The sequence below is a fragment of the Phyllobates terribilis genome, unplaced genomic scaffold (assembly GCF_046119375.1).
Source record: "Phyllobates terribilis strain yellow unplaced genomic scaffold, ASM4611937v1 Scaffold_1__5_contigs__length_1240528914, whole genome shotgun sequence".
Lineage (NCBI taxonomy): Eukaryota > Metazoa > Chordata > Amphibia > Anura > Dendrobatidae > Phyllobates > Phyllobates terribilis.
In genome coordinates, this window is record NW_027362761.1 from 816,053,107 (window position 1) to 816,197,285 (window position 144,179).

Genomic DNA, 144,179 nt, shown 5'->3' on the forward strand with positions numbered 1-144,179 from the left:
GATAGTGGTAAAATTTCTTCGATATCACTTGCGTTTATTTGTGAAAAAATCGGAAATTTGGCGAAAATTTAGCAATTTTCAAACTTTGAATTTTCATGCCCTTAAATCAGAGAGATATGTTACACAAAATAGTTAATAAATAATATTTCCCACATGTTTACTTTACATCAGCACAATTTTGGAACCAAATATTTTTTTGTTAGGGAGCTATAAGGGTTAAAAGTTGACCAGTGACTTCTCATTTTTCCAACAAAATTTACAAAAACATTTTTTTAGGGACCACATCACATTTGAAGTCACTTTGAGGAGCCTTTATGACAGAAAATACCCAAAAGTGATACGATTCTAAAAACTGCACCCCTCAAGGTGCTCAAAACCACATTCAAGAACTTTATTAACCCTTCAGGTGCTTCACAGGAATTTTTGGAATGTGGAAGAAAAAAATTAACATTTAACTTTTTTCACAAAAATGTTACTTTAGACCCAATTTTTTTTATTTTCACAGGGGTAACAGGAAAAAATGGACCCCAAAATTTGTTGTGCAATTTCTCTTGAGCGCGCTGATACCCCATATGTGAGGGAAAACCACTGTTTGGGCGCACGGCAGGGTTCGGAAGGGAAGGAGCGCCATTAGACTTTTTGAATGTAAAATTTGTTTGAATAATTAGCAGACGCCATGTTGCATTTGGGGAGCCCCTGATGTGCCTAAACAGTGGAAACCCCCCACAAGTGACACCATTTTGGAAAGTAGACCCCTTAGGGAACTTATCTAGATGTGTGGTGAGCACCTTGAACCCCAAGGTGCTTCACAGAAGTTTATAAAATTGAGCTGTAAAAATAAAATTTTCACATTTTTCCCACAAAAACGTTTTTCATCCCTTAACTTTGCATTATCATAAGGGTAATAGGATAAATTGCACCATGAAATTTGTTGTGCAATTTCTCCTGAGTACGCCGATACCCCATATGTGGGGGAAAACCACTGCTTTGGTGTACGGCAGGGTTCGGAAGAGAAAGGAGCGCTATGTTGGCTGGGATAGGTTGCAGACACCATGTCACATTTGGAGAGTCGCTGACATGCCGAAGCAGCAGAAACCCCCACAAGTGACCCCATTTTGTAAACTACACCTCTCAAGGAATTCATCTAGGGAAGTAGTGAGTATTTTTAAATTTATACCATTGGGCAGTGAAAAAAGCATAATTATATTTCTCCTTCCCCCATGACGGCACCACGGAGAGAGGGGATCCGCCCTTCAAGGACAGGAAACCTACAGATAAAAGGGCGGTGCCTCTCTCCCGCATCAGTTGGTTTCCTGTCCTTGATGGGATCCTACAGTCCGGCATACCTGCGGGGTGCCAGAAGACAGAAGTGTACGTCGTGGGATGCCAGGCCCGGCCAGTCCGATCCAGGCAGCGGGAGTCCCCTGCCTCGGCTGGTGCGGTGTCCTGAGGCACCACCGCTAAGGTCAGTGGGCCTTTAGGGTGTGCGAAGGGAGGTCCAGAGAGGAGTGGATCATGACCTCACTTTAGAGCTATGAACTCTCCTGATGGCCGGTTCTCTGGAAGAGGCTGCCGTGGAACTGCGCCCCTGTCTGGGGTCGGCTGATCCAGCTCTGCACGTCAGTGAGAGAGCAGCTGTGGACCTGCACCCCTGTCTGAGGTCGGCAGCTCCAGTTCCGTGCATCAATGGAGAAGCTGCTGTGGTAACTGTGCCCCTGTCTGGGATCAGCATCTCCAGCTCTGCACGTCAGTGAGAGCAGCTGTGGACCTGCGCCCCTGTCTGGGGTCGGCAGCTCCAGCTCCGTGCATCAGTGGAGAAGCTTCTGTGGAACTGCTCCGTCTGGGATCAGCAGCTCCAGCTCTGCACATCAATGGGAGCACCTGTTGAGCTGCGCCCTTGCCCGGGGGTAGCAGCTCCAGCTTTGATCGGCGCATTATTAAAGGCGCCCCTGCCTGGGACCACCCCAGTATTACTCAGGCATGGACGGAGCGTGAGGAACAGGCCTGTGACTCGTTCCAGCCTCCGATTCCGTACAGCTGGTGGTGAGTGGTCTTCGTGAATGTTTACCTTGTTATGGGGCCCTTTCCTTGTTATGGTACTAGGAAAGGCTGAAGGATGTTAGCGCAAAACGCAAAAGTGGATGCGCTCTGTAAGAACCCATCTGGGCTAAGGGCATCGTGCTTTAAAAAGTTGCTGGACCTTAGACCTCTAGGCTAAAGTTAGCCACATATCGGGGCCGCACAGAGCCTCATGATTAGCCTTCAGAATTTACCACAAAAATGAGCCTCAATCTGCTCAGTAAATGTTAAACTAACGCTGAGGTTTTTACTGTTGTCCTCCAGTCTGTTTACTACATCCATAGGACGGCACATGGTGTTAATACAGCACATGGTCCGTGAATGTCTGTGTCCAACTGCATCTCATCAGTTGGCTCCTTCGGGTGGGGCTAGTCTGACAATTGAGATTTACCACACAAAGGAAAGGTTTATGCTTCATTCACAGGGATTGCTCTTTTAAATAAAAATCTGAGCAGTGCCTTATAAAGCCTCTTTGCGCTTCACAAAGAGCACATCATAGCACTTTATATTACATCATAGTGCCTCACAGATGCCAAATCTTAATGCCTCATAGATGGCGCGTCATAGCATAGCTCGTCATAGCGTGGTGCCTCATGGCACATCATAGCGTGGTTATGGCATAGCGTGGTGCCTCCTGGCACATCATAGCGTGGTGCCTCCTGGCACATCATAGCGCGGTGCCTCCTGATAGCGCGGTGCCTCAGGGCACATCATAGCGCGGTGCCTCTTGGCACAGCGCTTCATGTCACCTAATAGTGCCTCGTGGCACATGGCATAATGCCTCATAGCACATCACAGTGCCTCACGACACATTATAGTGGCTCTAGGCACATTATAGTGCCTCATAGCGCTTCACAATGCCTCATGGCACGTTGTAGTGTCTCAAAGCACATTGTAGTGCCGTATAGCGTCTTATAGTGCCTCATAGCACTTCATAGCGCCTTATGGCTCTTCATAGCATAACATACCATAGTGACTCATAGCATATCATAGTGCCTTATGATGTATTCATAGTGCCGTATAGCGCCTGTTAGTACCTCATAGCACTTCACAGTGCCTTTTAGTACCTAATGGGACCTCATAGTGTCTCTCAGTGCTTCAGGGTGCCCCTGTGCCTTGTAGTGCTTTTATAGGGTGTCTGTGCCTCATGGTCCCTCTTCGTAAGGGTACTGGTTCCACAACTAAGTTTGTCTGACAAAACCAGGTTCAGCGACTGTAAACTGTGCATGGCAAGCTTACCAAATTCAGGGGGGAAAATATCATAGCCTCTATTTTGAGACTGAGGGTAGCAGTATTCCTGGCTGGTGCTCAGCTGGCTCGGTGAAATGCCGATTGGAGGCGGGTAACAATAAATAATATAAACCTTGTACGTTTTCACCCTTAAAGGTGGGAGGCATCATGTAGTGCTCATACAGCCATTGGGGTTTGGTCCAATTGAGCGCAGTTTTCTTGCTTTTTACATGTTGCACAGAAGTCGTAAACATTAATATTTATGGTCTTGTCCAAGTACTGACTAAATAGGACAGACCCTGACTACTCATATACAGCTCAGCTAACCCAGCTTGATCAAACAAAACAATATTTATCCAAGGTAACCACTAATACTGGTGGAGCCTGGCCTGTGTCTCTGATTAGCTCCAAGACACATACCATCTGCCCTCCTCTCCAGCAGTCTGACTAAGGTGAATGCCTAGCCTGCTCTAGTGCTTAGCTCCAGGGGCCCTAATCAAGACTTGTGAAGCTATTATTTAACCTAGTCCTACCTGGGTTTGCTACAACCCGAAGGGGCTGCTGAGATTCCTGAGAGTCAGATCATTGGAAATGGACTCTAGAAGAATGCTAGTAAATCTGCAGTTCCAGATTGGAATATAGTAGTATAGGCGTTTAAGGAGGTATACAATCAGGTTCCAATTCACATGAAACATCAAATTCCTGAGAATAGTTCTTGGCATAAAATGAGGGTTTAAGGCTTTCAGTTTGTGTCCTTCCATTCAGATGTTAATGAGCCTTAAGGCTTTATGGAGGATTATAGTAGTTAAAACAACTCTCATATCAAAGGAAGAGGCATTGACAATAGTTATCTCAACTATTTCAGGATTATCTGCAGACCATGGAGTGCTGCAAAACTCACTGGGCAGTGAGTAATAGCCGTAGTCTCCCAAGGTAGGATAAGGAGTCCTGCTATATGTCAAAATTAAAAGCAGTCTGGCCACAACTCTGAACAAGGCAATATTGCTGTTAATAAGTAGTCTCCTACATTCCAGTAGTAGCATGGTCACGGGTACACACCCATGGGCTGCCTCTAAAGACCCGGTTCCTCTAACCTGAAGAAGCTTTAGGCAGTATATAAGAAAGCTCCATTCATCTATACATGGTCTCCATGTAAAGGTTTTGTCATACAATAGAGTAGCTTTATCTTACATAAACCATTATGGAGGAACTCTGCCAAGATCCCTAATGACACTTATGTCTAATCAGTTCAGATGGCGAAGTCTCACCTTTTATCTTTAACAGCACCTCATATAAAGAGGAAGAGAATTGCAAGTGGACCTTTTTAGCCATGGACTACTGGAACAGTATCCAACCTTCATTGAATAAGCAAGGAATGTGAAAGTGAGTTTGGATCTAGGCCCATTTTCAGTCCAAAGATGGCACCCTGGAATGTGAATCCAGTGCTTACGGCTGTAACATGCCTTTGCTTGAACCCATGGATTCAGGGTCTTCACAATAAAGACTATTATCCCGGTGGCCCTGACTTCAGCATGGTAAGTTTATGACATCCAAGCTTTTTCGGTTAATCCTTTGTCTATACAGATCCTAGAAGATGGGTCGGTTCCGGAGCTACTTTATCTTCTGAAGATAGCTTCCAATTTCCATAGAAGTCAGGAAATGGTGCACCCTACTTTCTGTGCTAATCCGGGGAATCCATGGCAGAACAATAAGAAGCCTCCTGGGCGGAGTAGGCCAGTGCTACGATAGAGCAGATATGTAGAGCGGAAACCTGGTCTTCCCCCTCTACCTTCTTTAATCACTACCGGCTAGACTTAACCTCTTTTTCGGACCTTACTTTCTGGAGAAGGATTCTGGAAGCTGTGGTCCCCCCCTAATGAGTCACTTCTCTGTAATTCTCTCCGTGGTGCCGTCATGGGGGAAGGAGAAAGACGAGTTACTTACCGGTAACGGGATTTCTCAGAGCCCATGACGGCACCCGTACATTCCCTCCCTTCACGTGTGGGTGCGCACACTCGTTAGTTAATTATTGTAGCCACGTGGTGTGTCTGACGAGGTCTTAAATTGTAAAAATTTTTGTTACTAACCTGGTGGTCCTCTCATGCTCTGTAAACAACTGATGCGGGAGAGAGGCACCGCCCTTTTATCTGTAGGTTTCCTGTCCTTGAAGGGCGGATCCCCTCTCTCCGTGGTGCAGTCATGGGCTCTGAGAAATCCTGTTACCGGTAAGTAACTCGTCTTTTTACCACAAAAAAAATGTTTTACCCTCAGATTTTACATTTTCACACAGGGCAATGGGTAAAAATGGTGCCGAAATGTGTCACACAATTTCTTCTAAACGTGGCAATACCCCATATGTGGCTGTATCGTACCGCTCAGCCATACGGCGAGATCTGGGGGGGACGGAGCGCTATTTGACAACTGGAGAACAAATTATTGTAGAATAGGCATCTGGATTTGGGAGCACAACATTTTCTGAATTTCTTTTGGGGGGCAAGGGCCATTTCGCTTTTCCAGAGCCTTTCTGCTACCAGTAACTTGGAAGTCCCTTATATTTTTAACAGATGACGGACCTGAGTGGGGACTAGCTTTTTTTGAGGACTGAGTTGAAGCTTTTATTGGGAACATTTTGCGTAACATTTATCCGGCGCTCTAGGCTGAGCACTTACATCGGGGTTTCCATCTAAATTTCCAAGTGATGTAATTCAGATGAAACCCCTGCGGGATCCATTCACTGTAATGAGGCAGCAGAGTTACTCTGGACTCCGTCTGGCCTCTGTTTAGCGGTGTCCTTTTTTTCAGAAGTGCACAAAACTGTGGCCAACCGCACTTTTATGCACTCCTAAAACCAATGACACTGTGGGATCACAGGCCAGACGGCATCCACAGTGGCCTATATCTGCCTCATTACAGGGAATCTTCCGTCATGGGTTCCGTCTGAATCACGTATTTCAGAGATTTACACGGAAACTCTGGTGTAAGTGCTCAGTGCAGAGCGCAGGATAAATGTGAGCAGAGCCTTACTGCGATCTTTGGGAGACATAATAAACAAATCAGTAGCGGGTGAAGAATTGGTTTTATTTATTTTTTACGCCGTTCCTCGTGTGATATAACTGATTAGATTACTTTATTCTTCGGGTCGGTGCGATTACAGAGATACCAGATTTATATCGGGTTTTTATGATTGACAGCTGTCACACACTAAGACGCTTTTTTTTGCAAAATCTAGTTTTTGCATCGCCATATTTTGAGAGCTATAATTTTTCCATATTTCGGCCGACAGAGTCATGTGATGGCTTGTTTTTTGCGGGACGAGTTGACCTTTTTATTGGTACCATTTTTGGGTACGTGACATTTTTTGATCGCTTTGTATTCCGTTTTTTGGGAGGTAAAATTAACAAAAACCAACAATTCAGGAATTGTTTTTTGAGGGTTTTTTTTTGCGTGTGGTAAAAGTGATCAGGCAGCGTTATTCTTCGGGTCAGTACGTTTACAGCGATACTACACTTACTGTATATTTTTTTTATGTTTTGGCGCTTTTACACAATAAAACAATTTTATAGAAAAAATATTTTTTTTGCATTGCTTTATTCTGAGCGCTATAACTTTTTTATTTTTCGGCTGATCGAGCTGTATGGCGGCTTTTTTTTTTGCGGAACAAGATGACGTTTTCAGCAGTACCATTTTTATTTCCATTTTGCTTTTTGATCGCATTTTTTTCCACTTTTTGTTTGGCGATTATGATGAAAAGCATATTCTTTTGCTCAGTTTTTTATTTATTTTTATTACGGTGTGCACAGAAGGAGTTAATTAGTGTGACAGTTTTATAGATAGGGTGGTTTCAGATTCGGCGATACCAAATATGTGTACTTTTTTTGGTTTTGCATAAATATACGGATTTATTGGTTTAATATTTTATTTATTTTTATTTATTTTGTGATTTTTTTAAGTTTAAAAACATTTTTTTTTACATTTTTACTTAGTCCCTGTATGGGACATTAATTTTTATTTTTCTGATCACTGATCTCATGTAATGTAATAGACATGTATTACATTACATGAGATCTTTGCTGACTGTTTCACAGTCAGTGTGTCCTGCCAGGACACCATATATGGTAGATCTGGAGGCTGTCATGTGACCTCCAGCTGCCATAGCAACACCAGGTCCTGGAAGGTATCAGGGGTCGTCGGAGAGGTAAGACGACCCCCTCTCCTCTGTCTATCTTCTATAGGCCGCGATCACTATAGATCGCGGCATATAGAACATAGCAAAGGGCTAACATCATTGGGCCCTGATCCAATCAGGTCCCGATGATGTCCCCTGTCAGAGCTAACGCTCAGCACCGGAATTGCAGTGCTTGCAGGACCCTGGGGGTCCTGAGCACTGCGGGACCACCCACCATTTTTAAACGTCGGCGCTGCACAGAGCCCAGGCAGCGCCGACGTTTATGTACAGTGGGCGGTCGGGAACCGGTTAAGTGCCCATATTTCTCATGGAGAAAAGAATCTGTCACCCTACTATTTCCTATGAGAACATTGTGGCACAGTCTTTATTAGGCGGGTGGATTCATATCCTTATGTATGTGTTCTATACAGTGCCTTGTGAAAGTATTTGGCCCCCTTGAACTTTTCTACCTTTTGCCACATTTGTGGCTTCAAACATAAAGATATAAAATTCTAATTTTTTGGGGAAGAATCAACAACAAGTGGGACACAATCATGAACTGGAATGAAATTTATTGGATATTTTAATTTTTTTAAAAAAATTAAAAACTGAAAAGTGGGGCGTGCAATATTATTCGGCCCCTTTACTTTCAGTGCAGAAAACTCACTCCAGAAGTTCAGTGAGGATCTCTGAATGATCCGATGTTGTCCTAAATGACTGGTAATGATACATAGAATCCATCTGTGTGTAATCAAGTCTCCGTATAAATGCACCTGCTCTGTGACAGTCTCAGGGTTCTGTTTCAAGTGCAGAGAGCATCATGAAGACCAAGGAACACACCAGGCAGGTCCGAGATACTGTTGTGGCGAAGTGTAAAGCCGGATTTGGATATAAAAAGATTTCCCAAGTTTTAAACCTCTCAAGGAGCACTGTGCAAGCGATTATATTGAAATGGAAGGAGTATCAGACCACTGCAAATCTACCAAGACCCGGCCGTCCCTCTAAACTTTCATCTCGAACAAGGATAAGACTGATCAGAGATGCAGCCAAAAGGCCCATGATCACTCTGGATGAACTGCAGAGATCTACAGCTGAGGTTGGAGAGTCTGTCCATAGGACAACAATCAGTCGTACACTGCACAAATCTGGCCTTTATGGAACAGTGGCAAGAAGAAAGCCATTTCACAAAGATATACATAAAAAGTCTTGTTTGAAGTTTGCCAAAAGCCACCTGGGAGACACACCAAACATGTGGAATAAGGTGCTCTGGTCAGATGAAACCAAAATCAAACTTTTTGGCCACAATGCAAAACGATATGTTTGGCGTAAAAGCAATACAGCTCCTCACCCTCGAAACACCACCCCCACTGTCAAACATGGTGGTGGCAGCATCATGGTTTGGGCCTGCTTTTCTTCAGCAGGGACAGGGAAGATGGTTAAAATTGATGGGAAGATGGACGAAGCCAAATACAGGACCATTCTGGAAGAAAACCTGTTGGAGTCTGCAAAAGACCTGAGACTGGGACGGAGATTTATCTTCCAACAAGACAATGATCCCAAACATAAAGCAAAATCTACAATGGAATGGTTCAAAAATAAACTTATCCAGGTGTTACAATGGCCAAGTCAAAGTCCAGACCTGAATCCAATCGAGAATCTGTGGAAAGAGCTGAAAATTGCTGTTCACAAACGCCCTCCATCCAACCTCAATGAGCTCGAGCTGTTTTGCAAGGAAGAATGGGCAAGAACTTCAGCCTCTCGATGTGCAAAACTGATAGAGACATACCCCAAGAGACTTGCAGCGGTAATCGCAGCAAAAGGTGGCGCTATGAAGTATTAACTCAAGGGGGCCGAATAATATTGCACGCCCCACTTTTCAGTTTTTAATTTATTAAAGTTTAAAATATCCAATAAATTTCGTTCCACTTCACGATTGTGTCCCACTTGTTGTTAATTCTTCCCCCAAAAATTAGAATTTTATATCTTTGTTTGAAGCCAGAAATGTGAAAAAAGGTAGAAAAGTTCAAGGGGGCCAAATACTTTCACAAGGCACTGTATATGGATTTGCAACCTGTATTTTGCTAAAACAAGAACATATTCTAGTATTTTTTTCCCCTAGTAAATTTTGTAAACATTGAACTGTTTTGCAGATGGAAACTATATAGAAAGAACACAGAACCCAACTTGTAGTTGAGCAAAAATGTATTGACTTTTGGATTTTTCACGCCAAAATGGGCAGAGCTGGGGCGTAATACCATAGCTTGTCAAATTCATGGCGAGTTGTAGTGTACCTTACACCAGAGATCTTAGTCCAGTCACTGACTGGAATAACATTAATAGTGATGCACATGCCATTTGTCAGACACTCCTGATTCATTAAGGTGTGAAGCATTTCTTTTTCCAATACCAGCTGTTTATGCAGAACACTTCTCTCTGAGGCTGTATTCATATTGCGTTGGGGCTTCATGTAACTAACTATCGGGGCTTCCGTCTTAGGGCTCATTCAGACATCCGTGCCAATTGGTCCGAACACAGACTGCTAATACACTGACTGACCGTGGCTTTCCCAAGTGTGACCGCTTCATATATTTCTATGAAGCTATCATTCTGGAGTTGGGAGACCCCCTGCCAGTCCGTGCATTGTGGTCCTATATCGGGCTGAAATCCCCGGACGTCTGCATGAACCCTTAAGTCATGTAAAATGGGATTCAGGTGAAACCCCGGACCTGACTATTTGCTTTAATGAGACATGCAGTCACTGTGCTCTGTACGGCCTCCGTTTCAGTAGTGTCCATATTTTGAGGTGGTCACAAAAGTAAGGTCAACCGTACCTGCCTCAAAAAGCCTGTGGTGGTCAACTGTGCCAGTCCCAAAAAGATAGACTCTGCCGAAAGGCAGACAGAGCACAAAATGACTGTCTGCCTCTTTAAAGTGAAGGGCCCCTTGGAGGTTCTACCCGAATTCTGTTCTTCAGAGCTTTAGACAGAAGCCCAAACTGAACCACTGACATGTGGCCAAAATGCAGTATCAACAACGACTTACATAGTTGAAGAAGATGCTTGGCAATCTGCATAATGATTGCCAGTCTTTCCTTCTCGGCCTGCAAAGACCTCTTGCTGAAAAGGAACCTGTCAGCACATTTTTTACATATGCAAATACTGATACAGCTATATAGGCACTTGCTCTCAATAACAATTATACTTTTTTTTTTTTTTAGAAATCTGATGTGTGCCAATCTGCTTTGCATATGGCATTTACACACAATTTTCATGAGTGACATATTAAATCTCTTCAAATAGGTATAATTTTTGTACAGCCATACCACTGCTTTCACTTGTAAAAGTGACCGGTTACTTTTAAGAACCGTACTGATGCTGCTGTGATCACTGCTCTTCAGCAACTTCGCTCTTCATACACAAAGCTTGTAATTATTTGTTTGGGTAAAAAAAAACCTTCAATTATTTTCTGTTTTTGTTGTGATACCATTTTCTTGACGATTTTAGTAAACCGGAAACATATGGTTGTCAGATTTAAGGGCGAATATTGTGTTTTGACATTGTTTAATCAATATATGTTAGTTTTCAACATTTGCTGGGCCAAATGTTTTGCATATTTTGTCATGGGTAGTCGAATTTTGCCTAAAATATATACTTTTTGTTGTGTGTTTTTAGGTGAAAACATGACTAAGCCAAATTTATCACCAGATGTCAGGAAGCTTATTATTCTGAGGATGAAGTCAGGAAAAGCCAAAAATAGGTAGCTATGGAATTCAACTGTTCTCAGAGTCAAGCGTCACGTATATTAACCCCTTAAGGACCCTGGGATTTACCGTTTTTGCGCTTTCGTTTTTTGCTCCCCTTGTTCCCAGAGCCATAACGTTTTATTTTTTTGGGCAATATGGCCATGTGAGGGCTCATTTTTTTACAGGACGAGTTGTACTTTTGAACGACATCACTGGTTTTACCATATCATGTATGGGAAAAAAAAATTCCAAGGGCAGTGAAATTACAAAAAAAGTGCAATACCACAGATGTTTTTATTTTTATTTTTTTTTTACCACGTTCACTGAATGCTAAAACTGACCTGCCATTCTTATTCTCCAGGTCATTACGAGTTCGTAGATACCAAACATGTATAGCTTTAAAAAAAAAAAAAAAAAAGCTCCATTTTTTGGGGATCTGGGGCTGGGTGAGAGCTTATTTTTTGCGCGCCGAGCTGAAGTTTTTATTGATACCATTTTGGGGTAGGTCCGATGTTTTGATCGCCCGTTATTGCATTTTATTGCAATGTTGCGGCTACCAAAAAACGTAATTCTGGCGTTTAGAATTTTTTTTCTCGTTTATACCGTTTACGGATGTGATTCTTTTTTTATATTGATAGATCGGGCGATTCTGAACGCGGCGAATATGTGTATGTGGGTTTTTTTTATTTTATTTTGAAAGGGGGGCGATTTAAACTTTTATATTTTTTATTATTTTTAAAAACTTTTTTTTTTTTTTTTACACTTTTTGCTTGCTTTTATAGTCTCTCCATAGGAGACTAGAAAAAGCAATTACCTGATCACCTCTGCTACATAGAGGTGATGAACAGATCACCTCTATGTAGCAGAAATGCTCCTGTGCTATCAGCGCCGACCACTAGGTGGCGCTCGTAGCAATCCTTTCATGACAACCACTGGGGTCTGCTGCAGACCCTGGGTTGTCATGCCCACGCATCGGTCACCCGCGATCCCGTGACGGGGTCACCGATGGGCGGGGATAAGTGATGCGCTTCTGGCACGGCGATGTTAAATGCCGCTATCAGAGATTGACAGCGGCATTTAACATGTTAACAGCCGGGGGTGGATCACGATTCCACCCGTGGCTGTTGCGGGCACATGTCAGCTTTAAGAATCAGCTGACGTGCCCGGTTCAGTGTGGGCTCAGCGCCGGAGCCCGCTCTGAACAGGGGGTGACAGCCTGGTGCGTAAAGGGGTTAAAGAAAGAAGAAGGTGGTTATGGACCAGCTGACAAGCCTAGAAGTGGACGACCAAGGAAAACTTACTCCAGTGCTGATCACATTAAGAAAAAGTCAGTATCTGATGTCCATAAAAGTTTTGTACAGATTTTGCACGAAATGAACAAAGAATATGGGGTCAAAGTGAGTCGCCAACCTGTGGTGTGACGGCTAACAGCAGTAGAGTTGAATGCACGAGTTCCAGTCAAGAAACCTTTCATCTCTGTAAAGAACCGGAAGGTCCGACTTGAGTTTGCCAAAGAACACAGCCAATGGAATGAGACAGATTGGTCTAAGGTGTTGTGGTCGGATGAATCCAAGTTCAATCTGTTTGGTAGTGATGGCAAGCATTGTCATGGTTTGGGGCTGCTTTTCAGCATCTGCCATTGGCCCTCTGAATTGAATTTCTGGAAATATGAACGCTACCATGTAAAATGATATACTGGATAATGTAATGCCGCCACATGGTAAAACCAAAGTAGGCAGGGGATGCAAATTCCAGCAAGACCATGATCCTAAGCACACATCCAATTTAGTCAAAAATTGCTACACCATAATCTGTACCGGTATTTGCCTTCAGATGCGAAGAGATTCCAACAAATGAATTTATTAAAATTTGTACTTTATTAGTTTAATTCATAAAAACATAGAAGAAATAGTTAATAAAAACAGACAGGACAAAAAACAACCTCCTAAAAAGGGAAGGTAACACAGTGCAAAATATACTTAGCTACATACAAATAGTCAGAAGATCCACACACCCTCAGAAGAAGTGATGATGCGAAACGGCGCCCGTTAATAAATTCATTTGTTGGAATCTCTTCGTATCTGAAGGCAAATATCGGTACAGCTTATGGTGTAGTATGTTCATTGAAGTGTCTAACACTATATTTTCCTTCTGGACATATGGGATTAATCAAAAATTGTTTAGCAAAGAAAAATGTTCACCTGTTGCAATGGCCAAGCCAATCACCTGATTTAACCACCACGGAGCACCTTTGGGATGAGTTAGGGTGACAAGTTGGGTCCCGTACCTATAGCAATAAAGATTAATATTTTGCAGATTTGCAAATGGAATGGAGCAAGATCCCTCAAGATGTCATGAATACCCTGTCGGTGTGGTGCAGTAATTAAAGCAAGAGCTTGTACTACAAAATATTAAGTTATGGCATTTTAAACAATGAATTACTCTCTATGTTGTGATCAATAAATAGTATATGCAAAACTTTTGGCAGTCAGTTTTCTTTAATTAAATGACCATACCTATATTCAAAAGCATTTGTTAAAACGAAGGTCCTGCATGATGACAACTTCATGCACTTTCAATTCATCACCAGGGAAATGGCATCACAACAACCAGACAGAAGTAATCACACTTTAAAAAAAAAAAAAATGCTAAACTTTTGGTCCCCACTGTACATACAAACATCCCAGACACACACAAAAAAAACCACATACTCACCCCTCTCCCCAGCGCTCTGCCTCTGCTCCTGTCTTCAGTGCACGGACTCTCCACAGTGCACAGCTATCGTAATGAAATTACGTCATCGATTCATCCCTAGGATGCAGATAGTAGTGAATGCGGCAGATGCGGATGGACGGCAGGCGATCCATCCGTTGCACTAGGTTTAGGAGATCACCCCAAAAATGGTGAAAAAGACTGTTAGAAAACAGCCAGCGCTGCAGCACAGTATGTGAGCACAGACTAATGTACTAACTACTGTAAAATGAGACTGCATCCAGATCACAGGAAAAACGCCAGTTGTAAACATGGTGTGCAGGGTCATGCCTATAATGGAAGAGGGCATCTCACAAAATGTATGCACTTTACCTGCACTCCCATAGTATCTAGACTTGTTTTTTTTATTTAAAAGGGGCTGTCCTGAATCAATAGGAAGCTGCGTGTCTTGTTGCTGAGACTTCGTATGTGTGATGAAACAAACTGAATCTCTGGTCAAATAGCAAAAGGATGGTATAAAAATGAGACACCTGGACGTGGTAATACCTAGTTCTCATTTATTCATACAGTTCTAGAAGAAATAACAAAGGAACAGAAAAATGAAAAGTAGTTAAAAAAAAAAAAGATGCTCCAGAATTATTATCTCATGGGATATTAAAGTATGTAATAAAATAGAGGTTCCCTTTAAGAGTATATTTCCTTGATGCATATATGTAGCAGATGTACTTGAGTTCTAACATTTACACTTATTATTCTGTAAAAAATGAAAGACTATTATACATCAATCTGTATGTCTTCTATAATGTTCCATCCAGTCTAGATGAAGTTAGAATAGAATGCACAGCAAACAATGCAAACCAGAGGGTATAGCCTGGGGAAAGCAGAACGTGCCCTTATTCTGTCGCTAGAAGACCGGGGGTCTAGTCTTTTTCAAACCCTTTGTTGTTCTCTAAGGCCAGAAGAAGCTTTCTGCGCAGGACATCATTGGTTGAGTATTCTGGGAGAAGGAGTAGTCGGGAGCAGGTATTTGCCTCTGGAAGATAACTTTCATTTGGGACCCCAAACGAGGAGACCTTCATACAAATATTCTGTACCAGAAGTGCTGGGATTTTGTCATTTCCTGTTATGAAATCTAAAACACAAACAGATACATTATTTTGAGGTTTTACCACTGACTTTGTATTATGAAGGCTTCAGTCCAGGAAGACTGCCTTTTCTGACAGCTCGGGTTGCAAAAGCAGCATATACTTGTAATAAATAACGTAAACCACTAGGTGGCAGTACAAAGAAAAAGTGCTGTATGCCGGCTATGTACAGATATGTATGGCTAGATTGTCTTACATATGGTAAGGTTGGCCACATGAGACATTTGTTATACACATTTCTGCCACCATCCCATTTATCAGAATGGAGAAGGGACAACTCCTCTTGGAACTGTTTTCTGTTGCAGTAATTCCTGCAACAAATCTGCAGAGTGTGAATATACCTGAAGTGAAATGAAATCAATTTGCACATACCATTCAATAGAAGTGATGTACTTACAGAGAAACGCTTTCTTCTTTTCCAGTGGTAATTGATGGAAAACCTTCCAGAACCTAATAATAGTCGGGTGTTTGGCAGAATACTTGCCCATGTAAACCGTAGTCTGCGGAGGGGAAGTTTAAACGTTTTTTTATATAGATATGCATGTTGTTGATCTTAACTTGCAGATTTACCATAATCTCAGCTATCAACGCAGATAATTATACAGTATAGTAACTTGTTAAAGACATTGCAGTTCATCTGTCAAAAGAGAATAGACCTCCAGTTATCAGTATTAAAGGGGTTGTTCTGGAGTTATATATAGAGGACCTATCCCAGGGGATAGATCATTAATATCAGATTGGTGGGGTGTGGCCCCCCAAATCAACCATCCTGCGATGACTGCATATACACAGTGTACAAAACCGAAACACCACAGCTCTGTACATTATGCAGTGGCCGTGCTTGGATATTGTAACTCGGTTCCCATTTACATCAATTGGAGCTGAGCTACAGTTACTGAGAATGGCTGCTACAGTGTACAGAGCTGTGGCGTTATGGTTTTGTACACCGTGCACATCCAGTTACCATTAGATCAGCAGCTGAATTGTGGGTGTCACTAGCTTTAAAGTGTTGAGGTCCTTGGTTCAAATCCCACAAAGGACAACATCTGCAAGGAGCTTGTATGTTCTCCCCGTGTTTGTGTGGGTTTCTTCTGGGTTTTCCAGTTCCCCCCCACACACTCCATAGACATACTGATAGGGAATCTAGATTGTGAGCCCCAATGGGGACAGCAATGATAATGTCTGTAAAGTGCTACGGAATATGATGGAGCTGTATAACCAAGTCAAATAAATATATATTGAGGACCTTTCCTAAAGACAACCCCTTAAACACTTTTCATGTTTGGTTTCATTCATGCTCACTGGTGTACTTTGGCTCTGTTCAGAGCTGTAATTTTATAGACACCTATGTGGCCTTTATGTTACCTCAGTATACAAAACCGAGAATAAAAACAATGAGTAGATACCCTGCAATAAGAAAATATCTAGTAGTAGTTCATATAAAAAAACATTTAATCAAAAAAGCATAAAAGCCATCCCACCGTGACAAGGTGTACCAAATTAGGATGGTCCCTAACTGTAATGATTCACCTCGCTATGTGCCAGCAGGCCTCAAGATAGACGGGAGCAGAGCAGGTCCTGGATCTGACTTGTGTTTTACACCTGTGGGGCGCTACATACACAAGGTGCACAGCCCAGAATGCTGTACCTCTAATTTCATATAAAGGGATAGTGACGTTTTATCAATGGGCACATGAAGGTGTCATGGTCTATCAAATGTTCTAATATGATGTAATATGGAGTGCAATTAGCTCTATTGTGGGTAATGGCAGAATGAGCCAGTTAGAGGCTTTCCAGATTAGATAAACATACTGTTTTTTACTAGAAAACAGTGGCACAGCTGTCCACAGGTTGTGTCTGGTACTATAGCTAAGACCCAAAGGGCCCAATTCGTCAAACCTTGCATGAAAGTTTTGAAAAGTTGCAACATATAGGCACAATTTGGAGTTGCTCCTAAACTTTTGCAACTTTTAGCGTCTGCACTCCAGCTTCTCCCAGCTCTGCCAAAACAGGCATCAGACACTCCAGATTCATGAATTAGAGTGCACACTTCTTGAATCAGTAGTGTCTATTTTCAGAACACCCCCTCATCAAAACGCTAGTGAACAATCCCAGTCTTGATGAATCGGGCCCAAAGGGTTTTTGGGGTTCAGCAACAATTTCTGCAGTCACTCTTATGTGACAGGAGACCGCCGAATAATGACAGAGCGCAATGTGCACATTGTCACGATTATCCTGAGCTCCATCGCGAGGTGGTCATGTGACCACAACTACGCATAATTGTGGTAATTTGCACAATTTCAGTCAAATACCCAATAGATTCTCGTCCACTTCTCTCTATAGCTGCAAATCGCATACTTGCAGTTTCGTGGCCACACATTTGCACTGGAGATTAAGGGGAATTGTGACAAATGTGCACATCGCACAGTCTGCAGTCACATAGAGCGACACAGAAATTACTGCTGAACCTGGAAAACCCTTTAACCAAACGAAGACTCAACCCGTGGATTGAAAGAAAGGAGCCATGTTTTTTTAATTCTGTCCAACCATTTGTTTTGCTGTTGCTCTCTGCCTCTTTCCTCTGCACAGTCCTGCTCTGTACACTTAAAGCGCTGCCGGCTGTAACATACACAATTTACCGCCATTTACCTGTTCAAATGCAGTCCAATTATAGATGTCGTGACCAGCGACAAGATCCATCAGCTCTTTTGGCTGAAAAAATAAGAAAATATCTTTGTCGCAGACTTTGAAGAGCCCTTTCTTGAATTCTTCGTATGTCTCTGCCACTGACGTATTGAGAATGTACTCCACACATTTATTGACATAGTTCTGCCTATAAGATATAGAATACCATATAATGAATGCCTTCCTTTATTAGTTGCTATAACAAATGCAGCATTTTTCTTACAACATGCAGGTCTGACAGCAATAACAGTTTTGACCAGGCTATCCAAGTAATGAGTTGCTTCTTTTTCCAATCATCAATGGAGTTTTTTTCTATTGTAGCATTTTCCTATTTGGGGGAAAATGACAAAAAAAATGGTTCTTTGTTTTTTAGATTTTTTTTAAGTTTCAACTATACAAAGTTGTACTAAAATAAAGTTGAATGTCACTCCTAAAAAATTCTTAAGACTCACTGTGACACTCTACGTACCATGAGGATCAGGGTTTTTATGAATGAACAATATTGGATAATGATTGCGTACTGTGGATAATATGATTGTATAATGATTTTAAGACGCACAGTTGTTACATTATATTGAGTGTGTGCTTTTTTAATTCCATAGTCTTTCTCTATGTCTCGTGACTGCTGTCCTGGTCTTTGTCAATACGGCCACAGCAGCAATATCACTATGACATCACACAACTGCTGAAGACAATCACTGGGCTTGAAGAGGTCAATGGGCAGCATGGTGGCTCAGTGGTTAGCACTGTAGCTTTGCAGTGCTGTGTTCCTGGGTTCAAATCCCACCAAGGACAACATCTGCAAGGAGTTTGTATGTTCTCCCCGTGTTTGTGTGGGTGTTCTCCAGTTTCCTCCCACACTCCAAAGACATACTGATAGGGAATCTAGATTGTGAACCCCAATGGGGACAGCGATGATAGTGTATGTAAAGCGCTGTGGAATTAATGGCTCTATATAAGTGAGTAAAATAAATAAATGACACTAGAACACTAAACCCAGTGATTGGCTGTAGAGGTCCCGTGACATCACTGCCAGAGCCATTTTGTTAGGCTCACCTGGTGAGGTGGGCACACAGACCAGGGACTTTGGTGTAGCAGGGAGAAATGTATGGGTTTGAGCAAGGACTTGGCACACTGGAGACCAAAGGAGGACAGGTACAGAGAGGACGTAGGCAAGGCCAAAGCAACAATCAAGGAAGACAGAGGAACCACAGGCATAGTGCAGGAATGAGTGCGTCGTATGAACGAAGCCAACAACAGTATAATAGCTAACTGTAACCAAGGGATAAATCCAGGGGGTGGGTAGCAGAGGGTTGACCAGTAGGCAAAGGGTATGCAGAGTTGCAAAGGTATAGCCAAGTGAATGCACAATAGGAGTTGATGGTGAAGTACCCCATATATATTGAACACAAAATTCTTAATCCTAAAATACAGGTGTGTCTTAGGCAGGTGATGTCATGGAGCCATGCCGGTCAGCTTGCAATCCCCAATGTGTAGCGCAACAGAGGGCAGTAGACCCAGGGGAGGGAAGTAGTGACCGGGATAACCAGGACAGGTGCATAACACATATCAACAAAGACTGGGGACATAGTGAAGAGCTGGCACTAGTGAGGTATGGGTAAGTCCAGCTTAGTCTGTTATTTTGAAATAAAGAAAGCCTATGGAATTAAAAATGGAAGACAGACAACCCCTTTAATTGGTAATTTGGAGTATTTCCTAGTGAAAGTGATATCTTAGGTACAATAATGTTGGTTTTCTACTTGAATAGTGAAAGAGTTGTTGATAGCACAGAGAAGCGTTCTTTACACCATGGGGTAATTGGTTAGAACTGGCGACTGGCAGCATTTTGCGCTCTTTGGTAGAACACCGCAATCGTTTATTGTATTTGGATGATTAAAGAGATTTGATCATTTCTTTATACTTCTTGTCTGTGGACAGGCTTTCCATTACTTCTTGTATCACGGTATACGTTATTATTTGCTTTTAAACATTATGTCCCCACTTAAGTTTCTAAGAGACCTTTGTAGGGAATTTTATCTTTCATTTATTTACATTTTTTACATAGCAATTCAGCACTAGTGGGAAATTCTGACTTTAAACCAACAATACAGAGCTGATCTAGATCTGCTAAGACTTAGTAGGTTTAACCCCTACCAGACACTTGGTCATCTATCATGTGTTCACCAGAACTGATACAAGTAGCATTCGCCCATAGTGTTTTGTGTGCACAATATTCCTTGATGCGCATAGTGAACAATCTGGAAGGCAGAGGCGGTAACAGTATGTGCACATGGTGTCTTTTAGATGCCAGCATTCCCGCATCGTTATTGCTATAGGAAGAAGCTTCAAGAAAAAAACTGGCTGTGTTTTTCCAAAGGAATTTTCTTTAGCGTCCTTCTTCTAGTTGTTATTTCCACTGGAAGTCTGTTCTAAATACTGCTAATCAGTATGATTATGTACCGCACTGATCATATACTTATAGGGGTATTCCCATCTCCAAGATCCTATCCCAATATGTAGCAGGTGTAATACTAATAATATTAGCAAGGACCTCCAATTAGAAATGTAATCTAGCTCTTTTGAGTCACTATGTCGCTTACCCCATGTGCAGAGCATTGCAGTAGCTTAGGTGTCTATGGTTACGACCACTAACAACTAACTAAATAACTGTCACCATATGAGTGGTCGTAACCATAGATACCTAAGCTACTGCAATGCACTGTACATGAGGTAAGCGACGTAGCGAATTAGAAAAACTATACTAAATTTCTAATTCGAGGTATTTGCTAATATTATTATCATACCTGCTACATATTGGGATAAGATCTTGGAGATGGGAATACCCCTTTAAGTGAAAAGGATGACAATTTCATTTGTATGGTTGTTCTAAACTGGGCATGTTGGATTTTAGCATGTCTGATCCGTGGGAAATCAGCCTCACTCCTCACTGAAGTATATAAGCACATTCGGCCAAGCTTATGATGGAGTAAGGAGAAACAGTTATCTCAAAGTGTATATGGCAGACTTTAGGCAGCCAGCTATTATATGTCTATGGCTAAATGTATTATTCCTCAGTGGGATGACTGACAGGAAGTCCAGATGTCTGCCCCTTGAGATTACTAATATGATTCACATACATGTACTGTAGAGACCTTAGGCTCAGTGGTAGAGTTGAGCAAAATGATTTGCGTTGCTCTGGTCAAGGCCTTAGCCTGCATAACTTACGGCAGATGGTGGTCGTGTTATTCAGCCATCATCTGCCTCTAACTGTTGTAAGTGTAACCTAACTCCGCCTGCTGTTAACCTCTTAAATCATGCCATCAATCTCTCATAATGGCACTTACAATGCATGGCACAGGGACGTGCCATTCCATGCGCCCATTGGCACCTCCCTGAGATATGATCGTGGGATGCCAAAGGATTTCCATGAGAGCTGAGGGACTGCTGAAGACCCCAGTGCCAGCCATTGTAATGTTCCAGTGAATCTCAGCCAGTGGTTGGGGTGGTTGGGCTACATAGAAAACCATGATTTTTACTATATACTGCAATTCCGCTGTATTGCAGTATATAGCATAGGTGATCAGATGATCACAGGTTCAGGTTCCCTAAGGGGGATAAAAAAAATGTTTCTAAAAAAAAAAAAAAAAAATGGACTCAACACTCTTTTCTCCCATTAAAAATAAAGATATTAAAAATATAAAAAATAAACATATTTAGTATCATCTGTATGTAAAAGTCAGACAGTCAACATATTAAATTAATCCGATCAGGTAAATACTGTAACAATCAAAACGGTATAATTGCAATTTTTCAGTCATTGCAACTTTTGATGCAATAATAAGTGATCAAAATAGTATCAATAAAATTGTCAGCTGGGCAAGCAAAAAAAAAAACAAGCCATCAAACACCTTAATTGAACGAAAACTGAAAACGTTTCGGATCTTGGAAAATGCAAGCAATTTGTTCGTTCGTTTTTTTTTAACGACTTTTTGAATTTTTTTTTTCACCGTTTAAATAAAAATAAATCTGCACATTTGTTAGAATTATATGGCCCAATCAGTCTTACCAAACGTTGAACGCCATAAAAACAAAATGCCAAAAAACAATTGTGGACCTACGTTATTTTTTATTTTATTTTATTTTTTTTAACTTCACAACACCTGGAATTTTTTCCCATTTTCCAGTATGTCGCACGGTAAAATGGATGGTGTCATTCAAAAGTACAACTTGTCCCGCAAAAAACAAACCTTCATATCCTCAACTGATTGTCGACAGATAAAAATTGATGGCTCTTGGTGGAAAGCAATGAAAAAAACAAAAGAGAAAAAAAAATCAAAATTTCCTGTCCCTTGAAGGGTTAATAACCACAGAATCCAGCAAAAGCCCTGTTATGAGCATTAGGTGCTATTTCAGAAGGTCAGGGTCACTTTATACATACTTGTTTAAATGGGTCACACGCTCTGCTGCTCCATTGGGGACCAGCTCTACGGTTTGGTTTTCCCAGGATAGCTGCAAGAATCAGTAAGACATATTAATATCTTATATAGAACTCAAGAAAGGAACACGTTTATTTGACCTGTTGTGATTGTCTGTGTTCTATATTCAGTCTAGAACGTTATTGTCAAACAGGAATCCCCAGAGCTAGTATGAATGAATCCATTCATATAATTATGGCTGTGATGTAATGGAAAAGCAAGGTACTATAACCGACTCGACTGGGTCATAAGGTATTGTGCCCAGGCATCTGTTCAAGTGTATAAAAATCTATCTAAATATACATTTATTTTACTTGCTTATATAGCGCCATTAATTCCACAGCGTTTTACAGACATTATAAGCACTGGCCCCATTGGGGCTCACAATCTAAAAAGGAGAGAGAGAGATTTTTAACAGCTTTGCACCACCTTTTTTAAAAAAAGTTTCAAATTGTGCTAACACTTGTGATTTTTCTTGCTTCTTGACACTTATGAAAACAGAAGAGTGGTGAAAATTATAACACAAATCCATCATTACTCATAGCATGCCGATTTCAATCTACCCCCCCATTTCTAATGCACAGACTTGAAGCTGAGTTACGTTCCCATTACCTAAATTACCTGAATATGGTGGAATTCATTTACATTGGCACAAACGATAGCTCATATCAAGCACTGTGTATGTAGAGCAAATACTAGTAACCTCAACCTTGCCCTACAAAAAGGCATGAAAAACCTGTTTGCAACAGAATGAGTGTTATACAGCAGTCACAGTATCGACCATGGCATCTAAGATGCCCTGAAAGCCAATGAGCACCCTAATATAGCATAATGTAGTCCCCAAGGTCTGCCATGTTAATGCTCCTATTAAGCCCTCCCAGACTATACTACAGAAGTATTGCAGCGTGTTACCCTAGTGATCAAGCAAGTGCAGATTTAAGTCATATAATCGTTTAAAAAATAGTTATTATTTCTCGTGGCTGCTTTCTGAAAGGGAGAAAGCAGCCACTCGAAAACACGCGTCAGGGGCTGCAAAGGGAGGGCTGTTGGCGGTCCAGGCAAACTATGGGTAAGCACCTGTGATATGTACTGTGCACTTTATATTTACCAATGTATCTGATTAGGGTTTTTGGGGGTCCTCTCTTGGTGGGATGTCCTTGCTAATGATTTATTTCATACCTTAACCTTGATGCTCCCTTTCTATTTGAGTGTTGTATCCATATTCCTCCTATGACGATGCCTCTCCTTAAACATCATCCATGTCTCCTCCTTCACTTTGTGTGTTCTATAGTGTTATATGTATGTTTTTATGGTATATCTGATCAATAAAATTATTATTATTTTTTAACCCTTGGTGGTTTATGGCTACTTCATTTCGCCCTGCAGTTTTTCAGTAAGTTTAGGAGTACTCCACCCCCCTACCTCTCTGGTTTGATATAGAGGGGAAACACTATACACAGTTTTTGTGACATGTTCTCAACCTGGTTACATGTGTTGTGCTTAATAAATTTTGTTTCTGTGTATAGCTGATTTGAGTGTAGGCAGAGAATAGCATAGCTGTGTTGGAAACTGGCTGCTTGGTGAGATGAGCTCTCCTCTGGACAGCTTATTGTGTTGTAAGCTAGCTGCTCTCTGAAGTGAGCTTTCACCTACACAGCTGATTTGAATGCAGGTACAATACATTTGAGTTGTGTTAGAAGCTGGAAGATCTCTGAGGTGAACTCTCCTTTACATAGATAATTGAATTCAAGCACAGCGTAGTTTAGCTGTGTTAGAATCTGGCTGCTCCCAGAGTTGAGCTTTCATCTACACACCTGATTTGAGTGGAGGCAAGGCATAGTTGAGCTGTGTTGGAAGCTGGCAGCTCTCTAAGCTAAGCTCTCCTCTGTACAGCTGATTCCAGGACAGACATTACAGTTGAGCTATGACTGCACCCAAGGTAAACTTTCCTTTGCATAGCTGATTTGATTCATATAGCCTTCATGGAAGAGTCATCAGAAGGAAACCTCTCTTGCGTCCTCACCATAAAATTCTGTATCAGTAGTATGCAAAAGAACATCTAAACAAGCCTGATGCATTTTAGAAACAAGTCCTCTGGACCGATAAGATTAAAATAGAACTCTTTGGCCACAATGATCAAAGGTATGTGTGGAGAAAAAAGGGCACAGAATTTAAGGAAAAGAACATCTGTCCAACCATTAAGCATGGGGGTGGATCAATCATTCTTTGGGGTTGTGTTGTAGTCAATGGCACGGGGAACATTTCATAGGTAGAGGGAAGAATGGATTCAATGACATTTCAACAAATTCTTGATGCAAACATAACACCATTTGTAAAAAAGCTGAAGTTGAAAAGAGGATGGCTTCTACAAATGGTTAATGAACCTAAACATGCAGAAGAGGGGGAGGCATTATAATGAAGATAAGGAGGTGGGGATTTCTTCAAGGCACCATATGCCCCAGAGCCTGGAAAAAATCATTAGCATAATGAAATAAAATACGATTTCACAACAAGACCATTAATATGAGGCATACAGATAGGACTAGTTTAAAATTTCTATTACCTATATGCCCATTTTAATAGGCTATATACATCCCAGGGGATGACAGATTCCCTTTAAGCATGGAGGTGGATCAATAATGCTTTGGGTTGTTTGCAGCCAATGGCACGGGGAACATTTCACGAGTAGAAGGAAAAATGGATTCAATGAAATTTCAATAAATTCTTGATGCAAACATAACACCATGTGTAAAAAAGCTGAAGTTGAAAAGTAGATGGCTACTACAAATGGATAATAATCCTACAAATATGTCAAAATCCACAATACTATACCTCAAAAGGTGCAAGCTGAAAGTTTTACAATGGCCCTCACAGACCCCTGATCTGAACATCATTGAAAATCTGTGGCTAGACCTCGAAATAGCTGTGCATGCAAGATGATCCAGGAATATCACAGAACTGAAAGAATTTTCAAAGTAAGAATGGATGAAAATCCCTAAAACAAGAATTGAAAGACTCTTGGATGTCTACAGAAAGCATTTACAAGTTGCAATACTTGCAAAAGGTGATGTTACTAGGTACTAGCCATGCAGGGTGCTTAAACTTTTGCATCGGCCCATTTTCCTTTTTTGTAATTTTTAAAATGTTATAGATGAAAATATATTTTTATAGCTTAAAATACAAAGTAAATTTGTCATTTTTAACTTTAGACCTTTTAGAGATCATTTCATCTTCAACTTGCTTAACTGTTCACAGTAACAGTAATTTTGACCAGGGGTGCCCAGACTTTTACATGCCACTGTAATTATAATATTGGGAATAACCCTTTAATCACTAGCCCATAGCTCACAATTACACAACTAAACTATGGAATGACATAAGGGGTTTCTCATGTGAGCAGAAAAATTCTCACGTATCCTGTGTAGGCAGATTCAGTCTTATGACCTGGGTAATTAGTTCAATCAGATCAGTCACCCACTTTATCCCCAGTTCTAATGATGATAGTGTTACCCATAGCCGATGATAATAAATGTATTTCAGTAGAACTGCAGAGTATGCAGTATGCACCTTGAAGCTGCGTGGCCACTATGTGTTTTTCAAGCTTTTTTGCCGCAGAATTTCCGCAGCGAAAACGCTTAAAAAACGCTTGGTAATTCGTGCCCCATGGTCCCCAATGATAATCCGCATGTGCTGTGCACATGCTGCGGAAATTTCTGCTGTGGATTATCATTGCGGAAAAATACGCAGCATGTCCATTAATTTTGCGGACACGCAGCGTAATTGCCGCCATTGACTTGCATTGAATCGCTTAATATCCGCATCACTACATGTGCACATGCGGATATTAAGCGATTCAATGTGCGGATGGTACCCAGGTCTGGAGAAGAGGAGACTCTCTTGCAGACCCAGGTACCATAGTACCTGTAAAAAAAAAAAAGAATTTAAAATAAAAAAATATACATTATTCTCACTTTCCGATGTTCCCCGGTCTCCTCTATGGTGCGTCCTGGCTCCCCGGCAGCTCGCGATGATCTAAAAGGACCTGCCATGACGTCATTTAGTCATGTGACAGGTGACTGTCAGACTACTAAATGACGTCATGAAAGGTCCTTTCACGCCACTGCGAGCCGTACTAGAGACCGGACGCAGCAGAGAAAAGACCGGGGGCCATTGGAAGGTAAGTATAATTTTTTTTTTTTAACCATTTTTATTCTTTTTTTCAACTATACCTTGGTCACACTATATAAATCTATGCTGGTTGCATGGATTTATATAGTGTGACCAAGTTGTCAAGCACTTTCCAAGTGATGTTAAAATCGCTTGAAAAAGCGCTTGATAACCCGCATGCGGAAATGCATGTGAAGAACGCTTCACAAACGCTTCTACCTGGCAGGAAAAACACATGTACAATCCGCATGTACAATCCGCATGTGTTTTTCCTGCCAGGGAGATGCGGAAAAAATCTGCAGCATTTCTGCATTGTGGACACGTAGCCTTAATAAACTTCAGACCAGGTAAGACCTTGTTAAATGAAAATGACACCTCATTAGGAACTGAAATACTACGACAATTCCTTATTGTATAATAATATTATACTTACAGTAAAGTACAATTCGAGGTTCTCCACATCTTTTTCAGTATCTAGTAGTATCTGCATACTCCTACAAAACAGTTATAGTTATCAGATTGGTTAGGTAAGCAACATGTGTAAATATTTTTAGTGGGTCTGTTCTGGGGTCTGATGTTCATATATGGGTCTGGTCTGAGGTCTAATATTAATATAGGGGTTCTACATATATGTAGCTCTTTCATATAAGCCACAACACTTGAAGCTGTACTCCCATGTCAAACACTTAAGGCATTTCCCAGGATGGGCCATAAATACATAGGAAATATGGATTCCACCAATGAAATCTGCATTCATCTCAAGAACAGGACCCTGAAGTGTACTGTTGACAGTGGAGAAGTGCTTGGAATTCTTACTTATTTGTATAGAAATTCTGATTTCTTCTGTGGAGTGGATATTGCAAGTTTTTGTATATTGTAGTGTTTCACTCTCTCTGATAAGCGTTAGGCATTAGGTAGCGTTCACACAGGCAATGCAGTTTTGGTCCAAACACGTGCAGTTTTTATTGCTTTCCAAAGCACCAGAAAACAAGCTCATAAACATAAATTCCTAGCCTTGTCCAGGTGCTAACTAAACAGAATAGACCCTGGCTTCTCATAGATGGCTGAGCTAGCCCCAGCTCGGTCAAACAAAACAGCTATTGACCATAGCGACCACTGATACTCGCAGTTCTCTGCACATGGGATGTGCAGATTCTTCTCAGAGAGGGATTCTGGCCTGTCTCTCTCTTCAGTTCCAAGACACATCCAGTTTGGTCAGCTGCGCTGAGCTGACTGACTCAGATGAACACCTAGCCTGTTTATATGCAGGGCCAACTAGGTGATCTAATCAGAAACTGTGGAGCTAGGATTTAACCCTAGCCTACCTGGCATTGCTACAATATGTTTAAAGGGAAACTGTCATCAGATTTTCCCTATGTAAACACGGGCCAACATGTTGCCATTCCTTGTTTTCACTTCTAATAAATCCTAATTAACCTTGAGACTGCCTCTACACAGTTCATATATGAAAGCTCCATGGCAAACAACACATAACACGCATTGCAGGGATTTTTCTATGCGTTTTATGGGCATGTGGCTTTAACAGGTGAAGCACATTGAAATTACTGAATGTTATTTACAAGTAGAATTTTCATTGCAATCCATGGCAGTTTTTTGTTAAAAGCGCAAGTGTTTTTTTTGCCATGAAATTCTCTGCCATGTGCTACAAACTAAGCCTAGGATCACACCTTTGTGTTTTCTCTCATTGGAGAGAATCAGGCTGATTATGCTAATCATACTCTGATCAGAGCTTGATCACAGCATAATCCAATTTTCTTGGATGAGGAGTAGATGAAGAAAAAATGTCTCCGTCTTATCCATTCTGTCCGTGAAAATCAGACGGCACTCAGATGTCATCCAAGTGCAGTCCGATATTTTCCACGGACTCATTGGCTGAGTGCAATCTGAATATTAGATACAAATCGGGCATGCTGCAATTTTTTTCCTTGAGCAGACTCTGTCCAAAGAAAAAAAATCGGACATGCGTGGCCCCATAGATCAACATTGGTTCAAGTGCAATCCGATGTTTTGTTGGATCGCACTCGGACCGAAAATACAGTGGTCTGCACAAGCCCTAAATGTAATCAATATTTAGCAGGCAGCTGCACACTAGTAATGAGTACCATATTTTTCGGACTATAAGACGCATTGGACCATAAGACGCACACAGGTTTTAGAGAAGGAAAATAGATAAAAATATTGAAGCAAAAAATGTCGTCATGATGCACTGTTATAGGGGTAATGTCCCCCAATTCTGAACTAATATCCCCCATCCTGATATACGTGGCCCCCATGACCATCCTGGTATACATGGTCCACCATCCCCATCCTGGTATACATGGGGCCAATCCCTTCCTGGTATACATTGTCCCCCATCCTCTCCATCCTGGCATACATGCCCCTATCCCCATCCTGGTATACAGTGGGGGAAATAAGTATTTGATCCCTTGCTGTTTTTGTAAGTTTTCCCACTGACAAAGACATGAACAGTCTATAATTTTAATGGTAGGTTAATTTTAACATTGAGAGATAGAATATCCCAAAAAAAAAATCAAGAAAATCACATTGTATAAATTAGATAATTTTTTTTGCATTTTGCAGTGAGAAATAAGTATTTGATCCCTCTGGCAAACACTTAATACTTGGTGGCAAAACCCTTGTTGGCAAGTACAGCAGTCAGACGTTTTTTGTAGTTGATGATGAGGTTTGTGCACATGTCAGGAGGAATTTTGGTCCACTCCTCTTTGCAGATTATCTCTAAATCATTAAGATTTTGAGGCTGTTGCTTGGCAACTCGGAGCTTCAACTCCCTCCATAAGTTTTCTATGGGATTAAGGTCTGGAGACTGGCTAGGCCACTCCATGACCTTAATGTGCTTCTTTTTGAGCCACTCCTTTGTTGCCTTGTCTGTATGTTTTGGGGCATTGTCTTGCTGGAAGACCCAACCACGACCCATTTTTAATGTCCTGGTGGAGGGAAGGAGGTTGTCACTCAGGATTTTACGGTACACGGCTCCATCCATTCTCCAATTGATGTGGTGAAGTAGTCCTGTGCCCTTAGCAGAGAAACACCCCCAAACATAATGTTTCCACCTCCATGCTTGACAGTGGGGACAGTGTTCTTTGTGTCATAGGCAGCATTTCACTTCCTCCAAACACGGCAAGTTGAGTTAATGCCAAAGAGCTCAATTTTTGTCTCATCTGACCACAGCACCTTCTCCCAATAACTCACAGAATCATCCAAGTGTTCATTAGCAAACTTCAGACGGGCCTGCACATGTGCCTTCTTGAGCAGGGGGACCTTGCAGGATTTTAAACCTTTAAGGTGTAATGTGTTACCAATGGTTTTCTTGGTGATTGTGGTCCCAGCTGCCTTGAGATTATTAACAAATTCCCCCCGTGTAGTTTTAATCTGATCTCTCACCTTCCTCATGATCAAGGATACACCAGGAGGTGAGATTTTGATTGACAGTCATTTTGTATTTCTTCCATTTTCTTACTATTGCACCAACAGTTGTCTCCTTCACACCCAGCGTCTTACGTATGGTTTTGTAGCCCATTCCATCTTTGTGCAGGTCTACGATCTTGTCCCTGACATCCTTAGAAAGCTCTTTGGTTTTGCCCATGTTGTAGAGGTTAGAGTCTGACTGATTAATTGAGTCTGTGGACAGGAGTCTTTTATACAGGTGACTGTCTGTATAAAAGACTCCTGTGGAGTCTTTAATGTAGGTAACGAGTTGATTAGGAGCGTCTAACTGGTCTGTAGGAGCCAGAACTCATAATGGTTTGTAGGGGATCAAATACTTATTTCTCACTTCAAAATGTAAATAAATGTATCTAATTTATACAAGTGATTTTCTTGATTTTTTTATTTGATATTCTATCTCTCACTGTCAAAATTAACCTACCCTTAAAATTGTAGATTGTTCATGTCTTTGTCAGTGGGCAAACTTACAAAAACAGCAAGGGATCAAATACTTATTTCCCCCACTGTACATGGCCCTCCATACTGTTATATATGCCCCCCATCCTGGTATACATGGCCCTTCATTCTGTTATACATGGCCTCCCATCCTAGTATACATGGCACTCCCCCACCAACATCCTGATATATATGGCACTTCCCCCCCCCCCATCACCATCCTGGTATTCATGGCACCCTCTATCACCATCCTGGTATTCATGGCATCCCTCCCCCATCACCATTCTGGTATTCATGGCATCCCCCCATCACCATCCTGGTATTCATGGCACCCCCCATCCCCATCCAGATATTCATGGCATCCCCCCATCCCCATCCTGGCATTCATGGCACCCCCCCCCCATCACCATCCTGATATTCATGTCACCCCCCCCCCATCCATCCTGGTATTCATGGCACCCCCCCCATCACCATCCTGGTATTCATGGCACCCCCCCCCATCACCATCCTGATATTCATGTCACCCCCCCCCCATCCATCCTGGTATTCATGGCACCCCCCCCATCACCATCCTGGTATTCATGGCCCCCTCACGCAGCACACATAAAAATAATAAAGAATTCTACTCACCTTCCTTCTGCTCCAACGCTGCATCCTGTTTTGATGCCAGAAGCTGACATCAGGGTGTGAGCGACGCATGACATCACAGACATGCGCCCTCACACGCTCAGGTCAGCTGCCGGAAGATTCACTCCTCCCCACACCCGGTACTATGGGCATAGGGAGGAGTGAATATTTATGCTCTTTAATAGCCAGCACACTGTTAGACGCAGCCGCGGTTCCTGCAGCTGCTCAGCTATCGTGTGCCTGCTACTAAAGAGCATAGATATTCACTGCTCCCCACAACCATGGGAGTGGAGAACAGTGAATATTCATGCTCTTTAGTAGCAGGCACACTAAATCGCCGAAAAGCTGCAAGAGTCGCGGCTGCAGCTAATAGTGTGCCCCCTATTAAAGAGCATGAATATTCACTGCTCCCCACACCCATAGTCCCTCCCACCACTGGCTTCAGTGTATAGAGGTGGGAGGGACCATGGGCTTGGGGAGGAGTGAATATTCATTTTCTTTAGCAGCGGGCACAGTGTGAGCTGCAGCAGGCGGCACCTGCCTCTGTGACCCGCTACCAACCCCCCCCCCCCCACACACACACACACACACACACAAACGCACCACCATCCACAGAAGCAAACCATACACAACTGTATGTCTGGACTATAAGACGCAACCCCCCCACTTTCCTCCAAAATTTTGGAGTAAAAAAGTGAGTCTTATAGTCCGAAAAATATGGTACTAGGGTGACATACATTTTATACTGTATATAAGTCCTCCAATAAAAGCATACATTGTGTTAAGCAATAGGAAGTTAGCCGTGACTTACTTTCCCATGGTAGGCTGGAGCTCTTTTAGGTCCTCTAGGGTAACTTTTTTACCCAGAAGTTTCTTAAACAAAGCGAGTGGGAATGGTAGATAAATAGTAAACTCGTTGAAAATTGCCAATCCACATAGTATACCATAGTGATAATACATTTTTTTGTCCACTAATGGCTGCAATAAAAAATATATAATTTAATACAAATATGACTTTTGAAAAGGGAATTATCCACTATCACTCTATTAGACAGTGGCAATATTTCCTATGTGCTTCCAAAAAATATTGACAATTTAGAGATTTTAAAAGGATTGAGCTGCAATACCTGACACAGCCCATAGACAACTGTGGCACTGTTACGGACAAAATTATTTAAAAAAGTTTGATAAGTATTCATGCAAAAACAAAAAATTGCTATTACAGACTGAAAAGTACTTACATGATTGGGAAACCACATTGGTAATAGTGGATCAGAACAAGTGAATAGCCCGCAGTCAGGTTGTACCATTTTCTCAGCAACTAAAAGGAAGAATTCGGTCATTGCTGCTCGGTTATCAGTTGCCTCACCATTAAATTCCACCTTAAAGGAAAAGGTATTGAGATGTAATAACTTTCATTTAATTTCCCCAAGAAACTTTGTTTTTTTTGGACTCTGATATTCCTGTCCAAAATGTAACATTGGCACATGCCCATATGGGAAGGGAGGCACTCTTTAAGATATGGATTACAAGCTGGATGCAAAAAAATCAACTCATTACCTTTAAAGATATGTACTAGTTTATAGTGTACACTGTACTGATTTTACCAGTAATTCTTTTTGTAGGTCACAGTCTTCCACAATGCTCAACTTCTTCAGTGCATCTTCCAGGAGATGTTGACGTCTGAGTTTGAAGTGTAAGAAAGGTATTCTGGGGATGTCACTGCTGCCCTGTATTCTATTCATCATGAGCTCTTGACCGGCTTGTACCTTTGTTTCCTAGGATTAAATATATGGTCAATTGAAAGGAATAAAATTGATCATCCGATTTCAATAGCACTTGTCAAGGGATGGGATATATTAGTTTCCAAGTGATCAGTTAAATCTTGAAGTTGATCTGTTGAATCGAAGCATCTTCACAATAGCAGGTGTTGTGGAATGTCCCTGTTATGCAGTGGCTAATCCATATCAAAAGTTATCTAAAAAAAGGACAACCGGTGAGCCAGTGAGAGGGTGATGGGCGCCCAAGGCTTAATGATGCATACAAAGCATGACCCAAAGAGAAGGAACCTCACGTTAGACTTTTTTTTTGCAATTATAGGTATTTATTTTATTTGGCTTCAGGGGAAACAGTAGCATCTTTTCGGACACACCTCAATCATTGGCATCAACATGTAACAACACAAGCTTCCACATAGTCCAAAGAAGGAATTGTAGGTTTACAACTTTTCTGCTACAGCTACTGTTATTCATCTCAAACCCAATGACTTATTACTTGACTATAACTGAAAAACAAGTCTGAAGTGTAAGAAGTATGGTGGCTCAGTGGTTAGCACTGCAGTCTTGCAGCACTGGGGTCTAGGTTTCAAATCCCACCAAGGACAAGGATCTTGGTGTTCCACATAGATTTATTTATGAAACTACATTAACTTTCATGGGATATCAGATGGCAAGTGTGAAGTATAAACCCCCTTGTGGGCTGTTCTTTATAGAAGTATAGTAAAGGCCCATAGATTTGTTGGTTGTTATATTTGGGATCCTTATCACACATACAGCCGTGTGCATAAGCCCTGTGTAACGGTGTTCATACACATGAGAAAGCTTTCCCCCATACACATGTAATCAATTGCAGTTTTTAGAGTCAATGCCTGGAGCAAATCCAAAAAGAAGAAGAACTAATACTTCTGCTGTCCTGTGTTTGCATCAAAAACCTTGTGTCATTCCAGCGTTTTTCAATTTTAAAAGGGGAACTTACTTCTTTCTTCAGTAAAGCATCCACAAGCAAATACTGAACCTTTGTGTCAAATGTAAGAATGAATGGATAACGACAATATATTGCAAGTGATGCAATAATTTCATTCTCCTGTGAAAACAATGTAGAGAGAATGAGCTTTAGAGAACAAAAGATTACTGATACATCAACAATTTAGATTCTGATTTCTGTCTACAAGTTGACTTTTAGTTGCGGATTCTGTTTTTAAAGGGGTTATCCGAGATAACGGTTATTTTTCATAAGGAGCTAAGAACTAACCAGCTAAGGCGGTGACTTTCCTTTCTACCTCAAATAAACAGAGCAGCTCTTTTTCTTCCAGCACTAGAAGAGAGTCAGGGTATGTGTGGATGTGTAGGCTTGAGAGGTTTCTGCGGGGTTGGGGGAGAAGGGAAGTTGAGGTTTTCTAATTGCTGGACTTGGGTGCCAAGATCTAATGTATGTCCGTCTTTATGGATGGGTGTGAAGAACCGCTGTGTGTGAGACCAAAGGAAGTGAGGGACTCATATAATCGGAATGTACAGTGAGGCTTGTGTGAACATATGTTGCCATTTAGTGACCAAAGACAAAAGAGATGGGAATGAACGAAACAATGTAGGAACCACAGCAAGGGGATTGATTACCCAGGGGAAAGAGAGAGGCCTGATGCACAGGGACAAGTGATCTGCTGTGACACAGCAAGAAAATATAAAAACTCCTGAGGCCAAGACAGAGTGTGAGTTGTCGTCCAGACTTGTATCAAGTCGCATGCGCAGTGTCATCTGAACTGGTTTAAAGCCACATTCTAGAAGATTGTGACTATGACTAGAGAGACTGATAACTATCTTCAGTAGTGGACATGTATAGGGGTGACTATCGCTCAGGGGAGCAGCAGGGCAGGAGGCCCAATTAATGGGACAGAACTTCTCTCACGAGAGCAAAAGGCCTAAATAAAGTAACAGACTTCAATCAACTGAGCTGAAGGCCAGGAGGCCTAGTTAAAGAAACGACTTTGGTCGGAAGAGATGGAGGCCGGGAGGCCTAGATAATGGTGCAGAACTTTCCGATTGTGTGAGCAGCAAGCATAAACACCTAATTAACAGTACGGAAGGTACTTGAGCTGCGCTCTAGGAATCAAGGTAGCCAGAACAGGTGGTTGGTGCAGGGAGCTGCCAGTGGTCTACAGTGCAAGACTTGTGGCCTAGCGGCGGTGTAGAGCTAACTCCTGTTATGGCCTGTCACGGTAACTGCCATAGAGAGTCAGAGGGGCAGAGTAAGGGGCCTTATCCAAATGGCACTGACTTTGACAGATGACGGATAAGTGTATCCTTCCTAAATATCGTCTTGGTGTTGTAGCTCCATGGCCTGTACCCTTGCATGGTGTCCCCTTCCCCCTAAATGCAGGGATGCCGGCTTACTCACTGCCCTGGACGTTGGCGTGGTCCCCGGCGTTCTCCAGGCCTCCTGCTTCCTCTGTGTGAGTCGCACTATGCTTCTGCGGTGTGCCTAGTGCACACATGCACACTCACCCCTGCTCTTAAAGGGGCAGCACGTGCACATGGTAAATGCCGCCAGCTGGGAGGTATTTAGTTAATGTATTCACCTGCAATGTGTCTCCCAGACAATAGCTGGAAGGCATCTTGTATAAAAGCAACTCCTATAGTTACTGTTAGGTGGTTTGGCCGTCCGTACAGTCTGAACCTGTCCTAGTGGCCATCCTGTCTGCACAGTCTGAACCTGTTCCATTGCCGGGTTTATTATTTTATAGGGCAGTGGCTAGGGCTTTAGGAATAGAGTTAGGGACAGATCAGCACTGAACAAATTCTAGTACTACTGTGTAGCAATTTATTGTCTGTGTCTTGTGAATTGCCATTCCTCGATATTGCATTTTGACTACTTGAATTGTAAATAGTTAATAAATAATAACTTTAGTCTGCATTTTCTGTGCCACTGCATTCTCGCACCTGTTTACAAAGCGAGTGACAAAAGTTTGGAGTTAGCTGAGTGGTTGTCAATTGAGATGTTGAAATCACCCATGATGACAATGTGAATGTCAGCAGAGATAAAGTGTAGAAGCCAGGTGTTGGAGTGGTTGATAAAGGCTGTGGCAGGGCAAGGGGGTCAGTATACCAATGACCAATTGGAGGTTGGATTGAGTGTAGATACGGACAGAGTGCACTTCAAAAAAGGGGAGGATAGAGATGAGATTGGATTGAAATGCTTATAATTTGTCACAGTGGTAACTTTCACATGTTCTCAGCGCATTGCTACTCACTGCGTTCGCCTCTCTACCCCTCCCCGTTTCAGGCCGCCTCGCTGATTTACCTCATGCTGCTCTCCCAGCCCTGCTGCATCTTCCAGCTGTCTCTATCTGGTTATAGGTAGACAAGGCCAGATTCTGCAGGAATTTAACCTTGCTGTGTCCTGCAAGGTTTATACTCCCTAGCCTATCCCATGCCAAGAGGGGATATATTAGGCACCTCCTTCCCCTATTCCATGCCTAAACTTAGGTTCCTATCTGTCTCAGTTTAAGTGCTATTTTGTCTCACCACTCCTGTTACTGACCTGGCTCGTTTACCCGTTTTGTCTGACCTCTCCTTTCCTGACCCCGGCTTTGTATTGTGAACCCGTGCTGCCTGCCCAGACCTCGGACTGTCTGACTACGCTTCTGTCTTCGCCCTCCTGTGCTCTACATTCCTACTTTGACCAGTGGGTCGGCTGCTGCAGGTCCCAAGACTGACAGGGGATGGCATCTGGTGACTGCCTGCAGCCAAGCCACCAGATGCTCTAGTGAAAACCAGGTTATCACTTAGTCACGCCCCTCCAGAATGAGTCCTGCCCAGCCCGCAGTCCTCCCCCACCGTCGTCACATAATTGTACTTCAGTAACCATATAAACATTTGACTAAAATATATAAAAACACTGAAGCAGCAACGTTTGTGAAAACCAAAATTTGCATCAGTCTCAAAACTTTTGGTCAAAACTGTATATAAAAGATAACATGTCTAAAAGGTAATAGTTGTGTGGTATTCACAGAAGCAGCTTTGTACACATATTCTGGCCTCTGATGGGCACTGTGGGCAGTAAATCCTGAAGTCTTATCTCACGCCATATTTGGCAAAAATCCTGCACTTTTTCTGGGAATTATCACTTTCTGTAGGAGGAAGGATTTCAGGAAAGTGTCTACCACAGAATCTGCTGACAGAATCTGATGCCAAGAAGACCTTTGCTTTCCAGCTCTCTTATCAATGACGAAGACATTGTACAATGCAAATTATTATTTGTACAGGGACACTTTTATACCAGTGCTTGGACTTTCAGAAGTCTAAATGTGGTCTGAGCAACTGGTCATTAAAATCAACTGCCCCCTAAATTTGTTGTAATCTACAGGGTGGGCCATTTATATGGATACACCTAAATTAAATGGGAATGGTTGGTGATATCAACTTCCTGTTTGTGGCACATTAGTATGCTGCACATCTCGTAACTTCACAGCATAGACAATTGCCTTCAGATGACCCCAAAGATAAAAGTCTAAGGGGGTCAGATCGGGAGACCTTGGTGGCCATTCAACTGGCCCACGATGACCAATCCACTTTCCAGGAAACTGTTCATGTAGGAATGCTCGGACCTGACACCCATAATGTGGTGGTGCACCATCTTGTTGGAAAACTCAGGGAATGTGCCATCTTCAGTGCATAAAGAGGGCAACACATCATCATGTAGCAATTTCAGATATCCAGTGGCATTGAGGTTTCCATTGATGAAGAATGGCCCCACTATGTTTGTACCCCATATACCACACCATACCATCAAGATACAAGATGTGCAGCATCTGAAACAACAGATACTGGAAGCCTGTGCTAGCATTTCTTCTGCGGTGTTGCTATCAGTGTGTCACGAGTGGGAGAAGAGGGTTGCATTGACAATCCAACATAATGGGCAGCACTTTGAACACATTTTATAAGTAGTCATAAACTTGTAAAAAACTCATGAAAGAATAAAGTTACGTTAAAACCAAGCACATCATTGTTTTTCTTATGAAAATCTCAATAAGTGTGATGTGTCACATGACCCTCTTCCCATTGAAAAAAATTAAGTTGGATCCAAAATGGTCGACTTCAAAATGGCTGCCATGGTCCCCACCCATCTGGAAAAGTTTTTCCCCTCCCATATACTAATGTGCCACAAACAGGAAGTTGATATCACCAGCCGTTCCCATTTAATTTAGGTGTATCCATATAAATGGCTGTAGAATCTGCTGAGTTTTGGGGTGCCAGATAATATTAATTAACAAGATCTACTGGATCTTTAAAAGGGGATTTATTACAAATAGGATATTTACAATAACATACATAAGGGAAACCTAACTAAAGGACAAGGGAACAATGTAAGGGAAAGGGTAAAAGGAGAGGATGGTAGAAGATGGGAAGAGGGAAGAAGCAGAAGAAGAATAATAAGAAGAATACTAATGCCTAACTAGTTTGATGTGCTACCTTTATATCAGTTACACAGTCAGACATGGCCCACACATTGCCCATCCCTGTAACACCTCCAAATAATGGTACCATCCAATCAGGTCACAGTCTTTGAAGTTCTCCAGAAACATGCACATGGCTGCTGATGCAGACACTCTTCTGAAGGTAGCGCTCTTAGGTTTAGAATGGGTAAGAGTATCAGAGGTCATACATAATTGCAGTGGTCTTCATCTTCCTGCTGATGGCGTCTGATATATAGCCAAAAGGTCTTTGTATCAAGTGGCCCGAGGACAGGTTCAACTGGATTTTGCTTGGAGATAAGAGGTCAACTTGAAGAACAATGGTTTGTAATCCAAACACCACAGGGGTTATGTACCTTTGAAGAGGCCAGACAAGATGTCCATCTCCCATGTAGGTGCTCTCTTTACTCTATCACTAGAACAAAAGGCACCACACCACAGGACACACAATGTCCTCCTGCCTCACAGGTTTTATGACTCCACAGCACATGGTCAATCTCTTTGATGTCGTCCTTTGATGAACTTTAGTGCTATACAGGGTTTGTGGATCAAATTGTGAGTTCAGTCATTCATATTACACGTACGATAGATATTGTCCATGTTGGGTTCCAACAATGGCCCACCCTGTACTATGCTGTCTGTTTTTTCTGCATGGACATTTCTTTGGCTTACAATCACTAGTACTAGTACTGTTCTATCAGTGTAGATGGTGCTGAGCAGGAACACATTCCTCATGAATCAGTATTTCATGGCAAGCAGTTCTGAACTGCAGAGATCTGAGGTTTCTCCCTTTTTTTAGTTATTTGTTGACAATAGACAATAGACTCTGGGAAGCCCTTCTGATTGGATCTAATTATTCCACATTAAACTGTGCTTCCTCATAAAGATGCCTGAGAAGTGGGACACTTGTGAAGTAATTGTTCTTGTACAAATAGTAGCCCTAATGTAAAAGTGGGTTAATTCAATATTAATCTTTCCATTAATGCCCATGTAGGTTGGGCAACCAGAAGGTACCAGTTGACTGTCTTTTCCCACATATATTCTGAAGATTTAGAATATATAGATATATCTAGTGCCACTCTCACATTCAGCAAATGTCTTTTGAAGTGAGTAATCAAAGACCTCAGAAAAGTGTAGAAATGTCATTAATGTTTCAAACCATGACTGAGCCAAAATATGAGGCATGTGGTTAATGGGATTGGTGAACCATTAAGACCTCAGTATAGGTTTTTAGCAATTCCCATGTTGAACGTCAGGGCTAGCAACTGTTTGACCTTAGGCATAGTGGTGGGCTTCCACAATCAGGTCTTGGGATAGGAGGAGAAATGATTATTTGACAGAAAACACTGGGCATACAGATTAGTTTGCAGTACTTTTTCTCTAGAAGGTGCTCTGATATAGCTGGAAAACATCACAGTATAGGGAAGGGGAATTTTCTGTAGACAAAATTGTAACAATTTTTGACGTGAATGAAAGAATTGTGGGTGTATAAGTGTCAGATCGTAACCACACTATATAGATAATTTCAGATGGGGCGTTTTGCATTTCCTATCTCCGCAACCTTCCACTAGGTCTTACAGTTGGCATTATTGTTTCAGTACCACTGATGCTAGTATCCTGCTATTCTGCTTGCCTGGTTCCTGTTATACCGGTGCACTGCCGAATGCTGCCGATAGATTTCTGAAACCTTCTCTGTATTTTATTGGCATTTTTACTGGGGTGAAATCATTTGAAATACTGTCTGAGCTAGTGGTTAAGGTATCACTACTTTCAGCAAGCTCATATCGGGAGTCTCAATTTTCAAAACTGCTCTCCTTATTGGAGGAACACAGCGTAGTATTTGCCTCCTCAGCACTGTACATTTTGTGACCAATGTTTTCTGACACAGAGTAACTGACAATCAAAAATAACATCCTGTTACTGTTCTTAATTGTTACTGTTCTTAATCTATAGTCATGACCGAAAATTTTGGTACCGTTGAAATTGTTCCAGAAAATGAAGTAATTCTCCCAGAAAATTATTGCAATTATAAATGTTTTGTTATACACATGTTTATTTCCTTTGTGTGTATTGGAACAACACAAAAATAACTAAGAAAAAAAGGCAAATTGGACATCATTTCACACAAAACCCCCAAAAATGGGCCAGACAAAATTGTTATGGGAGTAGTGCAGAAGGGGAAACACTACAATAATATTCTAAAACATCATTTCAAAGTACGAAGCAGACTGCCAGGATATTTAAAGTTTATAGTCAGTCCTTAACTGGTTAAAACAACTTGCGTTCCACAATAGGGCTAATACTGCTGCGGAACCACAGGCACATTTATGCCATAAATCGAATGTCAGCTCCTTATTTCTGTTGTGGTTTCTTGGAAAAATATGTGTCAGATTTGCCTATGAAATTTTCTGAACGTAAAATCATTTACTCACAGCTTCCTTTTGAGAAATCCGCCAGTTTTTAAGGTCAGCAGGGATGATGATTACATTGGAGACTTCAGGCACGCAGAAGAAGTTGATTGGTACTTTATAACCAGCTTTCATGTTTGCCTGCATCACAGATATGTATAGAAATGTTGGTTATAAATTCTCCGCTTTATAGGAATCAGGTTTAAACATTAAATCTTACTCTGCATCTTTAGCCAGAGTTTCTTTTTTCAGTAATCAGGCAGTGTCATTGTTTTTTCTCTAAATGCTGGAGAATTGATTCTTTTTTGCTGCTAGAAGCAGTTTGGCAAAGGGAAATAAATGATGTGGCAAGGACATATGTATTAAGGAGGTTCCCCCTCGTTCTAAGCTTCAAACATGAAAGAAGGCTAAAAATTACTGATAAGTGTTAAATAGCAGCCACATAACAATATATAATGATACCTTTTGATAGCAATTGTTGCTCAAAATCGTAACTTGGGCTACTCGACTCTACATTATTGTGCACCAAATATGAGCCTAGACTTCATTAAAGGTCAGCACATTACATGCTGCCATAGTCAGAACAAGGGAGAAAGCATGCAAAACTCACGTACTGTCATATGTGAGCCAAGCTAACACTAATAAAGGCGATATGCCACGGGTCAAGAAATGCTTTACGCAGGGTGTCCTTGAGTGAAAAAAACTGACAGCACATGGACGACAAACAATGATGTGTGAATAAAGCATTACAAGTATAAACTCATCATAGTTAATACCAATTGTCAACTTGTATTGAAACCATCAAGCTCATTGTCTCATGTAGGACTGTTTAACCATCTAGCTCGTTGCCTCTCGGTATGGAAAGTTATGAACTGACCCACACTTTCCCGCCATACCTGAACTGGATCCTATTCTCTTTAAAGGGTCATGTCATCCTTCATCTCTTGCATAAAGTGGTTTGCTTCATATTCAACAACAACCAGCATCAATGCTTTACTTTGTGTCTATGTAAGGTATTTTTTTCAGAAGTTAAATAAGTGGGAGAGGTTCTAGTAAATGAGAATGGTCCATACCTGTGTAAGCGGCTACCATCACACGTACAAAGGAAAAAAAAATACTATATTTCTGACAGATCAGTGTTTCTATTTTCCAGGAACATAATTATCTGCTATTCTGAAGCAGAATATATCACACACAGGATAGCATTTACTTAACGGAGTTGTCCGGTCTTTCGATAAAAGTCTGCAGTCACACTATGTGACTGCCGACTTCTCAATCCTTACAGCGCACATACAACGCACGCTGTCATGATTCTCCGGTGTTGAGGGCGAGAGCGGACGGTCATGTGATTTGCATACTTCCGGCTACATTCTGACTAGATGTGCTCAGCTTTGCTTAATTCAGTTGTATTCAGCGAGGCTGAGCACGTCATGACAGCACCTGCCCGCATGTATGCAAATTGTATACTTGTGGTAATGTGACCGCTTGCCCTCACTGGCAACAATGGAGAATCCTAACAGCTTGCGGTGCGCGCTGTAAGGACTCAGACGTCTCCAATCAGAGAGTGACTTCAGACGTTCAACAGAGGACCAGGCAACTCCTTTAAAATCGGCTTTCGTACACAGGTCTTAATCAAAAAAGCCCAAGGAATTAATAAGCAGCAAATTTAACAAGAGGTATAAAACCCCCGCAATGCCCCCAACGTATGGCTTGGCACAAAAATATGCAACTTTTTAGAGTCATAATTGTGGTGCAGGGCCCTTCATAAATGTCGACTTGTCTTAAAAATACGACTATACAGGCAAAACTCACACTCACCTTATACAGCTTCTTTAGCACTTCTAGTAGATTCTTAGTAGAACCCTTCTGAATGAACACAGATAATACCAAGGCAATCTTAAACATTTGGATTTGCTTCATCAGTGAATGTTCAAGCAAAGATGACCATAATGCCTCTGAAAAATGACAACAGAGCATTCACTGCTTTGGAAATAGAATATTTTTCATTACTGGTGTCAATATAAAAGTACACTTAAAGAAAACTATATACACAACAATATACTACCTACAGTATACAAGACTGCCATTAAATTTTTGTGGGGCAGATTTATAGAAAAAAAGTCTAAAAAAGGAAAAAAAACAGGTATTTGATGCCCAAAGCAACCAATCACAATACAGCTTTCATGTTCCAATAGCAGAATTTGAAATAACAGCTGCACTGTGATTGGCTGCTATGAGCAACAAAGACAATTTTTCTTTTAGGCAGTTTCATCTCCTTCAGAGACTTTACAGAAGTTGAATGAATTGGTTGGGCATCAAATGATTCTGTCTCTTTGGCATCTGTCGACATTTTATAACTTCAGCGAGCGGATCTTTAACAAATTACAACTTTGCAATAAAAGCCAAAAGATGTGTTTAGGAGTGAAATAGGCATATTGTTAAGCCAAGGGCTCGTGCATCTTTACTGTGTGGATTGGTGGGGATCTCAGCATCCAAAATACAAACCTTCTGACATGACTCATTGTTCTTGTAAACACATGAACCAAGCAAAAAGGATGAACAAAAAAGGATAAAAATACAATAAGACAGAATTCACTGTCCCGCACAGCTCAATCCTACTCCTACGTGTACGAATTTAGAGGGAATCTGTCACCAGGTTTTTGTTGCTCCATCTGAGAGCAGCATGGTATAGAGACAGAGACCCTGATTCCAGCGATGTATCACTTACTTTGCTGCTTGCTGGTTTTTTTTAATTATTGTTTTATCAGCTGGAGTTTATCACTAGAGGACTAGTAAACCTGCTGTCAGGTAGTCCTTCATATTCATGAGCTCTGTATAGCCCCCATACCCACCACTAATTGACATTTTTGCTGCCTATGCACAGTGTACACAGCTGACAATCAGTGATGTTGGCGTGAATTATACAGCGCTCAGTATTAAAAGTACTGGTAGATCTGCAGCAGATAAAACAGGTTTTAATCAAAACTGCAGCTAACAGCCCAGTAAGTGACACATCATTGGAATCAAGATCTCTGCCCCTACCTACATCACACTCATCTCAGATGGCGTAGCAAAAGCCTGGTGACATATTCTCTTTAATTGCAGTTATCACCCCAAATATAACTTCGCCCAGTGTCTGTCCCTTTCTAGGCATTTGATGACCTCCTCATACTCCTATTCAGGCCTTGTTCCTCTCTGACAAAATAGAGCTATTTATTCATTCACATTTATCCTCTCCTATTGCTTCTATGTTGCAGGATTGTGTGGACTGGGTTCTATTCTGATGTACAGTAATGGTGTCAATAAGTAATATATAACATTTTTGCTTAACAATGAATCATAGTGCAATTGTTGTTAAAAAAATCTAAAATTCATTAATTATTTAATGGGTTTCTAAGGTGAATAGGATGGTACTGCAGTACCAGGCACAGTTCCACACATAGGTTAGTCATTGCCCTGTGTAAGCAATGATGGGTGAGGTCCGCAGTGCCGATGTTTGGTAGGTAGGACCGCCACCAAACACCGATGGCCCTCGAAGCTCAGAAAACCTTATTGAATTACTGTTGTTGCAGAATAGAAAACGTCTAAGGTAAAGTATCTGTGGTTTTTCTGCTCTATACCCTCGAAGATTCATCTTTCATTGGTCCCATGTATGTACTGTAAAATAAAAGGCACAATAACTTTGTAGTGGGTCTTGATTAATAATGTCCAACTGTTTTGAGGCTATTGGTTCAATGAATATCCATGTGTCTCCATAGTAATGGACTATAAACAAACCCTGTAGTCTGATCCTGTGGTCACACTCTCCTCCATCTGCCCCGGCTCCTTGTTAACAAACAGTTAGTAAGTTGGTAAGATGTAGGAGACAGATGGAAAAGACGATGACCACAGGATCGGGCTACAGAGTTTATGAAGAATCATAGATCTTCATAGAAGATGTGGATGCAAAATGGATGAAAAATGTTAATCATCTCTATTTGTCTAATGTTCCATTTCAGATGTACTTAAGCAAAAAGAAAAATAATTGATCGCAAAGGTTGACATTGCCTTTAAAGTGGTTGTCACAAGATTCATGTTACCCAAACCACGGGCAATATGAATCAGAGCCTGGCTACACGATTGCAGCCAGGTATATTTTTCTCTGAAGCGTCTCAATGTTTCAGAGAAAATATAGTTTGAAGTTATTTTCCCAGCTAAAAACACACACAATAGAGACCTGTAAGTGAACTACAGAGGTGTGGGGAAAGGCGGGCCATGGGCGGCGTTGGATTAGTCTTCTTTCTCCATACAGTCCTTGGCGGGCTCTTCAAACTACATTTTCTCTGGGAATCGCGCAGCCAGGGTCTGATTCATGCTGCCCATCCCTTTAACTGGACACAAAAGCTAGCAACCTCGACATAGAATAACAAACTGCCACTGGTCGGCCACTGAATGCTCCAGCAATATCACCTGATTGGGTGGAAACAAAATGAATGGATAACAATGCAAAACATGGATGAGTCTCTCAAAGAAGGAACAACACTCTCTTATATTGAGAAGTCCAAAGAGGAGATTCCACATCTATGATATTTTGTCCAAAGAGGAGATTCCACATCTATGATATTTTGTCCAAAGAGGAGATTCCACATCTATGATATTTTGTCCAAAGAGGAGATTCCACATCTATGATATTTTGTCCAAAGAGGAGATTCCACATCTATGATATTTTTAAGCCCCAATTGTGAGCTATCATCAAAAAAACTCAGGAATGCAACATACAATTATAATACTAACATATCCTGAAAAGTGTTTTCACATGTAAAATGAAAGAACATACCCAACATTTTTAAAGCATTTGAGCTGAGATTGTTGATGGCCTGTGCAAAAGGATCTGCTAATGGCAAGCATATGTCACGATCATGCATTATAGGGCATGCTGGGATTAAAAGAAAGATGGACAGAGCCTCAAAAAGATTTGGAAGACTCTCAGTTGCTGGAATCAGTTCATGTCCCAAACTTGAGCATATCTACGAGGAAGCAAGAAAAACATGTTATAGAAGTGGACCTTATAGAATTTGTGCTACACTAAGACTCTTATCTGGACGAGTATAAGGCTGTGATTTCAAAAGTCCACAGATTTCCAGAATGAAAATTTTTCAATAAATTCTAAAAACACTTTTTCTCAACATTAACCTTTTCCTGACATTTGATGTACATGTAAATTACACAACAGGTGCATGGAACTGGCTCAGGAGCTGAGCCTGTTTCATAAAGGGCTGTGTTATAACAGGCATTTACCCCAATACAGTAGTGTTCAAAATAATAGCAATGTGTTCAAAAACACGAGTTAAGCACAAAATATTTATATGAATTTTTATTTCCATGCATTGGGCACATTGCACATTGTTAATATACTTGTGCAATGTTAACTATATAATTGTTAACTACTTTACATAAAATAACAAAAAATGAACATTGGGCTGTTCTAAAAAAATAGCACTGTCTGCATTGGTCTTTACACACTCACAATATGTACTTTTTTTGAGGATTTAGCATTCCCGTGAATCACTAACCTAATATTTAGTTGTATACCCAAAGTTTTTTTTAGAACTGCTTCATATCTATGTTGCATAGAGTCAACCAACTTCTGGCACCTGGCAACTGTTATTCAAGCCCAGGATGCTTTGACTACATCCCAGAATTTTTTGGCAATTGTTGGATTTGCCTCAGAAACGGCATTTTTGATGTCACCCCACAAGTGTTCTATCGGATTAAGGTCCGGGGATTGGGCTGCCCACTTCAATAACCTCAATTTTGTTGGACTGGAACCAAGATTTTGCTTCTTTACTGGTGTGTTTAGGGTCGTTGTCTTGCTGAAACACCCATTTCATGGGCATACCCTCTTCAGCGTAAGGCAACATGACCTCTTCAAGTATTTTAATATATGCAAACTGGTCCATGATCCCTGGTATGCGGTAAATAGGTGCGGCACCATAGTAAAACAAACATGCCCATATCATGATGCTTGTACCACCATGCTTCACTGTCTTCAGAGTGTACTGTGGCTTGAATTCAGAGCTCGGGGGTCATCTGACAAACAAAATGTTTCTCCATTTCTCTTTAGGCCAGTTGATGTGTTCTTTGTTTAATTGTATCCGCTTCAGTACATGTGTTTTTTTTAACAGTAGGACTTTGCGGGGACTTCTTGCTAAGAAATTAGCTTCACACAGGCGTCTTCTGTCACAGTATTCACAGGTAACTTGAGACTGTCTTTGATCAACCTGGAGCTGATCATTGGCTGAGCCTTTGCCATTCTGGCTATTCTTTGATCCATTTGAATGGTAGTCTTCCGCTTTCTTCCACGTCTCTCTGGTTTTGCTTTCTATTTTAAAGCATTGGAGATCATTTTAGCTAAACAGTCTATCATTGTATCACTTTTTAATCAAAGTATGCTGTTCTTCTGAACGATTAACAAATAAAGTAGCACTCTGCAACGCTAAGTATGTAAATATGAAGTATGAAATATGAATAGCATTACTGCTGTAGAAAATAGAAATAAATGAGAAATCACACCTATTTCTTGTATTGGAAGTGCCGTCATTTTCTTTGTTACTAGATTTAAGCTTTGACTGAGCACTCCGCATCTATGCCGCAGGTGGTTTTAATTGCAGTAGGATCTTACTTTCGCACACATAAGCAGATGGATGTCCCTTAGAGAGGTATTCACATTGGTAGGGTCCTGACATTGAGAAACGCCTTACCGCGGGTGCCAGGTTCACATGAATTGGCCAATTTATGCGCTAAGATGTCTCATTTATTTCTATTTTCTACAGCAGTAATGCTATTCATATTTCATACTTCATATTTACATACTTAGCGTTGCAGAGTGCTACTTTATTTGTTAGTTGTATATGGAGGTAGCTTCTCCTAGTAAGCACCTGTTCACACCTATTTCTTGTATTGGAAGTGCCGTCAGTTTTTTCCGATTCTTCTGAACAATGTCTTGAACGACCCATATTTCTCAGGCTTTCAAGGAGAAATGCATGTACAACATGTGCTGGCTTCACCCTTAAATAAGAGCCACCTGATTCACACCTGTTTCTTCACAGAATGATTGACCTCACTAATTTAACTCCACACTGCTATTATTTTGAAAACACCCCTTTCAATTAATTATTCAAATACACAGACTCAAAAACATGCAGATCATGAATGCTGAATCTGTTAGTTTTCTTACAATCTACTGCACTAACTGGTAAATTGTTTGACATGTGGTAATATAATTTACACCAAAAACAGTGATTAATCTGGATTAGTCATATTGGACTGCTATTATTTTGAACACTACTATATATGGATTATCTTCTCTGGTTAAGTACTTGGATGCCACTGTAAATCTTTGTTGTTCTAACTGGTGTGGGCGTCCATTCAGATGCCCTTGCATCGAGGGGGGGTTGTGATGGGGGCCTACTGAAAGCCTTCCATCGCCACCATCATATTGCTCCTATGAAGCCTAGATATATCTGCTCCTGTAAAAGTCCAATCTATGAAAATCTAAAATTATTTAACAGAACACTAAAACAAAACCAGAAAAACAATGATTTTTTTTTTCAATCATTTCACCCCACATGGAATGTTTTCCAGTTTCTCAGTATACTAAGTGGTAAAGTAAATGGTGTCCTTCAAAACTACAACTCGTCCAGGAAAATCAAGCTATGTTGACGGAAAAAAGCTGCGACTCTTGGAAGAACGGGAGAAAAAACAAATAACACACAAACTAAAAAAAGTCCCATTTTTGAATTTCTTAATAACATCTGAACTATACTGTAAAAAAGGAATAACCAGTTGTACTGTAGATTATCAATGAAGTGACCACGTCAGAGGGGGTTTTAGCTCATCTCAATGAAAAATATATCAACTACAGAAAATCACTTACAATGTCAGAAATCCATTTGTTTTGGCACAGTATTGTGAACATTTTATCTGCAGCAATAACATCCACTATTGGAGGAGATGTTTCAGATGAAGAATCTCTATAAGACAGAAAACATGAGATATAAATAGATATGTCTGCAATTGTATATGTATGTTAATGTCAAGCCTTTTATATTCTAAAATCTGCTAGATGCAAGGAAGCTGATCTGAACCCCACCAAAATGCTCAAAAACATTAGGGTGTGTGAAGTTCACCACAACTCTACTGGGAGAACTTCTCAAAGCATTTCTTTGCAGGCAAATTATGAAACTTTTGGTCGACCAGGTTTACTCATAAGCACATGCGCTTATAGGCCTTAACTAACAATAGGACTCTCATAGATTATTTTATGTACAGGGTGATTAACTCGCTACTTTACTCGGAAAATTTGATATAACTTCTAAAAGAGATGGCCGACCGTACTGAAAGTTGGACTGTACCTACTTTGGTTCATGAGAAGTGAGAGTGCAATGAACCTCAGCGACAGAAACGAGAAACACACTTGCGTCGAGTGGTCTTGCTGACTTGTCGCCCCGCAGGTCGTCTCCACTACAAGGTAGACTTGCTGCACGCCTTTCTGCACGTCGGTAGTTTATGTGTGGTGCTTGCATTTCACTCCTGCCAAATTCCTTCTTCGTTTATTAACTATGGATACTGTAGATACAGTTTGTAGGAGTGTTTTCATTGTGAAAATTTGTTGGAAAACAGACTCCTAAGTGAGTTTCTAAAGAGGTTTGGAGATTGAAATTCGCCGTCCAACCCATGTATTGAAGACTTCTTTAATGAAAGAATAACCTCCAAGAGACTTTGGTCACTAAGATCGTCTGATTTAACACCGCCTGATTTTTTCCTTTGTGGCCATTTGAAAGGTCAGGTGTACTGTAACAAGCCACGAACATTACAGACACTCCGAGAGAACATACAGCAAGATATTCAGGCTATAACCCCAGACTTCCTGAGGAATACATTCAACAATCTGGGGCGGGTGCAGGCATGCTTGGATGCAAACTGTGGACATTTTGAACATCAGCTTTAAAACATCAGTTTCTCATGAACCAAGGTATGTAATACAGTGGTTTAGTTTGTAGTCTGTAACAATAGAAACACATAGGTCGGTATTAGAGCTGTAAAGGTAAAAGTAACATTTTAATGAAGATGTTATAGCAGAAGATGGAGTCCCTCAAGTTTAAAGGCCCCATCTATGCTATATAAGTCTCACAGTTATTTTAGGTCAAAACAACAGCAAGCTGAAATGTTCCTTCTTGTATCAATAGCGTGTCCTTGCTAAAAAGATAACATGTACTCCCTGGCCAGATATTTCATCTTGTAGCAATAATGTGTTCTTGCAAGAAGATAAAATGGCCTTGCTAACCAGATAAGTCTAATTAAATATTTTAAAGCATACAGAAACTAGCTTTTTTCGCTTGTTCAGCTAAACTGTATAATCGAACCATATATGGCAAATCCGTTTCCTGCCTTCAGGGTGTATATTAGCCCTGTGTTTTGTAATAAAGGTTAGAGTATGTTTAGATACAAACATCCTGTCCTGTGTCTTCTTCTCTCCGATATCGTAATCCAAAGGATAGAAGACCAAGAATGCAGTGACGACAGCTGGCGCCTCGAACAGGGACCTTGAGTTAATCTACCCAGGGGTGCTCGACCGGTCCGAGACGTGGGACGAGTGAAGCTCTCTGTTGGTGATATATACAGCGCTGAGGTAAGAATAACTGTTATATTCTACCTAATTATATCACTGCATAGAAGAGACTCCCTCACCCCCGAGCGGTCGGCTCCCCAGGTAATTCACAGATTGTTGTCTGGCTCAGGTCCCTTTGAACCAGTAGAATCCCCTCAGATCAGTCCTGCCTTCTATCCTTTGGAGAATTTAAGAATGAAAGTATGGATCCGATGATTGTGTTGTGGATGTGTCCCGGGATTGATGTTTTTGGTCTGTTTTTCTGACTGGCGTATAAATCCTAGAGAGGCTAGTAGTGGAATGATTCAGAAACCTTTGTGGCCCATTGTCTAAGTGACCATTGTCTAAGTGACTGAGGAGTCTCTTCTAGGTGAGGAGAACCGAAAAAAATGGGGAACCAAAATGCCAAGGAAGGCATTATAGCCAAAGACTTAGTAGTACGCAGAGAAGGGAAACAGGCACTGATTGGAATTGACAAAATATTGTGTAAAGCGGGAATGAATGAGAATGGAGAGATGAATGGAGAGAAATGGAAATCCTTCTTTAACTCCTATCATGGATGGCTGAAAGATAAGGGTCTGTTAGGGACAGTAGATGTATGGATGAATGCATGCGCTTATTTTGAAGGAAAGATTGAAAAATTAGGAGACGGACGTTACAGACTGACAAAAACCGGAATGACAGATTTTCCTCCCCGTCCGCTCCCGACGTCACCCCCACCCCAGTATCAGAATTCCCAGGAACCTAAATGTTGGGTTTGCCCCAGATGTGGACAGCAGAACCCCTTGACAGTAGACATCTGTGTGGCATGTGGAGGACCAAGACCCCACCCAGCTAGACAATTCCCAATGAGGACGGTAGTTGTGCCAGGAGCACCGGGAGCAGCAGCAGCAGCAGGGGGGGATGCAGTGGTTCCAGGTCAGGAAGCTCGTACAATGTTAATGTATAAACCATGGAGTCCTTCAGAGCAGTTGGCACTGATCTCCCAGCTGCCAGACACATCCCAGTCCCCTATGGGTTTCGCTAGAATGATCACCACCATACAGGATACGTACCATGCCACTAGAATAGATCTGCAGGGGGTAATTAAGGGAAAATTGGCAGTTGAAGCCCGCTATGATAGGTTGATAGATGAGACAAAAAAAACAGTATGCCGATAGGACCGAACCCGTAGATGCAGAATCTAATGATGCAGCAGCTGGAGTCCTATTCGCAGCAGCGTTGGTAAAAGCATGTCAAGACAGGCAAGCAGAAAAGCAAGTTACATTAGAAGATAGAGTGCAAGGGAAGGAGGAAGATCCTAAGGATTATTTCTATGCACTAAAGAAAACCTGGTCAGAAATGGGGTTCAACCCCGGGAATAAGACTAGTGAGAGGGTATTAGCAAGTGCTTTCATGAATGGACTAAAGAAAGAGATTGCAGAGAAGGTAAAAGCAAGTAGACCGGACTGGAGATCAGTGAAGGCAGAAGATTTAGCTAGAATAGCTCAGGGGGCACAACATGACATAGCGCAGGCAAAAAGAGCTGCCAGAATACATATAGTAGAGACGACCCCCAGAGGCAGAGGACGGACTGAAGGAGGAGGACAGAAACTGTGTTACGGATGTAAAAAGCCAGGACATTTTAGAAAGGACTGTAGGACCAACCCGTATCCAAATGCTCAGAGTACGGGACCTCCAGCCGACCAAACAACGCCCCAATAGGATGAGGGTAGCTTGCACATGAACCCCCTCATCTCCTTACCCCCAACTCCCAGTTGTATAGTGCAGGTGAACCTACCAGGGGGACATGAAATCGATTTCCAAGTAGATACGGGGGCCGACAATTCAGTAATTACGCAAGGTGATTGGCCATACACTGACACTGATTTTTCACATCATGTCATTGCCACCCCCTTCAATTCAATTCCCCATCTGTCCTGCTCCCTGTCACTAAGAGAATTCCCCCTGCAAATTCAAGGAGCTACGGTACATAGCCAGCTCATGGTATCGCCCCGAGGCCAATGTAATCTTTTGGGAAATGATGTGTTGTCCCAATTACAAGCACATATAGAGTATCATCCCGATGGCACTGTGACCATGACCCCAGGTTTAAAACCAAGTACCCTTTGCAAAATTATGTCACTAGATATTGCCAGCATAGAAGAGACAAATGAGTTTCCCCTGATATTAGAGTAGGCTGTGCCACATGATTTTTGGGCCTCAGACAAAACAGATGTTGGTAGGTTAAGAGTTCAACCAGTAATGGTAAAATTAAAACCAGGAGCAATCTTGCCTCAACAGAGGCAGTATCCCCTTAGCTCGGCTCAGGAGAATGCCATAGCCCAGCAAGTCCAAAAATTACTACAGAGAGGAGTCCTAGTCAAAACCCAGTCCCCTTGCAACACTCCCCTGTTCCCAGTAAAGAAAAAGAGCGTGCCAGGACAACCAGCCGCATATAGAATGGTCCATGACCTCCGGTTGGTTAACAAAGCCACAGAACTTCTAACACCAGTTGTGCCCAACCCGCATACTCTTCTGTCACAGATACCTTCTAACTCTCTTTGTTTTTTCAGTGGTCGATTTGGCAAATGCATTTTTCAGTGTACCATTACATCCTGACTGCCAGTACTTGTTTGCTTTCACATTCCAGGCTATTCAATATACATGGACAGTGTTGCAACAGGGTGCCCAGAATTCACCCACAATGTACACTGCAAGTCTGCAGGAAATACTGGAGGGATGGTCTGAACCACATATCGTTGTTTTGCAATATGTCGATGACCTGCTCATTTGTGCCCCCTCCAGGAAACAATGTCATAGTGCAACTATATCGCTTATGTTGTTTCTCTATCGCGCTGGCTGCAAGGAAACCAAAGGTAAGCTTCAGTTTTGTAAATCTTCAGTCACCTTTTTGGGACATTGCATTACACCAGGAGCTCGTCATTTAACAAATGCACGCAAACAAGCAGTACAGGCATTCACCGTCCCCATTAATGTTGCAGCCCTCAGAACTTTTCTTGGACTTGTTTCCTATTGCAGACAGTGGATTCATGCTGTCTCTGTTTTAATGCAGCCCCTCTATGACTGTCTTACTCCAACACCTTTTGTACTAACATCAGAGGCAATAGACTGTTTTTATTCTCTCAAAAACCGTATTTTGGCTGCTCCAGCTTTGGGTACCCCTAATTATGAGCTCCCATTTACTCTGTACCTTCATGAACAAGCCGGACATGCAGCAGGAGTTTTAACTCAAACACACGGTGATAATCAGAGACCTGTTGCCTACTTTAGTGGCAGATTGGATGCGGTAGCCAGAGGTGCACAATCCTGTGTACGTGCTCTGCATGCTGTTGGACTATTACTCCATAAATCCGCAGACATTGTTCTAGATCATCCGCTCACCGTGCTAACACCTCATGATGTCTACACTATATTGAACCAAGTGCAACCCGCTCACCTCTCAGCAGCACGTCATCTTAGGTTACAATGTGCACTGTTAATGCCTCCCAATGTTTCTTTACAGAGGTGTACTACCCTGAATCCAGCAACTTTGTTACCTCTCTCGGATCTGAAGGAGGGGTCAGGTACTGTGCTTTATAAGGAAGATCCAAGAGAGGAAGTTCCTCATGACTGTGTACAAATGATGGCACAAGAAACGGCAGGTTTACCTACTGTATTTGAACATGAATTACAAAATGCAGATTTTGAATTTTTTGTAGATGGATCCCGTCATCAGGACGATTCAGGTACCTTCCATACTGGATATGCAGTTGTGTCCCTCAATGCAGTAATCAAGGCAGAACCAATGCTCCCACACCAATCGGCTCAAGAAGCTGAACTTAGGGCCCTAACCGAGGCCTGTAAACTAGCGGAAGGTAGTATTGTTAACATTTACACAGATTCTAGGTACGCATTCGGTATATCGCATGATTTTGGTCCAATATGGAAGTCAAGAGGTTTCCTGACGGCAGCAGGACACCCCATTAAGAATGCTGATGCGGTCCAGCAGTTAATTGATGCGCTACAACTACCCAAACAAGTAGCTGTCATAAAGGTAAGAGCACATACCAGACGCACCGACCAGGTAAGCAGAGGAAACGCGATGGCAGATGCAGCGGCAAAAACAGCAGCCTGTAAGCCGCAACAAGGGTCAACAGTACGTCAGTTAAGTGCCCCTAAAAACCCCTTTGTGTCGGAGGACATCTTACCCCAAATGCAGGCTCAGGCTCAAAAGGAGGAGGTTGATAAGTGGTTAAAGGAAGGTGCATGCCTAAATGAAGCAAATGGGGTATGGGGGAAAGGGACACGATGATGCCTTCCAAGGGCACTGTACCCAGCAGCTGCCCAGATACTACATGGGCCGACACACCAATCTAAAACAGGTGTGATGAGTGTGATGCAGAAATATTGGGTGGCACCAGGATTCTCCACCTGTATTGAAAACCTGGTACAAGGGTGCATGATATGTGCTACACATAATCAGGGTAGAGTAGTTAAAACACCACCCAAACACACCCCCCGGCCCCTCTATCCATTCCAGAGACTGCAAATTGATTATATTCAGCTGCCAAAGTCAGGATCATGGGAATATGTGTTGGTCTGTATTGATTTGTTCTCAGGATGGCCAGAGGCTTTCCCGATTGCCAAAGCCACGGCTGCGGCAACCGCAAAGAAACTGCTTGCGGAGGTTGTCTGCAGGTATGGGGTACCAGAGGTAATTGAGAGTGACAGAGGTACACACTTCACAGGTGAAATAATGAATGAAGTCATGTCAGCTCTAGGAATTCAACAAGCATTCCACACCCCATATCACCCACAAAGTAGTGGTAAAGTGGAAAGACTGAATGGGACATTGAAATTAAAAATTCAGAAAGCCATGGCTGAGACAGGAAAACCATGGCCGGACTGTTTACCGCTTGCTCTGTTTTCAGTAAGATACACGCCTAATAAAAAGACTGGACTCTCTCCATATGAGATATTGTTTGGCAACGTACCCAGCCTAGGGTGTTTCTATCCGCAAGCATTAGAAATGAACAACCATGTGCTAAGTTCCTACGTGAGGGCTTTACACAAAAAGATTAAGCAAGTACATGATAATGTCTTCAGTTCTCTTCCAGATCCAGATCAAGACTCTAGCAGCCATACGCTGCAACCTGGAGACTGGGTGGTTATAAAAAGACACGTGAGGAAAAGCCTAGATCCACGGTTTGACGGACCCTTTCAAGTTCTGCTGACCACAAGTACAGCCGTTAAGCTAGAGGGAAAAGAGACCTGGATCCATGCATCCCATTGCAAAAAGATACTAGGAGAACCAGCGGACAAAGAATGATGACATTGTTTATACTTACCTGCATCCTTACAACCACAGGTGCATGGACTAGGTTAGGCACCATGGATGGAGACGACAATAGATTCATTAGACACCATCTTGCTCTAATCGATGGACTAAAGGAGCAAAACCAGACCATTGCTAATTGTTGGATATGTACACATGCCCCTGTGACGTCCACTAGCATACCCTTTCTCGCTGTTCCAGTCTCATGGGAAGAGATAAACTTTTTGGTGAACTGTTCAGATACTTTGGCCAATAATTCCACACAGAGATTTTCCCTTCTAAATCTCGCAAATTGGTTTAAAGGTATCGGTGGATGGTTGGCTGGTATAGTGCAAGCTATTTTACAGGTTTTGCTAATGTGTCTTGCGGTTTATTTGGTTTTTAAGCTTTTTCTAATGTGTATTCAGCGTTGTACTAAAAGAAAACATAGAGATTCGTATTGATAAATGAAGGAACAAAAGGATGGACTGTTATAGCAGAAGATGGAGTCCCTCAAGTTTAAAGGTCCCATCTATGCTATATAAGTCTCACAGTTATTTTAGGTCAAAACAACAGCAAGCTGAAATGTTCCTTCTTGTATCAATAGCGTGTCCTTGCTAAAAAGATAACATGTACTCCCTGGCCAGATATTTCATCTTGTAGCAATAATGTGTTCTTGCAAGAAGATAAAATGGCCTTGCTAACCAGATAAGTCTAATTAAATATTTTAAAGCATACAGAAACTAGCTTTTTTTGCTTGTTCAGCTAAACTGTATAATCGAACCATATATGGCAAATCCGTTTCCTGCCTTCAGGGTGTATATTAGCCCTGTGTTTTGTAATAAAGGTTAGAGTATGTTTAGACACAAACATCCTGTCCTGTGTCTTCTTCTCTCCGATATCGTAATCCAAAGGATAGAAGACCAAGAATGCAGTGACGACAAAGAATACTTGTAAATTGGATTGCATTGGAACAGTATTTCCAAAATCAGTGGACTCCTTCATATTATTCTAAAATTATATTAGCACAGTACTTGGGTTATCATTTTCTCATATACAAATCATATAAAAAAATTCTTTCAACTACTGTAAAACTGTAATTTTCTAATGTAACAAAAAATAACAGCAAGAAATACAGTTTTTTCCATACCGCTTCTTGCAAAAACTTGCAGTCAGGCAAGCAGGGGATGAAAAAATTTTGTTAATTTCCCTGAAAAAGAAAAAAAAAAGGTTATCTAAGCATGTGATTTGCTTTTAAGTACTTGTCAAATGTATTGTAAACTGTAGGACATTCGGTATCACATGGGCAGACATTCCATTGGTGAACCTGTGCAGCCGCACAGAGGACAAAGAGATAAAGTTGCCCACTACCAACTCCAAAGCAGCAAACCGCTTCTGTCACAGACACATAAAAGGGCCAATGTACTGTTTTTTGCTCTGGCGTCCTCTTCAGTCTGTGTCTACCCCTGGGGTATGATCTCAGATTTATACAAAGTGCAGTTCTGACTATGTCTGTTCACTAATTAAGTTTATTAATGGGGTTGTCTTGTCCAAATCGATAAGTCTGCAGTCACTCTGTGTGACTGCAAGACTCATGAATTCCCCCAGCGCAGACAATGTGCACTGCGGAGATTCGCCGCTTTCAAATCCAGGACCAGAGGATATGTATGTGTTATACATGCTCCCAACCAGTGGGAGCGGCCTTGATTCCATACACTTGTATGGAGCGAGGCAACGCCCTCTAGTCGGGCACACCTAGTGGCCTGCCGTGTCACTCAATACAAGTGTATGGAGCAAGGCCACGCCCTCCAGTCGGCCCCACCCAGTGGCCTGCCGTGTGTTACTCAATACAAGTGTATGGAGCAAGGCTGCGCCCACTGGTCGGGAGTATGTATAACTCATAAATATCCTCCGGTCCCGCGTCTGAAACCGGCGAATCCCTGCAGCGCACAGTGCATACGCTGGGGGGATTCATAAGTCTGCACTTACTCAGAGTGACTACAGACTTATAGGTGTGGACCGGACAACCCCTTTAACAAAAGTTCCAAACTTCCTGCTGTTTGTAATAAACCAATGAAACAAGAACATTTTACAATAACTTAACACAAATAATATAACAAGTGGTTTCTCCAAATCTAACTACTGCAGCCTCAGAATTATTCAACCTCTCTATGAAAAGTAGTAGTCTGTAGAGCACCCTTTGATTGCTATGACCTGCTTAAAACTTTTTGCATAACCAGACACCAGCTTCTGGCACCATTCCTGAGGAATCTTGGCCCATTCTTCATAAGCAGTGGCCTCCAGTTTACTAATAATCTTTGGTTTCCATGCTGCCACCCTCTTCTACAAATCAGGTCAAAGATTTTTTTATGAAGTTCAAGGCAAGAGACTGACGGCCACTCCAAAATCTTCCAGGACTTCTCCTAAGGCCACGGCCTCACTATCAGTATTCGGTCAGTATTTTTTCTCAGGAGTGGGAGCTAAAACCAGGTGAGGAACAATCAGAGAAAAGGTATAATAGAAACAAGACACCAATTCTGCATTTAACACCCACTCCTGAGAAAAAATACTGACCAAATACTGATAGTGGAGCCGTGGCCTAATAATAGGTATAAAGGGTGCAGTAGAACCAGATCTATAGTGCCTAAACAGGCATAAAAGGTCGCTGTACCTTAGGCTATGTGCCCACGATGCAGAAATGCTCCGGATTTTTCCTGAGCGTTTCTGCATCTCCCTGGCAGAAAAAAACGCATGCGGATTATACATGCGGATTGTACATGCGTTTTTTCCTGCCAGGAACAAGTGTAAGTGAAGCATTTTTCACATGCATTTCCGCATGTGGGTTGTCAAGCGCTTTCCAAGCGATTTTAGCATCACTTGGAAAGTGCTTGACAACTTGGTCACACTAGTTATACTTATTATACTTACCTTCTGATGGCCCCCGTGTCTCACAGTGGTCTAAAAGGACCTGCCATGACGTCATTTAGTCATGTGACGGGTCACGCGACCGCCGACGTCAGTGGTCGCGTGACCCGTCACATGACTAAATTAAGTCATGGCAGGTCCTTTGAGACCATTGCGAGCTGCCGGGAAGCCAGGACGGATTGGATAAGGACACTGGGGGCCATCAGAACGTGAGTATAATGTATATTTTTTATTTTATTCTTTTTTTTTTTTTTCTTTACCATTTCTATGGTACCTGGGTCCGGAGGAGAGTCTCCTCTTCTTCAAACCCGGGTATCATCCGCACACTGAACCACATGATATCCGCATGTGCACATGTAGTGATGCAGATATTATGCGATTCAATGCAAGTCAATGGCGGCGAAAACTCAGCGATTCCGCAAAATAATTGGTAGTGCTGCGTTTTTTTCCGCAATGATAATCCGCAGCGGAAATTTCCGCAGCATGTGCACAGCACATGCGGATCATCATTGGGGAACATTGCAGACCTTCTAACAAGCGCTTTTTAAGCGTTTCTGCAGCGGAATTGCCGCTGTGGAAACGCTTAAAAAACGCATAGTGGGCACACAGCCTAATAGAGGAAAACAACTGTAATTTATATAAAATGGGTGTTTCTGTTACTGATGAGAACATTTAGGTCACACCTCTGCTGTTAATACACCATTTTATCAATGCGTGAGTATACTATTAAAGGCTTTGCCTCTGTGTAACTTTTCTGTGGTTTCACAAATCATGCATGAAACCCAAAAGTAATGGACCGTATGTAGTTGACTGCTGCATCTTACTCTAAAAATAAATTATACTTTATGTTTTCCTTGTTACATGAAACAATGGCCCATATAATAAAACTATTCATTAAAAACCTTTTTGCATCCTGCCGCTTTGGATTTCCAGATTTTGTATCTATCCAGTTCTTTATCACAGTCCCATCTAGTCGGCAAATCTTTTGTAAGTTATCAGCTATCAGAGTAATAGTATGAGTCTACAAGACAAAACAGAAGCATTTTGTTAATAACTGTACATAAATGAATAATGCAAAAGGAAGCAATATTATTCTTCTTGGAGAAAGAAGGCCTAAATCAAGTCCTGAGAATAAGGCTGCATTCACACATCCATGTGAGTGTCAGGCTACGTTCCCACGTTCAGTTTTTGCTGATTTTTTGTCGCTGCAGAATTTCTGCACCATTTCTGCACCTGTTATTTAAACTAGGATACTTGTGGGCTTTTATTGCGTTTTTGTGTGCGTTTTTTTATCATGTATTTTTATTGCGTTTTTGACTCATATTTTTAATAAAGCTGCTTTGTTTTCGATACTTCCTGTGTTTGGCTTTGACAAAACTTTATTAAAATAATGTAAGACAGTGAAAATTCAGGGTCAAAAACACATCAAAGCTCATTATGAGAACGTACCCTTACAATCCAACTGATTTTTTTTCTCAGGTTTCATCCGAGTTGCTTCCATTTGTTACTGTTCTGTATTTTTTCACTGAAGACGTGTGCTTGCTTCCAAGCCAATAAAAAGACCCCTGGAAGGTCACGTGTTTTTATTCAGAATTATCAATGAGCATCAGATTTATGAGACATTGATGCAAAACAGAAGACAAAAGCCTCCCGATTTGTATCTGTGTCTCACGGATCCCCATAGACTTTAATAGGCAATTATTTTTCGCAAAATCGGATCAGAATAGGGCATGTTCTGAGTCGCACTGATCTCACTTTCAGGGTCACAGGAGAGTAGATTCTCATATGCGAGAGATTATGTTAATGCCACTCAGATCAAACTCTGATCAGAGTGTCAGCTTAGTGTCATCCAATGCTCTCATCCTAGTAAACTGTCAGGAAAAGATAGAGAACAAAATTTCTCCATCTTCTTCATTGTCTGAGTCAGCGGAATATCATCCTAGTGCAGTCTGATGATTTTCACGCACCCATTCCATAGTGGAATGGGTGCAGGTCATCCTAATAGCGGAGCAACTCACAGCATACTAAAATACGAATCCGTATGCTAAAAAAAAGCTGATCGGCACTATCCCATAGAATAACATCGGTCCGAATTCTATCCAATAAAACATTACATAGCACTCGTCCGACGTATGAGCTTGTGTGAGTGAGCCCTCAGATCCATAATTTTAATGGATGTTGGATGTCTGAATATATCCATTCTACTCTGAGAGAGTGCTGTCTGATAAAAAAAATCAGACCACACTCAAGACATGTCACATAGATGTGTTAATGCAGCATTAGTCACAAATACAGTCATCGCAATCTGCATTTTTACTTTGTTGATAAACTATCAACAAAGTTCCTTGAACTGTTCCTGCTGCATGCAGATTTTGCTACAGCTTGTCCTGGATGTCACCATCTAATCTTACAACTCTATACATCTAATGCATGGATCAAAAAGTTATTACCCCTTTAGAAAAGAATTGTTATCCTGTTCTGCAAACCACAAGTCCACAGCATCCATTACCATTACCATCCCATCATACAATTTGTCGTAAATTTTCATCCCTTTAATGATCTTTTGAGTTTTGGCAAGAGATAATAATGAGATGGGGCCAAATTATGAGAATATGGCAGATTATCCTGCAAAAACAAGATGCCTTTGGAAAGTTTTTGCTGAAGTTCCAGTCTTCACCTGACGCGGTAAACTTTTCTTAATCACAATTTCAAAATGACAAAACCTGTTCTGCTAAATCTAGCAAGTGCACTTGGCAAAGGTAATACTTGTTTCCATATCAAAGGGATATCTTTTTGTCTGGTAGATACAGTGGGTACGGGAAGTATTCAGACCCCTTTACATTTTTCACTCTGTTTCATTGCAGCCATTTGGTAAATTCTAAAAAGTTCATTTTTTTCTCATTAATATACACTCTGTACCCCATCTTGACTGAACAAAAACAATTTAGAAATTTTTGAAAATGTATTAAAAAAGAAAAACTGAAATATCACGTGATCATAAGTATTCAGACCCTTTGCTCAGTATTGAGTAGAAGCACCCTTTTGAGCTAGTATAGCCATGAGTCTTTTTGGGAATGATGCAACAAGTTTTTCACACCTGGATTTGGGGATCCTCTGCCATTGTTCCTTGCAGATCCTCTCCAGTTTCGTCAGGTTGGATGGTGAACGTTGGTGGACAGCCAGTTTCAGGTCTCTCCAGAGATGCTCAATTGGGTTTAGGTCAGGGCTCTGGCTAGGCTAGTCAAGAATGGTCACAGAGTTGTTCTGAAGCCACTCCTTTGTTATTTTAGCTGTGTGCTTCGGGTCATTGTCTTGTTGGAAGGTGAACCTTCGGCCAAGTCTGAGGTCCAGAGCCCTCTGTAAGAGGTTTTCATCCAGGATATCTCTATACTTGGCTGCATTCATGTTTCCTTCAATTGCAACCAGTCGTCCTGTCCCTGCAGCTGAAAAACACCCCCATAGAATGATGCTGCCACTACCATGTTTCACTGTTGGGATTGTAATGGGCAGGTGATGAGCAGTGCTTGGTTTTCTGAACACATACCACTTAGAATTATCACCAAAAATTTCTATCTTCGTCTCATCAGACCAGAGAATCTTATTTCTCATAGTCTGGGAGTCCTTCATGTGTTTTTGAGCAAACTATGCAAGCTTTCATATGTGTTGCACTGAGGAGAGGCTTCCGTCGGACCACTCTGCCATAAAGGCCAGACTGGAGGAGGGCTGCAGTGACAGTTGACTTTGTGGAACTTTCTCCCATCTCCCTACTGCATCTCTGGAGCTCAGCCACAGTGATCTTGGGGTTCTTCTTTACCTCTCTCACCAAGGCTCTTCTCCCACGATTGCTCAGTTTGGCTGGAAGGCCAGGTCTAGGAAGACTTCTGGTGGTCCCAAACGTCTTCCATATAAGGATTATGGAGGCCACTGTGCTCTTAGGAACCTTGAGTACTGCAGAAATCTTTTGTAACCTTGGCCAGATCTGTGCCTTGCCACAATTCTGTCTCTGAGCTCCTTGGGAAGTTCCTTTGAGCTCAAGATTCTCATTTAGGCTGACATGCACTGTGAGCTGTGAGGTGTTATACAGACAAGAGTGTGAGACTTTCCAAATCAAGTCCTATCAGTTTAATTAAACACAGCTGGACTCAAATGGAGGAGTAGAACCATCTCAAGGAGGATCACAAGGAAATGGACAGCATGTGACTTAAATATGAGTGTCTGAGCAAAGGGTCTGAATACTTATGATCATGTGATATTTCAGTTTTTCTTTTTTAATAAATTTGCAAAAATTTCTACATTTCTGTTTTGTTTTTTTTCAGTCAAAGAGTGAAAAATTTAAAGGAGTCTGAATACTTTCCGTACCCACTGTATGTTCAAGGCGAACTATTTATATTTATCATTACCTCTCATATTTCTGCAAGAGAACAAGCATGTGCTTGGGGCACACCTCTATGAAAGACAGCCGGCGGCTGCAGTGAGGAATAAAGTTCAATTTCTCCCGTTTGCCGGACTTTCAGTAATTTGGCTGACAATCTTTCTAATGCTATTAACTTGTAGACTGACCCTAGATCTGCAAGTTAATAGTGTTATCTGACATGGCAGGTTCACTTTAAAAAAAGACACGACACTTGACGAAACTAGGGCAAAATGCGCATTGGGGTGCCAGGGTCATATAGAAACTCTCTCTTCTCCTCATCACAAGATGTAAGTGCTTTTTTAGTGTAACTTATATATCTCATTTGGGATTGTTCACAAGGACATATAATAATAGGCACTGGGAAGCATACCATATAACTTACAAACATTAACGCCTTCATGACGTAGATATACGCCGCATGCCGTGTCTCCCCCTTTGATGCGGGCTCCAGCGCTGAGCCCGAGTCTTTGCCAGCACATGACAGCTGATCTGATTAGCTGACATGTGCCCCTAACAGCCGCGGGTGGAATCGCGATCCACCCGCAGCTGTTAACATGTTAAATGCCGCTGTCAATCTCGGATCAATCTTGTGATCTGCATAAAATCGCGGAAACATGTTCGATACTGATCCGAGTGTCAGATCAACATTGGTAATGTAAGTCTATGGGTCTGTGAAAAAACTGGACCATCGGAAATCAAAGTGCTGTTCTTTATGCAAGGACTGCTAGATTGGAAAAGATAGAGAAAATTCTACTTTTTGGTTTCTCAACCGATAAAAACTGATGAAACTCGGAACAAACTGTGATAGTAAAAACTGACACACTGACCACACTCTGATGAAACTCTGATAAAAAAAAGTCGGCTGAAACTCTAACCGGATATCTTGTATGAGAAAATCACTAACGTCTCAATGATCCCTTACTCTTCGCAGCTTCAAAAATATTTTCCCCGCAGAAAACACACACATATGTGTACAAGCCGTACTACTGGATTATGCCGTGTTTATTAGTTGAAGTCTAGGGTGAATGGATCATGTACGTAAGTGTTTTTGGTGTGATACCCATACAATTTCTGTCACTACCAAGAGCAATTAAAAGGAAAGTGTGTTGGAAGTATGAGTTTCATCTTGTAAGATGGTGACATTCTGTAGCTATTATGTATTGGGGATATACAGCTCTAGCAAAAATTAAGAGACCACTCCACAGTTTTCTAAAAATCACCATCTCTACATGTGTGACAGCCATTCCATTCCAGTGTCAGTTGAATTCCAACCAAAGTCCACCTCATTCTACTTAATTTGCTTCTGATTAGCTGATCACCTGAACCAAATCTTATGTAACGAGGGAAAGTATAAAAACCACTGCTGTGGTCTTCACAATCCTCTTGCAATAGGACAAGCTGGATGGCAAAACAAGTGCTAGGAATAGCTCAAAAGTAATTTGAATGAAAAAAATAACTTAACCATGCCAAAGAAAAAGAAAAGTCTTGAGTGTGGAAAAGAAGGGCTCAATTCTGGCTTTACTAGCAGAGGGATACAGTGAGCGTCATATTGCCTCCATCCTTAAAATTTCGGAGACGGCAGTCCATTACAACAAGGTCAAGCCGCAGACATTGGGGACAACAAAGCTACAGACCGGCAGAGGGCGAAAGCGACTCTCCACTGACCGGGATGACCAACATCTTATTTGAATGTCACTTAGCAACTGCAGAATGACATCAAGTGACCTACAAAAGAAATGGCAAATGGCAGCTGGGGTGAAATGCACGGCAAGAACAGTTCGTAACAGGCTCCCAGAGGCAGGCCTCAAGTCATGTAAAGCTAGAAAAAAGCCTTTCATCAATGAGAAGCAAAGGAAAGCCAAGCTGAAGTTTGCCAAAGGCCATAAGGATTGGACCATAGAGGACTGGAGTAAGGTAATCTTCTCTGATGAGTCTAATTTTCAGCTTTGCCCAACACCTGGTCATCTAATGGTTAGACGGAGACCTGGAGAGGCATATAAGCCACAGTGTCTTGCACCCATTGTAAAATTTGGTGAAGGATCGGTAATGATCTGAGGATGCTACAGCAAGGCTGGAATTGGGCAGGTTAATCTTTGCGAAGGACGTATGAATCAAGCCGCATATAAGGTTATCCTTGAAAAAGACGGATTTTGGTAAGACCTTACCTGTAAAATCCTTTTCAGCGAAGGAAGGAAGGGAGACACAGATCCATTACTAGTGGGTAGGCGGAGCCCCACAGGATAGTTCACCTCAGATTTATAAAAAGTGACGACCGGCCCCTCCAGCTTAGGCTCCTCCTATTCCCATGTTCCTCAGTCCGTACACAAGCTAAGGAAGAGCAGACAACACCAGCGGAACAACACAACCCCTTCTGAGAAATCAGAAATGCGAGAGAACAGGTTATGCATATAACAGAAAGAACACACAGTCCCAGGCACTACTCACTGGACCTGACAACTGCGATGAGCTGGCAATGCTGGAACAGAGCCCTAGCGCGCCGACCCCAGTCCCGATGACCGCCATCAGAGAGGAGTCGCGCCGCATCTGGAAAACAATAATACACTTCCCTGGGAGGGTGCCGTGTCTCCCTTCCTTCGCTGAAAAGGATTTTACAGGTAAGGTCTTACCAAAATCCGTCTTTCAGCAGCAGAAGGGAAGGAAGGGAGACACAGATCCATTACTAGCGGGACGTCCCAAAGCAGTCCAGAACTCAAGGGTGGGAAACAGTGGCAGAATCGCCAACACCCCAACAACTTAGGCAAGCGCGCAACAAGCGCCAAAACTAGATAAAGATATAACCTAAACCACCGCCGCCTGCAGGACCCTGCGTCCCAAGGCCGCATCGGCGGAAGCACTCACGTTCACTTTATAAAATTTAGTAAAAGTGTGGACGGAACGCCATGTAGCTGCCCGGCAGAGCTGCGCTGCCGAGGCCCCCTGACGAACAGCCCACGACGAACCAACCGCTCTCGTGGAATGAGCTCAAACCTTAACCGGACAAAGCTCGCCCTTGAGGTACGCCTCCAGGATAGCCGAACGTATCCACCGAGCTATAGTGTCCTTGGAAGCCAGCTGACCACGCCGACGACCAGCAGGAATCACAAAAAGAGAGTCCGACTTCCGAAACCCTTGCGTGATGGTAAGATAGAACTTCAAAGCCCGCACCAAATCCAACGAGTGCAAGGCCCGTTCCTTTGGATTCCTTGGTTTCGGACAGAGAGAGGGCAACACGATGTCCTGATTGACGTGGAAACGCGACACCACTTTGGGCAGAAAATCGCAACGGGTACGAAGCACCACGCGATCAGAGTGGAACTCCAGAAAAGGGGGCGAGCAAGACAGTGCCGCCAACTCAGAAACCCTTCTCAAAGAGGTGACCGCCACCAGGAAGGCCACCTTCCAAGAAAGCAATTAAAGCGCAGCTGAATCCATAGGCTCAAACGGCCCGTGCTGAAGAGCCTCCAAGACTAGATTGAGCCGCCAAGGAGCCACAAACGCCCTCCGGTGCGGGAACTGACGTGCAATCCAGCGAAAAAACGAAAGCACATCCCTGCGCGAGACAATAGCTTTCCGAAAAAGCACGGATAGTGCAGATACCTGACCCCGCAAGGTACCAACCGCCAGACCCTTGGCCAAACCACATTGCAGAAAAGCCAAGAAGTTGGGAATGGAAAAAACCCTCGGGTTCCTTGACGATCCAGAACACCATGAATAGAAGGCCGAGGTAGTATCCAGCACTGCGTCCCTGCCATATCGGGCCGCCTCTTCCAAGAGCTGGAAGAGCCTTTCCACTTCAGACAGCGGAGTTCCATCTTGCCATGCCGTCCGCAGCTGATCCTACCACCGCAGCGAAGCCTCACCAGCCCACATGGCCCCCAAGGCCGCTCGGAATCCGTGACCCGCGGCCTCGTAGATGGACTTTGCCGCTAACTCCGTCCTTCTGTCCAGCGGGTCCTGAAGACTCGCCTTCCCTTTAACAGGAAGCAAAGAGGATTTGCTCAGCTGAGACAATGGCACATCCACTTCAGGAGAGGGGACCCAATTAGTGATCGTTTCCGTGGAACAGGGATACAGGGCATCAAAAAACCGCAACCCTTGGAAACATTTATCCGGACACAGGCGTTCTTTCTCCACCGCCTTGTTAAGTTCGTCGTGCATCGGCAGCGTCGAGCGAGCCCGACGCGACTCCTGATACAGCCGGGCCGATTTGCCAGGGCGCCCCGTCACCTCTTCAGACAGTTGGAACGCTTCCCGCATAGCTTCAACAAAAGCGTCCACGCGGCCTGAAAGCGAAGCAGAGCGACCCCGCCGATTCTCTTCATCAGAATCGGAGATCTCACCAGAAGAGTCTGTCGGCGATTCTGAAGCCTCCGACGCACTGCGTGGAGGAGACAGCGCCGCCACAGGCTTGTGACGCTTCTTGCTTCTAGACGTCGGTTGGGACTTAGCAGAGACCCAATGACCCAGGAGGTCAGACAGACTGTCAATGGAGCGAGTGAGCGCCTCCACCTTAACATCACTGAGACCCCCAACTAGCGTCGAACCTGATGCCATTGAAGACCCCGGCGTATCAGATATGCGTGACCGATCCTGAGGCGGACCGGGAGAGAGGTCTGCGCCCCCTGGTCCCTCATCCGACATGCCCCCACACAGTTGCGAGCGTCGCGGATAAGGCGGTAATAACCTTACAATGGGTACAGTGACCAAGGATGTGTGAATTCCACTACCACAGCCTGTTCTTGCACAAAAAATCACCCGGCACTGAAGGGTTAAAGCTCCTCCTTAGAAGGAGAAAAGCTACCCCAGCGGCCTGCAGAGCAAAAGTTAACCTGACACACTAGAGAGAAGCACCCTCTGATCCCAGAAAGGTGCACCTCCAGAGAGGGTTAACAGCCTGATGGCCAGACCCCGTTCAGAAGGGGTTAATGCTACTGATCCGCACTACCCTTTTTGTGAGGTGTGCGTCAGAGCCATCTCAGCAGGGAAGTAGCAGCGCTGTATACAGCACACCCTGTCAGCCTAGGACATAAGGAAAGTGCTCTGCGCTGTAATACCCAAGAAGGAACTTTCTGCCTAAAAGGCAGGAGAGACTCACCAGCTGGCGTAGAGACTGCTCTTCTCGGTGTGTTGAGAGCGGGGAGCAGGGAGTAGGAGACGCTGCACGAGGATGGACGCTGGCCGGAAGAAGAAGGGGCTGGGACATCTCCAGCGCGCGCTTTCCAGGCACTTCCTGTCACGAGCTAAGAAGACCGACAGCAGAGAGACGCTAAGCCACGCCCCCCGCCGAGCTACGAACGGAGCGCATGAATCCTCCGTCCCTGCTCCCCTGCCAGCCGAGGATCAAACGCTGCATGCAAAGGAGAAATCCCTGCAAGCCAGAAAAAAACAGCAGTCACCACACAACACATATACAGTGACAGCGGCTGCCGCAGCAGCCGCTGAAAGCACTCAGTAAGAGCACTTACCCAGCTGAGCGCCACAGGGATCCCAAGGGATGTGTGGCGGCGTGGCCCTTGCTCCCTCCCCACGGCGGAGCGCACAGGGACCCCACAAGAGCGGTGTGCGTCTCCGCCAGGGAGCGCCCTGTATCCCCCGGGGCCAGCAGGGTTCTGCGGGGACCTCCTTAGGGGGTACGCAGATCTGCCAGGGGAGGGTCAGGGGTCCCAGCAGCGCTGAGACCTCTAGACCACGGGGGGTCCAGGTCTCCGGAATAAAAATAAGAAAACCTTCTGAGGAGCTGCGAAAGCAGCGACTATCCTCTGCGACCTCAAATTTCAGACTGAGGAACATGGGAGTAGGAGGAGCCTAAGCTGGAGGGGCCGGTCGTCACTTTTTCTAATCTGAGGTGAATTATCCTGTGGGGCTCCGCCTACCCACTAGTAATGGATCTGTGTCTCCCTTCCTTCCCTTCTGCTGCTGAAACATTAGCTTCCTTCTGCTCAGGCAATGTTCCCAAACTCTGAGGACTGTTTTTCCAGCAGGACAATGCCCCATGCCACACAGCTAGGTCAATCAATGTGTGGATGAAGGAGCACCACATCAAGACCCTGTCATGGCCAGCCCAATCTCCAGACCTGAACCCCATGGAAAACCTCTGGAATGTAATCAAGAGGAAGATGGATAGTCACAAGCCATCAAACAAAGAAGAACTGCTTACATTTTTGTGCCAGGAGTGGCATAAGGTCACCCAAAAGCAGTGTGAAAGACTGGTGGAAAGCAGCCAAGACGCATGAAAGCTGTTATTAAAAATCATGGTTATTCCGCCAAATATTGATTTCTGAACTGAGTTAAAAAATGAGTATTGTTGTTTCTAAATGAATAAGAACTTGTTTTCTTTGCATTATTTGAGGTCTGAAATTTTGACGATTTCTCATTTGCTGCAAATAAATACAAAATTTTTAGCTTTGAATTTCGGAGACATGTTGTTAGTAGTTTATAGAATAAAACAACAATGTACATTTTACTCAAAAATATACCTATAAAGAGAAAAATCAGAGAAACTGAAAATTTTTCAGTGGTCTCTTAATTTTAGCCAGAGCTGTATAGAACAGAAACATGTTTGCCATAGTACTTTGTTAGGATAAGAGGAATGTGAAGCGAGTTGTTTTGTTTGCTTGTTTTTTTAAATGTTGTGAATAATTAGACAGGGGAGAAGTATGTTAGGAAAAATATCGTTGCTCAGAAACAAAGACTTTTTGTAGAACAGGAGCGCCAATTTTAACTTTTGTTCTACAGTAGCAATCCAATCCAGATGAATACATGGTATAGGATGTACATTGTCAAACAAAGTCTACTGAATTCTCAAGAACGATGGTGAAAGCCACAAATTGTTGATCAGTGGTCTGAAAAATCAGTCAGTCCAAGGGCTCATTCATACGTCTGATTTTCTTGCACGAGTGCTGTCCGTGGTTTTCACGGAAAACACTCATAACTATGATAGTCTGTGGGGCTGTGCACATGTATGATTTTTTCCTCGGACTAAGTGATACGCGGAAAATATCAGAGATATGTCTGATTTTGATCTGAGGGTTGGATCAAAATAGGCAATACAAGTCAATGATTACATTTAAAAAAACGGACGACACTCGAAAGACATCCGAGTGCAGTCTGATTTTCAAAAACTTTCAGAATAGAGAAGATGGAGAAACTTTAAAAAAAATAAATAAATAAATTTCCAGGTAAGCAAAAAAGGAATGACACTTGAACCACTCTCTGGTCAGAGTATGATCAAAGTCTGATCAAAATAATCGGTCCATTTTTCTCATACGCTGAAAAATCGGAAGTGTGAATGAGACCTAAATGGGATTTTACTCAGGTGTAGTGTGACATGCAGAAGTAGCACTGTTGCTTCGAAAGCATCAAGCAACTGTTACAAATAACACAAGCACAGGAGACAGGAAGTATTGTGCTTCAGAAGCATCCAGCAACTAGAGGGGTGAACACAGTCACAGGAGACAGGAAATGTTTTAGCAGAGCCCCAGGGGGTTTGTGGGGAACTTGTTATTGTAGTCTGGCTGAAGCCAAAGAGAAAGGTGGTGGTGTGTTATCTGGATCTGACAGAAGGCAACTGAACAGGATTCAGATCAGGAGAGAAACTAAACACAGGTCAAATAAACTCTGTGAACTAACAGTGCAGAGTATTATCAGGCAGGAAGATAAGGACTGGAAGGAATTGTGTCACAGGGATCATCTCCCTTATCAAACCCTCCTCCCCTCCATCTCCATGCAGGATAAAGAATGCTGTGTACTATTGTGTCCTTGTGAAGGAAAAGCCTATGGTTGTGTATGCATAGAAGTGTGCTGCTAAGAGATCTAATCTATGCTGAATTATGCTACTGAAGAGACTGTAATACTGTGCCTTGTGAAGAAACTTCTGTATTGTTACTGGAGCCGGTTGCTCAAGAAACTCACACTGTACTGTAATGAAGATTGTTGCTATAATATCCCTGAATTGCACTGACCTTGCTTCAGATTAAATTCCACTGTTAAACTGTTGAAAAAGACTTTTGTCAGATGTGTCTGGTCAGCAATTGAATCTATCGTGTGCCTGAGAGAAGCTGCAGCCTATGGTCTCCCTGAGTAACAGTTCCCCCAGGATTCAAGAGAATTCATGAAACCCATCTCGCCCTATCTGAACCTAGCGGCGTGCGTGTAACAGTATAATGTTTAATGACTTATCAAAAAAGTCTCATACTCTTATCATGCTAAATGAAGTCAAACCTGCGGTTGAAGAGTGGAGGTTACAAAGCTGACATTGTGTCCAGCGAAGATCTGCTTTAAATGAATGTCCTTGAGATCTGGAAACAGAGAACATTAGAAAACCTTCATGAAAATACCTTAATGCATTCATTGAAAATTGTACAACTAGATCTAGCATGTGTTACTTTATCTATTAATAACTTCACAACATTTTTACATATCCAATTAATTCTGAACAAAAAACACTGTACCTTTTGAACTGAACAGATTGCTAATGTCAAATGTCAGTGACTCTTCGGACGGAAGATTATCAGGTTTCATTTGCAGCCCAGGACCAAATGATACAATTTGATGAGACGAGAAAACATATAGATGTGTGTGATAGCTAGAAACACAAAAAAAATACTATTGAATAGGATTGTCTATAGAAAAACTTCACTTATGCCTGCTTCACATATATATATCTTTGAGACTGTCGAGTTCAAGTCAGGAGACCTACTGCTCTTCTGTAAATTGAGGTCCATGATCGGATATGTGACGCCAGCCTAACGCTGTATATTTGATGTTCAATTTGTATTAAATCCACCTTAATACTATAATACGAAACAAAACCCCATTCACATGCAGCAGAAAAATGCAGCTCTGCTGAGAACATGCTGTGGATCCACTGTTTGTTGTAGGTTTTTTTCCAGATTTGTCTTACCTTCCACAGGCGATCTGTGAAACCTGACCTTCATATTCTTCAATCTTCTGAGGCACAGAAGTGCAAGTAACAGAACTGTTCCCTAGCTGTCCATGTGAGCCTTCTCCAAAAGTGTACACCGTGCCTGCCTGATACAAATATAAGGTCAGCAAATTAAATTTGGAATATGTTAGTATTGCTTTTGCTAGAATCTGCAGTAGTTAGAAATTAATAACAAATATAACATTGACGAGAGAATCATTTGTATTGTAAAAAAAAAAAAAAAAACCCTACCACTTTAAATTAAAGAGATTTCTTATTGGACATCGGCTGTCTTAAAAGAAAACCTCTTTTTTCACATTTGTTAGACAATATGAATAGGGCTGTCAGAAACAGAAGAATTTTTACCACCCTAATTAAAGACTGTGGAGAATAACAACTTATCCTTCTCCTCAGCTGAAAACAAAGACTGAGCACCCCTCAACAATGATGGAAGTCTCAGAGTATGGACCCCCATCCTTCATTGAAAATGAGAACTTCTTTGTGGCATTTTGATCACATAAATAATAGAAAATCTCTAGCCTATATTTATTAATGTGTTTAGTCCAGTTTTTCGCAATAAATTTGACTGTTTAAAGGGAATCTGTCATTAGGATCAAACCACCTAAGTCGTCTATATGGGCTTGTAGGTCATAGAACGCTGAATAAAATGATACCTTGATATCTGTGATTCGAAGTTTTATTCTAGAGAAGTCCACATTTTTCTTATATGTAAATCAGCTATTAAAATCTATGGGCCGGACATAGATCTCTGTGAGAATCTGTCTACAGAGCTTATTTGAAATGAAAGGGGGCATTACCATTGTGAGACAAGTAATGACTGACAGTCTGCTCTACTGAGCTACAAGTCCCACACTGGTAGCTCCCCCTTTCATTTAAAATAAGCTCTAGAGGCAGATTCCTAGGAAGATCAGTGTCTGGCTCATAGATTTTAACTGCTCGTTTACATATTTAGTAAAATGTGGATTTCTCTGGAATAAAACATCAGATCGCAGATATCAAGGTATCATTTTATTCAGCTTCTTATGACCTGCACGTCCATATAGGAGGGTTGATACTGCCGACAGATGCTCTTTGAACTTGCATTAAAATGATCTCCAAATTTATACAAAAATGTTCTGACTTTTTAATTGTCAAAATTTAATACTAATTAGGAAAGCGGGCATGGTCTGACAGGAGATGTAGTTCAGGTTGTAATTATTACTTGGCGTAAGAAGAAGTAGCATGAATTTATGATGATATTCTACATCTGCTCTCAACAGCCATAGAATGATTTTAATCAGATATTTTATGTGAGGTATAAAAAACAAAAGTATTATAGGTAGTGGACCTAGGGAGCACAGAGACCACTTCATTCAGAAAGTTTACAAATGAACACTTGAAAGATGTTACAAGACATCTGTACATGGGGATGGGCTCATGTATCATTAAGATAAGCTAAAGCCATAAAACTGAGGTTTTTATTACAGATGGAGGGCAATGGAGGGGCAGACATTAGGGATCTAGAGTCAGTCTGATAAGGGTGTAACCATGTAGTGGCTCATAAATCTGGGGGTTAAATTGAGCCCATTTGTCATTGACTTGACATTTGTTATCAGTTAAGAGTACCTGGATTTGTCTAAGGGTATGTGCACACGATGCAGAAATGAAGCAGAAAATTTCTGCATCATTTCTGCATCTCCCTGGCAGAAAAACCGCATGCAGATTGTGCATGCGTTTTTCCTGCGGAATACATGCGGATTCACATGCGTTTCCACATTAGTTTCCGCATGTGGATTGACAAGCGCTTTCCAGGCGATTTTAGCATCACCTGGAAAGTGCTTGACCACTAGGTCACACTATATAAATCCATGCAAACGGCATGGATTTATATAGTGTGACCCGAGAGAGTGGTAAAAATAAAAAATAAATGTATACTTTACCCTCCGATGGCCCGCGCTGTCCTGCTCACTCCGTTCTCCCTTGCCGGCAACATTGAATTGAAAGACCTGCCGACGTCAGCGTCACATGACTCTGACGTCAGCGCAGGTCCTTCAACTCACTGCAAAGTGCCGGGAAGCAAGCAGGAGCGGTGCGCGGGCCGACAGAAGGTAAGTATACATTTATTTTTTATTTTATTATTTTTTTACAGATTTTTTAATGGTACCTGGGTGTGGATGAGACTCTCCTCTCCTCCACACCCGGGTACCATCCGCACATTAGAATGCGTGGATTACGCATCTACATATACAGTGATGCGTAATCCATGCGGTCTAATGCAAGTCAATGGCGGCGAAAACGCCGCGTTTCTGCAAAATTAATGGACATGCTGCGGATTTTTGAGCGCAGCATAAACGCTGCGGAAAAATCCGCAGCATGGGCACAGCACATGCGGATTATCATTGGGGACCATTGCTGCCCTTCTACCATGCGTTTTTAATGCGTTTTTAATGCGTTTCCGCAGCTGCAAAAACGCTGCGGAAACGCATTAAAAACGCATCGTGTGCACACAGCCTGTCATTCTTAAAATTAATTTAATGTATTAAGACTTTTAAACCTGTCAAACTGTCTCCTGGTCCAGAATATTATTTTGCCTTGTGTGTTACCAGACTCCATTTTACTGTATGTCTGTGTTACAGGAAAAAAAATCTATCTTTGTACCGTATGTGCCGATAGATGGCAAAATATTCCAAACCAATAATTCTCATTAGTTGATACCATTTAATGACTAACTAAGATTATAACAAATAAGCAATCTTTGTGGAGACTACTCAGGTCCCTTCATTACGCATAGTATAACATAAATTCTGAAAAGTTATATGTTTATGCACAAGAGGACATAGGAGAAGTGCAATAAAGTGCAATAAATAAGACAAGTGACACCAAGCAGAACTATCAGTATGGGAAGAGGAGATACAGTTGTGGCAGTAAATATTGGTACAGTTTATATATAAGGAAAGCTTTATTGTCCCCTGATTGACACCAAGGTCTGAGGAGCACATTTCATAATTTATATAGAAAGATACAAATCCATGCGACACATTCATTCCTGCTCTGAGCATGTCAAATGATGTGATTAGTTTGTACTCCCAGACTTTTCTGTCTCTCTGGCATTTAAAGTTACCTTTCAATACTTATATTTTCATGTTCGGGATGCTGTGATCAGGGCTACAAAAAATGTTTGGCTGCACATAGATTTTTCCTTTTTTCTAGTATTGTGTGGTGATGAGAATTCATCCTTATTCTAAGCTCTTCTCAGACATTTGGAACATATAATTACCGAATTTGTACCATATTTGGACCATAAGACGCACTCCCCCTCCCCCCCAAATTTGGGAGGAAAATGGGGGGTGCGTCTTATGGTCCGAACCAAGGTTACTGGGGAGTTGCGTTGGTGATGGAGCGGCATCGCAGAAAGCACGGTCCCTCCCTCAAGAACCCGGCGGCGGCAGAATCGGTGAGATGCTGCGGGCTGGTGTCAGCGGTCAATCGGAGCAGAGTGCACTGCTTTTCCGGCGGCCGCAGCCATCTTCCTGAAGCCATGATCTGCAGGCCCATGGCTTCAGGAAGATGGCTGCCAAGATCCCAGTCTGTGCATGTTTGTATTGTATGGTCCAGGCATCAATATAATAAATAGGTTCATTCAAATTACTCTGCATGAACCGGTCATCAATCAGCATCATGAACATGAAAATATTAGTATTGAAAGATGACTTCACATCCCAGAGAGACATAAGAGTCTGAGAGTACAAACTTATGACAACCTGTGACACACTCAGCGCAGGATTAATTTAAGTAATGTGCTGCACAGACCTAGTGGGAGCCTCAGAATCTTGGACCAGACCTAAATCAGTGGATAATAAAATTTTAACACTCCTTATCAATGAACTGCACCAATATTTACTGCCACAACTATTTCTCCCCTTCCCATATATATCATTTAGGAGCATTGAGCAGAAGTGTATGCAGCACCTCAGCCTTATCAAGCTGTCTGAGCATTACACGGAGCCAGGATCATTCAAGTGACCAATGGATTTCAAAAACATTGTCACTGACGTCACCTGGCTGAAGCGATCAAAGACAGAGGACATTTCTTCAAACCGTGATTCGGTGTCTCAGCCAGTATACTGCACCGATGACTCGGGGTAACGGTTTTCTAGTTTTAGAGTTTTTACTTGATAATTATAGCAAAACCACTTCACACCTACACACATAGTTTAGCTAAAAACATTATTGCAGTTATTATGTAATTGCTTTCAAGACTCTGGGATTAGCTTAATAGGAAATTTTCTTATGTTATGTTCCATTTAAGTTAGGTGGCTGTTTGTATGAGAAGAAAGGTAAATTCTAGAACATTTCTTTACTTGGTTTTCTCAAAGACAATAAATGGAGCAGAGTTACACAACCTCAATGGAGCAAAGGTGTGTTTACTCCATGGAGAACTCTCAGCAGTCGGACCTCTAGCAATCGGTAAGTTATACCCTGTCCTATCGATAAGGGATAATTTTCAATCTTGAGAAAAATGTATTAATATAGAAAGGTTTATTTTAGGAATGACAGAGAGAGAAAAATAACTTGTCATTGGCACAAATCTTCCTCGGTCTGGGGCTACATGCATGATCTCGCCTCGTGGGATAAGGATGATTCTGAGAAAGGTCAGGAATCAACCCAGAACTACATGGGAGGATATGGTCAATGATGTGAAGAGAGCTGGGAACACAGTCTCAAACATCACCGTTAGGAACACACTACGCTGTCATGGATTAAAATCCTGCAGGGCACGCAAGGGTCCCCTGCTCACGCCAGCACATGTCCAGGCCCGTTTGAAGTTCACCAATGACCATCTGGACCATGGGAGAAGGTGATGTAGTCAGATGAGACCAAAATAGAACTTTTTAGTATCAACTCGACTCACCGTGTTTCGAAGAAGGATGAGTACAACCCCAAGAACACCGTTCCAACCGTGAAGCATGGTGGGGGGAAACATCATACTTTGAGGGTGATTTTCTGGAAAGGGGACAGGACAACTGCACCGTATTGAAGGGAGGATGGATGGGGTATCGCGAGATTTTGGCCAACAGCCTCCTTCCCTCAGTAAGAGCATTAAAGATGGGTGGTGGCTGTCATAAGGTGGTGGTTCCAGCATAACAATAACCCAAAACACACAGCTAGGGCAACTAAGGAGTGGCTCTGTAAGGAGCATTTCAGGATCCTGGAATGGCCTAGCCAGTCTCCAGACATGACCCCAATAGAAAATCTTTGAAGGGAGCTGAAACTCAATGTTGCCCAGAAACAGCCCCGAAACCTGAAAGATCTGGAGATCTGTATGGAGGAGGGGGCCAAAATCCCTGCTGCAATGTGTGCAAACTTGGTCAAGAACTACAGGAAACGTGTGACCTCTGTAATTGCAAACAAAGGTTGCGGTTCTGTTTTTCTAATGTACCAAATACTTATTTCATGCAATAACATGCAAATTAATTATATAAAAATCATACAATGTGATTTTTTGTTCTTTATTTTTAGATTCTGTCTCTCAAAGTTGAAGACTTGCAAAATTGGCAGTGTATCAAATACTTATTTTCCCCACTGTATATTACTACTGGATAATTCAGTGTTCTAGGAATATGGAAGCCCTCAATATTTTTAGTATATCAGGTATTACAGTAACTATTCTCATATTGGGTACAGCGAGTATAAAATGTCGTAATTACCTTGCTTAATACAGCCGTGTGTTCATCTCCACAACTGATATAGATAACACCTTTATCTCTCAAAGAACTTACTGCATATGGTTTAAACACACCAGCTAATAAAAACAAAAGGAAAAAGAAAGGTAACTCTTCAACTAAGTATTCATAGAGATGCGTAATATGACCATCAGCACAATTCACCTTTTAAAGTATTGCTCTGAAGTCCTATTTGTCCTGCATTATTCTTTCCCCATCCGAACACAATTCCTAACATCGACAGAGCAAAACTCTGAGAACCTCCTGCAGAGACTTGAACCAGTGGAACTCCCTTCACAGACTTCACAAGTTGAGGGCTTGCTTGGTAAGGCACCTGTTTGCCTAGCCCCAGTTGACCAACATCATTCTTTCCCCAAGAAAAAACATTACTATCTGAAAAATAATGGCAAGAATACCATTAAGAATATAATTTTTTACACCTAAATGAAATCCAACATTAAATAAGTAAGCATCAATGATGAGATCCTTACAGATTCTATGGGATAGGGCACAGGAGTAGTACTGATGACAAGGTTGGAGACATCTCACTATGCTTTGGCTGAAGAAGAATCACAGTGGATCACGCTGGAAGTAGAAAACTCCCAACGTGATCCATCACAAGATAGGGGTCCACTTTGATGTTTCGATGTGGAGGCTCTTTCTTCTCAAAATTTGTTCGTGTCTCAAATCTCCAGGTAAGAATTGTAGTGACTGAGTGTAGTGATTATTGCATCATAAGAAGGATCAGCCTGGAAAACCTCTGTATTAAATGGGCCCTAGGAACCTATAGAATCCTTACTGGAATCTAAAGTGTGTTCATAAGTTATATATTCTAAAGAAAGGACCTAATTAATACTATTATTTGGTAAGCCTACAGTGATATAAGCTTGGTGATTATTTACCTTCTGAAAGGGCAACTGTATGGAAGTGTCCACAAGATATCTGTATTATTCTTATGTCGGACAATCCGGTTATCTTCCTATGGTATGAAAAAAGGGCAATCATTAGTGAAACATTTTTTTTTTATATTATATTATCTGTTTCATGACAGTCATTCCCAACTTCATACCCTAACACTATTAGAGAGATACAGACTCTAATGGGTTACAATACAGCAAAGTATGGCAAGAGATCTTAAAACACGTATGTTATAATTTTTAGTAGAACAGGGTCTTTTGGGGACTTTAGAGAGCATCACTGGAAAGAACATATTCTCTGAACACCCCAACATAGTATAAGCACTGTACCATGTTAGTCTTTGCTTTCTCTCTGACACCTATACTGTACCTAGGAATAGGAGATTGCTGAGGAAGTTGTCCCGATCCAAGTTGTCCTTCTGATCCTTGACCCCAGGTGAATATGTTGCCTTCATTACAAATTGCCACAGAATGGTTAAACCCACAGCTCACATCCAAAATTGTCTGGGCTTCCAGGGAATAGATTTGCTCTGTAATGAATAATGACATAAACCACTATAAAAAGGAAAAATCATCCGAAAAGGATATATTGTTTAAATCAAGTTTTTATATTAAATAAAAAATATTAAGGTGAAGGTGCCAACAATTTTGTCTCCATTTTGTTTGTTTTTTTGTGAAATGATGTCCAATTTGCCTTTTTAATTCCAGTTTTTTGTGTTTTGTTCCAATGCACACAAATGAAATAAACGCGTTTTACATAATATGTGTAATGTGTAATTTTCTGGGAGAAATACTTCATTTTCTAGAACAATTTCAAGGGTGCCAACACTTTCGAACCAATTTTGGTTTCCCACCAATCATGACTAAATTAGCCAGAAGGGGAAGCACTTGGCTCCCATTGAAACTCTGGTTCTTTGTAAATAATAATCACCAACAAAGGAAAAGTAATTATTATGAATTAGAAATTGGACTGCATCCAAAATATATTGTTGGAATTCCCATTTAAAATCGCTGTATTTCTTCAAATGAATGAAGTCCAATGCATAAACAGCCACTCCGTGAGGCATAAATGTGTATAATGAAACGTCTGAAACCACCCCTGAGAAATCAGGTTGCCATATCATGTCCTTCATAATATTTCATACATCAGTGGTGTCTTTCAAATAATCAGGGGCTCTCGAGACAAGAGGCTGGAGGAGCCAGTCCATCTACTCCCTCAGAGAACATGGTCCAGAAACAATAGGGCACATGGGGCGTGGAAAGCGTTTTTTTATGCATTTTTGGCAGTGCGTAAAGTATTGATGTTATAGAATTAGTAAGTTTTAAATGTTCTTATTCCTTTTTTTGCTGAAACACACAATAGTGTTTAGTGATACACATACAAACTAAATAAAAACATACTGGTTGTTGTAGATGAACTTATTAATGTTGCATAAATAGCACAGTCAGGAGATAAAGTACCGTGCTTCAGCAACAGCTGATATTCAAGATCCTAAGGATATAATGCTACAACATCAATATTCAAAAAAACCCTTATGATGAAGATTTACCTACAGATTTTTGTTTTCCTTTTTCCATTTTGTGATTATTAAAAAATAAATAGTCGTTTTATTACTCCCATTTATTAATGCATACAACAAATCTGATTCTGATCAGATCAGTAAAAAGTAGAGGTTTAAATGCTCCTGTTTATCCTGTATATGTATATATTATGGCACTATGTGACGGAGGGGTATGGTCGAGAAAAAAGTAATAGTGTGGCATGATGTATAGGTTTTACTGTTTGTTTATGTAAAGCATTATGACTAAGGGTGCAGAGACACCTGAAACGCGTAGATGATGTCTCTAGCATGAAGATTTTATCCTTAATCCTCTGTACTATATTCACCTGAATTAAGAAACACTGTTTGCCTGTGAGCTGGATCCCTCCTTCATTCATCAGATGCATATCAAATATTTGCGGTCACGTGCCAGGCGCTGGCACCAAAGTGCGCGCCATGTGAGGGATTCACAAGTCTGCAGTCACATAGAGAGAATGCAGACTTGTAGCCTAAGGCGGAACAATCCCTTTAATTAGAGCTTATATCCATAATCCAACACTATGGTTGATATGTATAATGTGTTATTAGTGACACCATCCTAATTACCAGTTATCCTAAGTCAACAGGTAATATAAGAATAATATGCATCATTAAGAGCAAGTCAAAGTATAAAGCAAAGATGTAAAACAAGATCATTTGGCTATTGTGACCTAACGTCATCATTTTGAACAATTACTATGCGTTTCAACAACTCTGATAACTCCTTTTATTCATCAGAGGCTTATAAATGGTTTACAGTGTATTAAATACATCAAGGGACACATATCTTATTGGGACTATAATTAATTATGTTATTAATTTCACTATGAAATAAATGCATAAGGTTATACTGTATATCGTGAATTTAATGCATTATTACATGGAATGAATGGCGCTAGAATAATTAATAATAATAATAACATTACTTTGACGACTAAATGCATTATTAGACATAATGAACTTCACACTAGTCCCCTGTGAACTAAATATATTAAAACACCATAGTTGTTATTTTAACGAAATATATTATCGCTCGGAGCTACTGCCACTGTTATGCATGCACAGCATGCCGATCTATTTTAATTTCCACGGTAGAGAAGGGAGACGTGATCTCCCTGCACTACCACTTTTCTGTGGACCGCATGTCACTTTAAGCCTGCAGTCTACAGAACAGCAGGCGATGTGCTGGCGTAAGCGCAGGACTTCAGAATCCCGTTGCAGTGACGTCATCGCGCCGGGACTCTTATGTCCTGTGTGTGTGATGACAGTGTGTTGGTCTGCCCGTGTGTTGGTCTGCCCGCGCTTTGTAGGTGGACTCGTCAAGATCCTGGATTAAGTAAATCTAGAATGTTTTTTTATTATGTTTAAAACATGGGGTGGGACTGTGGAGGGGATTCAGTGTGGGGGCTACTGTGGGGGGCCCCTCATACCTGTAGGGACTACTGTGGGGGCCTTTATACAGTGTGGGAGCTAATGCGGGGCCATTATACAGCATGGGAGCTAATGCGGGGTCCATTATACAGCATGGGAGCTAATGTGGGGTCCATTATACAGTGTAGGAGCTAATGTGGGGGTTATTACACAGCGTGGAAGTTGATGTGGGGCCACTATACAGTATGGAAACTAATGCGGGGGCCACTATACAGCATGGAAACTAATGCGGGGGCCATTATATAGTTTGGGGCCTACCTTGGGGCCATTATACGATGGGGGATTATTGTGAGGGCCATTATACAGTTTGAAGGCTGCTGTGGGGGCTATCATACAGTGTGGGGGTACTGCGAGGGCCATCATACATAGTGTGGGTGCTACAGTGGGGGGGCTGTAGAACTGTGGGGGCCATTATACAGTGTGGGGACATTTATACAGTGTGGGAACCCTCAAAGAGTGGGGGCTTCTGTGTGGGTCTTTATACAGTGTGGTGGCTACTGTAGGTTCCATTAAACAGTGTGGAGGCTACTGTGGGGGATATTATAAAGTACAGATGCTACTGTGGGAGCCATTATACAGTGTGGAGGTCATGATACAGTTTGTGGACCATTATGCTGTGTTTTGGTGGAGCTGTGGGCCTATCATACTGTGTATAGTAGAGCTGTGGGCTAATCTTACTGTGTATAGGGAAGGTATAGGGGCATCATACTTTGTATAGGGGAGCTGTGGGCCCATCATACTGTGTATAGGGGAGCTGTGGGACCATAATACTGTGTATAGGGGAGGTGTAGAAGCATCATGTTGTGTATCTGGGAGCTGTGTATGGGGTGACTCAAGGGACAATATTAAATGTTAAGTTGACACTTAAGAACCATTATTGTTATATTGGCACAGTCAAAAGGTGCACATGAGCATTATTACTTTCTAGGGGCAAAATGTGGACACTGTTTTCTAGGGCACTGGCACAGGGCATTAACATTTTCTAGGGCCAAATTTAATAATCTAGAGGGCAGAAGGAGACATTTTACTTCACTTTAAGGGGCACAGTGAAGGCATTATTATGTGAGGTGGTAAGAGGAGTACTGTTTTGTTCCACACAGCAGGTGCATTAATAGAGACACATACGGAAGCAGTGGCTCAGTATTAGGCTGGAATCACACTAGCGTATAGCATCAGATGCGATATGCTAATCACACTTGGCTCCAGCTCTGCCTAGTGTCAGTGCACTGTGCTCCGATCCTCTCGCATGACAGAGAAAGTAATTTCTCCATATCCTCCATTGCCTGTTTCAGCGTATATCGGACTGCACTGGGATGACATCCGAGTGCAGTCCGATGTTTCATACGCACCTATAGACTTGTATTGATGCGTGTGAGCCAAGTATTGCTGCCAATCGCAGCATGCAGAATCGGCATGAAAAAATAGATGTGAGCTGCCCCATAGAATAACACTGGTCCGAGTGCTATGTGATATTTTATCGACTGTGTTGAACACTCAGGTGACCCCGGCCTTAGGCTATCAGAAGGATGAGGAGTTTGCAGGTTGGGAATAGATGGGGACGGAGCTGGAAATGTGAGATGTCAAATGTGTCTTTGTTGTAATCTCTGCAGACGAGTCCTGGCTGAAGAAGTTGTCATGTTGGTCTGAGCTCTAATTAATCTGCAGTTTACAGTTGCACATCTGTGGTGTTTATTTGTTGTGAAATTAGTAGCAACAACAGCAATAATCACAATATAATTTCCAATACTGAAGACAAGATAAACTATAGCTGTAGGTCAGTAAATAATAGTGTTGCATCATTCAGTATTGCAAAATTTAGAATAAGCAATCAAATGATCTCAGGTTCAAGTCCCCCAAGAAGACTAAAAAATAAATTAAAACATGAAGTAAATAAATAATAATAATTAATCTATCTATCTATATACTCAAAGCATTCCCCCGTTCTTGGTTTAAAACTAAAGAAATAATAAAAATAAGCATATTTGGTATCATCCAATTTGTGAAATTCCAAGCTACAAAATATAAAATTAATTGATCTATATCGTAAATGCTGCAGAGAGAAAAAAAACACTTTTTTTTGGTCACTGCACCTCCTTGAAAAAAATGCAATGAAAAGTTACAGGACTCAAAAAATGACGACAAAAAACAATAAATAAATTTGGTATAGCTCTAATCAAACTAATCTGGAAAATTCCCTCTGAAATGTAAAGTGCTGCAGAATATGTTGGCACTATAGAAATAAAAAATTGTTATTATAAAATCATGTTGCCGGTCATTTTTATTGCACAGTGATCACTGTGAAAACAAAACCCAAAAAAGAATGCAAAAAAAGTTATGGGTCTCAGAACAAGGGGAAGAAAAAAGTATTGGCTGCAAACTTAAAATACAATGTAAATGTAAAGATGTAGGGTTATAAAAAAAAAAGTAAAAAAAAAAATATATGGATGAGACATTAACTATTATTATACTGCTTGCAAGATCTACAACTAATTCTGCACAAAAATGAGTTAAGCTTCAAATTATCAAATTAGAAAAGTTACAGCTGCTGAAATGATAATAAGAGAAAATGTATAGTGATGCCAAAAATGAACTTTTCCCTTATGGGTTAATTAAATGGCACATTGGGAGCAAATAGAAAACTATGTATCAGATTTTCCAGTCTCCACCCAGAGAGGAAATGTTTTGTCATCTTTACTGAAGGGAAAGTGAAACTTAGCAATCAGAAAAAGGAGAAACGAAACTTGATATTTCCAGACTTTAATGTGGACTATGGACCATCCTACACAATACAGGCTCTCATCATGTTATGTTTCATAGAGCAGTGGATATGATTTATTATATCTAGATTATATTAATGTATTACAGTGAGACCACAGGGAAATATGTTTTCTGTGCTTTTTAAAGATGGAAGCATTATAATCATACATGAAGCCAGACTGTTAAGAAATGTGTTATTTCAGCACTAGCATGAGAAGTGCTGGTTTACCTGTGTGACAGGTTTGTCATCAAGCATCATGCAGAAGAAAGAGCATAAAGGAAAGGACACACATAGCAGAGGCCAGACCAGCACAGGGGACTGGAGTCAAAATATTCCATTGCTTTAACTTAGACAGTCACAGAGCTGGACCTCAAATTCAGCTGTATATATATATATATATATATATATATATATATATATATATATACACACACACACATACACATATATAGAGTGATATATATATCTCAACACATAAGGATGGTTTCATGTCTTACCTAAGGAGCTGGTATTTGTCTTCCTGCCCAATTGTCCACAGATATTTTGACCACAAGACAGAACAATGCCATCTTCTTGAAGAAAAAGTGTATGCCTTCCTCCACATGCCACCTTCCGAACAGCCATCTGACTTGAAAAGTAGTCATTTTGTCTGAAGGTAACATCTTCCTCTCCTTGGTCTATCAGACCCAGCTGTCTGTACCTGTTGTCTCCCCAGCAGTACATGTTTGCTAGCTAGAATTCCAGATGAGATGGGAGGACTGGGCTGAGGAGTCCTGGAGGTCTCAGCACACTGATAAAATGCAGCTCTCACCCACTGGTCAGATCAGCTGCCTTCAGTCTCCACCTTAAAGAGCCACACCAGAATGTGTCATAGTGTCTGGTTAATGTCAAGAATGTTTCTCCAGGTGTTCACATTTACAATTTTATAATATATGAAAGTGAAACTTATTACTTTTGACATCCAGAAACAGCTGAGCATAATATAAATTGTCATTGTTGTATTTTTTTTTTGGGGGGGGGGGGGGTGGGGGGGTGTACAGTGTAATAATTGATGTTTAGCATGACTCAGGCTCTGAAACCGTTCATCTGATAAAATCATTGTCTTACATTTATTAAAGTATTAGGACAACACTTCTAGTTTCCTTACGTCCTACCAGAAGTACAGGACAATAAGAAATTTTGACGCTGGCTATGGACCGGTGGGACAGAAATAATATATATTAAAACAAATTATTAAAAAGGATCTGTCAGAAACTATAATCTACCAAAATCATTTATATGACTCTGTAGCCAGGGGTGGATTAAGAGTAGTCAGAGCCCCGGGCAGTTTAGAAGGTGTGGGCTCCTCCAGGTACCCGATGTATCGCGTGACATATCACATGATCCCCTTTGATAGATCAGGTGATAGGTCATGTGAGTAAAACACAGGTGCTCTGGTGCACGTGTAGATGGAAAACAGCAGAGATAGCAGCACACAACTTTTTCCCTTATGTCCAGCACTATACATAACATAGCACTATATAAAATAGAGCCAGGGTGGGAGATTAATTTTCACTAGGGGCCACATGAGAGACCATGACTGTTGAGACCGAACCAATAGGCTGAAATTAATTCTGCTCAATATTAATATTAATTACAATTAATATAAACAAAAAATTCACTTAATATTGAGCAGAATTAAATATGCTGACATCCCCCTATATACCCCCTATATACAGTATAAGCCCCCACATAGCCCCCTACATACAATATGAGCCCCCACATAGCCCCCTCAATCAACAACCAAAGCGATCAACCTATGGGGCCCTTATACATATAAACCATAACAAAAAATACCCTTAAAAATTTTCTTTTAGTTAGTTTAAAAACCCAATACATACAGACATAAATGCACGCACATTGCACAGAAAAACAGCAACTTAAAAAAAAGGGAGCAGAAATGAAGGGAGATAAGGACTAGTTTTGCCCTTCACAATTCCCTTCCTGACAGCGGAGGTCAGCACCCTAAGTTTACACGGTATGGCTCCCCCCGCTCCTTGCCACTGCCCCTATGTAGCCCTACCACTACTCTAACTGACGAGGCCTCCTCAATAGGTGACTAGGCAATATGTCATGAACATATATAAATATATACAATATAGATACTAGTGGGCTGAGGGGTATATCAGAAATATGATTCAACAATTGATCAGAAAAATAACATGACAAAGTCGAAGAAGAAAAATATATGATGTCCTTGTCAAACAAAGAATAACTCTTCAGATCATAAATAACCAGTCAATTGGCAGTGCAAATAACATCACAAAACATCCATATACCTCAGTCACATTTCTATGGACTATCCATCTATATATACACACACATCCTATATGGCCCGAACAGTTGTGTACTTAGCTTAATGGCATCTTCTTCTAGCTCAGAACAAGGACAAGAAAAGGAGACCATAATGCACCCCCATAGACATCCACAGTAGTATAAGTGATCCACAGTAGAATAATGCACCCCCATAGGCATCCACAGTAGTATAATACACCCCCATAGGCATCCACAGTAGTATAATACACCCCCATAGGCATCCACAGTAGTATAATGCACCCCTATAGGCATCCACAGTAGTATAATGCACTCCCATAGGCATCCACAGTAGTATAATACACCCCCATAGGCATCCACAGTAGTATAATGCACCCCTATAGGCATCCACAGTAGTATAATGCACCCCATTGGCATCCACAGTAGTATAATGCATTCCCATAGGCATCCACAGTAGTATAATGCACCCCCATAGGCATCCACAGTATTATAATGCACCCCCATAGGCATCCACAGTTGTATAATGCACTCCCATAGGCATCCACAGTAATAAAATGCACTCCCATAGGTGTCCAAAGTAGTATAATGCACCCCGATAGGCATCCACAGTAGTATAATGCACCCCCATAGGCATCCACAGTAGTATAATGCACTCATATAGGCATCCACAGTAGTATAATGCTCTCCCATAGGCATCCACAGTAGTATAATTCACCTCCATAGGCATCCACAGTAGTATAATGCACTCCCATAGGTATCCACAGTAGTATAATGCACCCCCATATTTAAAATATAAATAAATACTCACCGTTCCTACACTCTCGCGCCGCGAGCTTTCTTGTAAAGCCCACAGGACTCGGCGTGAGATAGGAGCGTGACATCACTGGCCCACGTCATTTAAACATGCAGCCGCGGTGGTGACAAAAAAACACTTGATTGTGAATTATAATGGGGGCAATTCATGGGCCCCGCGGAGCATCAGGCCCCATGCGGTAGCCCAGATTGCCCTCATTATAATCCACCTATGTCTGTAGCTCTTTAAAAGATAGCCATTTGATCCCATTATGACCCCCAAAGTGCTGCTCCAGCAATGAGAAATCGCTTTTCAAAGGGGCTATCTGGAACTATTTTATTTGTTTATTTTGGGCTTAAGAACTAACAGGCAGGTACCGACCTGCCCATTCTGCCCACTGCCGATCTCTGCCGGCTCACAGCTGTCACAGACAGTTCTGCGGCTTCTACTGACATCACTTCGACAGAGCAGCTGCTTCTCTTCTGCTCTGTTTTGTTGCCAATGTCATGCTGATTGACAGCCGGCTCCCCATGGCCTGACTGTGGGAATATGGCTGTCAATCAGCATGACATTGGCAGTCATGCCCCGTTGACAGAGCAGCCTGGAAAATGAAGAGCAGCTCTGTTTACACGAAGCAGCAGAATTCGCCAGCAGGAGCAGTCAATGACCGCTCTGAGCTGGCGCAGGGTAGAACAGGCAGGTAGCTAGCAACTATCTGCCTATCAGTTCTTAGACCCATAGTATAGAAATAAATAAATTCCGAATTACTCTGTTAAGTTGTATCTGGAAGTGCATTGGGGAGTGATGATCCACTTATACAGTGGGTACGGAAAGTATTCAGACCCCTTTAAATGTTTCACTCTTTGTTTCATTGCAGCCATTTGGTAAATTCTAAAAAGTTTATTTTTTTTCTCATTAAAGTACACTCTGCACCCCATCGTGACTGAAAAAAACAGAAATGTAGAAATTTTTGCAAATTTATTAAAAAAGAAAAACTGAAATATCACATGGTCATAAGTATTCAGACCCTTTGCTTAGACACTCATATTTAAGTCACATGCTGTCCATTTCCTTGTGATCTTCCTTGAGATGGTTCTACTCCTTCATTGAAGTCCAGCTGTGTTTAATTAAACTGATAGGACTTGATTTGGAAAGGCACACACCTGTCTATATAAGAGCTCACAGTGCATGTCAGACCAAATGAGAATCATGAGCTCAAAGGGACTGCCCAATGAGCTCAGAAACAGAATTGTGGCAAGGCACAGATCTGGCCAAGGTTACAAAAGAATTTCTGTATTACTCAAGGTTCCTGAGAGCTCAGTGGCCTCCATAATCCTTAAATGGAAGAAGCTTGGGACCACCAGAAGTCTTCCTAGACCTGGCCGTCCAGCCAAACTGAGCAATAGTGGGAGAAGAGTCTTGGTGAGAGAGGTAAAGAAGAACCCCAAGATCACTGTGACTGAGCTCCAGAGATGCAGTAGGGAGATGGGAGAAGTTCCACAAAGTCAACTATCACTGCAGCCCTCCACCAGTCAGGCCTTTATGGCAGAGTGGCCCAACAGAATCCTCTCCTCAGTGCAAGACATATGAAAGCCTGCATAGAGTTTGCTCAAAAACACATGAAGGACTCCCAGACTATGAGAAATAAGATTCTCTGGTCTGATGAGATGAAGATATAACTTTTTGGTGATAATACTAAGCGGTATGTGTGGAGAAAACCAGGCACTGCTCATCACCTGCCCAATACAATCCCAACAGTGAAACATGGTGGTGGCAGCATCATGCTATGGGGGTGTTTTTCAGCAGCAGGGACAGGACAACTGGTTGCAATTTAAGGAAATATGAATGTGGCCAAGTACAAAGATATCCTGGATGAAAATCTCTTCCAGAGTGCTCTGGACCTCAGACTTGGCCGAAGGTTCACCTTCCAATAAGACAATGACCCTAAGCACTCAGCAAAAATAACAAAGGAGTGGCTTCAGAACAACTCTGTGACCATTCTTGACTGGCCCCGCCAGAGCCCTGACTTAAACCCAATTGAGCATCTCTGGAGAGACCTGAAAATGGCTGTCCACCAACGTTCACCATCCAACCTGACGGAACTGGAGAGGATCTGCAAGGAAGAATGGCAGAGGATCCCCAAATCCAGGTGTGAAAAACTTGTTGCATCATTCCCAAGAAGACTCATGGCTGTACTAGCTCAAAAGGGGGCTTCTACTAATACTGAGCAAAGGGTCTGAATACTTATGACCATGTGATATTTCAGTTTTTCTTTTTTTAATAAATTTGCAAAAATTTCTACATTTCTGTTTTTTTTCAGTCAAGATGGGGTGCAGAGTGTACTTTAATGAGAAAAAAATGAACTTTTTACAGTTTACCAAATGGCTGCAATAAAACAAAGAGTGAAAAATTTAAAGGGGTCTGAATACTTTCTGTACCCACTGTAGCTTCTCAGCCACACGCTTTATTTTCTGCTTAGCAGCACCATCTCCTGGCTTATTGACAAATTAGAGGCTGTGTACCAGAGCAAATGACCTGTCAATCAGCCAGAGGACAGTGCTGCTAGGTAGCACATACAGCGTGAGGCTGAGAAGTTAGAAGTGCCTCATCATGCCCCAATGCATTTCCAGATACAACTTCAAAATGCAATTTCTTGCTGCTGGAGCAGCACTTTGGATTCATAAAGCTAAGGCAGCATGGCTCAGTGGTTAGCACTGTTGTTTTGCAGTGCTGGGGGTCATGGGTTAAACCCCTTTACCACCTTGGATTTTTCCGTTTTTGTTTTTTACTCTTCTTCTTCCAAAAGCCATCAATTTTTTTATTTTTCAGTCAATATGGCAATGTGAGGGCTGGTTTTTTACGGTATGAGTTGTACTTTTGAACGACACCATTGATTTTACCATATCTTGTACTGGAAAACAGAAAAAAAATTCCAAGTGTGATGAAATTGCAAAAAAAAGTTCAATTCCACAATAGTTTTTTTTTTTTTACCATGTTCCCTTAATGCTAAAACTGACCAGCCATTATGATTCTCCAGGCCATTTCGAGTTTGCAGCTACCAAACATCTATAGGTTCTTTTTTATTTAAGTGGTGGAAAAAACATCCAAAGTTTGTAAAAAAAAAAATAAATGCCGCCATTGTCCGAGACCCGTAGCGCCTCCATTTTTCGGGATCTGGGGCTGGGTGAGGGCTTATTTTTTGTGCGTCGAGCTGACGTTTTTATTGATACCATTTTGGTGTAGAAACAATGTTTTGATTGTCCGTTATTGCATTTTATTGCAATGTGGCGGCGACCAAAAAAACGTAATTCTGTTGTTTTGATTTTTTTCTCTTTACGCCGTTTACCGATTGGATTAATTCTTTTTATATATTGATAGACCGGGACATTCTGAACTCGGTGATACCAAATATGTGCAATTTTGACTTTTTTAAATTGTTTAATTTTGAATGGGGCGAAAGGGGGATGACTTGAACTTTTATATATATTTTTTTTATATTTTTAAAAACATTTGCGTTTCAGGGGTGAAACGAATGCTTCAGCCATGCTATGTATAACAAAAGTGCTCATCTGCTATGAACACCGACCGCTGTCGCAGTTGGGGTGATCGTATTAAGGCACCTGCTGAAATTTGAAGCAGGGCACTTGGAGTTGTCGTCCCTGGCGTTGCACTGCCCCCCCCATGACTACGATTTCTCAGTGTTTCAGGCAATCAAATTGGTGCCTAGCAACGCCAGCGTCACCAGGGCCAGCTCTGATTGTTGCGATCAAACGATGACATCGATTGCACCAATCAGAGAGCACAAACAACTTCTGTCAAGCTGTGCTGGGCCTTGTGGTGCCACTGACTTTTTAAAGCCTGTGCCACCACTACTGGTGTTCCTGCTGCTGAAGAAAGAAGAGTTCCTGATTCATCCCTGATCCGTTCCTGATCTTTTCTAATCCACCCCAATCCCCCTCTCCCTCCTTTCCCCCCCTTTTCCCCCCTTTTTTTCCCCTATTTTTTTCTCCCCTTTTTGCACTACATCTATGCGTGCATCCTACAGCCTTCGCTCGCTGGTCGGTAACTACCATCACTGACCAGCCTTCGGTTTTTGGGGGTTTTTTTGTGTGAAAAAAGAATCGAGTAAAAAATCATTTAGATTTGTTGATAGGACTAGATTAGGGATAGTAAAAATATACCGTAGTAATCGTCATCTATTTTTTACTGAATTGAGTTAGAGTTAGTGTCAGGTAGCGTGGAAAAAGAGAATCACATTCATGCGTCTGTCCTACAGCCGTCGAGTGCTGATTACTGATGCACATCAGTGATCAACCTCCGGTTGTTGGTTGTAGTTGTTTTTTGTGTGAAAAAAGAATAAAAACATTTTTTAGATTAATTGATAGGATTAGATTATGGACAGTAAAAGTAAACTGTAGTAATTGTCATGCAATACAGTATTTTTTGCTGAATTGAGTTAGGGTTAGCGTCAGGTTGTTGTTTTGTTTCTGTTTTTTTGCTTTTTCTCTTCTAAATAAAAAACGTTTACACCAAACACACACACACCTGAATAAAATTTAGTAAACACACAGCATGCGTGAAAAAATGTCGTCCCGCTCGTACAATCACAGTTTTCAGCGGATTCCTTGCCTCCGACACTGATAGTGAGGGAGAGGATTCCACCTTCTTTTATTTTTCATCTTCCTCCTCCTCTTCCTCAAGTAATACCGAACCGCCATGCAGACGTCCGCAGGACAGAAAATGAACCAACGCCCACCGCTTCTGACCCCGTATGGATCTCACCACCCAAAGATTCTGAGTCACTGCTTCCTGATTTTGTGGTGCAATCAGGAATCAAATTTGACACCACTGGCCTCACAGAAATAGACTTTTTCAAAGTTTTTTTCTATGAGGATTTTGTAAACCTCATGGTGGTGCACACAAATTTGTATTCCCAGCAATTTCTGGCACAAAACCGCCTTTCATCATTTTCTAATTGGACCCCTGTAGACACAGTAGAAATGATGACATTTTGGGGCCTGGTCCTTCACATAAAGAAGCCAGAGCTTTGGCAATATTGGAGTGTTAACGTTTTGTATAACACTCCAGTGTTCCGCATTACTATGACGCGTAAACAATTTAAGGCAATCCAAAAAATTTTGCATTACAACAATATTGCACAATGTCCTTCCCGAGGTGACCCCAACTTTTTGACCGTCTTTTCAAAGTGCGGCCAGTGATTGGTCACTTTAACAACAAGTTTGCTGAGGTGCACGTTCCCCAAAGGGACATCTGCGTGGATGAGTCCCTGAGGCTATGTGCCCACGATGCAGAAATGAAGCAGAAATTTTCCTGAGTATTTCTGCATCTCCCTTGCCAGAAAAACGCATGCGTTTTTTAGGTGCGTTTTTGACGCGTTTTTGCATGCAGATTTTTATTGCGTTTTTGTAAGCATATTTCAAGCGTTTTTGAGCACAAATAAAGTTAGTGAAAAAAAAAGGGAAAATTCTGATGTCATTTCCTAGTTCAACCCCTCTTCACCATTTTGGTTTTTGCAATAGACAGGATGCCACAGGAACTGCAGCCCCTGCGTCTCAGCAGACAATGCATAAACCTTTTGCTGCTGACTGTCATCAATCTGCTGCACTACTACATTGAGCAGGTAATATAAAGTAGATGTTTTTTTGGGTTACATTATTTTTATGTAGTGTGTACTAACCTATTATTGTTCCATAGGAGCGGTTAAGGAGGAGAAGACCCAAAAAGATGTGGGTGCACCCTATCTTGCAGGAGCGGGCGGACAAGGGCCACTTCAATGTTCTTTACCAGGATTTAAGGAGGTAAGATATATGGGAATAAAGTATAATGTCACCCGTGTATACCATTTTTCTTTTTGAAGGAGGTTTTGTTGGTATGCCATATTACAAAATAATGTTTTAATCCGTGTTTTTTTTTTTTTCTGTTTACTAAAGTTTTCCAGAAAAATGTCACCACTTTTGCCGTCTGACTATTGCTGCGTTTGATCGGCTGCTAAGTCTTATTTCTCCTGACATTAACTACACTGACACTATAATGAGAAGGGCCATCTCTGCTGAGGAAAGGTTGCTCATCACCTTGCGGTAAGTTGAATGTTTATATATATATATATATATGTAGCGCCCCGAGGGTTCGGTTGCTACAGGGGTATTGCACCTCAACCAGAGGTGTGATATTCCACTCCCAGGTAAAGATGGAGTGTGGACCAGGGCTCAGTTAGCTGCATACATACACTTACACACTCACCCCATTTCCGGGGGACAGCTCGACGGTGCTCCCATTTATGCAGGCACAACTGACCATGTCCCTGGCTGGAGTGGGGAGGGGGGAGAGAACCCAGTGATGTAGGGGCAGAAGGGGACGGTTTCTGGAGCATAGGTAGGAGCTCATTGGGTGCAGGTCACCTGACCTCAGCACAGAGAAGCAGATAAAAGGGGGGAGCCATCTTTAGTCAGTGTTCAGAAAGGGAGAGAGAGCTGACAGGGAGCTGCGGCTCAGCCTGAGCTCAGCTCCACGAGGCAGGCCTAGAGAGAAGGCCGGGGCCAGAGAGAAGAGAAGAAGGAGGAAGAGAAAGAAGGAAGGAGAAGAGACTGAGGAGTAGAAAGGCTCCAGAAACAAGAAGGCAGAAGGGACCCTAAGAGAGCAGAACGGACAGCAACCGTTGCAAGCCCGCGTTATATCGGGTGAAGGGTCAGGCCGCGGAAGGGTACTGGATTCCCAAGTTGGTGGAGGTAAATCATCCCTCAGCCAAGAACCAGAGGTCGTGATCATTTATTGGTGCGACCCCTTGCTACACCCGCTAGGAAGGCACCACATAGGGTCAGGGAAACTGGCGCCAAGTTTTACCAGAGAAGGCCCGAGGCTGCTGGACAGAAGCGTGGTCACTGGTGGGGCACGAGAGGCCAGAGAAAGGACAGAAGGGGGTCCTGTGCCATACTCCTGAATTGCCTGGGGGTTGACCGAGCCCCTCACCTGGTGGACGCAGCACGGCTCAGGCAGTCCTTGCCGACAGAAGTGACTTGGATAACAACTGTGAGTAAAAGGCCTGAACTGCACCATTGGACTCTGTGTGATTTATGCTGTGCCTGCGCCATCACCCCCAGCATCCACCTACATTGCCCTGAGGCTACACTCTTCCCGTGGGGAGTTATCCTATCCCTGTGCTGCACACCAACATCCGCCTCAGCGGTCTGCCTTGCAGCGGCGGTCATCCATGACCGCAATCCATGGGTGGCGTAGTCGGACATTCTAAAACACTGATAAATAGACTGCCACAGCATTTGGTCTGACCTTGAGCCATGGGATCGGGTTGCCACTACTACCCCCATCATCACACTGAAGCCCGGTTCCAGGTGCCCCACGGCCCAGGGGGCGAGATATATATATATATATATAACATTTTTTTTTTTAAATCTAAACAACATATGCTGCCATGACCAGAGTAATTATTGATTCAGTATTTCCACATTATCTTGTTCAGCACGTGTTTTTTTTCTCCAATTTAGGACTATAATAAATTTTTAAAATAGAAATACCTCACCAATTCTGCATTTATCATCCATGGCCGGTTCCACATGTACACATATCTCCAGCACCTTACCAAAAAATGTTACAGAGATATTACGTCTGCTGCACCTGGAATACATGGACGGACTTCTGGGAGTCAGCATTACAATTGCTAATCACAGGAGTCAGTGCTGAACGCTGCCCTCATCATGGTTCTCTGCTGTGCTGAGCACCAGCAGAGACCATGATGAGGGGGTTAGTAGTGTGTCCCCACCTGTAAAAATTAAGAATAAAGTAATAGCAATCATTATGTCTCTTATCTCCGGTACATCTGGAAACTGTCACCACTCATACTGGAGAAACTGACCTGTGAAAGAGCCCTTGTGAGGTTTTGTATTTTAATAATCACATAGGAACAATGACAGTAGATCCACCACCCATGAATGGGCATAGCAGCTCACCCCTGCCGTCAGGTGTACCTGGTTTTGTTAGCCACCCTGTGGTGATGGCTCCGCTGTGTCTGTCTTTGTGTACCTATTTTTGGCTTGGCCATGATATACCAATGCACCAAGATCAGATTGAAAAGGTCACTGATGTGTGAACTCTAGAGCAAACATCATAGGCTAACACAGACACAAAATGAAAGCAGAATAGAATTGATGTGTGAACTCAAAAGCAAACAAATAATGAAAAAACAACTACAAAATGTGTGTCCAAAAAAAAAAAAAGGCGCTCATTGGAATAGTATTTTGCAATAAAGTCCGTAATTTTTTCCAGAGTAATCAATAATGGAGAATTACTGTTGTCTTGTATTTCTTTTCTTATTCTGGCTTTTCTAATTATATATTTTTCCTTTTCAGGTTTTTGGCCACAGGAGAGCGCTATACATCACTGCACCTCCAATTTAGGGTTGGTAAATCCACCATTTCCAGAATTGTGAGGTGCACATGTAGCGTCATCTGGCAGAAGTTTCAGTCCATCGTGATGCCATCCCCAACTGAGGAGACTTGGCTGCAGGTCGCAGCAGGCTTTCAAACTGTGGCCAATTTCCCCAACTGCATTGGTCCTGTTGATGGCAAACATGTGAGAGTTCAGCAGCCACCACGATCTGGTTCACGCTTCTTTAATTAAAAGAAGTATTTTTCTGTGGTCCTGATGGCGGTGGCTGATGCACAGTACAAATTTGTTGCCATTGACGTTGGTGCTTATGGCAGTACAGGGGACTCTCGGGTGTTTAGATCATCACTAGTGTTGAGCGATACCTTCCGATATCGGGAAATATCGGATCGGATTGGATCGGACTGATACCCAAAAAATATCAGATATCGCCGATTCCGATACCGGAAACCAATGCAAGTCAATGGGACACAAATATCGGAATAAAAATAAACCCTTTCTTTCCTTGTATGTTAATTCTACATGAAGGAAAACAACTAAGAATATTGTAGAATGTATTACATGAAAAGCCGACAGTTCAGCAGTGGCATACACCGGTACCCGACAATTTAGAACAGAAAGAATAGAACATCACACATAGATTAGATAGATAGAAACATGTCAGTCACATATATAAGAAGTACAGTGACAGTGTTGCTTACTGTACTTGTCATTTAGTGTAAAGGATTTATTAAAGAAAATAACAGTGTTTTCATGCACCGTCTCTTTAAAAAAGCCGGCCGGCAATTCAGCAGCGGTACCCGACAATTTAGAATAGAAAGAATAGAGAATCACACATAGATGAGATACATAGAAACACGTCAGTCACATATATAAGAAGTACAGTGATAGTGTTGATTACTGTACTTGTCATTTAGTGTTAAAATAAAGGATTTCTTAAAAAAAAAATTGGCGTGGGGTTCCCCGTAATTTTAGTTTCTAGCGGAGGTTAAGCAGACGGCTGGGGCAGATGTTTGAAGCCTGGGAAGGGGGTAATACCCACGGAGCTTCCCAGGCTACTAATATCAGCCCCCAGCTGAATACCTAGCCTTTACTAGCTATTAAAATGGGGGACCCCCAAAAAAATGACGTGCGGTCCCCCCTATTTTAATAGCTAGCAAAGGCTAGGCAGACAGCTGGGGACTGATATTAATAGCCCAGGAAGGGTGCCATGAATATTGGCCCCCTCCCAGGCTAGAAACACCAGCCGTCAGCTGCCCCAGAAATGGCGCATCCATAGGATCCATTTTCTCCTCTTACCCTTGTAAAAATAAAAAATTGTAGCTAAAAGATAATGTTTGTGGAAAAAATTAGATTTTTTATTTTCACGGCTATAAGTTATAAACTTCTGTGAAGCACCTGGGGGTTCAAAGTGCTAAGCTAAGTTCCTTGAGGCATCTAGTTTCCAAAATGGGGTCACTTGTGGAGGATTTCCACTGTTTAGGCACATCAGGGGCTAGCCAAATGCGACATGGCGTTTGCTCTCAATTCCAGACAATTTTACGTTCAAAAAGTCAAGTGCTCCTTCCCTTCCAGGCCCTGCAGTCCGTCCAAACAGTAGTTTTCCCCCACATATGGGGTATCACCGTACTCAGGAGAAATTGCCCAACAACTTTTTGGGTCCAATTTCTCCTGTTACCCTTGTAAAAATAAAAAAATTGTGGCTAAAGATAATTTTTGTGGAAATAAAGTGATTTTTTATTTTCACTGCTCTATGTTACAAACTTCTGTGAAGCACCTTGGGGTTCAAGTGCTCACCGCACATCTAGATAAGTTGCTTGAGGGGTCTAGTTTCCAAAATGAGGTCACTTGTAGGGGGTTTCAACTGTTTAGGCACATCAGGGGCTCTCCAAATGCATCATGGCGTCCGCTAATTATTCCAGCAAATTTTGCATTCAAAAAGTCAAATAGTGCACCTTCCCTTCCAAGCTCTGCTGTGCTCCCAAACAGTGGGCGTACATATATGTATGTATATACATACCTCACATATGGGGTATCGGCGTGCTCAGGAGAAATTGCACAGCAAATTTTGGGGTCCATTTTTTTCCTGTTACTGTTGTGAAAATAAAAAAAATTGGGTCTAAAGTAAAATTTTAGTGAAAAAAGTTAAATGTTAATTTTTTCCTTCTACATTGCTTCAGTTCCTGTGAAGCACCTGAAGGGTTAATAAACTTCTTGAATGTGGTTTTGAGAACCTTGAGGGTGCAGTTTTTAGAATGATGTCACTTTTGGGTATTTTCTGTCATATAGACCCCTCAAAGTAACTTCAAATGTGATGTGGTCCCTAAAAAAATAGTTTTGTAAATTCTGTTGGAAAAATGAGAAATCGCTGGTCAACTTTTAACCCTTATATCTTCCTAACAAAAAAAAATGTTGTTTAAAAAAATGTGCTGATGTAAAGAAAACAATGTTATTTATTAACTATGTTGTGTGGCATATCTGTTTGATTTAAGGGCATAAGAATTCAAAGTTTGAAAATTGCAAAATTTTCTACATTTTCACCAAATTTCCATTTTTTTCACAAATAAACGCAAGTGATCGAATAAATTTTACCACTGTCATGAAGTACAATATGTACAAATAGTTTAACTAATTTTTTTTTAATAAATATAGAAATTTTTTTTACATTTTTTATATACAAAAAACAACAAACTAGTAAAAAAATTTTTTCGGACAAACATTGCCCATAACTTGGGAATAAATTACACATTGTGTACAGCAGACCTGTCATCAGTTTAGGTCCATAAAATATGGGCAGCACCTGTAGGTTGTTTAATTATATAAAACTAAACACCTTACAGTCCTACAGGTGATACAGACCTAAAGGTGCTGTCTGTATATGCTATGGTCCAAAAATGATGACAGGGAGGGGTGAAATCATTGAAATAAAAATTATTAAATTCTTGCTCGTAGCCGTACCCAGGAAACACTTCTTGCGAAAAGCTTGAATTTGGTGAGGGTCCTCGGAGAGCTGATGAAGCACCAGGGGCCGGTTGTCGAGCATAATTGCCTTGCGTATCTTCAGGCCGGTATGCTGCAACCTGCCCAAAACGCTGGGTTGCAGCTGCTGGTGGTGGTGGTGGAGGCCCACTGGGATGGAATAGATTAAATATCCCATGAAGTATGGCTGGGGGCGAGGGCATAACTGATGTGCCATCAATCTCCATGACCAGAGTGTTTGCTGCAGTCATGTACATGTTCTGCTTATCTCGTGGCATGGATCTGATGCGTCCAGCTATGGATAACCCAAATTTATCCAGGTCATCTTCCTGTGCTGTCCTGTCCACAAGACTGAGGGTACGATTAGTGAGTGCTTCAAATACACTAGTCGCACCCTCGTGGCTTTTTGACTTTTTTTGGGCCGCCCTTCTCGATGCCACGGGACAAGTAGAAGCAGACCCCCTCCCAGTGGGCCTCGACACATCACCAGTAGAGCTACCGGCAGCGCTTGTTGCAGGAGCAGCAGTACCCGACCCCGGCACGACGTCCGCAGGAGTTGAACAAGGTGCGGGACAACCGTCAGCGGCCCAAACAGATGTTGAAGTGGACGAACAAGCTGATTGATCCGGCGAGGAAACATGAAACAAGTCCTCGGATTCCTCCGCTGCATGATCAGTAGTTGTGTCGTCTTGTGGACCTGGTGTTGGGGCCCTGATGTTGCCTTCAGTTCTGTATAAAACAAAAGGTAAAAAATAATATACAACATTTTTGTAAACATTTCAATTAATATTTTTTGGGAAATTACCTCCGCAAACTCCTGCTGCTTAGCATGAAGGACAGCTCGTCCGCAAAAGGAACCTTTCATTTCCGTGGTGATGCGCCACTTTTCACCGACTGGTGATACTTCAACAGCCGGTCAGTGACCGATCGCCAACGACTTTTTATATCAGACACTGCAATAACAAAACAAAAAACAATTTATGTACTGCTTTAACAACAAAAATGCAATTACAAAAAGATATAAAAATATTGTAAAAATAAATGCAAAAATCAAAACTTACTAATTTCCTCTTGGGCATGTGGTTCCGCATCCACCCACTGGGGATAGATTTCCCTCAACACAGAGGCCCAGGCGTCCTTTTTCTTCTGTTTATCTTTATAAAGATCACTTGCTCTGTTCCAGATTTCGGGATATTTTTCAATCTAGAGAGAATTACATAACGTCTGTGAATATATTTTCTTTAAAAAAAGGGTGGAATAAAAGAGTAAAAAATACATACACACACACACACGCAAAACATGTGGAGATATCTAAGTGTGTATACACACACGCACACACACACACACATACCAACCCCTCACCTATATTGTTCGGCTCTTTCACATGTCTGAATCTCCGGAATTTATTGTATTTCATTTTATTAAATAATTATAAAAAATAAAAAAAAAGTGGGCTCCTGCATAATTTTAATAACTAACAGAGGGAAAGCAGAATGTAGAGGGCTGATGTTATAGTCTGGGAAGTAGCCAATAATCATGGCTCCTTCCCTTGCTATTAATACCAGGCCGCAGCAGTTAGCTTAGCCTTTACTGGCCATTATACAGGGGGACCACCACAAAAAAGAAACGTGGGGTCCCCCTATAAATTGAAGCCAGCAAAGGCTAGGCGGACAGCTGCGACCTGATATTAATAGCCTAGAAAGGGGCCATGGTTATAGGCCCCCTCCCAGGCTATAATATCAGCCCTCAGCCGCCCCAGATTTGGCGCATCATATTTGTGCGCCAAATCTGGAGCTTAGCCTCGCTCTTCCACGCTGCCCTGGTGCGGTGGCAGGGGGTAATTAGTGGTGGGGTTCATGTCAGCGCCAGCTGACATGAAGCCCAGGTTAGTAATGAGGGGCGTCTACAAGACACCCCCATTACTAACCTACAAAGAGTTAAAAAATAAAAAAAAACACACTACACCCAGAAAAAAATTATTTAATTGAAATAAAGGACACCAGTTTAATAAATTCTTAATTTACAAAAAAAAAATAATTACCTGTACACGTTCCTGCGATGATCTCCCATGCACAGCTGTCACATCTGGAGATGTGACAGCCGTCATGGCTGCTGTAAGCTCACACTGCCGGGAACACGTCCGCTCCCGGCAGCATGAACCCCTGACTGAGGTCACTGGAGTGCATTCAGTCAGCGCAGCTCCGGTGACCTCCTTTACGGCCCTGCTGTACCGTGGGAATTTCTCACGGTTAGCGGGGCCGTAAAGGAGATCACCGGAGCAGCGCTGGCTGAACTCCGGTGAACTCGCTTATGCAATGACGGGGCTGCTTTACGGCCCCGTCAATGTAGCGGCGGCAGCGGTTTAGAGCGGTCACATTTTATGTGGCTGCTCTAAACTGGAGATCTTCGTGGGACACTCGTGAACTACTACGGACGGGTAAGGATACACTTGTGGTTTTTTATTTTATTTTTTATTACAGGAGATCGATGGCTTCGGGGAATTAGGTGTCTAGGTGAGTATAGGTGTATTTTTTTATTTTTAAATTTATTTTAGGTGGCGATCGGCGGGGACAGGTAATGTATGGACTACTTTTGATTATTTTTTTTTCTAGGTAACCACTGGCCACCAATGAAAAAAAAAGGGACAGTAAAATAAATAATTTTGGGGGCAGTAAAAAAATAAAAAATAAAATATATATATAGAGAAAAAAAGTTTATATGATGGCAACCCGCCCCACCCCCCAAAAAAGGGGAAAAAATACATAAGGTAGGGGGGGCAAATAAATAATAAATAGGGGCAATAATATATGGGGGCTATAATTTAATTTTTGGTCAACACTTTACAGCAGTAGCAGGCTGATGGGAACTACTGCTCCCATCGAGCTGCTCCTGCTGGCACTCGTTTACTGGGGACAGACATAGGCCGATGGGAGTAGTAGTCTCACATCGGCCTATGTCTGCCTGCTGACACCCGCACACACAGACCCCGACACATACAGACACACACAGACCCCACACAGACACCACTTACCACACTAATCATTAATCCAACATTCAGATTCATCCTCTTGTACCAGCCGAGATGAGCAGCCATGATCCTGGTAGACGGGAATGCTATGGGATTCTCGTCTTCCTGGATTATGGGATGCTCATGGGATGGCATGAACGCCCCCACATGAGGTCACTTCCTATTTGCTGCAGTTTTGTGGTACAAGATCGCAGCAAATGCGCTTCAAATCCGCAAGTATTTTAACGTATTTGCGGATTTGAAGCGGCTCAATGCAAGTCAATGGTGGTGCAAACGCCTCGCTTCCGCAAAATTAATGGACATGCTGCGGATTTTTCCGCAGTGATAATACGCAGCAGAAATATCCGCAGCATGTGCACAGCACATGCGGATTATCGTTGGGGACCATGGGGCACGTCTTACCAAGCTTTTTTTAAGCATTTTCGCGGCGGAAATTCCACCGCAGAAATGCTTGAAAAACGCATAGTGGGCGCACAGCCTAATACATTTCAAGGGGAGGCTCAAATTTTGGCAATACCTGCCCAGTAAGAGGGCCAGGTATGGAATTAAGCTCTAAAAACTGTGTAAGAGTACCTCAGGGTACACCCACAGGTTTAGACATTATGAAGGGAAGGGCACCCGGATTGAACCCTTTAATGCCACCCTGGGAGTAAGTGGGAAAATTGTGTGAAATTTCGTGCATCCACTGCTGGATCAAGATTTTCACCTCTTCGTAGATAACTTTTATACCAGCATCCCACTCTTCAAGTCCCTCTCTGCGTGAGCTACCACATCAGGCGGTACTGTCTGCAAAAATCAGCGAGGCCTCCCTAAGACGCTAATTGGGCAGCTGCTCAGAAAGGGTGAGAGCAGAGTCCAAGGTGGCGACAACATGCTGGTGGTCAAGTACAAGGACAAGAGGGATGTCTTTTTCTTGACCACCTTACATGGTGATGGCAGCACTTCCACCACTGAACGAGGTACCTCTACACAGTTCACCAAACCAGACTGTGTACTGGGGGTACCACAAGCACATGGAGGGAGTTGATCTCTCTCATCAAGTCCTCCAGCCTTACAGTGCGATGAGAAAAGCCAAGGTATGGTACAAGAAGATGGCCGTGCACATCGTACAGATGGCAATGTACAACGCCTTCATGCTTTCACGATGTACAGGCCAGACCGGTGGCTGTCCAAACACTACACGACGCCCACAGTCCATTCCATCAAAGTCTGCATTCCAAAATGTCACTGCTTCCCTTCCGAGGCCTGCCATGCACCCAAACAGTGATTTTTCCTCCACATATGGGGTATCTGCGTACTCAGGAGAAATTGTACAACAGATTTTGGGATCCATTTTCTTCTCTTACCCTTGTAAAAATAAAAAATTGTAGCTAAAAGATAATGTTTGTGGAAAAAATTAGATTTTTTATTTTCACGGCTATAAGTTATAAACTTCTGTGAAGCACCTGGGGGTTCAAAGTGCTAAGCTAAGTTCCTTGAGGCATCTAGTTTCCAAAATGGGGTCACTTGTGGGGGATTTCCACTGTTTAGGCACATCAGGGGCTAGCCAAATGCGACATGGCGTTTGCTCTCAATTCCAGACAATTTTGCGTTCAAAAAGTCAAGTGCTCCTTCCCTTCCAGGCCCTGCAGTCCGTCCAAACAGTAGTTTCCCCCCACATATGGGGTATCACCGTACTCAGGAGAAATTGCCCAACAACTTTTTGGGTCCAATTTCTCCTGTTACCCTTGTAAAAATAAAAAAATTGTGGCTAAAGATAATTTTTGTGGAAATAAAGTGATTTTTTATTTTCACTGCTCTATGTTACAAACTTCTGTGAAGCACCTTGGGGTTCAAGTGCTCACCACACATCTAGATAAGTTGCTTGAGGGGTCTAGTTTCCAAAATGAGGTCACTTGTAGGGGGTTTCAACTGTTTAGGCACATCAGGGGCTCTCCAAATGCATCATGGCGTCTGCTAATTATTCCAGCAAATTTTGCATTCAAAAAGTCAAATAGTGCACCTTCCCTTCCAAGCTCTGCTGTGCACCCAAACAGTGGGCGTACATATATGTATGTATATACATACCTCACATATGGGGTATCGGCGTGCTCAGGAGAAATTGCACAGCAAATTTTGGGGTCCATTTTTTCCTGTTACTGTTGTGAAAATAAAAAAAATTGGGTCTAAAGTAAAATTTTAGTGAAAAAAGTTAAATGTTAATTTTTTCCTTCTACATTGCTTCAGTTCCTGTGAAGCACCTGAAGGGTTAATAAACTTCTTGAATGTGGTTTTGAGAACCTTGAGGGTGCAGTTTTTAGAATGGTGTCACTTTTGGGTATTTTCTGTCATATAGACCCCTCAAAGTAACTTCAAATGTGATGTGGTCCCTAAAAAAATAGTTTTGTAAATTCTGTTGGAAAAATGAGAAATCGCTGGTCAACTTTTAACCCTTATATCTTCCTAACAAAAAAAAATGTTGTTTAAAAAAATGTGCTGATGTAAAGAAAATAATGTTATTTATTAACTATGTTGTGTGGCATATCTGTTTGATTTAAGGGCATAAGAATTCAAAGTTTGAAAATTGCAAAATTTTCTACATTTTCGCCAAATTTCCATTTTTTTCACAAATAAACGCAAGTGATCGAATAAATTTTACCACTGTCATGAAGTACAATATGTCATGAAAAAATAATCTCAAAATCAGTGGGATTCATTGAAGCGTTCGAGAGTTATTACCTCATAAAGTGACAGTAGTCAAAATTGTAAATTTTGGCCTGGTCATCAAGGTGAAAACAGGGTGTTAAATCTCCCCATGTTTGCGTGGGTTCATCCTGGCACTCTGATTTCCTCCTACACTCCGAAGACATACTGATAGGCAGGGCCGGCTCCAGATTTTCGTGGGCCCTGGGCGAAAGAGTCTCAGTGGGCCCCTTTAACACATGCCACCATTCATGATGCACAGATATGGCAGAGAAATATAGATATAGTACAATGCAAAGATTTCACTTACTTCTTACATTACATTAGTGATATCTATTGATATCTATTGCCCTGGGGGGATTAAAAAGTTTTAATTTTAGACTGAACAGTATAGTCCTCCATACAGTATTATGGGCACCACATAGTCTTCCATACAGTATTATGGGCACCACATAGTCCTCCATACAGTATTATAAGCACCACATAACCCTCCATACAGTATTATGGGCACCACATAGTCCTCCATACAGTATTATAAGCCTCCATACAGTATTATAAGCACCACATAACCCTCCATACAGTATTATGGGCACCACATAGTCCTCCATACAGTATTATAAGCACCACATAACCCTCCATACAGTATTATAGGCACCACATAATACTCCATACAGTATTATGGGCCATACGTTGTCCTCCATACAGTATAATGAGCCCCATATATTGCTTTATACAGAATAATGAGCCCCATATATTGCTCCATACAGAATAATGGGCCCCATATAATGCTCCATTCAGAATAGGCCACATATACTGCTTCATACAGAATAATGGACCCCATATAATGCTCTATACAGAATAATGGACCCCAATATAATGCTCCATACAGAATAATGGACCCCATATAATGCTCCATTCAGAATAGGCCACATATACTGCTTCATACAGAATAATGGACCCCATATAATGCTCCATACAGAATAATGGACCCCATATAATGAATGCTCCATACAGAATATTGGACCCCATATAATGAATGCTCCATACAGAATATTGGACCCCATATAATGCTCTATACAGAATAATGGACCTCATATAATGCTCCATACAGAATAATGGACTCCATATAATGCTCCATACAGAATAATGGGTCCCATATAATGCTCCATACAGAATAATGGATCCCATATAATGTTCCATACAGAATAATGGACCCCATATAATGCTCTATACAGTATAATGGGCCCCATATAATGCTCCATACAGAATAATGGACCCCATATAATGCTCCATACAGTATAATGGGCCCCATATAATGCTCCATACAGAATAATGGGCCCCATATAATGCTCCATATAGAATAATGGGCCCCATATAGTGCTCCAACCAGTATGGGCTGCATATATTGCTTCGTACAAAATGGGTCCCATATATAGCTCCTAAAGTATGGGCCCCATAAATTGCTCCATACATATAAAAAAAAATAAAATACTTGCCTCTCCTCGTTCCCTGCTGCCGCTGCAGTGCTCTGGACTCCTCAGCGTCTTCACCCTCCTGCACTGTGTCTACTCAGAGCAGAGGGCACGCTGTAGTGTTGTCATTGTGCCCTCGGACCTGAGACGTCACAGAGTCAGAAGACGCGAAGACACCGGAGCTGCGGTGGAACAGGGAGAGGTAAGTATTGCAAGTACCGGGGCCATAAGCAAGCGTGGAGGGGGGCCATTCGCGAGCGCTGGCACCTGGCTTGCCCGACTCACGGGTCCCATAGCATGCCGGTGTTTCCGAAGGCGAGTGGTCATCCCTGCTTGCTCAGGGCCCCGGTACTTGCCCGGGTGGTGACGGCGGGTTGCTGATCAGGAATTTAGATTGTGAGGACAGTGATGATAATTTCTGTAAAGTGAGACATTATAAAGATATATATAAAGAAGTGAAATAAACAAGTGCATCGTCATGCCCCAATACTCTTCCAGATACCTCGAATTGTGATTTCTCACTGCTGGAGCAGTGCTTTAGAATCAACTGGCTTATCTTTCAAAGTATACACAGTCATGTTAATGGTTTGGGTTGTTGGGGGTGGTAAAAGTTTCTGACAGGTTCCTTTAAACTGGTTAAATGCCCTCAACTAACTTTATAAATGATATTTTTCAGGAACCGCAATTTATTTTCTCTTGAGGTTATTGCCGCTTTTGTTATAATTCCGATACAACTGTTTTGACTTGCAGAGCGTACTCTATCTATGCACTTGATCTTTGCTCCTCCTGAGGTTGGAGGACTCAGAATTCCACCTCCAAGTATGAGTCGCTACTGTCTGTAATGATTCTGAATGTTGCAGCTATGTGTACTATCTTCCTATGCACCGTTCTGTAGGCAGGGTGTGGGAGAACCAGAGTTAGTTATAGGCAGTGAGTGACGTAACTAGAGTCTGATGGACCCCGGTGCAAGATTTGGACCAGCTTCCCCCCCCCCAGTCCTGAATAATAAATAAAAATTTTTATATCTTGGTATATGACCCCCGTTCTGCCGCTGTTCTTTAATGTATAGAAGAAAATACATAGAAGTCATGGGGTTCCATAGAGGAAGTGTAATGCACTCCACATAGTCCTCCATATAGTATAATAATAATTATTATTATTATTATATAGTATAATGCATACCATAGTCCTCCACATAATATACTGCACACTCCATAGTCATCCATGTAGTATAATGCATTCCCCACAGTCCTCCATATGGTATAATGCACCCCATATCCTTCATATAATATAATGCACAGCCCATAATCATCCATAAAGTATAATGCACCCCATAGTCATCCATAAAGTATAATGCATCCCATAGTCATACATAAAGTATAATGCACCCCCATAGTCATGTATAAATTATAATGCACCCCCATAGTCATCCATAAAGTATAATGCACCCCAATAGTCATCCATAAAGTATAATGCACCTCATAGTCATCCATATAGTATAATGCACCCCATAGTCATCCATAAAGTATAATGCACCCCCAAAGTCATCCATAAAATATAATGCACCTCATAGTCATCCAAAAAGTAAAATGCACCCCAGAGGCATCCATAAAGTATAATGCACTCCATAGTCATCCATAAAGTATAATGCACCCCCAAAGTCATCCATAAAATATAATGGACCTCATAGTCATCCATAAAGTAAAATGCACCCCAGACATTCATAAAGTATAATGCACTCCATAGTCATCCATAAAGTATAATGCACCCCCATAGTCATCCATAAAATATAATGCACCTCCATAGTCATCCATAAAGTATAAAGCACTCCAAAGTCATCCATAAACTATATTGCCCCCCTATAGTCATCCATAAAGTATAATGCACCCCTATAGTCATCCATAAAGTATAATGCACCCCATAGTCATCCATAAAGTATAATGCAACCCCATAGTTATCCATGTACTAGTATGGCGACTGATTTAAAAAATAATAAATACCTTCCCATCGCTCCCCCGCTGTGTGTCCTCCTGTGAAGCCGGCAGCTGACTGTGGCGTGCGATGGGAGCACATAACTTCACTGCTATGCGCCCCGTCACGTGTACGGTGCTGGCCTCTGATTGACTGTCAGAGTGTATTGTGGCGCGCAGATCTAATGTGTCTGTGTGCTGTAATACACTTCAACTGGATATGCATCCGAGGACGCACATCCAATTGAAGTTTCTGCTGGCGTCGGCGGGCCACTGACCTGCCGGGCTCGGTCGCGGTGGCGCCCGCGGTCGTTAGGCCCCTTGTTATAGGGTTATTCTCAAGCTCTTTGAAAGGTAAAATTGCAAAGTGCTTATAATAATAAGCAACTTTGCAATTTACTACACAAAAAGAGAGTAATTTTTGAATTTATTGTTTACTGCTCGTTGCCTAGGTTACTGGCCACCGCTGCAATTCAGTAACAGTGGCAAAATATGCAGTGTTTTTCCAATATAACTTGTAATCACTTCTCTAAACCTGGCCATACTGCATCGTTTGCTCCCAATCCGGCTAGCTTCAGTACAACTGCAGATGCACTGAATGTTAGTATAAGTCTTTGAAAATCTCAATATTATGTATCTCATTATTATATACAGTAGTTTTAGCACAAAACTTTTCCATCAACATACCCCATATGTGGTCGTGAACTGCTATTTGCACACACAGCAAGGCTCAGATAAGAAGTTCCATTTGGTTCTTGGAGTACAGAATTTGCTAGAATAGTTTTTGGCCACCATGACATACTGGCAGAGCGCCTGAGCTACCAGCACACAGAAAACCAACTAGAAGTTACCCAATTTTGGAAACTATACCCTGAAGGAATAAGTAGTGTAGTAGAGCACAATTGTGCATCGTGTGAATTTCACTTTTTCAATCTTCTTCAAATGTTCCTAATTATGTGATTTACACATCATGGAGAAATAATTTAAGAGCCCCTGAGGTGAAAATATTTATATGAACCCCCAACAAGTAACTCTATTTTTCAAACTACATCCCTCAAAGCATTTATGAAGGGGTGTTGTTAAGAGCATTTTAACCAAACAAGTGCTTTTCAGAAATTAGTGAAAATTGGTCAAAATTAAAATTTCAATTTTTCACACACCATCATAACATATGAAATGCTATAAAACTTCCAATTGTCCACTTATCCAACCCCATCCTCACTTGTTTGGGTAACCTTAGAGAAATAGTGTGGTAAACAAGTGATATAAAGCAGAATAAACCATATGGAAAAGAACAAACAGTTGTAACAGTTAATTGTTGGAGAAGTTCAAAGACTGTAACAGTTTTACTGCCGGTTAGTTGAGATAGGGTCTGTGGTTATCAATTCTCCATGACATCTCAGGGGCACATTCCTTAGACTATGATCCCACACAGTGTTTTTGCTACATTTTTTTCTGCAGCACAAACTTGCTCTTTTGGCAATAAAAATGATGTGTTCCAAACGCACATTTTTTGTCATTTTTTTCTAGCATTTTTTTGGGTGCTGATTACACATGTTTATAGTACATGTTGAATAATGATAGTTTTATTCACCAAAATGCTGCAAAAACAGACCTAAAACATTTGTTGCCTTTTTTTTCACTTTTTTTTCACTTAGGCATTGCTTTCTATGAGTTAAAAACGCTGCAATAACTCTGAAAGAATGGACATGTTGCAGATTTCAGAAATGCTGCAGTTCTCAAATTCAGTCAGGAACTGAATTGTGGAGGGCTAAAGCAACAGGCCAAACTTAATTCTGCTTATTATTATCGTTGGTACTATTTTATACTCATAGAGAATGAAAAAATGAAAAAAAATATATATATATTACGCCAATAAATACGCATATTTCTGTAAAAACAGACATAAACAAAAAGCAGTACACATATTTGGTACCGCATTCATAACGACCTGATCTTTAAAAGTGTCACATTTACCCCATTCAGTGAACACCGTAAAAAAACAAAATAACTTTGAAAAAACAGTTTTTTCATCATCTAGCTGACAAGAAACTGGAATAAAACTTAATCAAAAAGTCGTATGTAAATAGAAATGGTATGGCTGAAAACGTCATCTTGTCCTGCAAAAAAACAAGCTGTCATATAGCTCCATCAGAGGAGAAATAAAAAAGCTACAGCTGTCAGAATACAGCAATGCAAAAACAATTTTTTTCTATAAATCTGTTTTTATTATATAAAAGCGCCAAAACATAAAAAAACTATATAAAAGTGGTATTGCTGTACTCATACTGACCCGAAGAATAAAACTGCCTTATCACTTTTTCTTGCACTGCCTTACACAGTGAACAGTGTAAAAAGAAACAAAAAAACCAATTCCTGAATGGCTGTTTTTTGTTCATTTTGCTTCCCAAAAAGCAGAATAGAAAGCAAACAAAAAATATTATGTGCCCAAGAATGGTACCAATAATATTATGTACCAATAAAAACTCCAACTCATCCCTAAAAAAATGAGCCTGTCAGCAGAAAAAAAACTATAGCCTTCAAAATATGCTGATGCAAAAAACCTTTATGTTGTGAACAAAAAAGCATTTTTTAGCGTGTGATAGTAGGAAAATCTGAAAAAGAAAACAATATAAATATGGTATTGCTGTAATTGTAGTAACCTGGGGAATAAAGCTGTTACATCACTTATACTGCACAGTGAGCCGTGTAAAAAATAAATAAAACCAATTTTTGAACTGCTGTTGATTTGTTTATGGCTCGGCGCACATTTATCCTGCACTGTACGCTCAGACAAAACCCCAGAAGGAAAATTCAATGTAACAATGGAGATGAAAATTGTTTCTTCAGATCTTCAGAGAGGAAGAAGACTAGAACTCTAGTGCTACCTACAGGAAGTAGCAATCCTAATAGTCAATAGTGACCCTTTAACGAGCCTTATCACATGACTTAGGATATAAGCCAGAACCAGAAACTCAATTTGCAGACACCGTGTTTCGGGGTACTGCACCCTCAGTTTATATCCTAAGTCATGTGATTAGGCTCGTTAAAGGGTCACTATTGACTTTTAGGATTGCTACTTCCTGTAGGTGGCACTAGAGTTCTAGCTTTAAAAGTCTCCTCACCGTGTCACTCTCCGCAAGGAAAAATGTTACCCCTTGGATAAAATGCAGATGGAGTCATGTCTGGCCTATGATCCAGCGGTGTCCGTCTTTTCAGTGGTGCATAAAGTGCGGTCAACCACAGGGACTCGTGGTCCAGACTAATATCTGTTTTGACTCCTTGCCAGATCAAAATAAATAACACTGCAGCAAGACCTACAGTCTCATTTTCATTAGTAAATGAATCCCTCGGGGGTTTCATCTTTATAATATTGAAGATTAGGAGATTAGGCTATGGTCACACGTTCAGTATTTGATCAGTATTTTACCTCAGTATTTGTAACCCAAAACCAGGAGTGGGTGAGAAATGCAGAAGTGGTGACCTGTTTCTATTATACTTTTCCTCCGATTGTTCCACTCCTGATTTTGGCTTACAAATACTAATGTTAACTATGACCAAATACTGAACGTGTAACCGTAGCCTTAGATGGAAACCTTTATGTAAGTGCTCAGTGCTCGTAAAGCACAGGATAAATGTGAACTGATCGAAAATGTTAAGTTCCCCAAAATGCTCCAAATAAAAGCTTCAACTCAACCCACAAAAAATAGAAATCCCGACTCTGGTCCGTAATCTGTTAATGGAAACATACCAGGCTTGATTGTTACCAGTAGCCCAGAGGCGGCGGAAAAGCACTATGGCTCCACTCTAAAAGAAATCCAGGAAAATCTGTGCTCCCAAATCGAAATGCCCCCTCCCTTCTGAGCCCCACAGTGTGCCTAGACCAAAGTTAGTGTCTACATGTTTAGCATTACTATAGTGATGAGAGCCCACTTAATTTATGGAGCCCATGTCTCCAGAAGCACAAGGTGAGCACAATAACATGGACACTACAAATTATTGGGCATTACAATTTTCATTCTGCAACATTCGCTGCGTTTGACTCCATGGGTGTTTTTCCGAAACAAAATCGATCCAGAGGGGTGCAATTTCCAAATGTCCACAAACTATTCTAGGAAAATCTATACTCCAAAAGTCAAATAGCGCTCCTTCCCTCACGAGTCCTTTTCATTTAGCCAATCAGTACTGTACAGCCACATGTGGGGTATTACCACATTCCATTCAAGAGGAATTGTAAAAACATACAAGGAGGGCACCATCTAATTATTATTATTTATTATTATAGCGTCATTAATTTCATCGCGCTTTACATGTGAAAAAAGAGGTATAAGTAGCAACAGTAGCGTAGCTACCGGTGGGCAGAGGGGGCGGTGGCCCCGGGCCCCACACTCTGAGAGGGCCCACCAGGAGCTACGCCAGTGTAACTGTATCGCCGTGAGCAGCACACCGATACAGTTACACTCTGGGGCAGAGCAGGGTGACTCTATGTCCATGCACTGCCCGGTGACCGCTATGGGGTTCTTGAGCAGGAGGGGGGGCCTCCGGTGCCAGCATCGGGTCCCCCCGCCCATCACCGCAAGTGAAGTGATGAGAGAGGGAATGCGATGCTCCCTCTCCCATCAGTCTTCTCTGCGACTGATGCCATCACTTGGCGCCCGGCCCGCTGTGCTGAAGATGTGTGGGCAGGGCACTCGGAGCATCGGGGGAACAAGAGAGAGAGGTGAGTATTGTGTTTATTCATTTTTTGCTGGGGATGGGGGGGAGCATTATACTACAGACTCTGCCGATGGGGGGGAGCATTATACTACAGACTCCGCCTATGGGGCGGAGCATTATACTACAGACTCTGCCTATGGGGGGCATTATACTACAGACTCTTTGTATGGAGGGGAGCATTATACTACAGACTCTGCCTATGGGGGGGGCATTATACTACAGACTCTGCCTATAGGGGAGAATTATACTACAGACTCTGCCTATGAGGGTGCATTATACTACAGACTCTACCTATAGGGGTTCATTATACTACAGACTCTGCCTATGGGGGGGGCATTATACTACAGACTCTGCCTATGGGGGGGATTATACTACAGACTCTGCCTATGGGGGGGAGCATTGTACTACGGACTGTCTATGGGGGAGAGCATTATACTACAGACTCTGCCTATGGGGGGGAGCATTATACTACAGACTCTGCCTATGGGGGGGGCATTATACTACAGACTCTGCCTATGGGGGGGCATTATACTACAGACTCTGCCTATGGGGGGATTATGCTATATGAAGGACTATGGGGGTGCATTATACTATATAAAGGACTATCTGGTGCATTATACTATATGTAGGCTATTTATACAGTATGGGGATTACAGTTAGGGTCATTACAGTGTGGGAGGTAATGTGGGGTCTTTGCACAGTGTGGGGGTCATTATACAGTGTAGGAGCCATCAGTTTGGATGCAACTATGGGTTCAGTATACTGTGAGGGGGTACTATATGAATATAGTTTGAATTTTATTAAACACATGCACAGAACACTTCAATAGTAATTAAAAAACAAGTAAAAACCCAGAAAAGCCCAACCTGGGTAAATGCCCATCCCAATATTTATACCTGCGGATTTACTGTGGTTCAATTAAAGTCAATGGGCAGCAGAAACGCTACAAAAACGCTGCGAGTGGCACCCGGGTTGGCTGGGGAGGGCTACTACTCCCCACATCCAACCAATCCAATTATTAAAACCGTGTGTATTTTTATTTCATTAAAATACTTTTTTTCTGGCTGTGTCTTTTATTGAAAAAACTTTTACTATTTGGTTAGTAATGGGGGTGTCTTATAGACGCCTCTCCATTACTAACCCCTGGGCTTCGTGTCAGCTGCCTATACAAGGCTGACATGAACCCCAACCCCATTACCCACTCGCCACCACTACAGGGCAATGGGAAGAGCGGAGGCTAAGCGCTAGATTTGGTGCATCTTATGGATGCACTATTTCTGGGACTGCTGAGGGGTGATATTATTAGCCGCGGAGGGGGCTGGTATCCATGGCCCCTTACCTGGCTATTAATATCAGCTTGCAGCTGTCTGTTTAGCCTTTTCTGGTTAGACTTTATAGGGGGACCCTACGTCAATTTTTTTCTGGGGTCTCCCTGTAATCTAGCCAATAAAGGCTAAGTAAACAGCTGTGGGCTGATATTAATAGCCAGGGAACATTTTTGGCCCCTTCCTCGGCTACTAATATCATCTCCCAGCGGTCGGATGTCCCTCTGCTGGTTATAAAAATGACACGGGAGCCCACACCATTTTTTTTTAATTTTAGGCTCTGTGCCCACGATCCGGACATAGTAGCGCTTTGGACGCATATTTTTGCTGCGTCCAAAATGTTGCATTCTATGGAACGCAGGTAAATCCACATGTATTCACTGAACCATGCTGATTTATCGCATTCAATACTTTCTAGTGGTCAAATTTCTGTTGCGGAGACTAACAACTCCGCAAGAGAATTCGACATGCTGCGGCCTCTGATGCACGCATAGTGGACATGGGGTTTCTAGAGATCCCATCCACTATGTTGTAACATCTGGACGCTGCAGGTTTGATGCTGTATTAGCATGCTGCATCAAACCTGCAGCCACATACCCAAACTCACCCGCAGTATGTCAATTTCTGTAGCGGACATGCTAGTCTCCGCTGCAGATTTTGACCGATTGAAGTGTGATTATATGCAGTGAATTCACATGTACCGACAACAAAAGTGCGGCATTAGAACACCGCGTTTTGGATGCAGCAAAAATACACTGCATCCAAAGCGCTGCTTATTGCTGTTAGTGAGGATGTAGCGGCTACGAAACAGCTGTGAGCTGTTAATAATAGCCAGGGACCATGTTTGCTTAATGGCACCTTCCTAGGCTAAAAATAGCAGCTCACAGCTGCCCCAGAAATTACATGAATGGGAATGCTAATGAAGATTGGGTATATGGGATTAGTTGACACCTAGCTCTTTTGTTTGGTGATGGCAAGGTGTCAATCAAACCCTTTCATTACCAAACTTAAGTAAAGTAAAGTGTTAAATAAACACACAGACAAAGAGCAAACACTTTATTTGAAATACAACAGACACATTCTTAAATTAACCAATATACTCACCCCAGTTCCAATAACTTTAGCTCCAAAAAGCATTCATTGATGTACAAAAACGCATTAAAAAACTGAAGCGGCAAACCGTGTGTTTTTTCGGCCAAGAGCTGCAGAAATACTGCAGAAATTTCTGCTTTAAATCCTGAACGTGCGCCCTTAGGGGCCTATAAGAAGAGTTCTGTATAGCCTGTATATATATACCTCGCTATGATTGCGGAGAGACCCAGCCAACTGCGGAGACCAGTCCGGAGTTGCGTGCACCGCGGGTGGAAGCGTGACTTCTATACCGATGTGCTCACACTTATGATAGTTAGTTCAGCCTATGCTGAGAATTCGATGCAATATTAGGTGCAATGGACCTACCCTAGATTTCAGAAAAAGATGCACCGCACATGAATCTGTGTAAAACCAATATTCAAAAAGCACAAATGTGCTAAGAGTAATCAAATTCCATATTTAACAAGAGCTGGAGCACAATCACTCTCCAGTATTCATATGGGGTGCAACATAATGTTTTCAGTTATATACAGGTAAGTATAGTATTATAAATACAATCATGTTTGCTCCTGAGTAGGAGCTTCCATACATTCGGTACACGGAGACAAGTCCCCCCAAAAAACTACTATATATGAAGACTATGAAAACATAAAAAATCAAGAATAAGCAAAAATAAGAAAATGTGGCGCAGGTGAAATCTAGGGTAGGTCCATTGCACCTAATATTGCGTCCAATTCTCAGCATATGGTGGTGTTTAGTGTGCACCTTTTATTTAAAGAGGCAGTGCATTCAGCATGGCCCCTCTCTGGGACTATATCTCCGTTGCTATAGTAATGGAAACGTCGCTTTCACTAGGTTCGTGCTGAACCACTGGCGTGTACGCATGCGCCAAGGCTGAACTAACTATCGTAAGTGTGAGCACATCACTTCTGGTATAGAAGTCACGCTTCCGCTCACGGTGCACGCAACGCCGGACCGGTCTTCGCAGCTGGCTGGGTCTCTCCGCAATCATAGCGAGGTATATATATACAGGCTATACAGAACTCTTCTTATAGGCCCCTAAGGAAGCCAACTGGTAGCGACCCGCGTAGGACAGCATATGCCCATCCACTCCATCCTCCTGTTTCCTGTCCGACCATGTTCCTGTTCTTAGGGCATGCCGTCATGGCTGATGTTTTGAGTCAGGACTAACTATGCGATAGCTGCTTTAGTAGTTTGATTTGGTGACAGACTGCAGGTGACTATATTACCTCTATTGATTTTCGATGGGTGCACCTCCTTAAAAAAGTTTTGTCTGTGACAAACACGGTTTGGTATATATTTGGTTAGTGGGTATTGGTGTTACATTATAACTCTGCCTAACTTTATTGTGTGATCTGAATGTTTTTTTATCTACCTGATCTACCTGAACTGTGTCAAACAACTTCTGTTGTACCAGGATGAAAGGGCTTATTGGCTTTTTACCTGAAACAGAGGGCACAGCAGTGGTTTTGTACAGATCATCAGAAATAGCATGTGTATCCCTTGTTTAAATCACTAATAGTATTATGGGATGGTGTTCTGGGATGGGCATTTACCCAGGTTGGGCTTTTCTGGGTTTTTACTTGTTTTTTAATTACTATTGAAGTGTTCTGTGGATGTATTTAATATAATTCATATTTTTTCAAATTTAAATGTGTGGTGATCACTGCAGTATAGCATGTCTCTTTTTTCTTGGTCTCACATTCAAGAGAAATTATGTAACAAATTATGGGGCCATTTTTACCTTTTTCCTTGTGAAAACTGAAAATCTTGGGCAAAAACAACATTTTAGTAAAAATGTAATTTATTTTTCTTCACTGCCCAATATTATAACATTTTGTGACACACCTGTGGTGTCAATATGCTCACTGCACCACTAGATGAAGGTGCAGTTTGCAAAATGGCGTCATTTATGCGGGATCTGTTTTTCTGTCATATCAGGGGCTCTGCCAATGTTACATGGCACCCCTAAACCATTCCAGCTAACTCTGAACTCCAATTTGGTGCTCATTCCCATCTGAGCTTTGCATTGGTGAACTCAGAAGGAATTGTGTAACAAATTACACCGTCCATTTTCTCCTATTAGCCCTTTTCAAAATTAAAAACTTGGGACCACAGCAACATTTTAGTGAAAAAAATGGTAATTTGTTATTTTCACAACTCAATGTTATACAATTCCGTGAATCATCTGATGGTTAAAAATGTTCAGTACATCCCTAGATGAATTCCTCGACAGGTATAATTTCCAAAACAGGTTCACATGTGGGGAGTTTCTACTGTTTTGACATGTCAGGGGCTCTTCAAATATGACATGGTGTTCAAAAATGCCGCTGTAAAATTCAGTAGCGCTCCTTCCCTTCCGAGCCCTTCTGTGTGCCAAACAGTCATTTCCCTTCACATATGGGGCATCGTGGTGCTGAGGAAAAATTGCTCAACAAATTATGAGTTCCAATTTCTCCAGTTACTCTCATGAAAATGGAAAATTTGGGACTAATACAATATTTTTGTGGAAAAAAATGTATAGTCCTATGAGTACTATAAAATCATGTATTTCATTTCAAGAACTTCCCCCAATGTGGTAAACAATGAACAAGGTGTTCTGGGGGTACGCGTTTGGGGAAACTCAGCAAAAACTACAAACGAGGATGAATCTACACAGTCACACAATTAAGAATGAACTGGACATGCCTGTGGGAAAACATTTATCTGGACCTGGACACTCTATGGCAGAAAGAGGAAAATCTGGGAATTCAAACTGATAAGGATGTTCAACTATTTGATAATGGGTCAATTTAACACCTGGATTTATGACTCACTAGGTGGACACAGTTCACACCTCCATCAGACTCCAGATCACTGAAAGCTATCACTCTCGCCACCTTTCCATTTGTAACAAATACCTTAATTTGATTTTCTTGGCTTATCCTTAGGAAGCATTACCCCATCCAACCTGTGCACAAATGTCCTATTGTGATATCTCTTAAATGTTGTGCTCTTGTCTCAGTAATTCATTTGTAAACCAGCCTGAAGAAGAAGCATCTGTGCTCTGAAAGCTTGCAAACATAATTCTTCTGGTTAGCTAATAAAGGTATCACTCCTAGAATACTTAGAATACGTCTGTCATTTTTGGGCATTAAAATATTTATATCTATTATTTTAAGTATATAAAAAACAGTATATCATACTGTTCCTGTTATTCAACCCTTGTACTGTGATTCTCTCTACAGTCAGTGGGAAAAACAAGAAAATCTTGTAGTTATGATACCTTTTAATGGCTAACAAAAATAAAATAAATGATGTTACAAGGCAAGCTTTCGAGACAACTTAGGTCTCTTGCTCCGGCATGGTAAGTTGTTTTGAAAGCTTGCCTTGTAACATCATTTATTTTATTTTTGTTGGCCATTAAAAGGTATCATCATAACTAGTTTTTCCCACTGACAGCAATCTTTTTTCAACTGGCTAACACGGTACCAAACCACTTTTTTTCTTTCTCCCTACAGTATGATGCCACTATAGCCCACTACACAGTATAATGCCCACACACATATATTACATCCCCAGTCACCTCTACTCAGTATGATTCCCCATACAACATGATACCCACACTGCCTCCCATTCACAGTATGATGCTTTTACAGCTCCCCATACCAAGTATAATACCCCCACAACCCTCCTACATACAGTATGATGCCCATATATAGTATGATACCCCTAAACAATCCACACACAGTATGATGCCCCCATACATAGTATTATTATTATTTATTTTAAATCATTAATTTTATAGTGTACATGTGAAAAAGGTTTACATGCTAAATACATATATGAATTACAAAGAACAAACTAACAGTGACAGACTGGTACAGAGGGGTAGGGGACCCTACACTCATAGGCTTACAATCTACAGGGTAATGGGGACGGACGCAGTAGGTCCAGTGGTAACGCGAGGGCAGCTGAATTAATGCTGATTGTAGGCTTCCCTGAAGAGATGAGTCTAGAAGAAGATGTCAAAGTTCAGATTGTGACTAGATAGTTTTCAGATAGAAGGTGAGGTTATTTAGGGAACAGAGGTAGGTGAAGATGAGGTCTAATGTATGTCCGTCTGTGTGGGTGGCTGTGGAGGACAATTGTATAAGACCAAAGGATGATGCAATTAACAAGAGTTTGGAGGTTGCTGACTGGTGAGTGTCAATGTGGATGTTGAAATCGCCCATGATGATGGTCATAATGTCCACAGAGAGAAAGTGGAGATTGAGAAGGGTTTAATAAAGGCTGGGTGTTGGTATATGATAGCCACTTGGAGGTTGAAAATAGAGTGGATACGGACAGAGTGCACTTCAAAAGAAGGTAGGATAAAGGATGGTAGTGGTTGGATTAGGTTGAAGATGCAGAAAGGAGAAGGCCAACTTCTCCACCAAATTTATTCCCAGAGTGTAGTGTGTGGGTGAAGTTATGTAAGTTACATAATACTCCAGAAAGAAAAAGTGGAGGAGCATGGGTCAAGCGAATGGGTTCTAGGTTAGAGAGGCTGCAGGGATTTCTAGTGGCTGCATAGTGATAGGAAATAGAAATAATAGAGGTTATTAGATGCAGAGGACTAGTATTAAGAGACATATCACCAGCAGTGAGGAAAAGCAGAGAGAGGCAGATGAAGTAGAAGAAGGATGGTGAAAGGCTTCCTTTGTGTTTTAAAATGAGGGATCTGATGTTTAGGAGCAGGACTGCAAATGAGGCCAGGTGGGTGAATAAGAGGGAAGGAGAGAGAAATATTTGCTTGGTAGGTGTTGAGATTTGAGGATAGTTTAGAATAAGGAATAGTGAAGCAATAACTTTAAGAGCATATATAGGCATGGTGATAGAGTTGTTATGGGAAAAATAAAAGAGAATGAGCAGTAGATTGTACACATTTTTATAACTTTAATTGCACATGAAAGCAACTATGTGTGAACAAGAAGGAAGAGCTACAGGGAGACAGGTCAGAAAGTCAAAGGAAGGGGATGTACTCAGTGAAGAGAGTTAATATAAACAAATTTAATAGTTTACACAGCAGGCAAGGAAATAAAAACACATGCAAGAAATAGATACTGAGGTGTGAATAAGGATCTAAACAACTGGGGCATGGTGGGTTCAGTAGTAAGGGTCAGAAGCAGGCATACCTGTGAATGAGAGAGATGGGTGATTGGATCAGAAGATAGTGATGGTAAAATGGACGAATATAGCCCATGAGATTACAATATAATATTACTGTATGATGTCCCTACAGCCCCCCACAAACTCAGTATAATGTCCCCACAACCAACTTGATGCCCCCAGTCATTCCCACATAGTTTTATGCACCAACAGCTCCCCACACAGTATAATACACCTAATGCCCCCACACACAATATGATAACCCCTATAGCTAACCACACAGAGTATGATTCCCCTACAGTCCCCTTACACACAATACGATTCTATAGCCTACACCCACACAATATGATATCCCCAGCCACCCACACACCCAGTATAATGCACCCACAGGCCCACCCCACACAGTATGATTCCCCCACACACAATATGATGCCCCCACACAGTATGATGCTTCCACAGTTCCCCACACATAGTCTGATGCCACCACACACAGTATGATAGATACCACAGCCCTCACACATATTATTATGACCCCCAGCCTTCCACATACAGTTTGATGGCCAAATAGCTCTTCCACACACAAATATGATGACCCCACAGCCCCCCCCCACACAAACAGACAAATAGCATGATGGTCTCTACACAAGTATGATATCCCCCTAGTTTTGATTCATAAAAAAGTAAATAAAGCTAATTACTTTTCCCAGTTCCCTTGATACTGTGCACCTGACGCGCCCCCTGGGCCGTGTGTGTGTGGGAATACCCGGAACCGGATCTGTTGTGGATGCTGGGGGTTGTAGTCTCCGTGGCGGCGACCCGGTCCCGTGGCTCAGGGCGGTCAAACCAGTGGCAGTCTATTTGTGCGGTTTTTATGATATTAAATGTCCGACTACGCCACCCGTGGATTGCGGTCAGGATGAACCGCCGCTGCGGGGCAGACCGCTGAGGCTGGTGTTGTGGGTGCAGCAGAGTGTAATACAACTCCCCACGGGAGGAGTGTAGCCTCAGGGCAGTGTATGCGGAGGATGGGGGTGATGGTGCAGGAGTAGCAGTGACGACACAGAGTCAGTGATGCAGTCCAGGGCCTTTACTCACAGTTCTTATTATCCAGACCACTTCTGCAGGTAACGGCTGCCCATGTCGTACTGTGCTCACCAGGTGAGGGGCTCGGCCGACTCCCAGGTATCTCCGGAGTGTTTCACAGGACCCCCTTTGTGTGTCCTTTCTCTGGCCTGTCATACCCCGCCAGTGACTTCGCTTCTGTCCGGCTGCTTCGGGCCTTCTCTTGGTAAACTTGGCGCCAGTTTCCCTGACCCTATATGGTGCCTTCCTAGCGGGTGTAGCGAGGGGCTGCGTCACTTGAAATGTCACAGCCTCCGGTTTCTAGCTGAGGGTAGTTCCCGGCCTCCACTAGTTTCGGGGACCGGTCTCCCCCTTTGGCCTGACCCTTCTACGTAGGTAGATTCGGGTGTGCGGTGGCTACTCGCCGGTCCACACCCCTGGGGTCCCTTCGTTCCTTGTTCCTGGAGCCTCCTCCACTCCTCTTCCTTCCTTCTCCTTCCTTCTGCTTCCTCCAGGCTCCGGCCTCTCTCTTAGGCCCGCCTGCGGAGCAGAGCCCATGCAGAGCCTCTGCTCCCACCTCCTGCTCCCTCTTCTTCTGTCTGAACTGACTTCTCTGATCTAAGATGGTGCCCACCTTTTATACCTCCCTCTAGGTGCACCCAGGACCTGCTCTCTCCCTGCTCCTGCACTACAGGGTTCCTCCTTCCTCGGTGTTCCCCCCCCCACTCCAACCAGGGACAGGGACTGTCGCGCTCTGCTTGGAGCATATCGGTCGCCCTGTCCCCCGGAAATGTGGTGTAATGCATGCAGGTGTCGGGGTCCTGATCCACACTCCATCCTTACCTGGAAGTGAGATATCGCACATCTGGAGGAGGTGCAATACCTCTGTAGCTACCGAGCCCTCGGGGTGCTACACACCGATCTGTGCAACATGTGTACTAATGCTCCACTCATTTGGCAAGATCTAATGATAATATTGCACCTGCTGCGAGGAGACTTAATTCTACAGGCTGAATGGTTAAAGAGTGAGTTGACAGCTTTCTGTTGCACCATTGTATTCAACAGTAAATACCAGTGATATTTAGAAGCCAGGTATGCAGGGCCGGCTCCAGGTTTTTGTGGGCCCTGGGCGAAAGAGTCGCAGTGGGCCCATTTAACACATACCACGATTCATGATGCACAGATATCGCAGATAAATATATATATATAGTACAATGCCGAAGATTTCACTTCTTACATTACATGACCGATATCTATTGTAAATTCCACAATAGCTCAGAAACGGGCGAATCGCTCCATACAGAATACTGGCCCCCATAAAATGCTCCATACAGGATACTGGCTCCCATATAACGCTCCATACAGGATACTGGCCCCATATAACGCTCCATACAGAATACTGGCCCCCACATAATGCTCCATGCAGGCTGTTCCTACCACATAATGCCCCACGCAGGCTGTTCCCCCCTTATAATGCTCCGTGCAGGATGTCACCTCCCCTTATAATGCTCCATGCAGGATGTCACTCCTCCCCCCTTTTAATGCACCATGCAGGATGTCACTTCCCCCCCTTTTAATGCCCCATGCAGGATGTCACACCCACCCTCCCTTATAATGCCCCATGTAGGATGTCACTTCCCCCCCTTTTAATGCCCCATGCAGGATGTCACGCCTCCCCCTCTCCCTTATAATGCCCTATGCAGGATGTCACCCCCCTCCCCCCTCATAATGCCCCATTCCTCCAAAAAAAATCAAATACTCACCTCTCTTCTCACCTGCTGCCGCTGCTGTGGACTCCAGCTTCTTCCCGCTCTGCGCTGTGACGGCTCAGGAGAGAGTGTGGTGGAAAGACGTCACTACACCCTCTGACCTGAGACATCACAGTCAGAGGACGCGGAAGACTGGAGCTGCTGCGGAGGCACGGGGAGAGGTAAGTATTGTGCTGGCTGCCGGGGCTCTGAGCAAGCGGGGGGGAGCGGGCGCTGACACCGCTCTCCTCCGCTCATGGGTCCCATAGCGCGGCGGGGTGCCCGACAGCGAGTGGGCCCCCCGCCTCCTCAGGGCCCCGGCACTTGCCCGGGTCCGCCGGGTGCTGACGCCGGCCCTGCACGTATGGAATACTAGTGTGGTGCAGTATGTCACTGTTTCCAGCCCTTTGGATGTCCAGACCCATGGGATAAATAAGAAGAACCAAGGGTTTAATGTGGCCTACCAGCTGCAATTTGCCCAGATCTGCTCTATGGACTTTCATAGTTGCTCATTTAGTTATTTTACTTATACCTAAGAAGCTTCTTAAAGGGGTTGTTCGGCCTTAGGCCACGGTCCCACTATAAGTATTCTGTCAGTATTTTTTCTCAGGAGTGGGAACCAAAACCAGGATTGGGTGATAAATGCAGAATTGGTGACTTGTTTCTATTATACCTTTTCTCTGATTATTCCTCACCTGGTTTTGGCTCCCACTCGTGAGAAAAAATACGGACCGAATACTGACCAAATACTGATAGTGGGGCCGTGGCCTTAGGCTCCAAGTCTGCAGTCACTCTATGTGACATTCTATATTTCACTCTATCAGATTTGTGAATTGTATGCTGTGAGGATTCTCTGGTGCTGGGAGCGGGCGGCCATGTATGCGGTTTGCATACTTCTGGTTACATTCCAATTGGATTGTGTTTGGCTTTATTCAACAAACTTGCATTGAGCAAGGCCGAGCACATCTAGTGGGCACGTGACCGCATGTATGCAAATCACATACGTGCGTTCATGTGCCTGCCACTTACAGCGCCAGCACCAGAGAACCCTCAGAGTGCACAGTGCCAAAGGCCGGACAACCCCTTTAAGGTATGTAAATGAGTATGTCCAATCATAAACTGTAACATACACAACAAAAGTCACCTTCAGAGCATATTCTGTAATTGTTTATCTCAAGACGGCCTCTGCTTTGCTTACTGCATGTTCATCATGTCAGTTCATCATTATCCATCATTTGAGGTTGTCACCCCATTTCACAACTACATCGTTAACATAAAAAACTAAAATAAAAATCAATTTATTAGTGATGAGCGAGCATGCTCGCTACTGCTTGGTGCTCTCCCTAGCATCTCACTGTTCGAGATGCTCGGCGCTCGCCGAGTATTTCCAGGGTTGCTTGGCGAGTGCTCGAGTCCCCTCCCTGCATGTTTGGCGCTCTTTAGAGAGCCAATGAACATGCAGGGATTGCCTGCCACACACTGTAATGCCATAGCCATGTTGGTTGTGACATTACAGTAATTGGCTGGCTGCACAGCGTCATCAGGTCTATATCAGACCTGGCGCCGCCATGCTCGTCACAGTCTACTCCGCAATCAGGCAGTGTACAAAGAGGTGCTGCTGAGCTAGGGAGAGATTTGGTTGTTTATTAGTTAGATTCTCTACATATCCATCTCAACTAACAGTCCTTCTGAGGACTAATCTAGCAGCAGATATATCAGTGCTAGGCAGGCAGGCAGGGTATATAGCAGACTGCAGTGCACATAGCAAGAGGATCCATTCCAGTTCTGTCTGCTGGTGCTTTTACAGATATTTGTAGAAATAGCCCCAGGTATCAATGGCCAGGAACATTTTTTTTTTATCTTAATCCTGATTATTTGCTTAAAAAGCAATCCAGAGAACACCTTTTTTTCTGTGCCATTTGCTTGTTGGCACTGCAGAATACAGCCAGGTCCTTTCCATACTACAGCACTAAAAATCCAGCTATTTAAAACTGTGGTTTGCCTGTCACACGGATCACATATAATTGCGCTGAAAATATTCCCATTTCTGGCCTCCATTGAAATTTTGTTGCAGTATATCAGCGAACTTATTGACACGAGGTCGGCGCTGTTAAAAATAGTTACCCACAGGCCAGCGTTTTTGATTATTTATTTTGCCTTATATACAAGTCATTATCCTGAAAGGATGTTCCATAACATATTTCCCAGGAAAATCCATTTTAGTTTAGTTTTTGTATGTTTTATTGTGAGTCCGTAAAAGTGGCATAATACTTTTGACAACGTTGTTGACAGCAGTGACCTGGGAGTCAGAAATGCTTCCAGGTGTCTTCCCCATGCTGTTCCCATTTCATTTGAGCACTGTTCCCATCGATTTGGGCAATTTTTAGGCCCTCTGCAGACCGCCGGGGGGAGCCGCCTGAAAAATGCTTGTTTCCCATAGACTTACATTGGGCTCGTTGCTCGGTTTGAGCACCCAAGCATTCCAATTTGCTCGACCCGAGCATCAAGCACCCGAGCATTTTAGTGCTCGTCCATCACTACAATTTATCTTTAATATATAAATTAAAGTAAGGGGCCCTATACACAATATATACCTGTTGACCAAGTGATGGTTTGGCTGATCGACTAGCCGCTATCTATCCCAAGTACTCCATACACAGGCGTGCGCTTGTAAGAGGGTGACCAGGATGGTCATGCGCCTCTTCCCTCTTTCTGAACATAATGTTTTGTTCTGTGTTTATATCTGAGTATGACCTGATGTCTGATGTATTAGTTACAGGGTCAGTATACGTTAAGTGTAGGTAGACTATTAGATTACAAAGAAAAAACCTGGGAGTCTGAACTGAAACGTAAATTGATGTGCATGCAAAATGTAAATGCATGTTCACATAAGGCCATTAGACAGAAAAAACCAAAGACAAAAGCTAAATACACTAATACCTAAAAGTAAATGGATAAATCGCACAGTGCATAGAAATAATGATAAATAATAAAAGGTATTTAGTTAACATAAGTTTTGATCAAAATAATGTAAAAGCCATTCTGCAACGTCACAGCAACCGTTATGGGACAGTCCTAACTCTAATATTAAAACCTTACCATTTGTCAAGTCACATACATATGGATAAGGGCAGAGAGACTGAACCCTTAGTAGAAGCATGGACCTGAGAGTCAGAATGAACCTTTCCGCTCAGACAAAGGGCGGCCACACCCTTATATGCACTACTGCACATTAGACTACAAAGAAAAAACCTGGGAGTCTGAACTGAAACGTAAATTGATGTGCAATGCAAAATGTCTGAGCTGAAAGGTTCATTCTGCCTCTCAGGTCCATGCTTCTACTAAGGGTTCAGACTCTCTGCCCTTATTCATATGTACAGTATAGACCAAAAGTTTGGACACACCTACTCATTTAAAGATTTTTCTGTATTTTCATGACTATGAAAATTGTAAATTCACACTGAAGGCATCAAACCTATGAATTAACACATGTGGAATTATATACTTAACAAAAAAGTGTGAAACAACTGAAAATATGTCTTATATTCTAGGTTCTTCAAAGTAGCCACCTTTTGCTTTGATAACTGCTTTGCACACTCTTGGCATTATCTTGATGAGCTTCAAGAGGTAGTCACCGGAAATGGTCTTCCAACAATCTTGAAGGAGTTCCCAGAGATGCTTAGCACTTGTTGGCCCTTTTGCCTTCACTCTGCGGTCCAGCTCACCCAAACCATCTCAATTGGGTTCAGGTCTGGTGACTGTGGAGGCCAGGCCATCTGGCGTAGCACCCCATCACTCTCCTTCTTGGTCAAATAGCCCTTACACAGCCTGGAGGTGTGTTTGGGGTCACTGTCCTGTTGAAAAATAAATGATGGTCCAACTAAACGCAAACCGGATGAAATAGCATGGCGCTGCAAGATGCTGTGGTAGCCATGCTGGTTCATTATGCCTTAAATTTTGAATAAATCCCCAACAGTGACACCAGCAAAGCACCCCCACACCATCACACCTCCTCCTCAATTCTTCACGGTGGGAATAAGGCATGTAGAGTCCATCCGTTCACCTTTTTTGCGTCGCACAAAGACACGGTGGTTGGAACCAAAGATCTCAAATTTGGACTCATCAGACCAAAGCACAGATTTCCACTGGTCTCGAGATGCTCGGCGCTCGCCGAGTATTACCAGGGTTGCTTGGCAGGGGCTCGGGTCCCCTCCCTGCATGTTTGGCGCTCTTTAGAGAGCCAATGAACATGCAGGGATTGCCTGCCACACACTGTAATGCCATAGCCATGTTGGTTGTGACATTACAGTAATTGGCTGGCTGCACAGCGTCATCAGGTCTATATCAGACCTGGCGCCGCCATGCTCGTCACAGTCTACTCCGCAATCAGGCAGTGTACAAAGAGGTGCTGCTGAGCTAGGGAGAGATTTGGTTGTTTATTAGTTAGATTCTCTACATATCCATCTCAACTAACAGTCCTTCTGAGGACTATTCTAGCAGCAGAGATATCAGTGCTAGGCAGGCAGGCAGGGTATATAGCAGACTGCAGTGCACATAGCAAGAGGATCCATTCCAGTTCTGTCTGCTGGTGCTTTTACAGATATTTGTAGAAATAGCCCCAGGTATCAATGGCCAGGAACATTTTTTTTTATCTTAATCCTGATTATTTGCTTAAAAAGCAATCCAGAGAACACCTTTTTTTCTGTGCCATTTGCTTGTTGGCACTGCAGAATACAGCCAGGTATTTTCCATACTACAGCACTAAAAATCCAGCTATTTAAAACTGTGGTTTGCCTGTCACACGGATCACATATAATTGCGCTGAAAATATTCCCATTTCTGGCCTCCATTGAAATTTTGTTGCAGTATATCTGCGAACTTATTGACACGAGGTCGGCGCTGTTAAAAATAGTTACCCACAGGCCAGCGTTTTTGATTATTTATTTTGCCTTATATACAAGTCATTATCCTGAAAGGATGTTCCATAACATATTTCCCAGGAAAATCCATTTTAGTTTAGTTTTTGTATGTTTTATTGTGAGTCCGTAAAAGTGGCATAATACTTTTGACAACGTTGTTGACAGCAGTGACCTGGGAGTCAGAAATGCTTCCAGGTGTCTTCCCCATGCTGTTTCCATTTCATTTGAGCACTGTTCCCATCGATTTGGGCAATTTTTAGGCCCTCTGCAGACCGCCGGGGGGAGCCGCCTGAAAAATGCTCGTTTCCCATAGACTTACATTGGGCTCGTTGCTCGGTTTGAGCACCCAAGCATTCCAATTTGCTCGACCCGAGCATCAAGCACCCGAGCATTTTAGTGCTCGTCCATCACTACAATTTATCTTTAATATAGAAATTAAAGTAAGGGGCCCTATACACAATATATACCTGTTGACCAAGTGATGGTTTGGCTGATCGACTAGCCGCTATCTATCCCAAGTACTCCATACACAGGCGCGCGCTTGTAAGAGGGTGACCAGGATGGTCATGCGCCTCTTCCCTCTTTCTGAACATAATGTTTTGTTCTGTGTTTATATCTGAGTATGACCTGATGTCTGATGTATTAGTTACAGGGTCAGTATAGGTTAAGTGTAGGTAGACTATTAGATTACAAAGAAAAAAACTGGGAGTCTGAACTGAAACGTAAATTGATGTGCATGCAAAATGTAAATGCATGTTCACATAAGGCCATTAGACAGAAAAAAACAAAGACAAAAGCTAAATACACTAATACCTAAAAGTAAATGGATAAATCGCACAGTGCATAGAAATAATGATAAATAATAAAAGGTATTTAGTTAACATAAATTTTGATCAAAATAATGTAAAAGCCATTCTGCCACGTCACAGCAACCGTTATGGGACAGTCCTAACTCTAATATTAAAACCTTACCATTTGTTAAGTCACATACATATGGATAAGGGCAGAGAGACTAAACCCTTAGTAGAAGCATGGACCTGAGAGTCAGAATGAACCTTTCCGCTCAGACAAAGGGCGGCCACACCCTTATATGCACTACTGCACATTAGACTACAAAGAAAAAACCTGGGAGTCTGAACTGAAACGTAAATTGATGTGCAATGCAAAATGTCTGAGCTGAAAGGTTCATTCTGCCTCTCAGGTCCATGCTTCTACTAAGGGTTCAGACTCTCTGCCCTTATCCATATGTACAGTATAGACCAAAAGTTTGGACACACCTACTCATTTAAAGATTTTTCTGTATTTTCATGACTATGAAAATTGTAAATTCACACTGAAGGCATCAAACCTATGAATTAACACATGTGGAATTATATACTTAACAAAAAAGTGTGAAACAACTGAAAATATGTCTTATATTCTAGGTTCTTCAAAGTAGCCACCTTTTGCTTTGATAACTGCTTTGCACACTCTTGGCATTATCTTGATGAGCTTCAAGAGGTAGTCACCGGAAATGGTCTTCCAACAATCTTGAAGGAGTTCCCAGAGATGCTTAGCACTTGTTGGCCCTTTTGCCTTCACTCTGCGGTCCAGCTCACCCAAACCATCTCGATTGGGTTCAGGTCTGGTGACTGTGGAGGCCAGGCCATCTGGCGTAGCACCCCATCACTCTCCTTCTTGGTCAAATAGCCCTTACACAGCCTGGAGGTGTGTTTGGGGTCACTGTCCTGTTGAAAAATAAATGATGGTCCAACTAAACGCAAACCGGATGAAATAGCATGGCACTGCAAGATGCTGTGGTAGCCATGCTGGTTCATTATGCCTTAAATTTTGAATAAATCCCCAACAGTGACACCAGCAAAGCACCCCCACACCATCACACCTCCTCCTCAATTCTTCACGGTGGGAATAAGGCATGTAGAGTCCATCCGTTCACCTTTTTTGCGTCGCACAAAGACACGGTGGTTGGAACCAAAGATCTCAAATTTGGACTCATCAGACCAAAGCACAGATTTCCACTGGTCTAATGTCCATTCCTTGTGTTCTTTAGCCCAAACAAGTCTCTTCTGCTTGTTGCCTGTCCTTAGCAGTGGATTCCTAGCAGCTATTTTACCATGAAGGCCTGCTGCACAAAGTCTCCTCTTAACAGTTGTTGTAGAGATGTGTCTGCTGCTAGAACTCTGTGTGGAATTGACCTGGTCTCTAATCTGAGCTGCTGTTAACCTGTGATTTCTGAGGCTGGTGACTCGAATAAACTTATCCTCAGAAGCAGAGGTGACTCTTGGTCTTTCTTTCCTGGGGCAGTCTTCATGTGAGCCAGTTTCTTTGTAGCGCTTGATGGTTTTTGCAACTGCACTTGGGGACACTTTCAAAGTTTGCCCAATTTTTCGGACTGACTGACCTTAATTTCTTAAAGTAATGATGGCCACTCGTTTTTCTTTACTTAGCTGCTTTTTTCTTGCCATAATACAAATTCTAACAGTCTATTCAGTAGGACTATCAGCTGTGTATCCACCTGACTTTTGCACAACACAACTGATGGTCCCAACCCCATTTATAAGGCAAGAAATCCCACTTATTAAACCTGACAGGGCACACCTGTGAAGTGAAAACCATTTCCGGTGACTACCTCTTGAAGCTAATCAAGAGAATGCCAAGAGTGTGCAAAGCAGTCATCAAAGCAAAAGGTGGCTACTTTGAAGAACCTAGAATATAAGACATATTTTCAGTTGTTTCACACTTTTTTGTTAAGTATATAATTCCACATGTGTTAATTTATAGTTTTGATGCCTTCAGTGTGAATTTACAATTTTCATAGTCATGAAAATACAGAAAAATCTTTAAATGAGAAGGTGTGTCAAAACTTTTGGTCTGTACTGTATGTACCTTGACAAATGGTAAGGTTTTAATATTAGAGTTAGGACTGTCCCATAAGGGTTGCCGTAACGTTGCGGGATGGCTTTTACATTATTTTGATCAAAATTTATGCTAACTAAATACCCTTTATTATTTATCATTATTTCTATGCACTGTGCGATTTATCCATTTACTTTTAGGTATTAGTGTATTTAGCTTTTGTCTTTCGTTTTTTCAGACTATTAGATTAGTAGAAGGGTAGTGCAGAAGTGGGCACTATAGCTTAGACAGCATGTAGCTATAAGTTAGGAAAGAGTTAAGGGGTTTAGGAGCTGCTCCAGTGTGGGAAGAGCAGGTTCAGTGTATAACTAAGGGAGTTCCTGATTGCAGGCAGTTCTAGTGGGGGTTGGAGAGTGAGAGAGATGTGACAGAGGAGTAGTTGGAGGTCCAGGGGGGCACCAGTAGCATGGCCTGTCCAGCAGCAGAGGAACGTCGTCCAGATACTCTGAAACAGACTTTTCCTTAACGTTCGGGGCCTACGGTCCACAGGAGCCAGCCGAGAAGCTTGTCTCAGAAACCTTTCCACAAGGGGAAATCGAATGGGGATTAGTGCAGAGAAGACAGTAGGGGACTCTTAGAGCTGCGAGCATCTCAGAGGCCAAAAAGGTTGAATATGAAAGGGACAGCTCAGGACAAACGGACAGGGAACATCAATACGTGCTGTGCAAAGAATGTTGAACCTGGAAAAGTATGTACCCAATACTGCATGTTCCACTATGTCAAATTTGGACGTTTGAGTAAAGTTCTTTTTCACAAAATGGAGTGGAAGTCCCCTAATGTGTGTGCGGCGGTTCTTGGAGTGGAAGAACCGAAGACAGCAGAGATCTGCGACCAAAACGTGAGTGTTATGCACCACATGCACAACACAGGAGAATTGGAACATTTGTCTTTGTCAGCGAGCCAGGGTGTGGGAACACAGCAGGAGTCCCTCGCCACCACTACCAAACCGAGCCCCTCACAAAAGAGGAGTAGTCGGCAGGACGAAATCATGCATCATGAGAACAAGACAGATGCGGGGAAGATTTCAGTGAAAGGTAAGATGGCGGAGGCTGGCGATAGCTCCACCCATCGTGGGCGTCCTGAACACAAAACGGCACAAAAAACTGTCTGGTATGGACGCCGGACTGGGTTGAGGTTGCGGCCCCCTGTGAGTGGTGCCCACCCACAGTGGGCGTGGCGAAGAAAGAAGAAACCCCGCCCGTTAATGCAGATTCTTGAAGAACGGGAGGAGTCCGAAGCTGAATGGGCAGATGAGCAGAAAGGGGCTCCACCCACAGAAGGGAGGAGTCCGGACGAGAGATCGCACGCACAGAGCAGTGCAGCGCCATTGCGGGAGACAACGCCGACCAGGTTGGAACACAGCAGTGTCTCCTACTGGGGCGGCATCGACCGCATAGAGTGGTGGCAACAGTTGTCTGAGAAAAAAGAGTGGCCTGGAGGCCTCAAAGGTACGGACGTCTCCGATGAGGGCCCCTCTGGCTATGATCTGCCCATACTGGCGGAAGGCAAGTTCTCGCAGCGGCCGGAAGTATGGAAACTAAGCGGCCGTGAAGAGTATACGGCTGAACCATCTGGACCATGTGACCAGGAGGAGGATGTGGTCGAGGTACCTGCGCCCCGTGGCTGTGGAACCGTTGCAGCCGCAACCCCGAAGCCTCGTGGATGCAGTGACGGAACATCCCAGGCAGTGAGTCATCCCCAAGCCCCTGTTCCTGCCCCCGCCCCACTGCCCGCCATGTACTGGGAGGAGGTCCGGGTCCCCAGCAATGAAGAGGCTAGGTGGATAGCGAGGATGGTAGACGAAAAGAAGCGGCAGGATCTTCAAATCAGGGAAGAGCTGCAGTGTCCCGGGGGAGGAACTATGGTTGGCCGGATGACGATCAGCCTAGTAGAGTATTTCAACCCATCACAAGGGTATGGGTTTATCCAGAAGGCCGGAACACGTGAGAAGATATATGTAAATGCCGGGTCCATTACCTTTGAGGGCTCTCTGCAGGAGTGGGACCTGGTGGCTTTCATAAAGGAAGGAGGGCTCCGGGGTCCATATGCAGTGGCAGTCACTATGCTCTCCTCAGAAGCGGAACGGCAGGAACGAGAAGCCCAGAGGATTACGTGGCCCCAAGCAATGGCCGCAGAGCAGCAAGTGGCCATGGTGCAGACGGACCCCATTCACCTAGCATCCGAAGCGCTCGGGTCCAAGCCATCTAAGGCAGTGGCTGAACCGGCGCCAAGTTCACCAGTGTGGCCACCAAGTCCGGTGGTCAGGGAGCGAGTCAGAAGGGGGAGTGGATACTCATCTTCTAGCGGGTCGTCAGGACAAACCATCCTCATCTTTAAAGACAACAGGGTGGTAAACTACACCTGGCATGGAGATGCTCCATATTAAAGACACAGCCCCTTTAAGTGCCACAAATGTTGTGTTAGGTGCACTGTGAAAAAAATATATAAGGAACTGTTCTGCGTTCCTAAGGGCAGGAGCTCTATGCAGCCTGGAAACAACCAGAGGTGGTCAAGGATGTGGCCACTAATAGAGACTGTTCTGCGTCTCTAGAAGGGCAAGGAGCCCGAATGGCACCAAGCTGAATTGGTGCTGGCCAGACGGCCGGAGGTTGACATTGTTTGTGTGAGTGTTTATTTTTCCCCCTCTCCAAATTTCTTTGTGCACGTTTGCACATTCCCCTGCTGGATTACGGGACTGAAACCCTAATAGGGCTTGATACCTCTTGTTACTGGACTATGTGCAGTTGCTCTATGGACTGTGCCCTTGTTACCCACGAACTGCCTTTACTCTTATCCTGAACTTTCTAGCTGGGCTGAAGAGCAGCATACTAGCTTTAAAGGGGCCGTACACAGCAAAAAGTAGGGAGGGGGGAAACTGTCAAGATGAACCAAGGATCGTGCCGGGTCACTGCTCCTGGACTGTCGGAGGTGATATAAGTTGGCTAGTGGGCCATTGTGTCTAAAGCAAAAGGACTTCCTGTGTTTGGTAAACCCGAAGCAGGAATTGTTGGCCAACGGGCCTGGTGTGTGTTAAAATGGACATTTTTATGGGTCCCAAGAGCAATGGGACCAGGGTCGGACGGACCCATGTTTAAAGGAACCTGAACACTTGTATTGAGTCCCTTACAGTGGAGGGACTAGGGTCAGTCGGACCCTTTTAAGTTGTTCGGATGACCCGATGTGCGTGCTGGGTTGAAGGACTTTGCCCGTGTGTATGGGCAACTTCTAAAGTGTGCCAAAATGGCCAGTATTAATAAAAAGAATTGAACTCTGTGTTCCAGGGTCCCAACTGAGTGGGACCGAGGTCAAGGTTGACCAGCAAGAGACATTGGAAGAAGAGAATACTAATCTGTTGTGCATTTTAATATGAACATGTGTGTTGAATGTTTTAAATGTGCATTGGTGTTTTTACAGGTGTTGTCATGGTCGGAATGACCATGTTTTAGGAGGGAGGAATGTCAGAGAGTGACCGGGATGGTCATACGCCTTTTCCCTCTTTGTGCACATAATGTCTACTCTGTGTTTATATCTGAGTATGTATATGACCTGATGTCTGATGTATTAGTGACAGGGTCAGTATAGGTTAAGTGTAGGTAGACTATTATATTATCCAAATAAAAGGTAGGAGGCGCTGGTAGGCTGGTCACTGATAAGCAGCGAATCAAGGGACACAAACCACAATGTGTCAATGGGATAGTACCAATACAAATAGGGGTATAATTTGCGCTTGGGTAGTGGGTAGAGGGAAATTGGGGAGATACCAACGTGGGGGCGTAACTAAGGACTAGTCGTAGATTGGATAAAATTAATTAAGCTTTATTTGAAATAAATAGATAAAAGGTGTTTAAAACCAGTTAAAAGTGATAAAGTCTCTGACCAGAGGCCAGTATATCTAGAGAATAGGAGTAACGTATTATATTTTGATAGAAGATGGTCCTTAGTGTGGTCCAGAGGTGTAAGAACCTGTGGAAAAAGGGTAAGGGAGGTTAGTTTAGTGGGATTATTGGATAAGGTCAAGATGAGATAGATGGTGACCAATGTACCTGTAGTAGGGTCCTTGTTCTTATTGGTGAATAAGTATCAGGGACTATCTGTTAGGTAGGTGCTCTTATTCCATGGTGGGAGAATCTACAGGACTAAATGATAGGTATGAAGGATTAATTAAGGTAGAGAGATGCTGCAAAGTAAGTAAATTCTCTGTACCTACTGTAATCCGGGCGGATATTAGTTTCGGGTAAGAAGAGGTCCAGGGGCCTAGGCTTCCTGAAAACCTGGTGTCCTAGGTTGTCTTTTTAGTCTACCTGCAGTGCGAAGGTAGAGGGTGGGTAGAAAACGATCTTTGCCCTAGTGGGGGCTATAAATAAGTAGTGGATATTTACCTGATGATGCAGGTGTGTTCCAATAGGTCACCTGTAGCAGTCCAGGGAAGTCCAGTGGGTCTATTACAGTGGTGACCCTGTACGTCCTGGTGGTGTGATAATTGTACCTGTGGTGAGGTAAGTCACATGGGTCAGGTGAGGCAGGATGTCAACCAACCAAGGTATGAGAATCCTACTAGGTATACCTTGTCAGGGAAGTTTGTAGCACGGTGGTTCCCCTAGGTCCTAGAGCCGGTCGGTGCCAGATAGGAGAAATATTGGTAGGGGTAGCCTTAGCGTATAGATAGGCCTGGTTCTAGGAGGGAAGCGGCCGGTTAGTCAAATGGAGGGTAAAGCTGTGCAAAGTAGACGGAGCGGTCGCAGCATCCAGTTACTCACAGTTGGGGAGGTCTACGTGGATCTGAGTCAGACAGTCGTCCCAGGGACGGGGGCGTCCTGTCGGCAGGTACCGTGACTGTATCCGGAGCGAGAGCGGAGTCCCGGCCGGAGACTTCCGCTCCTCGCGTGATCTCGGATAGGGAGAGCGCGCGCTTCCTGCAGAAAGCACGCGAGACTTGTGTGACGCGCTGACACGTGACACACAGGATGCAGCGGTCTCTTAGCGCTAGTGAGCTGGGATAGGGCGGGTCCTACGCGTTTCGAAAGATTCGTCTTTCTTCCTCAGGGATAGTCCTACCCAGCATCAGTGCCCTTATATACTCTAGTCAGGAGTGGTCTTGATGACTGCCTGTCAGTCATGTGTATGTTTTCTGAGCACACACAGGTCTGTCAGTCATTAAATGCAAACAGCTCGATGTCACTGTTTAACCCTTTGGGTTTAAGGGTGTTTAGTTGAAATATCCACTTACTTTCTGTTCTGGACATAGATTTAATAAAATTACCAGATCTCCAGTGTGTTGGTACAATCTGGATACCTGTGATTTGGGTCCCATTTATGCATCCATTATGTTTTTCCATGTAATGCTTGGAGAGCGGGTGTTCCTTATATTTATTTTTTATGTTCCTTAGATGTTCGTTTATTCTGACATTCATAGGTCTTTTAGTTCGCCCTACATACATCTTTTGGCAAGGGCATGTCAGACCATATATTATTCCTGTACTTGTGCAGGTGATAAAGTCCTTAATGGGGTATGTTTCAGTTCCATGGCTGACAGTACTTTGTTTGCAGGTTTTAACCATTCTGCACATTTTACATTTTTTACATGGAAAAAAACCTTTAATTTTTTGTTTAAAGGGGGTATATATTTGATTGCTTAATGAAAAATTATTTGTTGTTGGTGCTAATATGTTTCTTAAATTCCGTGCCTTTTTATATATAAATTGGGGATTGACAGGTATCTGATCTCCAATTATTTTGTCATCCCTGAGTATGTGCCAATGTTTCCCCACAATTTTCCTGAATAGATGGATATTGGAACAATATGGTGTGATGATCGGAATGTTAAGTTGTTCCCTATCATACTGTGATTTTTTATTGTTTTTTCTGGATGGGTTCAAAAGGGTTTCCCGTGGTATTTGAGCTACGGAATCTACTATTTCATTAAGAAATTTAGCATCATAACCTTTCTCAAGGAACTTTCTTGTCAGTTGATCAGCCTCTTTTCTGAAGTCGGGATTTGTCGAGCAATTTCTGTGTATTCGTATGTACTGGCTACGAGGTACATTGAGTAGCCAGTTTGGTAGGTGACAACTGTCCAGTGGTATATATCCGTTTGCGTCTGTGGGTTTATAATAGGTACGTGTCCGGATATGATTGTCTTCAATATAAATATTTAAATCCAAAAAGTTAATGGTTTTGGTGCTGGTGGTAGATGTGAACTGTAGGAAGTAGTTATTGTTATTTATATCCTGTAGGAACTTCTCAAGGGAAGAATGATCACCTGACCATATGAATAATATGTCGTCAATAATCTCCGCCACAGGACCAGGTTTGGGTGTAGGGTACCCCCCGGGTGTATGGTTAGAGATTCCCACTCTCCCACATACAAATTAGCGTAGCTGGGGGCAAACCTGGTTCCCATGGCAGTGCCCCATTGCTGGGAGTAGTAGTTCTCCTCATATGAAAAATAATTATGAGTAAGTATGAATGTCATACATTCTGTGATGAACTGGCTCTGTTCTGTGGACATTTTTTGTTGTAAAAAGTGGCGGGAGGCCTCACATCCCTTTTGGTGTTGAATATTGGTATACAAAGAGGTAATGTCTAAGGTCCCCAGGATATAGTTACTCTGCCAGGTGATATTATTTAATATTTGTATTGCATGCTTGCTGTCCTTCAGGTGAGATGGTAATACTGGTATTAGGTCTTGAAGGTGGTGGTCTACTAATCTAGAAAGATTGGCTGTAAGACATTGTACCCCTGAAATAATTGGTCTCCCTGGGGGTTCTTTTTGGTCTTTATGTATTTTGGGTAAATGGTAAAATACGGCTAGTCTAGGGTATGGAATATTCACATAGTCGTATTCATTTTTAGTGAGAAAACCTGCCTCTAATCCCTTTCTGGTTAATGTTTTTAATTCCTGTAGATAAATGGTAGTTGGATTTGAAGGGATAATTCGATATGTGCGTGAGTCACTCAGAAGTCTAAGTGACTCTTTGTGATAGTAGTCATGGTCTAAAATAACTATGCCGCCTCCCTTATCGGCCGGGCGGATGACTATATCTTTATTTTTTTGTAGATTCTTTATGGCAGTTGTTTCTGATTTAGTGAGATTGGTACTGAATTTTAAGCACTTCTTGTCACTGAGCCGGCGGATGTCGTCCGTGACATTTTTTTCAAATGTATTAATGGCCTCTGAATGTTCCTGGATAGGGTGAAAGTTTGATTTGTTTTTTAAGGAGGTATGTAAAGTTGCTGGGTTAGTTGGTGAATTGGTTAATGTAGTGGTTCTAATTTCCCCTTCTCTTTTGACAAAATATTTTTTTAGAGCTAGTTTTCTTATAAATTTCTTTATACCTATGAAGGCCTGGAATTTGTCTAATTTAGTTGAGGGTGCATATTTGAGGCCTTTTGTTAGTAGGGTGGTGTCGCTAGCTGTTAGTTTATATTTACTTAAGTTGAATATGGAGTCATTGCTGGTCACTTTTTTTGAGTTGTTCTTTTTCTTTTGGGCGAGTTTCCCTCCCCTGCATCCCCTTTTGCATTTTTTTTGGTGGCCTTCTGAAAAAAATCAACCTTACTGGTATGTTTTCTTATCGAGGGGAACGAAATGGAAGTACCAGGTGGTGTTCGTTGTATTCGCGGAGGCGAGGTTTCGTTAGCAGGAGTAGGGGGGTTCCCTGTGAGTGGAACCATTGGAGGGTTTTCGGGCTCTTCCGATATATTACTTAATAATTGAAAACGGTTCTGTACCGTAATTGGGGTCTGGATTTCTTGTTGAGAGGGGTTTGGGTGTTCTGAGGTCTGACCATAGTTTTGGTCACATCCTGGGGGGGATCCATTATCAGAGGTGGGATGGATGGAAATTTCATCTATTGAAGACCTGGAGTTAGTGAGACTCCCCACTACTTCATCCAGGATTTCAAAGAAGTTCCGATCCTCACTGCGTTGTTCGGGTAGAGGTACGGCATCTCTCCCGAACTTATTCCTTTTTCTTGTTATTATTTCCTGTTCCTTCTGGTTAATTCTATTTTTTATACTGTTGCTTAAGCTCACAATATCAGGGTGATTTTGTTGAGGCTTAATTTCATTAAATAGAATATTGATCTTATTTTTATTTTCCATGAGTTGTCTTTTTCTTTTGTTGATTATAAACTGAACTGCTTGTTTTGAAAAATCTTTAAACATAGTTTCCCATTCAGACAGGGTGGTGGGATCGCCGATGTCCCCTGATAGGGCTTTTGAAACTGTTAGGCCAGGGGGTATGATATCATGGGCTAGATAGTGTTCTAAAGTGGCCACTTCCCACAAGTCTCTCATCTCTTTTAGGAGTAATTGTTCTAACGTTTTTACCCTCCATTTGACTAACCGGCCGCTTCCCTCCTAGAACCAGGCCTATCTATACGCTAAGGCTACCCCTACCAATATTTCTCCTATCTGGCACCGACCGGCTCTAGGACCTAGGGGAACCACCGTGCTACAAACTTCCCTGACAAGGTATACCTAGTAGGATTCTCATACCTTGGTTGGTTGACATCCTGCCTCACCTGACCCATGTGACTTACCTCACCACAGGTACAATTATCACACCACCAGGACGTACAGGGTCACCACTGTAATAGACCCACTGGACTTCCCTGGACTGCTACAGGTGACCTATTGGAACACACCTGCATCATCAGGTAAATATCCACTACTTATTTATAGCCCCCACTAGGGCAAAGATCGTTTTCTACCCACCCTCTACCTTCGCACTGCAGGTAGACTAAAAAGACAACCTAGGACACCAGGTTTTCAGGAAGCCTAGGCCCCTGGACCTCTTCTTACCCGAAACTAATATCCGCCCGGATTACAGTAGGTACAGAGAATTTACTTACTTTGCAGCATCTCTCTACCTTAATTAATCCTTCATACCTATCATTTAGTCCTGTAGATTCTCCCACCATGGAATAAGAGCACCTACCTAACAGATAGTCCCTGATACTTATTCACCAATAAGAACAAGGACCCTACTACAGGTACATTGGTCACCATCTATCTCATCTTGACCTTATCCAATAATCCCACTAAACTAACCTCCCTTACCCTTTTTCCACAGGTTCTTACACCTCTGGACCACACTAAGGACCATCTTCTATCAAAATATAATACGTTACTCCTATTCTCTAGATATACTGGCCTCTGGTCACAGACTTTATCACTTTTAACTGGTTTTAAACACCTTTTATCTATTTATTTCAAATAAAGCTTAATTAATTTTATCCAATCTACGACTAGTCCTTAGTTACGCCCCCACGTTGGTATCTCCCCAATTTCCCTCTACCCACTACCCAAGCGCAAATTATACCCCTATTTGTATTGAGACTATTATATTAGTAGAAGGGTAGTGCAGAAGTGGGCACTATAGCTTAGACAGCATGTAGTTATAAGTTAGGAAAGAGTTAAGGGGTTTAGGAGCTGCTCCAGTGTGGGAAGAGAAGGTTCAGTGTACAACTAAGGGAGTTACTGATTGCAGGCAGTTCTAGTGGGGGTTGGAGAGTGAGAGAAATGTGACAGAGGAGTAGTTGGAGGTCCAGGGGGGCACCAGTAGCATGGCCTGTCCATCAGCAGAGGAACATCGGCCAGATACTCTGAAACAGACTTTCCAATAACGTTCGTGGCCTACGGTCCACAGGAGCAAGCAGAGAAGTTTCCAGAAGGGGAAGTCGGACGGGGATTAGTACAGAGAAGACAGTACAGGATTATGGAAGGGACAGCTCGGGACAAACGGACAGGGAACATCAATACGTGCTGTGCAAAGACTGTTGAATCTGGAAAAGTATGTACCCAATACTGCATGTTCCAGTATGTTGAATTTGGACGTTTGAGTAAAGTTCTTTTTCATAAAACGGAGTGAAAGTCCCCTAATGTATGTGCGGCGGTTCTTGGAGTGGAAAAACCGAAGACAGCAGAGATCTGCAACCAAAACGTGAGTGTTATGCACCACACGTACAGCACATGAGAGTTGGGACATTTGTCTTTGTCAGAGAGCCAGGGTGTGGGAACACAGCAGGAGTCCCTCGCCACCACTACCACCCTGAGCCCCTCACATGCTGATACACATGTCTCCTGGCTCAGACACCTGCTCTTGGTTCTTTCCCCTATGACTAGTTCACTCATTACAGGTCCATACAGTGTTACTGTGGTAACTCAGCAACCTCCTTCAACATCATCATCCATAGCCTTTTAAGCTATGTGCTGTGTAAATATTATCTGAACTGGTTATTCAACTTGCTGTGAGCCAATGGGAGGTTGTCCAGGCTATACGTGACCTCTCAGCCAGTATATACACACTGCCTCAAACTCATGCGGTTACACCTCCGACTCCTCTACACCTGCCACAGCGTAACTCTTACCCGGGAAACTCTTTTTGGAGAACATCTCCATATTTGCCTACTCCTACCTATTTTGATGGAGATTGTACCCCTTTGTCTTATCCCCTTGTGGCTGCTATCTGATCTGTCATGGGTAAGGGTGCAATAATTCTTTAGCTACTTAATACTGCACAGGCACTTTGGTTAATATTGGCTAGATATATCCACTGTGACAATTATCTTTACATTATACTCTATTGACCTGTGTCATACCTATGATAGACCTGGTATTCCTGCTTTTCTACAGTAGGACATACTATTGCTGGATACTCATTACTTGCCACTGGGCATTGTGGTTCTCTGTCATCCTGTTCTCTATGTTTATGTCTTTACATGTGATTTTATGGTTTTTAATCAATAAAGAGTATTTTATAGCTTGTCATTAATAGGCCCTTATTCTTGATAGCGCCATAAATGGAGCACTATGTGGAACCAATTACACTGTATGTAGCACTATGTGGGGTCATTATCCTGTATGGAGCACTATGTGGGGTCATTAGTGATGAGCGCGTACCGTAATATTCGTAATCGCTATACTCGTAACGAGTTATTTGTAATAATCGCACATTCGTTCCGAATAGCGAGTACAATGTAAGTCAATGGGAAATGCGAGTAATTTTCTGCTGGACCCTACAAAGAGGTTTGGGGGCCTGAAGAAAAGGCTGAAATGAATGGGAAAGTTATGAAACAGAATGGGAAGAGCCTGGACAATATGCCTGCATGCATTTCTGACTCGCATATGGTTTCTGGGAATAAGTTTGTCGCAGTATGACGCCACTTTTACAGACACACAAGAACTATTACCTAACCTAAATTGCATTTAACAGGCCAAAAAGGTTAAGAAACAGTTTTTCCTGCATAATCACTTGTATATAAGGCTAACTAAACCAGAGAAACCAAAAAAATATCTCTTTTAGCGTTTGTTCACACATACTGTTGTGGCTTTTTTTCGCCTTTTACAATTGGGAGGGCCCTGACTTATACATTTTGTAGGTCCCTCTGTCATACATCATTTTTAGTTCACTATTCCCCAGCACTTTACAAGCACAGCTAGAACGTACCAGTAGGTATGTTGATCTTTGACCTGAGAGGCCTCAGGTGGTTCTGTAACATGAGTTTTGGAGGGACAGCTGTTACTTAGACATTTGGACAGACCAGGGGCAGACACAGACTGTAGTGGGCCCCTGTGCAAGAAATTTTTGGGCCCCCCCCCCCTGCCCTTCATAGGGCAACAAAGTTATGTAAACATAACCCCCCCATGTGCATCTCTCACCCCCCCATGTGCAGCTCTCATCCCCCCATGTGCATCTCTCATCCCCCCCATGTGCATCTCATCCCCCCCGTGCATCTCTCATCCCCCCCATGTGCATCTCTCATCCCCCCTTGTGCAGCTCTCATCCCCCCATGTGCATCTCATCCCCCCCGTGCATCTCTCATCCCCCCCATGTGCATCTCTCATCCCCCCTTGTGCATCTCTCATCACCCCCATGTGCATCTCTCACCCCCCCATGTGCATCTCTCACCCCCCCATGTGCATCTCTCACCCCCCCATGTGCATCTCTCACTCCCCCCCATGTGCATCTCTCATCCCCCCCATGTGCATCTCTCATCCCCCCCGTGCATCTCTCATCCCCCCCATGTGCATCTCTCATCCCCCCTTGTGCAGCTCTCATCCCCCCATGTGCAGCTCTCACCCCCCCATGCATCTCATCCCCCCCGTGCATCTCATCCCCACCCGTGCATCTCATCCCCCCCATGCATCTCTCATCCCCCCCATGTGCATCTCATCCCCCCCGTGCATCTCTGATTCCCCCCACTCCTAGTTAATTAATTGTATTTAAAAAAAATAAAACTTGTTATACTTCCCCCCATGCGATCCCTGCAGAATCCTGGCGCTCGTCCACGTCGCTGCCACCAGGTTCTCCTGACTTCCGGCCATGTGATGGCGCCGTCACATGACCGGAAGTCAGGGGAATCATGAAGGCGCTGCCGCAGCAGCGCTGCACTGCTACATAGAGGAAAGCAGCGCTGAGATGTCCCGGCGCTTAGCACTCAGCATGGGGCATGGGGTTTTTGTGGGCCCTGGGCGAAAGAATCTCAGTGGGCCACTTTAACACATACCACGATTCATGATGCACAGATACCGAAGAGAAATATATATATAGTACAATGCAAAGATTTCACTTCTTACATTACATGAGTGATATCTACTGTAAATTCCACAATAGCTCAGAAACCAGCGAATCGCTCCACACAGTATACTGGCCCCCATAAAATGCTCCATACAGGAGACTGGCACCCATAAAATGCTCCATACAGAATACTGGTCCCCATATAACGCTCCATACAGGATACTGGCCCCCATATAACGCTCCATACAGAATACTGGCCCCCATATAACGCTCCATACAGAATACTGGCCCCCATATAACGCTCCATACAGGATACTGGCCCACATATAATGCTCCATACAGAATACTGGCCCCCATAAAATGCTCCATACAGAATACTGGCCCCCATATAACGCTCCATACGGAATACTGACCGCCATATAACACTCCATACAGGATACTGGCCCCCATATAATGCTCCATTCAGGATACTGGCCCCCATATAACGCTCCATACAGGATACTGGCCCCCGTATAACGCTCCATACAGAATACTGGCCCCCATATAACGCTCCATGCAGGCTGTTCTCCACACATAATGCCCCATGCAGGCTGTTCCCCCCACATAATGCCCCACGCAGGCTGTTCCCTCCACATAATGCCCCATGCAGGCTGTTCCCCCCACATAATGCCCCACGCAGGCTGTTCCCCCCACATAATGCCCCATGCAGGCTGTTCCCCCCCATATAGGATGTCACCCCCCTTATAGTGCACCATGCAGGATGACACACACCCCCCCTTCCTTATAATGCCCCATGCAGGATGTCACACACCCCTCCTCCCTTATAATGCCCCATGCAGGATGTCACACAACCC

The 144,179-nt window shown here is 42.6% G+C and overlaps 1 protein-coding gene across 1 annotated transcript; it reads right to left on the reverse strand.

Moving 5' to 3' along the window:
* Window positions 1-14,468: 14,468 nt before the first annotated feature.
* Window positions 14,469-85,109, reverse strand: LOC141152852 (probable E3 ubiquitin-protein ligase HERC6). Its single transcript, XM_073637502.1, has 23 exons — window positions 84,716-85,109; window positions 78,820-78,979; window positions 78,435-78,511; window positions 77,698-77,925; window positions 77,518-77,612; window positions 71,789-71,916; window positions 71,337-71,470; window positions 71,107-71,183; window positions 59,375-59,493; window positions 56,698-56,757; window positions 48,518-48,614; window positions 45,419-45,608; window positions 42,421-42,557; window positions 40,627-40,743; window positions 33,703-33,810; window positions 32,556-32,726; window positions 32,190-32,330; window positions 31,760-31,926; window positions 26,834-26,894; window positions 22,197-22,267; window positions 17,723-17,906; window positions 15,471-15,573; window positions 14,469-15,060 (listed from the first exon to the last, which is right to left on the reverse strand). Exons 1-23 carry the CDS (start codon window positions 84,939-84,941, stop codon window positions 14,849-14,851), a joined length of 3,063 nt encoding a protein of 1,020 aa, XP_073493603.1. The 5' UTR covers window positions 84,942-85,109; the 3' UTR covers window positions 14,469-14,848.
* Between the last annotated feature and the right edge of the window lie 59,070 nt (window positions 85,110-144,179).

Excerpts from the sequence above, each read along its gene's own strand:
- LOC141152852 (XM_073637502.1), bottom strand. The coding sequence starts at position 84,941 with ATGTACTGCTGGGGAGACAACAGGTACAGACAGCTGGGTCTGATAGAC. Across the intron at positions 78,512-78,819 it reads CAGCAATCTCCTATTCCTAG|GAAGATAACCGGATTGTCCG; the intron begins GTACAGTATAGG and ends TTCATACCATAG. Across the intron at positions 77,613-77,697 it reads TCAGAGCAATACTTTAAAAG|CTGGTGTGTTTAAACCATAT; the intron begins GTGAATTGTGCT and ends TGTTTTTATTAG.